This window comes from Podarcis bocagei, assembly GCF_964188305.1.
Source record: "Podarcis bocagei genome assembly, chromosome: 5".
Lineage (NCBI taxonomy): Eukaryota > Metazoa > Chordata > Lepidosauria > Squamata > Lacertidae > Podarcis > Podarcis bocagei.
In genome coordinates, this window is record NC_138129.1 from 29,666,996 (window position 1) to 29,771,601 (window position 104,606).

At 43.9% G+C, this 104,606-nt stretch overlaps 4 protein-coding genes across 5 annotated transcripts; 2 read left to right on the plus strand and 2 right to left on the minus strand.

The window, feature by feature from the left end:
• Positions 1-8,947: 8,947 nt before the first annotated feature.
• On the minus strand, positions 8,948-26,204 carry MYL9 (myosin light chain 9). Its single transcript, XM_081195269.1, has 4 exons — positions 26,075-26,204; positions 15,125-15,332; positions 11,003-11,164; positions 8,948-10,383 (listed from the first exon to the last, which is right to left on the minus strand). Exons 2-4 carry the CDS (start codon positions 15,306-15,308, stop codon positions 10,211-10,213), a joined length of 519 nt encoding a protein of 172 aa, XP_081051395.1. The 5' UTR covers positions 15,309-15,332; positions 26,075-26,204; the 3' UTR covers positions 8,948-10,210.
• Positions 26,205-32,944: 6,740 nt separating this feature from the next.
• RAB5IF (RAB5 interacting factor) lies at positions 32,945-38,312 on the plus strand. Its single transcript, XM_081196804.1, has 4 exons — positions 32,945-33,108; positions 34,303-34,406; positions 37,307-37,436; positions 37,748-38,312. The coding sequence occupies exons 1-4, from the start codon at positions 32,977-32,979 to the stop codon at positions 37,787-37,789; spliced, it is 408 nt and encodes a 135-aa protein (XP_081052930.1). The 5' UTR covers positions 32,945-32,976; the 3' UTR covers positions 37,790-38,312.
• Positions 37,747-54,407, minus strand: LOC308588075 (ubiquitin carboxyl-terminal hydrolase CYLD-like). 2 transcript variants are annotated; one of them, XM_081196295.1, is made up of 12 exons: positions 54,307-54,407; positions 51,004-51,432; positions 50,374-50,506; positions 49,115-49,256; positions 48,361-48,468; positions 46,564-46,643; positions 46,280-46,346; positions 45,354-45,483; positions 45,059-45,167; positions 44,851-44,963; positions 43,318-43,501; positions 37,747-42,536 (listed from the first exon to the last, which is right to left on the minus strand). In XM_081196295.1, exons 2-12 carry the CDS (start codon positions 51,415-51,417, stop codon positions 42,337-42,339), a joined length of 1,680 nt encoding a protein of 559 aa, XP_081052421.1. In that variant the 5' UTR covers positions 51,418-51,432; positions 54,307-54,407; the 3' UTR covers positions 37,747-42,336. The 2 variants fall into 2 exon arrangements, with proteins under 2 accessions (XP_081052421.1, XP_081052422.1); XM_081196296.1 differs by having other exon boundaries at positions 54,312-54,363.
• A 3,738-nt stretch (positions 54,408-58,145) lies between these two features.
• GGT7 (gamma-glutamyltransferase 7) lies at positions 58,146-96,804 on the plus strand. Its single transcript, XM_081196202.1, has 15 exons — positions 58,146-58,448; positions 69,107-69,333; positions 72,879-73,030; positions 76,938-77,055; positions 77,349-77,416; positions 77,668-77,741; positions 79,740-79,936; positions 82,814-82,901; positions 83,940-84,067; positions 88,864-88,952; positions 90,595-90,744; positions 92,418-92,535; positions 93,336-93,473; positions 94,469-94,568; positions 95,748-96,804. The coding sequence occupies exons 1-15, from the start codon at positions 58,217-58,219 to the stop codon at positions 95,909-95,911; spliced, it is 2,043 nt and encodes a 680-aa protein (XP_081052328.1). The 5' UTR covers positions 58,146-58,216; the 3' UTR covers positions 95,912-96,804.
• Positions 96,805-104,606: the final 7,802 nt, after the last annotated feature.

Below are 104,606 nucleotides of genomic sequence, written 5' to 3' on the forward strand. Positions count from 1 at the left end.
TGGTGGCTCCACCACCATCTTGTGTTTGCTCATTTGGTTTTTTGTCAAGCTGGTAGAGAAATCATCCCCTGCAAGCTCCCTGTTTGCTTTCTGACCTCTTGGGGCTGAGGGGATACTGGGTGACAGAGATAGCAGAGTTACCAGTTAATCAGTGACTCTGGGCTGAAGATGGAAGGGCAAGCGGTAAAAGAGAAAGGGTGGACTGATGAAGATTTCACCCAAGCCGGGCAGAGATCCCATGATGCCTTAGTATAAATGCAGAGAGAGGCTGAATGGGGTAATTATTTTTAAGAGGAAATCTAATGAATCTATCAAATTGGCTTGGGATCTATCAACGCACATCTGAAGCAAGTTGTTAGTAAGAAGTGGCAGCATAACAAGATAAGCCCTGCCTGGTGGATCAAATCAAAGACTCAGCACCCTTCTCTCACAACCACCTGCAAGAGGGACGTCCACTAGAATCACATGAGCACAGTGGCACTCTCTTGATCGATTTCCACATTCAGGGTCGTTACTGCCTCCAGTGCTGGAGGTAGTACACAGCCACCATGGCTAATAATAACCTTATCCATCATGAATTTGTCTAATTCCCTTTTAAATCCATCCGAGTTGTTGACCATTCAGCAGTAGCAAAATCCATATTTTCACTGTGTCCTTTTCTCCATCATAAATACTTCAGCCTTCAGCTTAATTTAGGAAGCTCTACAGAGTCTCATCAACTGTCTTGCCCAAGTCTGCATGGAGTTTGACCTTACCACCAACCTGACAAAGACCAACATCCTGGGTCAAGATGTCACCAGCGCTCTACGCATCAGCACTGGTGACCACATTTGTGAAGTGGTAGAAGATTTTGTTGACCTGGGCTACACTATAACCCACAACCCCTCCATTTGCAAGGCAGCTGTGGCTCACCTCTCCAAAAGGGTAATAATAATAATAATAATAATAATAATAATAATAATAATAATAATAATATATTATTTATATGGGAGAATGTGATGGTATTGCTAACAAGAAATACCAGGATGAAGATCTCCTGGGCTTGCATGTTGAGCATGCCACTTTATGCTAAATAAATCTGGTGGACTTTGGGCCTTGTATGTTTTAGAATAGAATCATAGAGTTGGAAGAGACCACAAGGGCCATCGAGTCCAACCCCCTGCCAAGCAGGAAACACCATCAGAGCACTCCTGACATATGGTTGTCAAGCCTCTGCTTAAAGACCTCCAAAGAAGGAGACTCCACCACACTCCTTGGCAGCAAATTCCACTGTCGAACAGCTCTTACTGTCAGGAAGTTCTTCCTAATGTTTAGGTGGAATCCTCTTTCTTGTAGTTTGAATCCATTGCTCCGTGTCCGCTTCTCTGGAGCAGCAGAAAACAACCTTTCTCCCTCTATGTGACATCCTTTTATATATTTGAACATGGCTATCATATCACCCCTTAACCTCCTCTTCTCCAGGCTTGAAAGAGTTTTTTAAAAAACAATTTCTTTCTTACATTTTTATCCATTTACTCTCAAAGAATAGAAGATGTCATAAAATGGGGGACAAGGAGAATCAACACAACAACCCTGTGAGGTAGGTTAGGTGGAGCAATGGTAACAGGTTTATCTTCACCCTGAGAGTCTCGTGGCTGAATAGGGATTTGAACCTCAGCCTCAATTGTCCTAATCCAGCAAAAGCCATTATGTCACACTGGCTCACAGTCTAATCCTATGCATGTTTACTCAGATGGAAGCTCCATTTAGTTTAAGGGGAGCAGGGGTTACATGTATGTACATGTAGGATTGCAGCCTTAAAATGAAACAGATATAAAAGTTTAAAATAAGATTTATTTTATCAAAGTGATATAAAACCAGGCAGAGGGCCTTCTCGGTAGTGGTGCCCACCCAGTGGAACGCCCTCCCGCCAGATGTCAAGGAAATAAACAACTATCTGATTTTAGAAGACATCAGAAGGCAGCCTGTTTCGGGAAGTTTTTAATGTTTGATGTTTTATTGTGTTCTTAATATCCTGTTGGCAGCCGCCCAGAGTGGCTGGGGAGGCCCGGCCAGGTGGGCAGGGTATAATATATAACAACAACATAAAATTTTGATACATCACAGTTTTTCAGCATCTTCTCAATGCAGAATCAGAATAAATCTTGAATAAAATTAATAACAAAAAAACCCTCCTTTTGATGCATCTTCCCATTATCATAGCCAATGTCTTGAACAAAGATGATAGGAAGGTAAATCCAGCAAGAATGAAGTATTCAAGATCAGAAATGAAATAATTGGTTAGCAATGTTTGCTTAAAATTGACAACTACAGTCATACCTCAGGCTACAGATGCTTCAGGTTGCGTTTTTTCGGGTTACAGACTGCCAAAACCCAGAAGTACTGGAATGGGTTACTTCCAGGTTTCAGCGGTCGCACATGCGCAGAAGCGCCGAATCACAACCCAAGCGTGCACAGACACGCCACTGCGGGTTGTGAACGTGCATCCCACACGGATCACGTTTGCAACCCGAGCGTCCACTATATAGCAAAGGCTGTGTACATACCATACCTTTAAAGCACATTTCCCACCCCCAAAAGAACCTCTGAATTTTAGATTGTTAAGAATTGCTGGGAATTGCACCCTTGTGAGGATTCTTTGTGGGGTACTTTAAGGTTAAGGTGTGAACAGCAACCAAAACGGTGGCAATATAAATTGTTTAGAGAGACTATGAATGGATTTGAGAAGACCATGCTAAGGCTACCTGATATTTCAAAGCAGTTAATTTTAAACAACCTTTGAAGAGAGATAACAAGAAATGACCGCTCAGTTTGATTCAGAAGATGGTGCTTGCATGTGATGGTTGCATGAATAAAAATATAAAGACTCTGAAGGCAGGTAAATGCGGTAAGGACTCTGCATAAAGTTCTGCAATTCAATTGGCAGTTAACAGATAGGGTTAGTGTAGCATAGTTTCTTGGACAAGGGAGACCCAAACAGAAAGCTTTCTGATTGATTGGGGGCAAGTGCCTTAGTTCAGTACTAAACCATCTGCTTTGCATGCAAAAGATCCCAGGTTGAATCCCTCACATCTTCAGATAAGGCTAAGAAAGACCTCCTATCTGAAACCTTGAAGAGCTGCTGCCAGTATACAACCCTGAGTAAGGTGGACCAATGGTCTGACTTGGTACAAGGCAGCTTCCTGTCTTCCTGTGTTCCTCACAGGGTTGTTGCAAGGATAAAATGGGGGAAGGCGTATGCCACCCTAGATTCTTTTTAGGGAGAGCAGCAGTAAAAGTAAATTAATGGGACTGATCTTCAGCAGCAGCAGTGGAGAACCTACAGCCCTCCGGACGTTGCTGAAGTGCAACTCCCATCATCCCTGACTATTGCCCATACCAGCTGGAGTTGATGGGCATTGGGGGTCCAACAACATCTGGAGGGCAATATAAGAATACAACTTTGGGCCTTCTAGACATCACTGAAACCACCAAGAATGGCCGATGGCCAGTGGTGATGGGGGTTGCAGTCCAGCAACACCAGGAGGGCCAAAGATTACCCACACCTGCCCAACTTTATTTGATTCTGTAAAATAAGGCAGGGCAGATGCATAGCTGTCAACTTTGAAAATAAGGGATCAGCGGCCTCAAAAATAAGGGATCAGCAGCCTCACCTGTCCCGGGGACGGTCTACGGGATATTTAACAATCTGGGATAGCAGCGGGAAACGGTGCTGGAATAAGGGAATTTTCCTCAAAAAAAGGGAAAGTTGACAGCTATGGGCAGATGTGGGTAACCTTTAGCCTTCCAAGACCTCATTTATTCTTATATCCTTTGATAGAGCAAGGCCTCAGGACATCATGTATTTCAGAGTGTTTAAGGTACAGTAGTTTGCTGTAATTCCAACAACCCACTGTTGCCTACACGTTTTTTTTCATTGTATACAAAACTTATCCAATCAGATGACAAAGGAACAAAATGTGTGTACCTTCATCACAGGTAGTTTTCTGTAGCCCCAGGTAATCACCATAACTTGCCCCAAAAGAATAGGGAGTGTTGCTGTCACTTTAAAATCTTGACAGATTTAATTGCAGCATAAAGCTTTGCTGAATCAGATGCATGAAGCAATTATCTCCAGGTAACAAGTATAGAGGGTGGGAAATGAGGCCAAATGTGAATGAAAGGGAAAAGAATAATAGCCTGTGACATTTCTGAAGATAAGCCAAGTGACCACTCACAACAGTGGGAAATGGTAAACACAATCAGTTTTGCTGTCTTTACTCCATATAAGAATACAAACATAACATTCCAAACACACTGGAAATGTTTCTAACACTCCTTGATTTCCTTTGAGCAAGCTTTAAAAACTTTTCTCTTTTGCCTCAACACACCCATTTTAATTCAATGAATTTGAACAGCCTTCGAATTCCTTATCTCGAATTCCTAGTCACCTGAGCTGCTTCAATAGATAGCTTCTTTTGTTAATCTTTGCATAGAGGACATGAGTGGATTTACATCTGGATTCAATTGATTTTAGCTCCCTTCAGCAAATTAGCTATTCAGATTTTAGTTGCAGCGGATAAAACCAGGTAGAAATGAAAACACTCACTCATGGGACTCAATGATTGCATTAAGTTAATGCTTCATTTGCTGTTGTCATAACAGTATTTCATACACATAGGAACATTTGAAAACTAATGCAGAAGTGGTGTGGTGCTCCAAGAGTTTTATAGAGATTTCTTAAATGAATTTACATACCACCTGAGGCAGTTTACAATAAAATCCATTAAAACACAGCAGCAACAAAATAAATCCAGCAGCAATAAAAGCAGATCCAAAATTTTGCCATCCAGAATTTTGTAGTATGGCAAGATTTCACCATTTGAATTTATGAAGTTTCAGTTTTGCTTTTGAATAATAAATTGAGAAATGCCTTTCTAAAATTAAGTCTTAAATCTCATACAGGGGAATTTTTTATTGTAAGTATCAGCAGCTTGCCACATGTAAGCACTACTTCTAAATCTAACTCCTCCATGGTTAGAATGTTCAGAATAAAATTCATTTAGGGAAAAAATAAACTTTTTACAAGCAAGGTGGGGGGGAATCACTTCAAATTAACACCATTCCTATAAATAAATAACTCATTGATCTCAAGTTACCAGGCTTCTCCCCCCCCCCCCGCAAGCAACACAATTCTCATAGTTCAAAAGTAGGGAAGTAGTTCTGAAACTATCAATTGCTTACCTTGACTTCCTCTTGTTTTTCTTCATACATTCATGGTCAATGAACTCTGAGGTTGCTATAATCTAAATGCATCGCTGTAAAAAATCTCTCAGTTCTAGAAGTTCCTGGGCAAATCTTCTTATCCAGCAGAGAAGGTGATCCTCAGTATATATTCTAGATAGCAGCTAAGGCTTCTTCAGGGGACATAGTTCCCTTTAATACATATTGGATTGAGTATGTATTCAGGATTTAAACATAAACTAGAAAATCTCTGAATTAATGTAAAAAAAATCCATGCAGCACAATTAGGACACATCCTTGGCTTTCTACACCACAAATCCCTTTCAAAAATTCCCCTCAGGCACAGTTCTCTTCCCATCCCCCCACGCTATGGGGGATAAGTCAGTAGTTTCAGTTAAGCCCATTGTTCTTCAGTGTAACTCAAGTTAGTAGGATGTTTGCTCTAACGTCTAGCCCTTCTCTGTACTCCCAGGAGAACTCTGACTTCATGACAGTCAGAAATCCAAGAGATCCGTCTTTTACTCTGGCGGAAAATGAGGGAAAGGTGCAGCTGTTGTGTTTCTGCCTGTCACTCAGCTGCTAAAGGTGCAGGACATCTGCCAGGACAATGAAGGTGGCAACCCTTTGTTTTTCATTCTTTCTCCCTTGCACCTTCTGGCATGAAACTCCCCACAAACAGAACAGCCACCCTCTCTCTGCTTGTCAAAGCATCTCCCTGTACTTCGGCAGGGTGGTGGAAATCTTTTGCAGCCCGAGGGCCTCATCCCCTTCTAGGCAACATTCCAAGGGCCACAGAGCAATTAATGTAAAAAAATTATATTTGTACAGTAGGCTAGTTACTCACCCACCCACCCACCTACCTCTGTCTTCCATTCAGACAAGCAAGAGGCATCATCAGAGTTTAAGGACACATGACAGATAGGCAAAAACAGGGCCAGTGAGGGGTGTGGCCTAGGATGGGTGGGGTAAGAAGGAGTTGTTCTGAGGGCCACATTGAGAGGCATGGAGGGCCACATTCAGCCCTTGTACTTGAATATTCTACCCGACCCACACAGTAAATAAAAATAATAAGTAAATGATTGCTGCCCTTTTAGGACCCTCAAAATCAGCTGCCTAAGGTGGCCACCTCACTGTGTCTAATGGTAGGGCCGGCCCTGTCTATAGCTTCTAATCCAGCCTCATTTAAAAGATAGGGATGCATCCTTGCGGGAATGCATACTTGGGGGTGGGGGAATCACTTTGTACATAATGCCATATTCAGAACATCAGCACTTCACAAATGTGATGCTTGAAACCCAAAACAGGTGGGGTGGGGGGTGGGGAGAGAGAACAATGTACACTACTATAAGCTCCTTTTGAGGAAAAGTGGGGAAGAAATATAATACAGTAAATAAATAGGAGGAAATTATATAGGTTTCACTCCACACCGTGCGGTGAAGCATTTCATTTTGATTGCCCTGACTCTCTCTCCATTCAGCTTCATTGGATGACGCTGAGTTCTAGTGTTATGAAAGTGGGAGGAAAAGCGTCTCCTCACCGCTTTCTCCACATCAATTTATAAACTTCCTTCATGTCCCCACCTCAACCTTTTCTTCCAAGACAAAATGCCTGCCATGTTGTAACCTTTCCTCATGGCAGGGTTGAGTGCCATGTAAATTGAATTCTATGGCATTTCAGTGTTGGCTGCAGGAGACTCAGGAGCGATGCCCCACTTGTGTATTGTACATTTGAGTGGTGTTGAAGTTTCTGCAGCCTGAAAATGCCTGGCCTATTTATTGTGTAGTTCGCATTTGACCAGAAGTAGCTGAAGGTGCATGAGGGACGCGGGTGGCACTGTAGGTTAAACCACAGAGCCTAGGGCTTGCCAATCAGAAGGTCAGCGGTTCGAATCCCCATGACGGGGTGAGCTCCCGTTGCTCGGTCCCTGCTCCTGCCAACCTAGCAGTTCGAAAGCACGCAGTGCAAGTAGATATATAGGTACCACTCCGGTGGGAAGGTAAACGGCATTTCTGTGTGCTGCTCTGGTTCACCAGAAGCGGCTTTAGTCATGCTGGCCACATGACCCGGAAGCTGTACACCGGCTCCCTTGGCCAATAAAGCGAGATGAGCACCGCAACCCCAGAGTCGGTCACGACTGGACCTAATGGTCAGGGGTCCCTTTACCTATTTTAGCTGAAGGTGCAGACTGAATGGGTGGAAAATGACACCCCTTCTGTCCTCAAATAGATGGCTAGTTCACCTTTTGCAGAGAGCCTCCTCCATAATCTTCATGGATGAGGAACCATTATTTTCAACCCAAAGTTCACATTCCTTCATGGACTACCTTCTTAAGGTGTTGTACCACAGATGGGCAGGGTCAGAGACAAAAAAAACCGAGTGGAGCAATGGATGTGGACTTGACATCCTAGGCTACATTCCTGTCAGTCAAAAACCAGAGATTCTCTTCCACCAAATTAAAAAAAAAACACCCAACCTGTTCTGCACACATTATGGCAAACTCCAGCTAAGTTGGTTAGAGCATGGTGCTGATAAGGCCAAGGTTGCTGGTTTAATCCTCGTATGGGACAGCTACATATTCCTGCATTGCAGGGGTTAGGACTAGATGCCTTCTAAGTCTACAATTCTATGATTCTACATAGATTGCCATCTCTAATATATGTGGGCAGGGTTAGAGGCGACCGTTGTAGTTAGTGCGGTAAAATACACTGGACGCTGGAGTGAGAAGATGGAGAGAGGAACCTCTGTATGCTGAACATGCTATTGAGTTGCTAGGTGACAGAACATAAAAGGGGGAATTGGGGAACCAGGGATAGGCAACTAGCAGCCCGAGAGTCCCACCTGCCCACCCTCCTTGAAATCCCCTGCCCTAAGGATTCTCCCCTTATTATACCAGTCACTTACTCTCACCCCTGTAAGAGTCAAGGCACTGGCCTAAAGGAGATGGTACATTGCATAAGGTGGTGGGTTCAAGGATGTAACAGATAGAACCTTTGCTGCAGTTCACGCTGCTAGCAGGAATTCCATAATCCTTTTCTGTTATGAATGCCTAGTGGGTGCATAAGCCTCTGCTGGCATTCACAATAAGGAGGACTGGGTTAACAAGCTTTTTTTGCCAATATTCTAGCTCCAACGAGAGCCAGTCAATAGGCAGAGCTGAGAGCGCCATGAGGCCCTTCGGCCTTTGCTCTAATGCAAAATATGTTTAAAAGTTTAGTTATTGACCTAACTGTTGTAGATGGCTTTCTGCTTTTCACAGAAAATGTTAGACTTACCTCCTGATCCTAAAGACATTGACCATGATTAAAGAAAGCTGGGTGTACCATCAAAGCCAATGGTGTTTAAGTGTTTGGTGGTTCACTGTGGCCTGCAGTTCTGTGCACACTTACCTGAGCACTATTGAATTCAAATGTGATTGCCTCCTGAATATGCATATGTAGGTTTGAGGTTTTAGTCCTACTAATTTCAGCAAATTAGTAGGTGTGAGTGTTTGCATAGTCTGAGTTTCCTTGAGTTAGTTGATCATGCAAATTTGTGCACAACCACCCAATAATATTGGCTTCTCATTTTAGGCTATATTCAGTTCAGGCATGTAAATTGAAGGCTGCATGAAAGGCTAAAAGATTAATTATATACACTTATTAGATATAATAAGTGTATATAATTAATACATCTGTTTTCAAACACATCCAATAGAGAAGAAAACCAAATAATGAGCCAGAACATATTCGTATTATACTCTTTATAGGCAATTTCCTTTTCCCCCTTCAGTTTCAAAATCTTTGGTCTGATTGTCAACAAACAACTGTACAGGCTACATCCTTATTTTATGGACTGGGAAGTTAGCCAGGATGGGTTATAGATGGTCTTCTGCTATATTCAAAAAAATATACTTTTTCATAAAGGAAGGGACTAACGATAGCAAGTTCTTCCAAAATCAAGGTAGATGTAGAGTGGATAGGTGAGCTTTTAATTTTTGTGCTCTGCTCTTCCTGCTCAACTTTTTCAGGTAGTTGGCAAGAAATCACAAAATGCTGGATTTGAGACCAAAGACTTGGTGAAGCAGTCATTTTAATTTTAACCAGTGCCACAACCCAATAGGCAACACAAATTTGGGATGAAATGGAAAACAAAGGGAAAGTCAAGTGAATCTCTGTTCCACAGGTGTGGGGTGTGTGGAATGTGCTCTGCCAATCTTCAAATGAAAAGGTGTTAGTTCTGCACAAAGTATCACAAGGGCAAAATGGACCAAGCCATCTAAATCAGGATAGACAACAACCCCAAGGCTGGATTGATTCCCAGTGGGTTTTGAATGGGTGCAACATAACCAGCGAGGAAGGCTGATATGGTCTAGTTCAATTTGGAATCTGGAAGAGCTGGGTTCAAGTCTCACCTCTGTAGGTATTGTGTGCGGCTCTGGGTACATGTCTGCCTGAGCTGGGAATAACAGTGTCTTACACCACAGAGTTGTGGTGGTAGATGGGAAGTCACTCTGCAAGTTTAAAGTGCTGTATAAATGATAAATAGTGGTAATAATAGAAGCATCAGTTTTCTAGGTAAAGACTCAAAGGGCAATTTAATCAGGCCTTCTTAACTTATATTAGATCCAGTGTTGGGTGGGTTCCCCCCCAAAAAAACAGATGTGCTGAACATGGCCAGACAGGTAGCTGCATCTTCAGAGTCCCTTCTACCTTCCTCTTCAAAAATGTTTCCAATTAGACTCCTTTGAAAAGACAAATTTCACAAGTACCTTACTCAATGAGACCTCCAAATTGAGAAGTCGCTTCATAAAGGATCAACACTGGGGTGTGGGGGTGCGCGGGTGTACATGCAAAAATCTTATTCTTTATTTAGAGGTAGGGCTAATTCTGTTGAAATATTTCAGGGTTAGCCCACTCTGACACTTGACCATGGCAGCAGGGAATCTTTGAGGAAGAGTAAGGGGAATGGGACTTAAACAGGGGCAACTGCATATCGGAATCTCTTAGTTTTAATCATCTTTGTCTTTGGCTCCATGCTTCAGGATACGGGTGAACTCCACATAGTTGAAGTTGCCTTTCTTGTCAATGGGGGCCTCTCGATACATCTCATCTACTTCTTCGTCTGTGAACCGGTCACCCATGGTGGTGAGCAGTTCCCGCAGGTGGTCTTCATGAATGAAACCTGTATGAATGGCGGAGACGATTGGGTAGGGGTGGAGAACCAAATGTGAGATTAGTGGAAGGTCACTTCTGAGGTGGCCCTCTAAGATAAATAATGTTTTGGCTTTGGCTGCTACTGAGTGTTTCTCAAGGGTTTGTGGGCCTATGTCCCACTGGGCACACAAATTTTATTTGAAATAAAATAATCCACACCAGGCCATAGCTATTTCCCGCCTAATATTTAGGGTTTATTTTATTTTATTCATTTCCAAGCAAAGGGAGGTCAGTAAGCTTCTATCTCATGACAGTCTCCCTTCCAATAAGCATACCTCCTCACATACTAAGGATTGAATCATTATTGTTATTTTGCTGGCAACAACAGTGTACATAGTGCTTCACCGAGTAGTACAATCCAAAGGCACAGATCTCAGCCTCCGGGAGCTTAGAGTCTGAACTGATTGTGGAGGAGGCAAGTGGGCAGAATGAAAGAAGGGAAAGCCAGCTGTATCCTTCCTTGGCCTCAGATATGTGTGAAGATTTCTGCTGACACACAGCAGCATGTTTGTTTGGCTCTAACTGCTGCCACAACCTATCTTAGAATATCCAGTTTGCAATGGAGAGGTGGTCTGCATGAAACATACCTGTGGCTTCCTCATCAAAGCAAGCAAAAGCATTGCGGATGACGTCTTCCGGATCAGTTCCATTCAGCTTCTCTCCAAACATGGTGAGGAACATGGTGAAGTTGATAGGCCCAGGTGCCTCACTCATCATGCCTTCCAGGTACTCATCCGTAGGATTCTTCCCTGAAAGGTACAAGTCAGATGAGAGATTAGTCCACCTTTGAAAGGCCCTGGCCCAGCAGAGCAATTCAAGCTCACTGCTTGAGCCCCACAAGATGCCTTCTCTGTCTGTGACCGGAGGAGAGAAAAATTGAGGGATTGGAACTGGATTCACCTAGCAAAGCAGCAGCAGCAACAACAAGGAGGAGGAGAATGTAAATATATTGGAATCCTCCATCCTTGCACTTGTCTCTTCAAGATTCATTCTCGTTCTGGCTGTAGCACAACAATGCTTTTTGGTAAGCATTTGTCTTTACACCAGGAAGGGGAACCTTTTGCCACCCAGATGTTGTTGGACTGCTCTTTCCCTCAGGCCCAGGGGTCAGGGATGATAGGAGCTGCAGTCCAACAAAATCTGGAGTTCCTCATCTCTGCCCTAACAGTGCAATCCTAGTCATGTCTATTCAAAAGTATGTTCCACTGAGTTCAATGGGACTTGCTGTTAGGTAAGTGGGCATAGGATTGCAACCTCAGTTTGTACTCATTTACAAGATGTGGATGATAGAAGGAATCCTAACGATGGGAAGTGACCAAAGTGATAACAGTATGCTCAGTCCAGGTCAGCTGCCTTGGCTGTATCCTAGCAGTGTGAAGTTTGCTCCTTCTCTGCAAGGGATTCGTAACAGAAACCTGAATATAAACATTTCTTAGTAGCCTAACTAAACCAGGGCAATAAAACGCCCCTGTGACCTTATCCTCAAAGGTGAAAGGGCCCTTTGCTCACGAAGAAGACAAGTTTCCTAGGAGCTTCCCTGGAAATGGCCTATAAAACCAGGTCCTGGGGTTATGGCTTAGTTAGGAGACAAGCATGATGAGTCAAAATGCAAGGTAGCAAATCAGGAACGGCTGTCTGAAAAGGGAAAAATACCCTGGGAGGAGGGAAATACTGCCAAGTCAGGATAACTTAGTACTCCTGAATTGCTCATCAGTCTCTACATTAAACCAAGATGTACTTTTATCTACCTAAGTGCCCTCTAGTGGTCATCTGTACAAATACAATGCTTTTAAAAATGTCTACTTCCTGATTCCTCTCCATGCATTCAGGTGTTCTCTCAACCATTTCATTTCCTTGATTTATAGTCTCCACAACCTCTCTACTCAGGATGAATTTACTGGCCTTGAAATGGGCTTGACAATGGTTCAGTGTGTGTCCAGAATGCAGGCTGGTCTTTGTGATCTGGATATTCATAGAGGACCCTTTCATCCCACAACTGTGACCACACGGAGACTGAGTCTGCCTGGGGTGACTACAAGCCTGTCTGCCAGAAGCTGAATCTGTTCTTGTTTGTCCCAAAATCCACAATTTGGACAATCCCTTCTTTAGGACCAACCAGAAAGTCACAAAATAGTGACCATAATTTTGAGTTCTTCCTAATTCTTTCACAGGCTGGGTTATGCAAAGCAGGAGTTAAAGAGGAGAACAAAATGAATAAACAACATGGCACCCATAAGATCGCAACTAGACTCAGGCTGTGTACATACTATACATTTAAAGCACATCCCCACCCCACAAAAAGACAGTTTAAGCCTCATACAGCAACAGTTTCCAGCAGCCTTAGCAAACTATTGTTCCCATGATTCTTTGAGGAAAAGTCATGTATTTTAAATGTGCTTTAAATGGATGGTGTGCTTACAACCTTAATTTGAATATGGATTGGATTGGATTGGATTAGTGTCTGCTAAATGCTGGTGGCCTCAGGCTGCACCTAGGATTCTGGGACGAAAAAGCAATGGCTGACCCCTATTTTGTAAAACACGAAGTCCAACAGTTACCCAGAACTGTCTGAAGCCTTGAGCAAGAGGGATGAGGGTCCTGTGGTTCCCCAAATGTTGCGAGGCTGCAGCTCCCATCATCTCTCACCCTTGGCCATTTGAGCAAGTTTTTGCTTTGCAGAGTTGGTCAAGGGCTTCAGGCTTCCGAGTGACATTTGAGGTCAGCTCTGCCCTGCCTGATTTAGCAACTGACCTGGGTTTCTGGGGCAGGGAGAGTTTCTGGGAATAAGAAGCTAGGCCTGGCCATCAGACTTCTTTCGGCTTGTTAAAATGAACACCAAGTTCTCCCATCCCACGTTGTTTCAATCACTGGATCACTGCTTCTTGTGGGATCAGATTTCATAGTTTAACTATGTGCGAAGAACTTTCTTTTGTCGATGCTGAATAATCCAACATTCCCTCATATTCCATGGCAAGCAGGGGTGTTCTTTGATCTTTCAAATTTCAGCAGCACCCTGTGTGAGGCCAAAATTTGGTCCCCCCCCCAACCTCTCACCTTCCTTTCTGTGTGTGCATTACGTCACAGTTGCAATGCCCTGCAGCGCCCCCCTCAGCCCAGTGCCCAGTGTGGGTGAACCGGTCATGCTGCCCTAAATCTGCCTCTGCTGCAAAACTCCCACCCTACCTCCTGATTCACTGCGTAACAGCCATGGCTCCTTCTCTCTCTCTTACTCTCCCTCTCTCCCACACACACAATGGAGGAGGTGGTGAAGCAATTCCCAGAGGGATTGTTTATCAGTGCTGGCCATTGGTGAAAGGCAGTAGGTGGAGCCACAGCCAATAACCAACAGAGCCAAGTACTTCTAGTTTTGTCCCCATCCTCTGCCCTGTTAATCAGGGGCAGACTTTGGTCTTTCAAATTTCAGCTACACCCTGTGCGAGCCCCAAATTTGATGCGTGCCCCCGTCTCTCACCTTCCATTCTGCTCATTTCACTATGTCAGTGTTATGTACTGAGTTGAATAGTATCCAAAATGCAGCAGTCTGATTGGTCCTAGAACAATAGGATCCAAAATGCAGCAGTCTGATTGGTCCTAGAACAATAGGATTCAGAATGCAGCAGTCTGATTGGTCCTAGAACAATGCAGCAGTATGATTGGTCCGCCGGAGCCACCCAATCCAGCTCCAGGTGGAAGTGAATCTGCAACCTGATTGACCTACAGGAGAATCCTGGAATTAGCCAATCACGTGCAGCCCATTGTGTACATAATGTATATAAAGCAGATATTGTGGGGGAACGTTCATTCCTCGCTACTATGAGCTTAATAAAGAGCATGAAATCCACACTCGACTCCGAGTATATTTCAGTCATAGTCATGACGCCCTGTGGCTCCTCCTAGGCTCAGCGCCCAGTGGAGTAGAACTGGTTGCGCTGCGCTAAATCCGTCTCTGTGTTATGTTCCACAAGGGCACGTAAAATGGCAGGCAGTGCCTGGAATGGATGAAAGTAAGAAGGCAAGCAAGTGCAGGCTATCTGGGGGCAGAATGGAGTTGGTAGGAAAGTGCCTGACACACCCCAATGGACCTTCTTCTACTGTGATCCAGAGAGCAAGAATGGGTCTAAGGTGCCTCTAGGGCAACATGTGATTAAAGAAGGAGCCACGGGATCCTCATTGCTAATGTAAAGGTATTGGCACCATCATTACAAGATGAGGACCCAGCATCTCTAGTTGCTTTGAGCTGAGATGGCCAGAAGGCAGATGAAGATCTTTGGTAGATGTCTGGCTGCTTTGCAGTAGCTTGGCAAAGGTTTCTGACACCCGGTTGTTTTAGCAACAGCAACAGTAAAACCACTTCCCCCAATTCAATTCAATTTAAACGTAGGCTTAATAAAACAAGCAAACTAACTAACTATTTAACCAACCTGGTCAATGGTTAGGAATCATGGGAGCTGTAGTGCAGCAACCTCTGGAGAGACAGGGGTTCCCCATCCCTGCCTTAAGACTATCTACTAAGTTCTTGACTGAGGTGAGATTGGCAGGGGGTTGGACTCGATGGCCCTTGTGGTCTCTTCCAACTCTATGATTCTATGATTCTATGATTCTATGATTCTATGAAAGGGAGGGCTTTCTGGTTCACAGCTCACACTCATAGCCCCAGAGCCGCGCCAGCTCACAATGAAATTGCATTTGACTCAATGCTGCTTTGTTACCGAGAGATGCCAGCATGTCATGCAGATCTTCCTTGTCTATGAATCCGTCACGGTTTTGGTCAATCATATTGAAAGCCTCCTTGAACTCCTGGATCTGCGACTGGTCAAACATGGCGAAGACATTGGAAGTCGCACGCTGAGGGCGCTTCTTGGTAGTCTTCGCCTTGGCCCGTTTGCTCGACATCTTGCTGGAGTTTTTGGAGGGGGACCAGGAAAAATAAAACAGACTGTTTGCTTATAATACTTCTTCTTCTAGCCTTTTTAAATATACAAAGTTTACAGACGATGGATGACATAATACAAATTATGGTTGAATGTTCGCTAATTTACTACCAGATCATCCTACATTAAATTTGTATCTTCACTATTATATAGCACAAATATAGATAATATGTTCTTTAAAATACTATTACCTCATTTTAGAAATATTATATCATTTCTATCTTTTAAGTAAGTAATCAGATAATTACTTTTGATAGCAGTGAAAAGGCTTTCAATAATTCTAACACGTTCTGAATAATTCTAACATGTTTCATGTACTAAATAAGGTAGATTGCCAATTCTCAAATCACTCACTTTTGTGCCTACTTTCCTTTAAACATTAATTTCATTATTTTAATAAACCATTTTCACTTCATTGGAATTATTGGAGCACACGTTTAGCAGCAATTCATATTTTAGCAGCAGTTAACAAACCCCTGACTAAATTCTGATGTTCTGGTCTTGCATCTTAAAAAAAAATCCATGAAGAATTGTCAGTGGGTTCATTTGCACATCCAGTTATTTATTGTGTGCACTCAATAACATTATCCCCAAAGTGCCCATCGAAACCTTAGCCATGCATATTAATGGCACCTGTCTCTTCCTCTGCTTTACTTTTCTGGTGGGTTTCTCTTTGGGGGAAAAACACTCTAATTTCTCGGCATGCAGAGGATAATAAGAATAAGAATAAGAATAAGAATAATTTATTCTTTATACTCCACCCATCTGGCTGGGCCTCCCCAGCCACTCTGGGCGGCTTCCAACAGAATATTAAAATACAATAATCTATTAAACATTAAAAGCTTCCCTAAACAAGGCTGCCTTCAGATGTCTTCTAAAAGTCTGGTAGTTGTTTTTCTCTTTGACATCTGGTGGGAGGGCGCCACTACTGAGAAGGCCGTCTGCCTGGTTCCCTGTAGCTTTGCTTCTGACAGTGAGGGAACCGCCAGAAGGCCCTCGACACTGGACCTCAGTGTCCGCGTAGAACGATGGGGGTGGAGACGCCCCTTCAGATATACTGGACTAAGGCAGTTTAGCCCCAAGAGATGCCACCATTGTCCTGGCTGTGTAATAAGTGAGGGTGCTTCATCCCTGTTCCAATACACCACTCCTTCTGTATTGATGATAGAAGCCCTTTCCTCCTTTCCATCTGGTTGCCCTAATGTTTAATCATTTCACAGTTTGGAGATGTTATCTGAAGGATTTAAGATCTGATGCCACAATACTTCCCCCTCCCCCTTCAGCAAATGCTGCATTCTGAATCTCCTGGCTAAAACAAACATCTTTAAATGGCGTCTTGAAGAGTTTTAGTAAACTATTCAAATATTTGTATTGCGGATACCATCCAAGGCAAGCTGGGAATCCATCTCTGAGCTTCTGCAATAATAATAATAATAATAATAATAATAATAATAATAATAATAGTAATAATTTATTTATTTATTTATACCCCGCCCATCTGGCTGGGTTTCCCCAGCCACTCTGGGCGGCTCCCAAACAAATATTAAAAACACAACACAGCATCAAACAAAAAAAACTTCCCTAAACAGGGCTGCCTTTTGTGGGATGGGGAGGTTTGCATCATGACGACACATTTGAGACATTTGAAAGCAACAGAAAAAGCATGCCTGCACACAAACGGTGGCCCATTGCAATCACCGGCGTAAACTGTGTCTAGCCTTGCAACAAACCTGTGAGGAAGACCACTTCCCATTCTTCAGACGGCTCACTGCACCAGAACTGGCCATTGCTAGAGTGGGGAGAGCTACCTTGTGCATGCATATACATTGTTCCCATCTAGCCTAATGCCTGAGAGTCACCCAGGAAATTCAACATATGCAGCTGTAGGGGATAGTGAAAGCCTTTGCTGTTCAATATCTGCCTGATAATCAGCTGTTAAAGATACACAAACCCATATTTTTTTTGGGGGGGGAGGCAGACAAGGGAGAGAGAAATGGCAATGCTACCTGCTACTCATTTAGGTTCCAGTCCTAGTATACACATTTACCTGGGATTATACGGTAAGTCCCATTGAACTCAGTGGGACTTACTTCTAAGCAGATATGTAGAGCATTACACTCCTGGTGTCTGATTTCTTAGGGAGACAGAAGCAATACCTTCAGAAACTTGGGGCAATTTCCACCAAGAGATTCTTCCCTCTAAAGGACCAACCCTTAGCTAAATTGTCTTTCTTTGATTCTCTTTTCATAAGGACAGGCTTGCAAGTAAGATGCAGGCGCTGGGCTTATTCCGGAATAAGCAGGAAATTATCTGTTCCCAGCAGATTCTTAGCATTCCATTCCCCACCCGCTCTGTCTAGCCAGGCAGAGTGTGGCATGTGGATCTGTGCTCTTTCCTACAGCTAGAGCTTGTTAATAAGGATTAGAGGCTCCCTCCCAGTTCATCAGAAGAAGAACGGGCAGGAATTTTAAAATATCTATATCTGTATTGTATATATGTACGTATGCCCATGTTTTACACACACACACACACACACACACACACACACACACTTTAGACCTCATAGGAACATAGGTAGACCACTTACCAAGGCAGACCACTGGCAACATTTAACTCAGTATTGTCCACACTGACTTGCAATGGCTATCCATGGTTTCAGGCAGGTAACATTCCTAACCTTAGCTGAAGCTACAGGGATTGAACCTTCTGTGCGCAAAGGATGTGCTCTGCCACTAGCTGCAGCCTTTCTCCCCTCAGGGCTTGGACTAGCTTAATCCATTCCTGAGATAGCTCAACTGGTAGAGCATGAGCCTCTTAATCCCAGGGTTGTGGGTTCACGTCCCACATTGGGCAAACAATTCCTGAATTGCAGGGGGTTGGACTAGATAGTCCTCGTGATCCCTTCCAACTTTGCAATTCTATAATTCTCAAGCAGGACTGGTTCATTTTGCTGCTTGAAGGGCAAGATGGCAACCCCAGTCCACATGCAGACTGGACCAGCATCTTATATAAGTACTGGCAGGAAGCCAGTTAAGGGCAGTGGGTGCAGGCCAGGGGGTTTTGGCCAGGGGGTTCAGGAGAAACAGCCAGGAGACTACTGCCTCCTTCCCCAAGCATTTGCTGGCTGAGGCAGCTGCCTCACTCTGCCTAATGGTAGGGCCAGCCCTGCTCTCAAGCTTAGTGTCTGGAAGTCAGTGTCTGGAAGACATGACACAACAATTTCCTTCCCTCTCCAGAAACTGCCATGGCAAACTAAATTCAGGTCTGCTTATGTCCAGTTCCATGCTGCCAGAGAAGCTTAGGGTGTGTGTGTGTGTGTGTGTGTGTGTGTGTGTGTGTGTGTGTGTGTGTAAATCCCTTCCTGGTGGAAAGCAATGCTTGGTCAGAGTCTTAGTACAGGCCTGATGCTCCTTTCTATGCAATGCAGTCCTTTGTGGGAAACTCTCTCTCTCTCTCTCTCTCTCTCTCTGTGTGTACCTGCTAAAAAGGGACACACATTCAAGGACTAAAAATGCCCAGCTCCTTGTTCTTCTCTAACTCCAGCGAATTAAATTTTTTTATAAAACAACAACAGCACGCATTTAGGTAGGTGATAAGAGCATGCCCAGCAGTTACGCTGGGAGTGAGTGAGTTGTTGTTTAGCAATCCTGAGAAGGGTAGATGAAGGGAGAGAGGGAGAGCAGCCCTGCCCCCAGACAATGATTGCCGAGCTCAAAGGCTAGCTTGTTAGTGCAGGCTAGGAGAGGAGCTCTTTTCTGCCAGCCCCAGGAAGACAAGGGGGGCAAGATGATTAGTTCAAGGCTTTGATACACCTCCCACTACAAAGAGGATAAAAGCCTTTTTGTCCTCCTGCCTGGAGTGGGACTTTACCCAACATTACATTTGTCACCAGCTGCCTCCTTTCCATTAGCCGTATCACAGAGGAACTTGCAGGGAGCAGAAGCCAAGCGCCAATAAGCGATGCGAACCCTTCCTGCATTCCTTAGGGGCTGTGTTTGGGGGACCTGCGTTACTGCAGTCCCTCTTGAGAAGCAGGTTCCTCCTTCAGAAACACACTCAGGCAGAGGTTCCATAGGCACAAACAGGTGCTGTGGGGGCAGCTGTTCAGAGTGCATCTGGGATCGTGCACAGACATCTTTCTCTCATCAGTAACAGAGGGAACTCAGGGTGCAGCCAGATTGGGTGTCAGTTGTGGGATTGGTGGTCCCCCTCAGGCATGGAATTTAAAAAAAAATTGCAGCATCAAAATGCCACCCCATATTCTTCCCTCACACTTTTAATCTGGATTTCACCCATTCCAGGAAAAATCCATTTAAGTTGCCAACGACCAGTTTGCAACATCTGAATGGTTCATTTACAGTACAGTGGTACCTTGGGTTAAGTACTTAATTTCTTCCGGAGGTCCGTTCTTAACCTGAAACTGTTCTTAACCTGAAGCACCACTTTAGTTAATGGGGCCTCCCGCTGCTGCTGCACCACCGGAGCACGATTTCTGTTCTTATCCTGAAGCAAAGTTCTTAACCCGAGGTACTATTTCTGGGTTAGCGGAGTCTGTAACCTGAAGCGTATGTAACCTGAAGTGTATGTAACCCAGGTACCACTGTACTGTATTAAGCTTCTGTCTGGGAAGCACCCAGAAACACATTTTGTTTTTGTATCACTACCTTGATTTGTTTCCAGCTCTCCAGTATCCCTGGATATTTCCTACTGAGTCGCAGGTGACACAGATCCCAACCAGCAGGCTGGGGCCAATGGGAGCTATTGTCCAACCATATCCAGAGGCCTGCATGTTCCCCTATCTATCCTTGGATCAAAATGAGTTTGTGCTAAAGATGAGATTCTAATCAGGTCTCCACTAGCTCTCAATACTTTGTGTGCATAACGTTCAAAATAAAGTAAGACGTTTCCAAAAAATAAAATAAGACCTTTCGTCAATACTCCATATAAGCAGGTATCTCAACTCAGCTTGACCTATTCTAAATGACCTGTTCTTGGCTACAGGACAAGTATTTTCTTCTGTCAAATGGAGAATATAAATGATACATCTCCCTGATTAAAAAAAACTGGCTGCATGAGAGCAGCGGCATAGCTAGCTGCTCGGGTGCCTGGAGCGGCGTGCGTGCCCTGCAGCCGGGGGCAGCACAAACTGCCCCCCTGGGCTGGAGTGAGCCAGGGCAGGGCGCACTGTGTGGAACCTCTCCACAGCCTCCCCCTCAGCTGTAGGGCGGCTGAGGCAGTGGGCAGACGCAAGCCCCGCTTTGCTTGAAAAAGCAGTGTGCAGCTTGCAGGCAGTCCACCCGCTGCCTCCCCAATCAGGAGAGACGTGTGGCTCAGGCACGAGGCAGGCCCTGCAGTGTGACGCCCAGTGGCCCCCACCTCACCTAGCTACGCCTCTGGATTAGGCAGATTCATGGAGGAGAGGGCTGTCGAAGGCTACTAGCCATAAAGGCTCTGCTCTGCCTTCAAAGTTGGAGGCAGCAAGAAACCAGAGGCCTTTCTCCTGGGCATAGTCGGCCAATTGGTGCAAAAGAAAGACAGAACTTTTTTTATGTATGCCACAACAGCAGCAAGAATACTAATCGCTAAGTATTGGAAGACACAAGATCTACCCACTCTGGAAGAATGGCAGATGAAGGTGATCGACTACATGGAACTGGCTGAGATGACCGGCAGAATCCGAGACCAGGGAGAAGAGTCAGTGAAAGAAGAGTGGAAGGAATTTAAAGACTACTTAAAGAAATATTGTAAAATTAATGAATGTTAGAGAGATGTTGGATAGAAATTAAGCGGTTTTCAGCTGTAATGCTTTAGGAGATATGAAAAAAAGGATTATAAATGGGTAAAAATTTTATGGTAAGGATTTGCTGAGCTGAACTGGAATACAAAGAAGGGAAGTAAGAGGAGGTTGGAGGAAATAAGGGTATGGAAGTTATGTTAATGAAAATTAATGTGTGTTTTTAACTGTTTATCGTTTTGCATGTTTATTTTTCATTTTTTCTTATATTTAAAAATTTTTCTTAATAAATATCTTTTTTTAAAAAAAAGTTGGAGGCAGCAATGCTTCTGGTTTCTGGAAATCACTCGAAGGGAGAGTGTTCCTGCTGTGGTGTAGGAAGGGGTGTGTGGTGGGTGCCGGAGTTATTTTTTCAAAAACACATATTTTTGTCATTTTGTCATCCCCCTCAGTGATGACACCCGGGGCGGTACGCACCCCCCTTCCTACACTACTGAGAGTGCTCATTTGCTTTTACCCATCGAGAAGACATGGACCAGCCTTGGCATGCAGTAGGGTGAATTTACAGACAATAGCTGAGGTGGAGGAGGGATAGATGAAGGCAGGATTTGGTGCCTGAATAGTGCATCAATGCTTTATTCTTTAAAAAAAGAATAGTGACTGCAGCAGGGCAGGTGGCCCCATTAGGACTTGGCTTCAGGGAGTAAAATGTCCTGTGCTGGCACCCAAAAGAACTTGCATGGCCCTGACGGTATCAGTGTACTGGGCTTCCCCCCCAGGTTAGATGCTAATTTTGCAGTGGTGTTGCAAGCCACTGTTTTGTTCTGCCTTTGTTGGACTGAAGTCATAGGCCTGGGATGTTAGGAATTTGACCTGTTGCTTTTGCAGCTGAGACAAAAATAAATCCACTGTGAGCTGAATTAAGGTAAAAGAATATTATTTTGCAGCAGGATTTTGGTATACCCACACCAGCAGGTCAAGAGCATGTGAGGTTGCAAACTCAAAATGGCACTGAATTGGCCATTCAGCTGCTGCGGCCACTCTCTTCTCTTCCTTTCCTTTCCCTTCCCTTCCCTTATCCCATCAATACAGTTCACTCTGTGGCAGAGCAGATTTTCTCCATGCAGGCAGTCCCAGCTTCCAGCATCTCCAGGCTGCGAGAGAGCCCTGTCTGAAATCCCAGAGACCTGTGGCCGGTGTACACAACACTGGGCTGAATCAACCAATGGTGTCACCCAGCAAAAGGCAGTTTCCCACATTCCTATTTTGGGGGTGACAGGGGAGGGATAGTGAACTTGTGGTGGGCAGCAGAGAGGTCTGCATGGGCTGCATATAGCCTGTGGGCTGTGAGCTGCCCTCCTGTGTCCTAGAGATTTGAACCTCCATCAGACATGCTTTTCACCACACCAGATATACACTGTACAGCAAAGTACATTACGAAGAGAGACTCTGCCTGTGTGGACAACCCTGTGTCGAGGACCTGTGCCATTCTTTATTGCAGCGCCCGTTATATATAGACCCAAGAGACCAATTTATAAAACCCTTGTTTACGAATGGAACACATCTGAATAGGGTGGAAAGGGTGAAATGGCTGCTGAGCGACACTTATAAGTAACTTTGTTACTTATAAAGTAGTACTCTATGCGCTGGCAACTAAGAAGATCAGGAGGAAGGAACTAGACAAAATAGTGATCAACTGCAAAGGGGATTCAGATATTTAATTTGGCACATCTTACCTGAGAATCTTCTGCTATTCTATTCTATTTAATGCAACAAATAATTTTAGTAGCCGTGACCGTGGTTTTATTGTATGTCTGTGCCCGATTATTTTTATGGTTATTGGTGTTTTTTTCCTTTCTCCTTCTGAATGATGCTATGGCCTATGGCTACTGCAATAAAAAGTTTAACTGGAAATTGTTTAAAAAGCTGCTTCTGTGGAGTTAGGACACTTCATCCCCACCCCCTGGATATCCCATTGCACACCAGGCTATTATTATTATTATTATTATTGGTAACATCCCATGTTTGCTGTACGCATTCATTCAGTAAATGCGCCCTTCCCTGCTACCTGCCCAGATAAAGGACCCTAGACCATTAGGTCCAGTCGTGACTGACTCTGGGGTTGCGGTGCTCATCTTGCTTTATTGGCCGAGGGAGCCGGCGTACAGCTTCCGGGTCATGTGGCCAGCATGACTAAGCCGCTTCTGGCGAACCAGAGCAGCGCATGGAAACGCTGTTTACATTCCCGCCGGAGTGGTACCTATTTATCTACTTGCACTTTGATGTGCTTTCGAACTGCTAGGTGGGCAGGAGCTGGGACAGAGCAACGGGAGCTCACCCCGTCATAGGGATTCAAACCGCTGACCTTCTGATCGGCAAATCCTAGGCTCTGTGGTTTAACCCACAGCGCCACCCGCGTCCCTACCTGCCCAGATAGGAAGTGCCTTATTCTGAGACATACCATTGGTCCATCTAGCTCAATACTGACTCGCAGCAAGCCTGCAGGGTTTCAGACAAGGAGTCATAGAATCATAGAGTTGGAAGAGACCCCAAGGGTCATCAAGCCCAACCCCCAGCAAGGCAGGAGTCTCTCCCACCCCTACCTGGAGATGCCAGGGATTGAACCTGGAAACTTGTGCATGCAGAGCAGATGTTCTGCCGCTGAACTATGGCCCTTTCCTTCTGATGGACAGAGAAAACCTCATAGTATGGCAGTGGTGTCTCATAATTCTTCAGATCAATGTCTTTCCTTGCTTTTTGTTTGGCCTGCAATGGGAGGATGGGGTAGAGGCCAGAAGAGAGCCATTTCATGTCTGCTCCAGACCCACAAAGCCAGCTGGGTGGACTGTACAGATCACTGTCAACAGAGCTCAGTTGCTTCCGGGGATCAGCCCTGGAACTGCTTTTCAGTGTTTCTCTCGACTTTTGAACATGCAAAGTAGTAATAAAAAGGGCCCTTCTGAGCATGTGCAGAGTGCATGAGTAAGCAGACACCCCTCACAGCCAGCTAAGATTCTACACTTAGGGGAGGACTAGTGATGAGGTCTTCCAGGGGTGTACCTGAGGATGCTTTTAAGGGTGCCCTCCGCTAGAAGATTATTTGTTTAATGTCAGGTATATCAGTTCAACGTGAAACACTGACTATGCTGATCACTAGAACAAAGGAAGCCAGACCACTGGTCCATGTAACTCAGTTCAGTGGTACCTCGGGTTAAGAACTTAATTCGTTCTGGAGGTCTGTTCTTAACCTGAAACTGGTTTTAACCTGAAGCACCACTTTACCTAATGGGGCCTCCTGCTGCCGCCACGCCGCCGGAGCATGATTTCTGTTCTCATCCTGAAGCAAAGTTCTTAACCCGAAGTACTATTTCTGGGTTAGTTGAGTCTGTAACCTGAAGCGTCTGTAACCTGAAGCGTATGTAACCTGAGGTACCACTGTACTGACTGCTGACTTGCAGCAGAGCTACACTGACTGGTATTCCCAGCCCTGCACTGGAGCTGCCAGGAACTGAACCTGCAACCTTCTGCAGGCCAAGCAATTGCTCTGTCACTGACCTGTGAGGCTTCCTGCTGCTAGGCGGGATGACAGATTCTGGAGACGAGCAAATGGGTCGCTGTGCAACCCCAGTGAGCTTGACCCTCACAGTTGGCATTTCTTTCTCTGAAACACACTTTTCCTTGTTGGGGTACAGGGGGGCTGTCGCTTGCAGAGGATGGGGAGCTATGTTTTGGGTATGCTCTAACTCCGGATTTCTTGTATTGAGAAGGTGAACAGATGGACTACAAGACATTGCCCTGCTCTCCTGCCCAGGGTGGGTGGTATGATGGAAGTTAGGGGAACCTTTCAAAAAATCAAGAGATGGTCACATCACATCTCACAGCTTGTGCACTTCTTGGGTAAACTTCAACCGCCTTCCCAGACTTCTAGTTGTTTGGAGTTGAAAGAATTGTAGTCCGAAACATCAGAAGGGCTCTGCAGTGGCGTAGCGTGGGTTGTCAGCACCCGGGGCAAGGCAAGTAATTTGCACCCCCTAACCCGTGGATTTGCGCCCCCTGACCCGTGGATTTGCGCCCCCTAACCCTAACCACCAGATGTTGCGCCCGGTGCGGCCGGCCCCCCCTGCACCCCCACGCTATGCCACTGGGGCTCTGCATTGGGGGACAACGCTGCTATGCTCAAGGCAAGGTGCTTAAGGAGTGGCAAAAGTGGATCCCACCCCACCACTAAGAGACAGTGAGGTTGTTGTTGTTGTTGTTTAGTCATTTAGTCATGTCCGACTCTTCGTGACCCCATGGACCAGAGCATGCCAGGCACTCCTGTCTTCCACTGCCTCCTGCAGTTTGGTCAAACTCAGGCTGGTAGCTTCAAGAACACTGTCCAAGCATCTCGTCCTCAGACAGTGAGGTGCAGTGGTTAAAGTGTTGAACCTGCGCTGTGGAAACTCAAGATCAAATCTCCGCTCAGCCATGATGCTCACTGTGTGGCTCGGGACCAGTTTCTCCTCCCATCGCCTCTCTTTTCCAGCTTAACCTAACTGACTGGATTGTTGCAGTGGTGTAATGGAGGGGGAGGACTCTGTATGCTGCCTTGAACAATAAGGAAATCAAACTTCCTCAGTCTGGAGCACTGTTGATGCATTGGGCCACAGCTCCCATGGAAGTACGGCAAAAGGGCTGCTGGGAGTTGTAGTTCAAAACATCTCCAGGGGGGCACCAGCTTGGGGAAGGCTGAAATAAATAACCAGAAACCTTCTTTTCCTAGAGTCAGTATTTCTAATACACCTCATGCGTCTTGAAACCAGTAGGCAGTAAATTTCCAGGAGAGGCCAGCTAGTTTCTTACAGCGAAAAACAACAGGGACTAGTTACTTCGGATTAATGAGCGGCTGGGTCATATGCAGCAAGTTATCCCGCATTTTCGCCCCTACCCTGGTCTTGAGTACCCACCAGCCCCGTCCTCACGGAACAAAGGGGAATCCAAGGAAGGGCGCTTACCTGTCACACAGAAACTTGTCCCAAGCCGGCAGAGAAAAGCGCTTCCCCCCGCAGAGAAGATGCGACTTCTAGCTGTGTTGTTTTCAATCGCCCTGGTCTGGAAAGAGCGGGATCGGGCGGACGAGGCGGCCAATGGAGCAGAGACTTTCCCCAAACGGTTCCCTCCCACCCCAAAGGATTTGGCCATACAAGGCGAAAGAATGCCGAGCTGTGCGGGTGGCAGCAGCCCAGCCGGGGGACGCGGGGCTGGGGACGGAGGGAAGAGGACGGCAAGCGAGGATTCTGCCTTATATAGATGAAATGATGTCCGGGCTGGGGAGGAGGGGGACCGGGAGAAGGAACAGAGGCTTCGCGGTGCCGGGAGTAGCCGATGGAGAGGATGGAGACGCAGCTTCCTTTATAAGGCTGCAAGCGACGCCAAGGACGCCCTTCCGTGCTGGTTGGGCGCAGGAGTTTAAACAAAGCTATTAAAGAAACTTTTAAAAGCCAGAAACTTCCTGGGCGCAGGGATCATTGGCATTTTTTCCTTTCCCCAACGCACAGCTTTTGCCTGCGCAGAATTCCAGCATTCCTGCTTTTTCCTCGTACTAAATAAAAGCACAGACACAGGAAAATCTCCCCCACCCCGACTTTTCTTTTAATTTTGAGAGGTTTCTTCTTCCACTCTATCCCTCCCTCTGCAGTTAAAGCAAACACCAGTCTCGGCCCCGACCCCTTGTGGCGCAGGCTGGTATCGCAGCCGCGGTGACCTGGGGCTGCCTCCGCCCAGTCGAGGGACGCTGAACTTTTATTTAATTTTTTTGGTTGGGGGGGATTCACTTGCTAATCAACCATGCAGGAGCTCCGAAGAGGAGAATTGTATGACGCTGATGTTTTGCAGCACGCTTCTTGTTGCGGTATTTCCATCCATTCGGTACTTTAATTTTGAAATTAGAGGCTGCCTTGTTGTTGTTGTTTAGTCATGTCCCACTCTTCGTGACCCCATGGACCACGCCAGGCACTCCTGTCTTCCCCTGCCTCCTGCAGTTTGGTCAAACTCATGCTGGTAGTTCGAGAACACCATCCAACCATCTCGTCCTCTGTTGTCCCCTTCTCCTTGTGCCCTCCATCTTTCCCAACATCAGGGTCTTCTCCAGGAAGTCTTCTCTTCTCATGAGGTGGCCAAAGTATTGGAGCCTCAGCTTCAGGATCTGTCCTTCCAGTGAGCACTCAGGGCTGATTTCCTTAAGAATGGATCGGTTTGATCTTCTTGCAGTCCATGGGACTCTCAAGAGTCTCTTCCAGCGCCATAATTCAAAAGCATAAATTCTTTGGCGATCAGCCTTCTTTGTGGTCCAGCTCTCACTTCCATACATCACTACTGGGAAAACCATAGCTTTAACTATACGGACCTTTGTTGGCAAGGTGATGTCTCTGCTTTTTAAGATGCTGTCTAGGTTAGAGACTGCCTTACCTTCCATTAAGACTTAGATTAAGAAGTCCCCTCTGGAGCAAGTTCAAGGTCCATCTAGCGCAGCATCCTGTTCTCACAGGGGCTGACAAGATGAGTGCAACATCGCTCTTCTTGCTTGTGATTTTCAGCAACTAAAATTCAAGAGGCATGCCGCCTTCAGTACTGGAGGTGGAACCTGATATTTTAGACCCTATCCAGAGCAACCAAAAACAAATGTGCTTCATCAGCCATAAGGCAGCCCTTCAAATAGCTGAAGATGGCTTTTCACATACTGCTTACTAATCTCGTTTCCAGGTTAAAAATCATCTTCAACTCCTTCAGCTTTTCTTCGTAGGATTGGATCTTCAGGTTCTTCACCACCTTTGCTGGCTTCCAATGCAAAGGGCACTTTGTCCAGGCAGCAATTCTGTAACACTTTATCTGGGAGCAAATCCCACTGAACTCAGAGGTCTTTACTTCTGCATGGACACGCAGAGGAATGCACTGCAAGTAATAGGCCTGTCATGCTGTAGTGAGCAAGTTTGATGAAATACAATGCAAAGTGTTTTGGAAACAACAACTTCAAATCATTACATTTCCATAAAACCCAGACAGAACGCCTTTGCACTGAAATATTATCATTTCTACACATGTATGTCACGCTTTGTCAAATTGCCTTGAAATATGTTCAAAGCTGAAAGGCAAGACTTACTATTATTTATTTTCTACAACAAATAAATGGTAATTGCTTCCTAACCATTTCCTCAGGAATACATATTTGCAGGACTTCAAAATTCAGTAACCATTGTAACGGTGTGAGATCATAATGATAGTTTTAACATTTATTGAACTGTCTACAGCAGAGCTGGGCAAATATTGATTGGGATCTCCTGGCAGATTGCTAGATGATTTGCTGTAGACTGATGAAGGGTTCTGACTAGCAATTGTTTACAATAGCAGCAAAAAGAAGATTTCCTGTTTTAGAATATCTGATTTACAGTAACTCGGATGTAGACTTGTATGTATGGCTCTTGTGGTAGATAACTGACTTTGCCCCCAAAGCAGCTTTTCCAATCTGTCTCCACCCACTGCCAATATTTTGCCCCCAGTTTGTTTTGTGAATCTCAGGGTTCCAGTAAAAAGCAAAACAGACCCCCCAAGCTTGAAATCTGCTCAGACTTGCTTTGGAATATCCCCATCACCATTTCACATACATTATCTACTCAATCTTCACACCAGCTCTGCACAGTAGGTTGGCATTATTAGCTTCCTATTACAGAGAGGGAGCTGAGTCGGACAGGCTTGCACCACTTACAGTGCAATTGTATGCACTTATATGGAGACGTAAGCCTCACTTAGTTCAGTAGGACTTACTCCCAGCTAAACGTGTATAGGATTGCAGCCTTAGGGAGTTTATGACTAATCAAATTTTAGGGATTTTAGCTTTACCACTCACCCACTTAACTAGGGCTGCAGCATTTAGGTTGCATACCAGCCTGGAGAAAGCCCCACTGCATATGAGTGAGTTTTACTTTTGGACAAGCACACGTGCTAGACAATTTATTAGTTAGTTACTTGATTGGGGAAAATAATTGATCTATTTATTTATTTAAAGAGCTTATATATGTACTGCTTAAATACAAGAGTCTCTAAGTGGTTTACAAGAATACAATGCAAAAAGTAAAAACCAGTCATTATTTACTCCTGGATGAATAGGGTTAGGATTGCAGCCTAATATTTCTTTACTTGGGTGGCAGTCCCACTACACTAGTCCTGCTCTCTGAACCAGTGTGGCATAGTGGTTAGATTGTCAAGCTAAGACCTTGGGGACCAGAGTTGAAATCCCTGCTCATCCATTAAGTTCACTGGATGGCCTTGGGCCAGTTACCATGTCTCAACCTAACCCCTACCTCACAGGTTGTTGTGAGGGTAAAATGGAGAGGCGGGAAGAACTCCTTGAGCTCCTTGGAAGAAAGGTGGGATAGAAACGTAATAATAATAATAATTCAATTCTTGAATTAAGCCAGCAAAACATTTTGCAATCAGAACTATGTTCTTAGCCATTATCCTAAACATATTCACGAAACACGCTTGAGATTGCACTGGTAGTAATACAGTGGTACCTCAGGTTACAGACGCTTCAGGTTACAGAGGCTTCAGGTTACAGACTCCACTAACCCAGAAATAGTACCTCGGGTTAACAACAGATGAGAACAGAAATCGCACAGCGGTGGCGCGGCGGCAGCGGGAGGCCCCGTTAGCTAAAGTGGTGCTTCAGGTTAAGAACAGTTTCAGGTTAAGAACGGACCTCCAGAACGAATTAAGTTCTTAACCCGAGGCATCAGTGTATGTAGGAAACTCGCAATACTGGGCACAAAGTCAATAAATACCATGACCTGAAAGCACAATAAAGAACTACATACTTCCAGAGGTATGTTCTGGAGGCTCCTGCCAAGTTGCCAGTATGATAGGCAGGTACACTCTCCTCTTTGGTTCTGACTCTTCACCAATTTGTGGCCCAGAAGGGGTTGTTTTTTTAATTTAAGTAAGCCCACTGGAAGGTTTGGCTTTGATGTTTTGCAGCTGCTCCAGCTGTTATGTGTTTAATAGTTTTTGTTATATTGTGGTGCAGTTTTAGGAGCCATATTCCCACTGTGAGAGCAATGAGTTAAGCAAATACAGTGGTACCTCAGGTTACATACGCTTCAGGTTACAGACTCGGTTAACCCAGAAATAGTACCTCGGGTTAAGAACTTTGCTTCAGGATGAGAACAGAAATTGTACTCCTGCGGCGCGGCAGCAGCGGGAGGTCCCATTAGCTAAAGTGGTGCTTCAGGTTAAGAACAATTTCAGGTTAAGAACAGACCTCCAGAACGAATTAAGTACTTAACCCGAGGTACCACTGTAGTGTAAATTCCCAAGTGCCTTTTAGCTTTCATGGCTATATTTGTGATCCCATGGGAAAGAAGATCACAGGTCAAGGAAGAATCATAATAGGCTGTTGTGAAAGCTGTGGAAGACAATAACTTTCTGCCACCTTGCGGCCAGTGAACGTAGTATTAGGATCCTATTTGAAAGCAATCTTGCATCTTGAGCCAGAAAGGGAAATCCACCCAAGTGAGAAGGCAGCCTACTTACTGCATATGGTAGGTATAGATGCAAGCACATATATGCACTGAGGCCCTGCTGAATTGGCTGGTTTCACCTTTCGATGCACAAGGCACATGCATTTACCTTGTCTACTTATGTATAACTAGGGCTGGAGTAGGGCTTCCCTTTCCCAGAGGGCCATTTCACTTGTTACATGAGCAATATTACATGACCATTTCACATATGGCATGGGTTGAGTGTACACTCAAAAAGATCCTGTAGCCTTTCTGCAACAAGTGTACCTATATGATACATTGTTTCAAAACACCTGTTTGTGTCACTTTCAGCCTTGATAATTTGGGATGTCTTCTTTAAAATTGTTAAAGAATCAAATGTGTATGAAGGGAACTGCTCAGCCTTTGTAACTCCTTTTTTATATAAAAATATCGAAACAGAATACTGTACTGGAGACTTGGCACAATCCCATGTATATTTTGATGCTGGGGAAGACGTAGATGTTTAATCCTGTGACATAGTGCTTTTATGCTGTTTGGGCTTTTAACTTATTTTATTTTTTTGTATTTATATTTTATTTTTGTGGGGGGGGGTTGTTTTTGTTTTTTGTAAAATGGGATTTCTTGAGCAGTCAAGCATAGGATTGTTTTATGTATTAAGTTACTATTTTGCAAACATTTCATACTTCAGACCCAGTTCCAGTTCCCTTCTCTCATCCTACCTGAGCCCAGTGTGTATTACCAAACATAATACATTTGTGGTATAAAAAAGCTGCAGGATTTTAGTACGAAGTTATGGGAGATGCACTGATGGGGAAACAAAGCTGTGTGGGCTCTTTGCACCTATGGATGCCCTATGGCCAACCTACATGGCATCAGCAGTGCAAGTCATCATGAATGCAGAGTTTTTATTTAATTTTTTTAAAAGATGTCTGAAGCTTGGAAGAATATGTTCAAGGCTGTTCTGATTTTGCTCCAAACAGGTTCTGGTTGTCAGGGCCAGCCGGCCTACCTATAAGGCAAGGTGAGGCAATGCCTCAGGCAAAAGGATCCACAGGGGTGGCAGATCCTGATGTAGATCTTCACTCCTCCTTTCTTTACTGGCAGGGAGGAGAGCACCATTTTGTGGTTCACCTCTGGTGCCAAAATGTCCTGGGCTAGCCCTGCTGGTTGGGAAAGAATTAATAAAAGCACATTGTGGTGGGGAAGTATCTAGGGAAGGGTTTGTACCAACACCTGACCAATGAGGAATTTGTCAGCAAATGGCAGAAAACCATGGCTAAAAAAGCCACCTCTATTGGTCTATCACACACCCCCAAGTGTATTACCTGGGTTATGAAGGCGCCCTAAAGACGTTAAAGCAAAGATTATGGGATAATGCACACAGTGACTTGCGATCTTGATCACACACAGTCTGTAGTCTGCTGGCAGTAGGAGTACAATATGGGCATGTCTTTAAGTTAACATCTTACATTAAAAAGCTGACAGTACCAAACTATCGAAGTCTTTTCACCAAAGCCAGACTAAACGTCTTTCCTTCTGCAGTGTTGGATGGCAGGTTGAGACGTGTTCCCTACCAGGACAGACTTTGCTCGTGTGCTCAAGACATCGATTCCATAAAACATATTTTGTTGCACTCTGCAAAATATGAGCAAGCCAGGGCTGAACTGATATTACCCTTGCTGGTACCTTTCCCGGGAAAATCAGAGGCTCACTATGTCAGGTTCCTATTGGAAGACCGGACAAACGCTACAACATTAGCAGTGGCAAAGTTTTTATCGGTGGTTGCAAGAACCAATGATCCCTATATTCTAACAAAATGCTTGTTTAACCTGGAGGTAGGCTGTATGAATTGTGTATTGCTTTGTAACGATTTGTTGGGTCTCTGGACCGTAATAAAGATTAATGATGATGATAAAAGCACATTGTAACACACACACACACACACACACACACTTTTATATATAGGTAGCCCTGCTCTGCCCCTTTTGCCAGTCTTACTCTACTCAGTTATCCCTGCACTGCGGCGGGTCGGACTAGATCACCCTCGGAGGTCCCCTTTACAACCGTGCGATTCAGCAGCCACGTGCTCCTCCCTCCTCCAGGCGCCAGTCTGCGCTGCCTCCGCCGGCGGAGGCCAGGAGGAGCCGCGATATGGCCCATCTCTGTCGCCGTAGCGCGCTCCGGCCACGTGACCGGAGCCGCGTGGGCCCGAGCGGGGCGACGCGATTGGTTGGTCGCCGGTCCGGCGCTCACGTGGGCGCGCGGGGTGCCTTCGGTGCTGCGAGAGAGCGCCGAGTGTTGCGGGGGGAGGGCGGCCCGGCGGGGAGGGAGGGAGGCAGGCAGGCAGGCGGCGGCAGAGGACGATGAGCGGCGGCCGGCGGAAGGAGGAGCCGACGTCGCACCCGCAGCAGCACCTGGTGGCCAACGGCGGCGGCGCCTTGAAGGGCTCGCTGTGGGGCAAAGCGCTGCGGAGCGACTCCGCCTGGGAGGACAAGGTGAGGCCTAGGCCGGGCCGCGCTGCCTCAGCGACGGGGAGCTCCTTGGCCTGGAGGGGCTGCGTTGGCTGGAGCCTCGGCTGCGGCGACTCGAGTGGCACCTGCGGCCTCCCGGGGTCGTAGTGGGACCTGCTCTGCTTCCTTCCCGACGGGACTCCCACCGGAGCCGAGTGCGAAGGGAGGGATCCTGACTCCTGCTAAGTCCTTACGCCCCCAAACCCACAGCTGGTTACTCCCTCCTTCATCACCACCTGTCATTTCAGAAATACAATTTATCCCCTACTAGAATGTTTATATTTTCAAGTGGCTTTCCTAGCAAATATCACTACCAGGCGGCTTATAATAAACACAGCGTGCAGAATAGTAAAAGCGGGGGGAGCCAAAGGCGCCTCTCTCCCTAGTTCTAACACTTGCCTGTCAGGGTTCAAAGTCCATGGTGGTTAAACAATTGCTCGTTGGAAATCCTTCCCTGTCAAATTTCAGATTGCTCTTACGTTATTTTGTTGACCACCCTCCTTGCCCCGCCTGCTGGAGGCAGGCTGTGGAACTGGAAATACTTGATCTGGATTCTGGCTCTGCTGTTGCCTTGTAGGAAGTCCTCTGACAAACTACTTTGTAGTCAGTGAGCTTTGACAATATAGCACGCCTGGGAGCAAAACCCACTGAATTCTGTGGGATGGTCTTTTAAATAAATAGGGTTGGGCAACACATATGAAAGTGTTTTAAATTCGACAGTGAGTAGCACCAGTGGTGTTAAATTTTTATCATCCCAAAACACTACCGTTTTTCCTCCAAAAGTAGGGTGCCTGGTAGGGTGCTTTGGCTTTGGCTCTTCTATTGTCTCCTGATGCCTATTGAGTGGCTTATCTTCCTTATATAAAAATATCATCATAGAACAGAACCAAGTACAAAATGCACATTGGTTGGTAGCCTTTGACATTTACAGTGTTGGTCTTAGTGATTCAGTTCAGGATCCTACTACTTCATGTTAGTATATTTCCTTAATACATTAGAAGAACCTTGAGACTTATCCTTTATTAAGTGGGAAGTACTGCTATATGACAGTTATTTATTATCTCCATCTCCAGCCCAAAATGTATCTTCAGAGCTTCTTCCTTTTGTCCCAAGGGGCATTTTGTAAGATACGTGAATTACAGATCCATATGAACTTTGATTTTTGTCTCTTCTCCACAGGATGAATTTCTAGATGTGATTTACTGGTTCCGGCAAATCATTGCTGTTATTTTGGGAGTGATCTGGGGCATTGTTCCATTGAAAGGATTTGTGGGCATAGCAATGTAAGTTTTTGTTTCTTGTTTTTGTTGTTGTTATATATTGGAAAAGTTGTCAAAAAAAAAAATTGGAGACAGCTGAAATGGCAAGGTGGATAATTCTAAACCCTAGATCTGAAATTCATTTCCCATATACATTGCATTATAAACCATTGTGAGTTGGCAACTCCAAGATTGTGAGCCTGCAATTTTTTTGCAGTGTGTTTTGTGGGAAAATAGAGAATAATATCTTTCTTTCATTGGATAGAGGGAGGGAAGGGGGGGGTTGGACACACATACCCAGAAATGTCTAGAGGAAAACAAGTCGGGGGGGGGGGGTTATATGTAGTGCTTTATGCAGTCAACGTACAGTAACACTAGCAACTCAGAGGCCTAGATATATTTGGCATCTCTCTGTCTCAAGAGACAATGGAATACATCTCTGGGGGAAGTCAAACCACCAGAGAATCACGGTGGCTGCTGTGGCTGCAGAGACCAGTAACTTGTAACTGCTGCATCCTACATTGTTTTTGCTGCCTTAGCAGCACCAAAATGACCATTCCAGGGCACAAGCCTGGGTAGTGCGTATGGAGGTTCTGGGCTGCCCAAATGACAAGACCTCCCTCTTGGCCTCACTGTGGTCCTGAGGAAAGCAGAGCAATGCAATTGGCACCAGCTGAGCTGCCGGAAGGAGGTGTACAAGATGCTATTCAATTGTCTTAGGGACTCCACTCTGAATTTCTGTACGGTTTAGTCCTTGGCCTTTACTTCTCCCAAAGATGTCCAAAGGCAGGTAGACCTTAATATAGTTGCCTTGATATTTTAAATGTTTCAGTTCTATACATGAATAGCGCCTAAAAATGTTTTTGTCTGTGAAGTTGGTTGGTAAGAATGTGCTGTATCATCTTAGCTGTGACAAAGGAAAATAAAGTTAGTAAACAAATACCATTTAAAGTTCTTGAACATGTCTTAGTCATCCATTTTTGTAAACTCTGAGGTCTTTGTTGGAGTGCGGGGAGGGAGGTTGGCGATTTCAGACTAGTGCTTATTGTGGCCTTGCTTGCAAATTCCTAACCACATTTAACTTCAGGACATTAGGTTGGAAATGTCAGGGAGAAAGAAATTCAGTGTGGGGAAATTCAGTTGCTTCATCAGTTTAGCTTAGCTTGAATGCCATTGTGGTGTAATTATTGGCATACTGATCTTAAAGAACCCAAGATTTAAATCTCTGCTCAGTCATGAAGTTCATATGAGGTGACTTTGAAAAGGACCTAGAAATTTCACCTGGCAAGATTGTTGACTAGAGCTGGCTATTTGCAACATCCGACTTGATTTTTGTACTGATTTCTGGTTTGTTTCTGAGCTCAGTTCGGAATTGCCAATTATTGCCTTTATCCGAGTTAGGATATTTTGCTTGTTGGGTATGCCTGCTTTCTCAGATCATCAAGATGAGCCCCTGTTGTTTGTGCTCTTCCACCTGAAGTTCAGTTGGTGGGAATCTGTAATATTCTTTGTTGCCAAGCCTAGATTAGGGAACACCTTATCTGGGATATTTCAATCTCCTTGATCAGGGGTCGGTAAGGTTTACCTCACCTGGGCCAGTTCACTCCAGCGGAGATCCCTTCGTGGGCCAGATCGCGCACACAATTTCTGATCTGCGCAGACACAATTTCCAGAACCACGGAAGCAAGTCCCCTCACCGCGCTGCGCTGGTTTAGTGCAGAGTGCGGGGACTCGCCGAGTGGGTGGCTCAGTTTGGGGGCAGCTCGGGGGCTGGTTAAACAACCCCCGTGGGCCGCTTGTGGCCCATGGGCCTTAGGTTACCTACCCCTGTCCTTGATGTTTAAGGTCTCTGTCCCCCCACCCCTTGGAGGCCTTTGGCTTACTGGGTGTTTGACTCAGATTTTTTTTCCTTGATGCCATTTCATAGAATCATAGAATTATAGATTTGGAAGGGACTTGAGGGTCATCTAGTCAAACGCCCTGTAATGCAGGAATCCTGTCCACAGTCATCTGTAGGTGGGCTTGAACCACCCAGCATTTGAAACTAGCCGTCCTTTTGCGACTGGATGGAGGTGTCCAGGCACCACCTTTGGTGCCTAACATCTCCACCTGCCTGGCTGCAGTCAGGTGGTCTGCCTGGCAGTGCGGCAGCAAAAGATGCCCGTCTTTTGCCGCTGCACTACCCTGCAGACCAGCTGATTTGTGTGGCAGCGCAGCAGCGCAAGATGCATCTCTCTTTTTTTGCTGCTGGGTGAATCAGGTGGTCTGCTGGGTAGCATGGCAGCATAAAATAAAACAAAATGTCTAGACGCCATATTTTATTTTAGTGCCAACAACCCAGGTCCCACATGGCTCCTAGCTTTCCTATTCCAGTTTCTAACTCTGAAACTACCAACCTTCTGGTTAACAGCCAAACACAGTGACCCATTGCACCACCTGAGAATTTGTTTTTATCATTTGCTGTCTTGTGTGTGTATGAATGTTTTTTTAAAAATATTAACTTTTTGGTGTTAGCCATCTTGAACCCTTCTGTTTGAGACAGAAAGGTGGCATACAATTTTTTAAATAAGATACATATATTTTGTCAGTCTTCTAAATTTAATATTAATATTGTAAACTTAGTATATTAATTAGTATAACAATATACTGTGTCCTCAGAGGTAGCCCTGCCATGAAAAGGGCAGAGTAGAAGAAACGAATCTGACCAATGAACCACACACCACCAGAGAGATGTCCTGCGAATGCTCTATTGAAAGGAATGAGAGCTACATAAGAGCATAGTAGTGCTCTTCAGCATCTCCCATTAATTTCAATGTAGCTTGCACAAGAAAACATCCTGGTGGAGTGTGGCTGACACATCTGATGTCTTTACATTGTGCAAGTTGAAAGTGATGGTTTCCAATATGCTTCTTTCTCCCTTCCAGATTCTGCCTGATAAATGCTGGTGTCCTGTACCTCTATTTTAGTAGCTTCCAGCAGATAGATGAAGAAGAGTATGGTGGAACTTGGGAACTAACGAAAGAAGGGTTCATGACATCTTTTGCATTGTTTTTGGTAATCTATACTCCTTATTTGTTGACTGTTGGCCCTGAGCACGTATTGGAAAACAAGTGACAGATCACCACCTAAGAAGCATAACTATATTTAACTAGATGGGAAGGAATCAGAGTGAGGGAACAAACAGTATAAATTACTTAAGAATGCAAGAATTTAAAAGGGCAATGTACAGATTATAGTACAGAGCTAATTGTAAAGCTTTTTATGACCTGTTGTTTCAGTCTTATTCAAAAAGAGGAAAGCAAAATACTGAATCCAAACATCAGGTTCTTTGCTGCTGATGTCATCTTGTTTGTACTTCCTTTCAGGTTGTTTGGATAATCTTCTACACTGCCATCCATTATGATTGATGAAGTCGGCCAAATCAGTTGTATTCATAAGTTGAATAATACTTTAAGAAGCAGCCTCTGATGAACTGGGGGGAGGTAAAATAAGCCCATTTTTATACCCGTGGTCCAAGGAGATGGGACAAGCCAAATGGCTTCCAAGAAGAGAAATTGAGCCTGTCTGATTATTTAAAGAAATGTTGCTTTTGCAGAACTTTTAAAAAAGCCATCATAATGTTTTGCAAACAATACAAGACTGTTCGACCTTTCAACCTTCTCTGTGATTTTGCCTGGTACAGTGACGGCAAACCTCTGTATTCTAAAAGGGTGACTTTATTAATTAATTTGTGTCCATTATCTTGCCCTCTCTGAATGAGATCGAATCAGTTTGTAACTTGTCTTCCGTTCGCTAGATGTATGTTTTTAAAACCATAAACATCATGAGGCATTTGGTTGGAGGCGAACTCTACAGAAATGATTACAAGAGCATAGAGTTTAATGGTTGTCCTCGGCTTGTTTTAAGAAAATTAAAGATCTAATCTGATAATTGATTGTATTAAGTATTAATGTCTTTAACTGGTTCATTCAGGGTTACTTAAAGTTTGGTTGCTTAACAGTGTTATAACCAGAATCTTCAGATTATGTGCTAAAACTTTGTCATTAATTCCTTATGGAGCAAGTGCTGGATTTACCTGGCTTAATTACTGAACTTTCACAAACAGTAACCATGGTTTAGGAACACAATAACAGTTCAGTTAACAAATTAATTCAGTTCTCAAGAGCCTACCTCAGAGTTCAGTGGTCTAAATGCACAAAACAATTAAGACGTATTTCAGAACTCAGTTACTTCAGGATCTTTCTAGGATTTTGAAGTTGAAACACCACACGTGGAATAATTAAAGCAGCTAATGTCCTGTACACAGAATTAACACTTTCAGGGTGGGAGTGGATTGATCTACAATTTCAATTTTGATGTTTCTGATTATTAAATAAAGACATTAAGTATAACCATGTTGGTGGCTGTACATTAGTTTAGGTCACTTAAAATTTTTAACTGTAGATCTTTTCTAAAATATGCATTACAGTCTCCATGGATATATTTAGGAAGTAGTCTCTTCTAGGACCAGACCTGTCTGTTCTCATCATAATCTCAGATGAATGGGCAGAGAGAAGAGCTTTGCACTAAGACTGCCTTATGGTGACAACCTGACTTGAGTCTTAACACACTGTGGATTAATTCCTAGTTCTTCTTAGCCTTCTGTTAAGCCCTCATTTTTGCATTTTTGACTTAGCAAGGTCACTTTCAATGTACTTTCCTTAAACTTCTATTTTCTTCTTCGTTGGTTAGTTGTTAGAATTCTGCCAAAAGAAATGAAAGCCTGAAGTACTGTATGTGCTGAGAGCCATGGCAGGTGCTGCTCTTGCAGGCTTCGTTGCCAACTAACAGCCTCTGCTTATCTGGTTTGTGGATTTAATCTCTCACTCGCCTCATCAACCAGAAGGAGTCACCTTTTCTCCTCAGAATTTTCATCTCTGCTGGGTTTAAAATTCCATTTCTCAGTCAGCATCTGATTTTGTTTACTTACACTTTCAGTCACCTACCAAATACAGTACATCATTTTATACATGAAAGCTCTCTAATAAATGTCACATGATTAAGAAGCTGGTATGTTGCTTTTTCATTTGTACTGGCATGCTCTTATTTCAGACAATGGCTTAAATATTGAGGGCTGACTTCTCCCTTAATACTTGCTTACTGGATTAAAAAGGATGACAAGTATTACTAGCCTAAGTGATCTTAAAAATTGGTTCTCATCACATAGTGAATGAAGTTCTCCTGCTTTCTTTGAAGTAATTTGTTGTTGTCCTATGAGTGCTTGGTCTTTTGCAGTGTGCCTGACTCCCACAATGCATTGATTTTGCATAAACATTTTGCATTGGATGCATGCTGCCTGTGGCAGGCGCTCTCAGTACAGGTGTGATGCTGGATTTGGAAGCATCCAGGTGATTTACAAACAGCCCTGCACCACTTGGCAAGCTACTTCTAAAACAGAGGTGGAGGATTTGTGGCCCTCTCTAATGTTGGAGTATAACTGCAATCATCCCTGATCATTGTCTGTGCTGGCTGGAGATGGTAGGACTTTGAGTCCAACATTATCTGGATAGCCACAGGTTCCTCATCTCTGCCCAAATGAAAACATGGGGAGTTTCAGAAGCAGCCTTCAAGGCAACAAAAAAGCAAAACTTCCATTTGCATATGTGAGCCTTTGTATCTATCCAAATTCGCTCACTAGAGTATCTTGGTTTTGTGTTATAATTTACAGATCATGAGGGGATGATCATTACTCTTGCTTTATGTTATGCAGTCTATGTAATTCCATTGACTTTATTTCATACTGGTTGGGCACTGAGGTTTCACAGTCAGGAAACAATAACTTGTTACTGGAAAATCCTTCTTCCATTGCCCTCAGAAATGTGGTGCCACAGTTTCATCTGTGCTTCAGTCTACTGAAATGGAATGACCAGCTTCAGCCCAGACTTTTGAAGACATCTATCTGTGATAGGTACAGAGCCAGCTTGATGTGGATTTTACTCATTGGTGTGCTAAGAACACGATCTTTGATGCTGTGCCTGATTATTATTTTTCCAAATCAATGCCCGTTGATACAAATACGAACAGGAGACCAAACCAGCAACCGTTTCTAAAGTGTTTGAGACCAAGAACACTGAAGATAACACTTAATGGCTTAGCATTTTATCCAAATGCATCCATGCTTTGTTTTAACTAGGATTTGTTGAACAAGTTAGGATAGACTCACCTGGTGGTATGCTTCCTCTGATATTGGTTTGCCCTCCCTTCACATACCTTGCTAATACCCTGAACATCTTTGTAGCCATCCAGGACTTTCAAAGCCATACTTTGTGACCAGTTTGCTTTCCATTGGGCAGTTCCAGTAGCATAAGAGGGAACACACAGCCTCTGTCTGAACACACACCCTGAGCCAAGCACAGTATCAAAACATTCTTCCACCTGTCATACACATAACCCCCCCCCCAAAGAAGTTTGTTTCCATTATTTATTAAGCCTTTCCTTCCAACCCTCTGAAACAAAATATCTTGCTGCAAACTTCAGACTGCAACCTTATCAGCTGTTAATAAAATTTGTTCAGAATATGTGAAGGTTTCTCTTTCAGAGCTGCTACAGGATGGTTAACCTAAGGGAAATCTCATACCCCTATCTTCAGTAATCACTATATCCTAGCTTCCAGCCGCATATCCCAAGGGAGATTGCTTCCAGTTCTATTCCCACTGAGCAAATCCATCTTTGATTTGGAAAAGAACATGGCTGTGTAAAATAAACTCGTACCAGCTGACAAGTTTGTCAAACCATCCTCTCTAGCACAGCTGAACACTTGAAGCTATCACCCACCTTCCTGAGGACCAATCCTTGACTCTCACCTCTCCCACTCTTCCCACACTACCAGTCCAACTCATTCAATAAAAGTGTAAATTTTTCTTCACTCAGGAAAGTTATGGTTGGCAGGAATTACAGGTGAAAGCAAAATCTCTCTAAAAGTGGCTTGTAGGGTTGTGTGGGAAGTTATGTGTTTTCATTTCGTTATGTTATTTATAAACCACCCTTACAGTCGTAGAGCCAAGACAACACAGTACAAAAAGAATACTTAAAAACAACATTTATATAAAAACTACAAAACAATAAGAGCTTAAACAGCAGGATCTAAATAAAGTCATACGCAGGGTGCTGGACAGGAAAGGTCTCAGGGTTGCAAATGAACTGACCTTGGGCACCTCTAGATTGTCAGTATTTTGCAGGTGGGATTCAAGCAATTAAGGCGCTCTTGTCACTACCGTAATTGTCAGGAAGGTGGTGTGAAAATGCATTGTAAAGTGTAGAATGAGTGAACAGTTAACAAGAAGATGTATAAACACTGCACAAATAAAATGAGATGAATGCCAGTTGTCCTATAACCTCCCCACAAAGAAATTGGAATAAAAGCTCAATAAAGAATATATTCTAACCTCCATGTAAGCTTTGTAGATGCAAATCAGGATGAATGTTCAACAAATAAATTGTATGCATGAGTAAGAGCTCATTTTCAGTGCCTGATGAAAGCAGCTTCAGAAGCCTTCAGTGAACAAGGCTGATGCCCACCTGGCGCACAGGTACAGCATCTTCTGCTGCCAGTCAAGGTAGGTTGGGATGTTCCATCAGGAAAATATCTCCCCTCACCTTACAGGTGTTGTAGAGATGAAACACACCACAATCACTTGGGCAGTCTTCCTTGGCTTCTTGCAAAGTGGAGAGGGATTTCCACCTTTACACCAGTGTGTCAACCGGAAGAAAGTCTCAGAAAATGATTGTCCAGAAAATATGGCTTTGAAAGCAATGGCTTGCTATAACGCAGACCAATGCTGTTACGTTGGAGGTGGGGTTTATTAGAAGCCTATAACCTGGCAGTTCCAGCATTCATGCTTCTGTCTCCCAAAAGGAAGATAGTGGTCCTTGTGAGCTTTTAAATTCTCTCTCCAAGATCTGGCTCAGAGAGAGCTCAGTTTCTGAACCAATACTTGTAAGAAGCGTGTTGTGGCTTTTGGAACATGAATGTGTAAGCATCACAGAAAAATCTCCTGGAAAATGCATCCATCTGCTTGGTGTCCACAGTAGCAAATTCCTCAGGTGTCATAGCCAGATAGTCTCCAATCTGAGGGCAGGCCTTGACCACAGGAATATTAGTTCCTTTCTCATTTTCTAAAGAAAAACAGGGACAGTTTAAAAAAAGGCAGCTAAAGATTACTATTAGTAGTAGCATCAGCAGTAGTAGTAGTAGTAGTAGAGATTGTATTGTGTTACAAAACAAACAAATAAACATGGAGAAGTACATATAGCATCTCCATTTTTTATTTATAGAATCATACCAGGAAATGGCAGAAGAGAGCTGAAGAGTCCTTGTGACACATGAGGAGACCCTCCCCAGAGCCCCAAAAAGATGTCGGTGAGGACAGAGGGAGCACTAAAGAGACTGGAGGCACAGCAGGGCTTTGTTTAGGTTGCTCAGCCTCCTCACCTAGCAGCTGACGCCTGGGGTAGCGCAGCTGCTGCATGTTGCTGCTGCTTTTCTGTGCCTCCTCCAGCTGGCCCCAGAACTTCAACTCTAGTTGGAGAGAGAGTTGTGTGTGGAGAGAGAGCTGGAGAGCAGGTGGGAAATGGGAATTTAGAGCCTTTTTAGAGGGTGCCCCCCACTTTACGCACTTTCACTTAGGCTCACGGGGGGTCCAAAATGTGACCCCTGCGTAAGTGGTGGGGGGCATGCCTGTAGTTAAGCATTGTGTGAGCTTGTGAAGAGCAAGACAGTAATTATATTTGTTGCCATGATTCAGCAGTGCTGAAGAAAGCTATGTCCAAGTGAAAATAGCGAGGAAGTAAGAACTAATGGGAAAGGGAGAGAAAACCTTGGAAACACGTGTTGAAGCTGGCGGAGCTCTGGTTTTTAGAATAACCCCCACAAATAAGGCCCAAGATCCTTGCTTACCCAGTGTGCCAGCCATGCTGTCGAAGAAAAGCCAGGAGTGTCTCAAGGGGCCGTATTTAACAAAAGCCACGTAATGGCTGCTTTCTATGCAAAGGACGGCAAAGAGATCCAAGGTGTACTGCTTTGTGGGAGGGCTGTTGGGTCCTTTGTAAGGATGCTTCGGTCCAATTTGATGAGATGGTGGCTGGATGAAAGAAACAGATGAATGTTAGTCAGAATTCGACACTGTTTTTCGGGCTTTTCCGCATCTTGAAGTGGTGATTATAATGTTCTGTTTCCTTGTGCTAATCCTGGGTGTCACACTTTGACTGTGTCACCCTTCAGTGCAGTCCAGCAATGTAGGCTTGATCTTTGCAAACCTGTTGAACTACAGCAGGAGGCCACCACCTGTATTTTCCAGACACAATTGAAGACATTTTTGTTTTGGCAGGCTTCTCCAACTGCATGGAAAGACCTCGCTGCTTCAGGTGCTCACTTTCCATTGCTTTGAAACCTATTTTCAGATTTCTTTGTACTGTTTTAAAAACCATTTTAGCCATGTCTGTGTAAATAGCCTTGAGACATAAAAACGTAAAAGGCAAATTTGTAAATGAATTAATAATAATAAACCCCTAGCTGACAGCCCAGTACAGACTGTGCCATTTGCGTAGCTGGTTTTTCACTATAACTGGAAATCTTGGCCAAGAAATTGCCTAAGGTACCTGGAATGTTTATTGTGCAAAGAGGATTCTGGGAGGCTAACCAGTTGGGACATACTTTTGGGTTTTGCCAATAGGGAGAATGTGTTGTTTCCTAGAATACAAGTTATCATGTTATGGAGGAGGAAGGAGAATATGCAGGTTACAGAGTTCTGAAGGAAGGTACTTGAGGTAAATTTACGAACTTTTTCAGGGAGGGTGCTGTGCCTTTTACAGCTGCACAACCAGCAGAAATCTAGCAGAGATAACTATGCACATCTCTACCTACAGGGAGAATGTTGTTTGTTGAAATTGTGCCAAAGCTGGTAAGCCTAATTTTTGCTTGCTTGCCTGGTGGGTGGGTAACTCCACATGTAAGTGTGCAAGAAGCTGTAGCAATAAATCCCTGAAGATGAAGACAGAGGCTCACAATTACTAAGCGGTACTGGCAAAGGTAGAAGTGCAAGTAAGAGATCAATATGCTGGACAATTTATGGAAGAGTAGAAGCCTTTTTTGGGTTATTTGAAAAAATATGATGACCAAATGAAACTGTGAGCAGGATTTGAAATTTGAGCAACAGGAAGAAACTGATAATATATGAAATAGAGGACTATGTATTAGTTGAAATGTGTGATATTATGCAGAATGAAACGTGGTAAGTCAAATTGTAACAGAAATGTGTAATAGATTTGAAATTAATTGGTTAAAGTTATGAAAATTTAATTAAAAAACCTAAGGACAAAGTCTCATTGTTCACATGGACCATTTGGCTACCTGCTAGCAACTCTTGCCAATGTCATTACAGAACCCTCCCACTGAACTATCATGAAACAATCATTCATTGCTCCTTCGTACCTTAGAAAGGTTCTCAAACAGTTTAATGAGTTTGGGATGCAGGAGGGAATCCAGTTGGCACCGTGAGCATCCGTGGGCTGCCTCTCCTCCACAAACACAACACACCTGTGGAGCTACAATCATAGAAAAAGACCCCAGGTTTGTTAATGCAGTCTTCAATCGGTTTTTAGTAACATCAAACCCAACCAGTCTCAAATCTTTGATTTACCTTGCTCCACCATATCTGTGAGGTCAAGCTCGAGAGAGGGATACACTGATGAAAACTTCTTATAGCTCTTCCCAAACCTAGGCATCTGTAAGATGAGGCATGAAGGAATCTGGAAGAAATGGACCTTTTTGAAGAGTGTATGTGTTTTGCTGTAAGTTGGCTCAAGGTGGAGTGGCCCAAATAGAACTGCTCCTGAATAGATCATTCTTGGTGGTTGTTGAGGTCTTTAGAATACCAAGAATCCAATATTCTAACCTTGAAATATACACAGTGCTACCTAAAGCCATTTGCATACCTCATCCAGCTTTAAGCCATATGAGAGCAGGGATTTTTCCAGTAGCTGCTGCACAGTGGGCACTTTGATTGTAGCATCTTTCTCTGCAAGGATCTGGTAGCAATTATATTCTAGCACTTCGTTGTCTGACCTAAATTTTCGGGGGGGGGGGAGAAGTTTTGAAGCTCAGTTGTTTTGAAGCATATTATGTACACGTAGATGTATACCAATGTTAAGCCACTATCACAAGTGCACTGTCTAGTAAAAGTCTGTACAAAAGTGGCATGGAGGATGGATGAATCCCTTGCTCTTAAGGCCAGCAAAACCACACACATTTGTCAGGACCAAGATCTACTGCAGGAATATATTCATTGCATTACAAGAGAGAGCAACAAATACTACCTCTGGAGGCTTAACAGTGGAGGTGGCTGTGTGCTACCCATAGCTTTTTTTCTCCAGTGTTTGCCTGGAGGCAAAGAATCTGGGCCAAGCCATACCTTCCCAATCAAAACAGCACAAGTAGCTGTCTATAGCTTGACTACTACCACCATGTTTTTTAAAAATGTCATTATTGGGGTATAATATTGACCAAGCCATTGTTTTCTTGCTTTCAAGTTGTTTTCCCTGCCCTCTCATTTTCAGCCAATTTATAGAAGCTGTACCTCTTAGGCAAATTAACAGCTTTTGTGTTGGGCTCCTTCCTACTGAAAAACTTCACCTCCCAACCTATCTCAACTCAATGCCGTCTGTCCTCACCCCTGTGACACAACTAGGATCCCACCCACACCCAGTGCTGCACTGAAATGGGCTCCAATCCTAGGCCTTGCCTAGTCACCAGATTTTATGAATCCAAGAGTTGGCATCCCTAGTCACATGGTAGCTATACTGCCCTGGTGACTGACCCTCAGAGCCAAGATAATAAAAAGATCAACAGATCAAAGCCATACCTGATTTTGAGCAAGGGTTCTACAGCCAAGACCTCTCTGAGAAGGACATTCAGAAACTCCTCTGGATCTGTCAACAGTAGTCTCCATTAGGATAGCAAAAGGCCTGCAGCAGTGTGCAGAACTATACTCCTAGTTTGCACACTCTTCATTTGTGGACATATTCCAGATACTTCAAAGTGTCTGAGTGTATTTTTTTAGGGGAGGAGGGAAGCAAGCAGTGGCAAAGTGACCTCCCCGTGCCCCCAGAGGTGCATTGAATGGACTATGATGACATTGTCCCTTACCTTTCTCTTCTGTAACAAAGCTGTCACATCGCAGCGACCTCCTCAAGTTCATCACATTCTCAGCTCCCACATAGCCATGCCTGTGAAAGATCAATACTTGCATGAGCTATGTGCTCGCCTGCTTACAATGAATGTTCATTAATGGGCAACCCAGATCATCTAGGAATGACAGTTGCACCTGCCTGCTCACAATTTTGTCTTTAGCCAGAGAAAGAAATGTGTGCTGTTGGGACTGTCTAGGAAAAAACCAGCCCCAGGGAGCTACAAGGGAATGCAGCTGCTTTGGCAGAAACTGATGCTGTTTCAAGGTTAATCCTGCTGTGTCTTGTCCATGTTCAATGTGTATAATTACATTTTTTTAAAAAAGCTAAACATGTTGTTTAGTCTCTTTGACCAACTACAACACAAAACAGCCTGCATTCTCTCCACGAAACTGACCTTGTAATAGACAGCCCTGCAAATTCCTATCACTTGGGGGAAGTGGAAAGTATAAAGGTAAAATACTAGATAAGCCTTTAAACATCAGCTCATGCCTTCCTGAAAAGCCGGTTCATTCAATGGTCCAAAGAGGATCCTTAAAATCTGCACCTGGAAGCAGATGTGCTGGTGTTTGCATGACAACAAGGATATTTCCTTCAAGGGCTACCTGAAAAAATTAAGGCTATAGCTCTATTTTCTCTTAACAGTAACGTGTTTTATGAATTCCATGAAATGTATATAATGCAGTGAAATGCATGACTTCACTATAAAGCAGGGGTGGGGAACATGTGGCTGTCCAGATGTTGGCTGGTGCTGGTGGAAGCTGCAATTCATCATGGCTGTTGGTCAGGGGTGAGAGGAGTGATACTGCAGCAACATCTAAAGATGGGGTGGTGCATCCTGTTTCACGGCTTGAGGGGAAATGGGAAGTGCTGCCCCACCCAGCTGCTGCTATTATGCTGCACCCCTCACCTAGGTTGTGCCTCTGTGGTGCAAAGCAGCAGCAGTGAGTTCTGGCGGGATGTCACCAGAAGTCAGCGTTGATCCCAGTGCTACTTCTCCAGCAGTTGTGGGGCAAGTGGGCATGCTGTGACAATATAATCTCTTGGAGTTTAGCCTGATTCATTTCCCAACCCCCTGCTCTGTACTAATTAACACAGGCCAGCAATTTGCTCTTTGAGAAGCTGTCGTAACCACACCAATAATTACTTCTGTGGACATTTTGATCAGTTCTTTCAACCACTCTGCATACTAATTTTCACTGGCCAGGGGAAGGAGGTCTTGCTCTTTGTGCATTTCCTAAAATAAATAAGGCAGCAGTGGGGAACCTCTGGCCTTTGGGCTAAATCAGGCCTGGCATAGGTTCCAGTTTGGCCTAGAAGGCCATTGCCCCCAAAGATAACAGGTGACATCAGGTGTGGGGCAGGTAGAGACACGGCTGCAAAGAAATCACTGGGAGCCTTTAAGTGCACTCACAATTGTTACTTGACAAGTGAGGCTTGCTGCAGTGCCAACTGGCTTATCAGTGGTGACAGCGAGCCCAGATAGGATCTCCAGCACTAGAGAGATCCTTGAAATGCTATTGTGTAGCCAGTGCCTGCTCACCTGTCAATATGGTCCATGGGAGTGGGGAGATCAGAATCTGGCCCCACTAGCTGTTCCCCACCTCTACAGTATGGTATTTTCTATTATTGACCTGCTTAATTAGGCAGGATGAAAAGTCCAGTCCAAAGTTCCCTTATTCCTATAATAAATTATAGTCCATCGCTGAATACCACAGACAGAGTACAAGCACTTTGAACATGCAATGGAACTCACTGTCTCAAAGGCTGCACAATCTGCTGCCTCAAGATTTGCTGCACTGTTGCATCGCGCACCTCAGATGAATAGAGGATGCCATCCAAGGCAGAGGAGAAGCTGAATAAACTGCAAAGAAATGTACACATAAAACACATGAACTGAAATAGAAAGGGAGGTCATCACCCTTGTGCAAAATGGGAACCATGGCCTGCTACTTCCTAGTGTAGCTGCTGATGGAACTGGCCCTCCAAGGGCTGGGTACCATTTTGGGTTTGTCTAGTAGTCAATGTGTAGCAGCTCATCATACGCTGCTAAACTACAGCTTCCATCCGCTCCATCAGGCATGGTCAGTGGTGATGATGATGGAAATTGCAATCCTAAAAAGAACCATGTTGGATCAGGCCAATGGGTCATGTAGTCCAACAATCTGTTCTCCAGTGTGCCATCATGGGAAGCATGAAAGCAGGACATGAGCGCAACAGCACTCCCCCCCCCCAGCCATTCCCAGCGACTGGCATTCAGAGGTATACAGCTTCCAAATGTGGAGTCCATCTGTAGGGCCCATGTTGGTTACTCCTGGTCTAGCTGGGAATTTTGCAAGAAGGATGGGACCATGAAGATTGCAAAAAAGACCAAAGCACTATGATCAGAAAAAGACAGCAAAATAAAGGGGAGAAGGGTTTGCTGAATGCATTGCTGAATGCAGGAGGCAGTGTGGAATGATGGAGAGACCACAGAGCTGGACCCCAACTAGAGCCAACACTGAACAAACCTGTAGAGGGTAGTGTCTAGGTAGCAGGAGTTGCAGTGCCCCTGAATGCCCTTCATGATGCCTTCCATCTTCTGCAGGACGTCATGTTCCCATGCTGCCTCAGCAACATCCTCTGCCAAGTGCTCCATTATGTAACTGCCCGCTAGAAGAACAGTTGGGGTGTGGTAAATGATGGTCCTGTTATTAACCCTACCTTCACCACGAGAGCCAAAATATCTAAACAAGGACATATGGGGGACACATGGCTCTCCAGGTGTTGCTGCTGAACTCCAATTCCCCTCAGTCCCAGCCAGCATGATCAACGGTCAGGGATGACGGTAGTTGTAGTCCCACAACTACAATATGGAGTAGGGTTGCCATATGTCCAGATTTTCCTGGACATTACGGGGATTTCAAAGGCAGAAGTGACGTCCAGGGGGGCAATATGTCCTGGATCTTTGGCAAGTAAACTTTAAAAAGCTCAACAACTTTTGGGGTGTCTTGGTTTTTACTTTTCGAAATATGGCAACCTTAACATTGAGGGCCTGCAGACACCCAGGGAAACCTGAAAGGGGATTACAAGAGGGACAGTCTGAACGTTCTTACTCTCCTCCCTGTGATCAGAATTTCAGATCCCTGAGGACTGTAAGGCCCCTCCCATGGATGCAAGACTATGATGCCTTGAAATACTGCCCTGTGTTTTATGCCCAACTGCCAAAGAATCCAAGCAATTGCCTGGGGGGCCGGATTTTAAGTTGCATCCCAGCACTCTCTGTGGCACTGGAAGAGATCTTGTGAAGTCCCTTTCAGATCACATGGTATTGCTGCTTGCTCTTGCCCTGTAAGTTTGGGAAAGAAAATTTGCAGTGGGTCTGCCCTAATGACAGAAAGTGGCAGGAGGGCAGCAGGAGGGCAGGGGAATTTCAGTAGTTGTATTTATTTTTAACAGTAACTAGCTAGGACTCACTGCCCAGGCAAGACTAAGGTTCCAGCTCCTTCCCACTGAGTTATGTTGGGAGCCACACCCAGAGAAGGGAAGGGCACTTCTATTACCTAACAGGCATGTCTCTTACAGGTGCACAAACACACTACCAGGCACACCAAGGTCGCGGAGTACAAATCATAACTCATTTGTTTGTGATCTTCCCGGATATCACAAGAACTAAGAAATTGGGGGACAATGATCTCAAAACCATGGATCTCTTTAATAAGGAATATTGTGCAAACAAACTGGAAATTTTAGGGGGCTGAGGTCTTGCAACTTCATCACCTACTCTTACCTTTCTTAAGGGATCTTTGGCCAATCTCTTTGCACCAAACGGGGTTGGTAATGCTGGAGCTAACAGCGACAATCTTGCTTGCATCAATTTTCAGCCTGGAGGAGCTGTTACCAAGGGCAATAATTCCTGGATCCTGGTTTAAGAAGCAAAGAAAATAATAATCGGTGTTGAGAATACTGCTTTTTTGAAGCAATAATCCATTACCAAGGACGGGGAACCTGTATCAGTTGGACTACATCTCCCATCATTCTTGATCACTGGCCATGCTGGATAGGGCAGATGGGAGCTACCACATCCCTGATCTATATTTTCCCTCCCAAACTTGTTGCTGCAATGGCAGTACCAGTTTATTTTAGGGACAATTCCATTTGCCAAAGGTAGTGCCTTATGCATTTAAGAATGGTCATATAGGGGGTATCATAAAGTATATATTTAAGAATAGGTGATAAAGAGTAAGGGATGCAAAGATGCATAGACAAAGAGGCTAAAGGATTAGGGGATTCAGAGAAGGACCTGTGATGAAAAATGGGGAATTTGAAGGCTTTGCTCCATAGCAACTAGAAGCTTGGCCATTAACAGGAGCAGAACAGTACCAGAATACCCTGAAGCTAAGCCCTGCTATGGCCTCACCAGCAACTCCACCTCAATGAGGACCATCCTCAGCTCTCCACTGCCCGGTTTCCTGCGCCGTTCCCAGAAGCCCCTCACAATACCAACAGTCGCCACTCTGCCATATCTTAGTTGCAGCACATCATGGATCCTCAGGCAGCAAATGGAAGAGAAGAGCTGTTCATTGCAGAACAGGCTATGCCTCTTTTGTGGGCTCTCAATGGTGAGCAACAGGGCAGCCTGGTGTCGGCTGAGAGGTCTTATGTGGCTGCTCATCAGGGCTATGACAGGCCTGGACTTCATGTCAACTATACGACCTTTGCTGTGCTTGCCCTCCACAAAGCATCCTATGGACCCCAAGGGGATCTTCTTCCTGCCGGCACAGATCTCTCGAGTTACAATGAAGGCTTCTTTCGTCTCTGGAGCAAAATCCATGGCAGCGAATACAACCTGTAAACATGAAAAAATCAGGATAGGAGATGATTGCCTCAGAGGCTTGCAAGAGACAAACTCGGGTCATAAATAGTTGGTGGGGTTTTATAGTGCGACCAGGGCTGTTGCTCAACTGAAGAAATCCATGTTCATTAATTATAGTTGCAGACTAATTGACTTGATTTGCATACGGTTGTATATAAGTAAAAGCAGTAGTTTGGAAACAGAATGAATACTTCCATTATTTTTAAATCATGCAAGTGTGTTGCAAGTTTTGCCTTAGATCCATTTATTGTGTGGGACAAAAGAGGACTCTTTTAGGAAATCACTTTTTATCTATTTTTTTAATATTAAAATTATATTTTTAAATAATCTGTTGCCCAGTTAATTTAGAATATAATTTTAATTTATCAAAAATGTTTTACTCAGCTACAATAATTTATATATAAGGTTTCTTACCTGCCCTTTACAATCTTAGGTGAGTTCCAATAATACAATAGTTAAAGGTAAAGGGACCCCTGACCATTAGGTCCAGTCGTGGCCGACTCTGGGGTTGCGGCGCTCATCTCGCTTTATTGGCTGAGGGAGCCGGCATACAGCTTCCAGGTCATGTGGCCATTATGACTAAGCCACTTCTGGCGAACCAGAGCAGTGCACGGAAACACCGTTTACCTTCCCGCTGGAGCGGTACCTATTTATCTACTTGCACTTTGAAGTGCTTTCGAACTGCTAGGTTGGCAGGAATAATACAATATACAGCTATAAAAACATGTAGGACAGTTGCAATTATTTAAAATGAGTAACACAAACTATTCTTACCAAAATAGACCAATATAGATTCAGCAAAATAGATGGGTCCTCCAAAAAACAAAATACCTTAATTGTCAAAGGCCATTTCTACTTAGATTTAAGTTCCATTGGGTTCACTGGGCTTTACTCCCAGGTAAGTAGGTATGCTTAGGAATGCAGCCTTAGTCAATTAAGCAATGCAGTTGTACATATTATAATGACCTGGCATTTCTATAGCACATTTCCTAAGCGCTCAAACGTCATATACAATATTTCAGTAGTCCAGGGATAGAGCGCCTGTGTTGTCCTAAAGATGTTGTTGGACCACAACTCTGACCAGTGTAGGCAAGGGTCAGGAATGATGGGTGTTTTAGTCCAAGCAAACTGGAGGGTCTCAGGCTCCTCACCCCTACAATAATCTGTAAATTTGACCAATATCTTCTCCGTATTGACAAATGGGAAACAGAAACAACAGTTGATTGCCTGCTGAGCTTAGTTTTGAACTGCAGGATTTCAGCTCAGATTTCTGGCCAGGGGCAGCTGCTTCTCTAAGATCAAAAACGTGATGGTTGACACGATGCACTTCTTTTCCTACATGCAGCCCAAGAGAGCTCACTCACCTCCCATCACCACCACCTCCCAGCTGCACATATTAGAGGCAGTGTGCTCAATGAATAGAATGAACAATAAGAAAGCCCCTATTCATGTTCTTTTTCCCCTTCTCAGGGACCTTAAGGCTATGTTAGTGACCCTCTCTGCCCCAGCTCAATCAATCAATGCACCCTTAGCTCAGAAGGACTATACACCTGCGTTTTTACAGCCTTCTGTAAAGCTAACTTTACCGACAAAACTTTTGCCAATGTAAGTTAATAGTACAGATTAAAGTTACACTGACTCTTTTAAATCTGCTATTTCCTAATTTTTGAACTCATCACATGGCAAGATCGGAGATATCATTATACTATTTATATAATTGCAGAAGAGGGGAATTGTACACTTGAAAAAAATCCAAATGCTGAATGTGGAAAACTGCATACCCTCCAACATTTTTCTGATGAAAATGGGGACGTCCCATTTCATAATAATCATTTTACTATTTAAACCCCACACATCTTACTGGGTAGCCCCAGTCACTCTGAGCAGCTTCCAACATAATAAAACATTCAACATTAAAAAAATATTCCCTATACAGGATTGCCTTCAGAAAGCTTGAGGGTCAGATAACTCCATACCATCCAACATTTCTCCAATGAAAATAGGGACATCCTAAGGAAAAGCGGGACATTCCGGGATCAAATCAGAAACTGGGATGCTTTCTCTAAATCAGTGATGTCCCTGGAAAATAGGGACACTTGGGGGGAGGCTGAAACTTTCCCCTTTCTGAAATAACTGAAATGAAGATCACCATTGGGTTTGAATGGCATTGTAAAACAATGCATTTATTTCAGTGTATCCAATGTTTCGCCGAAGAATTGATGCTTTTGAATTATGGTGCTTGAGGAGACTCTTGAGAGTCCCATGGACTGCAAGAAGAACAAACCTATCCATTCTTAAGGAAATCAACCCTGAGTGCTCACTGGAAGGACAGATCGTGCAGCTGAGTCTCCAATACTTTGGCCACCTCATGAGAAGAGAAGACTCCCTGGAAAAGACCCTGACGTTGGGAAAGATGGAGGGCACAAGGAGAAGGGGACAACAGAGGACGAGATGGTTGGATAGTGTTCTTGAAGCTACCAGCATGAGTCTGACTAAACTGTGGGAGGCAGTGGAAGACAGAAGTGCCTGGCGTGCTCTGGTCCATAGGGCCACGAAGAGTCAGACACGACTAAACGACTAAACAACAACAATCCAATGTTTAGAGGGGGAAAGAATTTTGTCTGACATTTTGAATGCAAACTTGCATTTACACATTATAGAAAATACTGGCTGGATGTTATTTCCTCACACCTGGCTCTCCAGCTTTTGTTATATCCAAATCAACTTAAAGACAAAGTCATGAAAGTGGAAAGTTACCAATTTACTTGCTTCATTATTTTTTTATTTGTTGTATACAAAGTCTGTCAGTCGCTTTTACATCTAGCCCTACAACGCAGTTTTGCTTACCTGACCTTGGAAGGGATCTGATTCCTGGCTTGTCAGTCACTGCAAAGAGCCGGCTTTGCTCTTTTTATAAATAGCAGCAAGGGTGTGTCCTGCTTCTTCTGTAGCAATACAGTACAGCCTCCAGGGTGGATTTTAAGACACAGAACAACATTGGCATATCTAACTTCTGGCCCCGCCCTTGGAAAGAAGACCCACAGCTCTTCTAAACTGTGGCAACAAATAAGCACTTCCAATGTGCAAAGTGCTTAACAGTGTGTGTGTGTGTGTGTGTGTGTGTGTGTCTCCATGCACTATCTACCACTCCGTAACCTTAAAGGAGTAAACAGGATTTTGTCTTCTGTGAGTCTAACCTCACTACAAGGCTCCCACCTGCCTTCACTATTACACCAGTACAGTACAGTGACTGCACTCCTGTTGCAAGATAAAGATTAGTGCCATCATAAATCAAAACAGAAATCACCCTGTTGCATTAAAGGGTGCTTCTGGGATGTTACTACTGTATTTCCAGGTGGGATTCAATCAAATAATGCCAGATTCAGGTATCATAATTAAAAGTTGATTTGGTGCTCTTGCACAGCAAGCCTTCTCTCCTACCCTTGACAAAATTGGACTTTGTGCAATAATGAAAGAGATGGGGAAATGATGGGACAAAGTGGGAGAACAATTGCTTGATGCAATGTTGAACAACCTCCCTGCAAACTAATCAGAGTGCATGCTCAATAAATAGCCAATGTTATCTAACAAACCTTGCACAAACAAATCAGGGAGAATGCTCAATAATGAGGTCATGTAGAAGCAACCACAAATTGACCATCTGTACTGAGGCTGGAATCAGCAGCTGGCATTTCTGGGCAGCTTCGAGGGCATTTTTCTCTCTCCTTGATCTCACTTGACCTAGGCTCCTGACCCTTTGGTCCCGCCCTCCAGTTCTGACGCATCTAATCCTCATTCCAAAGGTGTGTGTACTGTAAATGTTAAAAAAGGAGATACTAACATTTTTTCCCCATTAGAAGATCCTAGTTGCAAGACAAAGTTATGACTAACAAGGAACTCCTAGGTCAACTTGACATAGATGTGACCTCACAGAATTTGCAGTTATGCAACCTAAACACATACACATACGTTGCTGGCTCAGTTAATTATTATTATTTGCAATAGGCTTATTCTGCCTCATTCATCACAGCTGGTGCGTTATCTTCTACAGGGTGCATCTACAGTAACCCATAATCGTGTCACAAATTGAGAACTGGGTAATTGAAGGGTGGAGTATTTACATATATAGTGAAACTCTTCCCCTTAAAAATGTTGATGGACATTTCTCCTGTGTTTCATGGCCTCACACCCAATGCACTCCTGTGCCATTGGGATAGTGGGGTATGTGGGAAGCACTTGAGGCAGTATTCCACTAACTCAGGCACAGGCAAACTCTGACCCTCCAGATGTTTGGGACCGCAATTCTCATCATCCCTGACCACTGGTCCTGTTAGCTAGGGATGATGACAATTGTAGTCCCAAACATCTGGAGGGCCGTAATTTGCCTATGCCTGCACTAACTTAGCACAAGGATTCCTGCTAGTGCAACAAGTTTTTCCCACTCTCCTCTCCCTATGTGTACCTCACACTGTCCCCAAATGTGCCCCAGAGAGTTGGGGGAACTTATAGAATAAATTTAGGGGCATTTGTTCTTGCCTTTTTTTAAAAAAGGAAAAGCTTTAATTGGGCAAGCAGTTAAGGCCTGGCATTAAGTTGGTGTGGAATTTTACCTTTCAACATTGCATTAGCTGGTTTTAATTGGGCAGCTAAGATGCATATTTTACGGTAAATCCATTGCATCCTGCCTCTGAGATAGGGCAAGCTAGAAAATGTAAATAAACAAACAAACCCAGAACACTGTGTACTTTACAAAATATCAAATGCATTTTAAGTGCCTACATTTGAAAATGCTCTAAACATTCTGTGACAGAAACCCAGGATCAAAATTATTTTTCTTATAACACATCAACCCATCCATGTTTGTAATTATATGATTAATATCTCAGAACTGTTTTATTGTCTACTTATTTAGTATTAGGGGAAACCAGTGGGGACATGCAGTTCTTTTTGTTCTATAGTTAATTAATTGTTCAACAAAGTTAAAGAACTGTTTTGACTAGATATAGGACTCAAGCAGGAGCAGTCAAATAACCTTTTAAAAAACCAAAGTGGTAAGACTGTCCCTTACCACTGTGGCAACTGGGTGAACCATTAAAATTTAGTTCTTTTAAAGCTGTGCATTCTTCCTCTCCATTGCTGGAGCACACATCCAATCTTAATTGAAGAGTCAACCACAAACATCAAGTACTCCCCCCCCCCTCAGGTGCATGGAAATGTAGATGAGAGGAAGAAAGGCAATACCCTGCCCATTTCTCTGATATGTTAGTGGTGTGTGCACATGTGTGTGTGCACGCACAAACAAAAGCATCCCTTCCTGCCCCCCAAAACAGGGAGGCACTCAGATATGTGATAGTTCCTCACCCCCATCTGCAGTTCAAAATGGTACAATCCAGGAACAATTCTGCCACATAACTTCTACTTGTGTAGGCAACCCATTACAGAAACATTTCAGTCCATCTGCTCCATGGGGATACAATATTGTGTCATTAGTGATGGATGGGGGATGCTCAATTACGGTGCTAATAAGAACATAAGAGCATAATAAGAGCCTGATTGATCTGGCCAATGGCCCACCTTGTGAGGCATCCTGCTCTCACAGTGGCCAATAAGCTGCCAGTGGGAAGCTTGTGAGTAGAACATGAACACAACTCTCTCCACCGCGGTTCTCAGCAAGTGGTATCACTGGGGACGGGCACAGGGCAGGCTGCATGGTATAATATGTTGCCACCATCCCCTCTCACACACACCCAGTACCTGTGGCCTGAGATGGTGGTCTCACTCTGCCTGCTGGTAGGGCCGGCTCTGCAGTCACAGTATATGTAATTTATATAGCACGGACGAAACCCTTCATTTTGAAGCACTCCTATCCAAATACATTTATCAAAATAAAATAAAATGATTTCTCTCATATGATGTGATGGAACTATGATTTTTATCTTACTTTTATTTTACCCCCACTTGGGTCTGCTTGTTGATGACAGGTGGGCTTAACAAGTTATTAAATAATGCAAATATAATTTAGTTATCTATGTGTGTTTTAAACATTTTACTAATTTTAATCTGGGTTTTTCAGATGATCATCTTCTGTATGCTCTAAAAAGGTAAAGGACCCCTGACACTTAAGTCGCAGACGACTCTGGGGTTGCGGCGCTCATCTCACTTTACTGGCCGAGGGAGCCGACGTTTGTCCGCAGACAGTTTTTCTGGGTCATGTGTCCAGCATGACTTCTGGCAAAACCAGAGCAGCACATGGAAACACCGTTTACCTTCCCGCCAGAGAGGTACCTATTTATCTACTTGCACTTTTTTGGCATGCTTTCCAACTGCTAGGTTGGCAGGAGCTGAGACCGAGCAACAGGAGCTCAACCTGTCGCAGGGATTCGAACCGCCAACCTTCTGATCGGCAAGCCCAACAGGCTCAGTTATTATTATTATTATTATTATTATTATTATTATTATTATTATTATTATTATTATTATTATTATTATTATTATTATTATTATGTTGCCTGTTGTTGCTTCTGTTTCCTGTACACCATTTAGAGATAGTCATCAATCTATTAAACGGCATAGTAAAGATATAACCAGGCATCAGCCCGACGGTCCCCTTGGCTCAGATGGGCGGTCCCTGGGCCCCAAGCCCCGCCCTGCCCTCCTCCTCCCTCTCGGCTTCCCTTCCGCCACTTCCGGAGCGGGGTCCTTGGCTCGGAGGCGGCGGCTGCCCGGCCCGGGAGGCGCAGGCAAGCAGGCAGGCAGGATGGCGGCGGCGGCTTCAGCAGCCTCCGCGTCTGTAGCGTCGTCTGCGGCCGGTGCCTCCGAGAAGGAGGCGAGCCAGCAGAGCAGCCTGGGCGCCTACTCGCCCGTCGACTACATGAGCATCACCAGCTTTCCCCGCTTGCCCGAGGAGGAGCCCGGCGGTGGCGGCGCCCCCGAGAGCTGCCTGCGCTCCAGGAAGGAGGAAGACGCGTTCCTGGCCGAGCAGGACACGGGTGAGAGCGGGAGACGAGGGGCTGCTGCGCCGCCTGCCTGCCTGCTCCCTGCACCCTCCATCCGACCATGACTCCATGCTCCATCCTCCCATCCACCTCCGCTGCCTCCAGCCTTCGTCCACGAGTCCTAAGCAAGCATCTTCCCGCATCTCGCCCCCCTCCTGCGCCATCCCTTCCTCCTCCCCTTCCCCAGAAGCATTTGGCACCAACATTTGGATGGCGCAGTAGCCATCCCTCGCCTCCTCTGAACGTCCCAGCCCAGCGGTCCTGGGGATCGGGACCCCACTTCTCTGCAGCCATATTTGACTCCTCAGCCTCCTCTCCCCACCCACCCATAGCGGGGGATGGTGCTGCGTGAGCATCGCTCCCCCTCCTGGGTACCAACTCCTTGCACATCCCTGCCATTTCCCTTCCTCCTGTCTTTGCCGCTCTCCACCTTTCTCATTCCCAACTCCCATTTCATTTCCTCTCCCTTTTCTGCTCTGCCACTTTCCCCTATTGGGGCAATAAAGTGAGTGGCTTTCCAGTCCTCTGCCCCTCCAGATCTTGCAGCCCACCCTGTGTTTGCTTCTCCACAGAATACCCTTTTGTGCTAAAGCAGCCTCCTCCATCCTCATTATCTTCCCAACTCTCCCACCTCCTCTGAAAGCTCCAAATCAGCATCTCATGGTTTTACCTCCGCCCCTTTTGGTGGGGGTGACTGGATGAGCTTTCCCCAAAATGTTGATTTTTCACAGTACTGCCAAGTTAATTACCAGCCTAGTCACTCCCATCCTACATAATGTTGAGACTTTATGTGGCATCCTTTTGTTCTGTAATGCCTGAAAAATGGGGAGGGATGGGGGACAGAGGTCCTTCCCTTTATCTCTGTGAAGATAATGGAAAATATAGCAAGGGCAGAGTTTTCTGTTCTCTCACCAGCTATTGGCAAGCATTAAGACTGCCCTTAGAGACTTTTACTCTTTTTGTATCAGATCTGCACTGCAAAAGCCAGATGAAATTTGGCAGAGGTAGCCAAGACCTATCCAACTTAAATGCAGATTCCACTAGTTCTTGCAATGCGATTGTACAGGGACAGCGTGCAAAGTAGAGTTTGTGGTTGCTGCCCCCGTCTCATAATTGGAGCTCTCTGAGCCACCCATTGAAACTGATTGGCAGAAGCTTTAGGATTGACAAAAGGAAGTACTCCTTCATTCAGTATGCAGTTACATTTGCAGTTCACTGCCATCAGCTTATATTGCTTTCTAAAAAGGTTTAAACAGACTTACAGTGGATAGGTCAGAATAGCCAAATAGAACCTCCATGTTACAGAGATAACTGCTGTGAATCTCAGATACTGGTGATAACTCACAAGAGGAAAGCAAGAAAGATCCATACTTGGCATATTTTTTGTAACCAGATTTTTGAATGACCTAACAGGTATCAGATTTGTAATTTGGTACATCCTCCTGCAGTGAACTTACGGACTCATCACATTTTGAGAAATCCTCAGTTGGGACACATGTTAGAGGATTCAAATCACTAATTCAACAGGTTAAAAATGAATGAAAAAGCCAATATGTTGATATGACTTTATAGAGACATGCCATCTAAAACATGCTGAGGTAAGTCAACAGAACTCATTGGTTCTGATACAGATCTCCAGTAGTTCAGAGAAGTGTTTTGATGTTTTCGCCACTCCCTTTCGCTATGAGTTGCTTCATGTGTAACAATGAAGTAGCAAAAGCATGAACTATGCGCTTTTCTTTCTCTACCTCTACTATAACGTGGAAAGTGAGACACACAAATCTTTCCTTGAATGAGACTTGGGAGTCTAATACTCTTCTGGACTTTACAGGTCTTGCATTACTAGACAAAATTATTGATCTCCACTTTAAAATAGAAGCAAAAGGGGGAGGGAAGCAGCAGGTTTCCCCCCCCCTCCTTTGTAACATATGAAGGATCTCTTGGAAGATTCAGGACACTGAAACCGATATGTAAAAGAAGTACTTCACTTTTATTTCGTTGTCCCATCCTGACTCACCACCGCTCTTGTGTTTTCATATTTTTCATTTCCATTTGATCTGCTCACTCCAAGCTTCTGAAATTTGCAAAATCTAAATAAATGTTTCAGTTTGGCACCCCCATGATTATATGTCAATCGTTTATTGGTTCTCTTTTCAGATGCATATGTATCCATTGGTTAGAATCCTGAGTGTTTCCTCATTTGAAGTTTGTTTCATTTTTTGTCAATGTGTAAAACTACTGACTCTCCTAACTGGTATTCGTTGCCAATATCTTTACAAACCTCTGTGCCTAGCATGACACTTTTACATGATGGGTTCTTCCAAGTTCTCAAAACTAGTAGCTGGCATGAAAATACAACAACTGCAAAAAAAAAGTTTTAAATAAATATTTGGGCTGTTTCTGTCCCTCTGCATAAATATTAATAAAATGATCTATCCCTATAAAACCTTTGCATTTCACTACATTAGTTATTAGTTATTCATTATAATACTTTTTTTTGCTCATGTTGTGCATTTCAAATGTTCAAAGCTCCTCAACATAATTTATCTCAGTAATCATTATAATTCATAGACAAAGTTGCTTTTGTGTTGATCTATATTTTGTTTCTCTGTTGGGATCTAGTCCTCATTTTTTGTATCCCTTATGCATGTTTAAATATGCTGCCAGACATTGAACTTCCCTGCCAATGGTAGCCTCCAAGCAGGAAGCACCAGATATACCTTTTATCACAGTTTATGTTTGTTTTGGTTCTCCAGATATTGTTGAACTACAAATCCTATTAGCTCCAGAAAGTGTGGGCAGAGGGCAGGGGTTATAGGCATTGTAATTCAGTAACATTTATGTATTAATGTTATATATGCACACACGCGGACACACATACACATGTATGTCAACAAGGTTGTAAGTATTGGCCGTGAAATTGCAGTGTACAATATAACTTCTACATTTTCTGCTACACCAATTGCATGGTGATACTATTTTGTATCACTAACAATTGATTGCCATGCAGTGGGACATCAAAACACATTCTCAGGCATTTGTTTTATATTGAGAAGGAGGGGATGTAAGCAGTAAATGTTATCTTCTGTTATAAATGAAATGCAGTTGGAAGTGTTTTCCCCAAGGATACATAGAAAGATTAGTTTGAGTCTGAGTTACCATAATTTTTTTATTAAGCAGAATATTTGGGGTGTGTTCAACCAACTCAGAGTAGACCCATTCAAATTAATGGCCATTCCAAACTTAGGTCCATTAATTTTAGTGGGTCTGCTCTTAGTAGTAGTTGAATACAACCCCCTTTTCAACAGAAGGAAAACGTAAATCTTTAGCAGAGATAGGTTAAAGTTGGGTGTGCTTCACTTATGCCATAATGTCTCTTGTTGATAGTTATTTTGAAAGAAGCAAATAAGTATGGGCTGATTTGGGAGGAAACAGGGTTGATCCCATTACTTGCCTGCACTGGTGGTCATCACAAGGGGTGGGATAGAGTTTCCTGTATTATCCTGATTGGAGGGATGAGATGGCACTCTTCCCCCTGACTCAGTGGGCAGGGAGAGGAACACCTGCTCAGCACTGTCAGCTGACAGTACCCTGACCACCTGTTTGGCAGGAGCAGCTCGTTCACACCCCTCAACTGGAGTGATAAGTTTTACATACAAAGCGGAAATTTAGGGAAATAGAATATATATTACTGGTTTGGAAGTCAAGCCCCACCCCCACCCCAAGCACATAGGAGCTTTAGGAATACTTTTTCAGGATGCCATGGACCAAACAGTGTAACATATTAATGGTGTAATCCTGTGATTCACATCACGATAAGTTCCATTGAGTTCAATGGCACTTACTCCCAGGTAAGTGTGTGTAGGATTGAAGCCTCAGAGAAAATGACTACTTCTTAGCAGTAGTGAACAGTGTGGTGGGCTGCTGCTACTCACCTGACCTGTGTTTGGTTACGTTGCTGCTTACAGAGGAGGAATTCAAGGCAGCAGTGAGGCTGGACTGGTGCAAATGCATCAACAGAATCAATCTGGTACTTCTGCCAGTACGTTTGCACCATACTGACCTTGCCACTAACTCCCCCCCCCCCCATCTCCTAGTAAGTAGCAGCAATGCAACTAATCAGAGGTCAGGTGAGAATTACCATCCCATCTCACCAACTGCTACAGCATGCCATGCTGGTAGAAACTGTACCTCTTCACAGCGTGAAAAAAAGTCACAAATGGGTTATGCCCATTTATAAGCAATAATAATAATAATAATAATAATAATAATAATAATAATAATAATAATAATTTATTATTTATACCCCACCCATCTGGCTGAGTTTCCCCAGCCACTCTGGGCAGCTCCCAATTGAGTGTTAAAAACAATACAGCGTTAAATATTAAAAGCTTCCCTAAACAGGGCTGCCTTCATATGTCTTTTAAAAATAAGATAGCTGCTTATTTCCTTGACATCTGATGGGAGGGCATTCCACAGGGTGGGCACCACTGCCGAGAAGGCCCTCTGGTTCCCTGTAACCTCAGTTCTTGCAATGAGGGAACTGCCAGAAGGCCCTCAGCACTGGACTCCAGTGTCTGGGCTGAACGATGGGGATGGAGACACTCCTTCAGGTATACACTTAATTTACAGACATACCTTTAGGACACAGCTTACTTGATTTCTCAACAGTAAATTGTGGCACACAAACAGCATTTGATGATTTAAGGCTCAAAAGAAATTGTGTGTGTACACATTGTATGTATAGAAATTTCTTGTAGATGAACCCATATTCAAGCATCAAACTATTGCTTGAAATGAGAGCATCGTCATTTGTGACATATTTAACACCATTGCCTGTTTCCATTACAGTGTGGAGCTGTTTTAATGTGTAATTTTATTTCTGTAATATGATCCACAGTAGAATGATCCTGCGAAAGCAAAGCAGTTTTAGCCCCCTTTGATTTCAGTAGGAGAGAGTAAACCATGTCCTTAATATAAATCAAAGGAATGTAAAAGTGCTCAACTTTGGGCAGTTTGCATTCTTTGTAGCGATGATAGTTGTGGCGTCAAGCAGGGGCTGTCAAGAGAACAGAGTAAAAGTATATCACTGTTACATTGAAATACATTTGCATGCAACATTAATTTCACTTTCTTCCTGCCCCCTATTGTGTAACACCAATGCATTCTTTAAAACAAGGCATCACTGGCTCTGGTGCAGCCAAGTGTTGGGTAAATTTACATTACTGGATTAAAAAAAAATCAAAAATCTGCACAGATGCTTAAGGATGACCTTTTATGTATCTCAACTCATGTTTGGGAGCCTTTAAAAGAAAAGGAAGCGGGTGCAGGGATGGAATTGACTGTGCATGGCTGTGTCTGGGGAAGTAGAATAATAGAATCAAAAGCAGACAAAGGTACGTATAGCTAAAGCTATGGTTTTCCCAGTAGTGATGTATGGAAGTGAGAGCTGGACCATAAAGAAGGCTGATCGCTGAAGAATTGATGCTTTTGAATTATGGTGCTGGAGGAGACTCTTGAGAGTCCCATGGACTGCAAGAAGATCAAACCTATCCATTCTTAAGGAAATCAGCCCTGAGTGCTCACTGGAAGGACAGATCCTGAAGCTGAGGCTCCAATACTTTGGCCACCTCATGAGAAGAGAAGATTCCCTGGAAAAGACTCTCATGTTGGGAAAGATTGAGGGCACAAGGAGAAGGGGATGACAGAGGACGAGATGGTTGGACAGTGTTCTCGAAGCTACAAACATGAGTTTGACCAAACTGCCGGAGGTAGTGGAAGAGGCAGTGGAGTGCCTAGCGTGCTCTGGTCCATGGGGTCACGAAGAGTCGGACACAACTAAACAGCAACAACAACAAAGAGTTGGAAGGGACCCAAGGGTCATTTAGTCCAACCCCTTGCAATGCAGGAATCTTGGGAGTTTTAAGGGATCAGGTGCACTCCTACAATTCACCTTTGATTACTCCAATCCACATGCTTTGTGGTCTCGATCCCTCATGGATCCATGTCCACATGGATAACGTAAGACACACTATACCTTTAAAGCACATTCAAAGCATGTTCCCTCCCTCAAAGAATTCTGGGCACTGTAGTTTATTAAGGACTATTGGGAATTGTAACTCTGTGAAGGCTAAACTACAGCACCCAGAATTCTTTGAGGGAAAGACTGCTCCAATTGTGCAGTCAATATATAATTTGTACACAGCAAAAAGGAGACTGCATAACCAGTTTGGATGATGCAGTGAATGCAGACAGCTTCCTGATGTAGGAATTTATACTGCCTCTGAATACACAGCTTCCATTTTAGCTGCCGTTGCAAATAGTTATTGATATATCAATTCCACAGAAGTTTTTGCCTAAGCCCTTTGTAAAAGCCATCTAAGCTAGGGCAATCACAGCAGGAGGAGGCAGGTAGAACTTGCAAGACTGCTGCTGGCTAAGATGTGGCCATCTTCCCCCCTGTATCTGGAAAATAGCATATTGGAGGAGCCAGAAGGCCTGGTCATCTAGCCCAGCCCGTGACGAACAAGTACTTTGCCACAGCCACAGCTGGTTCGTTGGGAGTGGGGAGCAGAGAGCTTATTTATATTGCGGCTGCCATTGATGATGGTTCACTGCCAGTAGCCAGCCCTGGTAGGGTGGTGCTGAAGGGGGAGACACCACGGGGGAGATAATCCCTTTGAGTCTTTCTTTTGGAGCATGACAAAGGAGAAGGTGCTCCTCACAGGTAATTGGGTGTGCTTGTTCCTTGGTGAAAGATTGGAGCAGCTGGTGGGAGGATAGGAGTTAACTTGGCTTCCAAGTGAGAGGTGCAATGCTGGCAAGTTGTATCTGTGGCGAGAGCATGAATATCCAATGTGACTGGTGGGTGCTTTGTAGTTTTATATTGTTTTGAATTACTTATTGTACTTTTATTATTTAGTTATTTTGTATTAATTTGCTGATCACCACCTTGGGGTCCTTTATGCCCAAAAGCAGTACTAACACCTCCCCATTTGTATGTGACTGGCACACGCAACTGCTGACAAGCGCACCATTTTCAGCAGTGCAAATGGGCAAGACGGGGCAGAACGGGGTGAGGTGGGCTTACGTGTGTTCCGCTGATACACCCGGCACCTCAGCACATAATCTTGGTGTAAATGGGGAGTAGCATAATATCCTGAGGCAGTAAATTGCCTAAGTTTGCCTTATTTTGCATGAAGATATAGTGTCAGGACGTAGAAGAAGTGTGCATGCACACGAAAGCTTATACCAAGAACTAACTTAGTTGGTCTTTAAGGTGCTACAGGAAGGAATTTTTTTATTTTGACTATGGCAGACCAACACGGCTACCCATCTGTAACAGGACGTAGAAGGTTCAAGCTAAGAGTTTAGAAGACATTAGTCTGTCTTCTTTAGCCCCAAATCACTTCAGTGGTGTTGGCATGGGATTAACTGGGAATAAATGGCATTTGGCTTCTCCCATGGGTGATTTCCCATGCTTCTGAAAAAGAGCCAAACTGAGAGCATGGAAGCAGGTGCATAGACACATTGCATGCCCACAAATTCACGTTCTGTGAAGCACAGATGTCTTCCTAACACATGCCGAACTTTCTATACTCTTTGCTGCTAGGTAACTATGTATGATAAGGAAATTTCCAGTCCACCAATATGGGCTTTGGTTCTCCATTCCACATGGTTGTCAACAACCTTTGTGTTTCTTAAGGCGTGTCCACGCTTCCACTTTCCTGTGCCTAGAAAGCATGGGGGGGGGGTCTGAGAGGATTTTCATTTGTCCCATCACTTTCCCTGGGAAACCCCACTGTTTACTACTGAATTGGAACAAATTTCTATCAAGTTTTCCTGGGGGAAAGCAGTGGGAGAAGAGGAAGTGTGGGCGAGCCCATAGCCATGTAAGAAAGACACGATGACGGATGTGAGGGCGATCTGGCTGCGACATCTGTCACCCCATTGATCGCCAGGGTTGATTCGGCTGATCTGGCTGGCTAGGCGGGTGTCCCCTTCCTCCCTCACCGCTCCATGTGCGTCCCTCCCAAAGCTGCGCGCTCGGTGGAAGAGGACGACCATCCCAGATAGGAGTGTACCGTTCTTCGGTCAAGGGTATACGATAGCTGCGCTCCCCTGCTAGAACCTCCAAACAAGCTCAAGAAAGACACGATGAGTTTCTGTAGGCTGTGATAAAGAGCATCTATACCTCAGTGGGAAAGCATTTCATTAAATGTTTTAATAATGATAATAATAATGTTATCATTTGGTTACGAGCATGAGCCTGCCATTTTGTTTGTGCTGTCTGACCCCCCAAAAAGGACCTTCCAAAATAATCTCCCTGTATTATGGACTTTATGTGATTATAAATGGGACATGAAACAAAGGACCGGATCCAACTCACAGGTCCATCTGACAGAAACCTGTGCAATTTTCCTGTCACTTTCTTTACTGAAAAGGTCAGAGGCAACCATCAACTGACAAGGACCAAAATACTATGCTGATCACCAAATGGGATGCTTCTGTGGTTGTTGCTGTCTTTGTATCTATAGAATCATAGAGTTGGATGGGACCCTGACGACAATCTAGTCCAGCCCTCTGCAATGCAGGAATATACAGCTGTCCCAGACAGGGATTGAATCTGCAACCTTGGCTTTATCAGCACTAGACTCTAACCAACTGAGCTATCCAGTGCTGATCTCTAGCTCCTTCTGCCTCCTCCTCTTTGAAGGGAAGAGCCTCAGACCTGGACAATGTCTTGAATGGACAGGGACCGGAGCACTCTGTGGATTGATGGAAGGACTGCTTCTTCCATGGCTTCACATCTTTGCCATTACCCATCTCACGAGCTGATTTGCAGTTCCTTCTGCCACTCCCTCTGGAGGGAAGAGCTTTGAGCAATAACATCAAAGCTTGCCATAAAAACCTCTGTGTATTTCTAAGGCAGGTGTAGACACAGGTGCCTTCGATCTCCAGAACTCCCCACTCCACCCAACACAGAAATCTGTGGTGTGGCTTAGAGAAGAATAGAAACATTATGTTTCACACACTAGCACACACAGCCAAGGCAAGGTGGAAAGGGCTGCCTTTCGGGGAGAGGTTTTTTTAGCAATAGCCAGGGTAAATAGGCATGCTGCATTCTTTCCTTTGGGCTGATGGAAGCACAATGGCCATGTTGTGCTCAGGAGATCAGCAAATGGAAGTAATGGTGTGTGGCAATAGACAGCACCCAGCGAAACATTGCCATGCATGTTTTAAAAAACAAAAACCCCAACCCATCAAAATAATGTACTTCAGTGTATCCACACATAATTTTATTGTTACCAAGCTTGCATGCCAGCTCAATCTCTCCAAGCGGTAGCAAGATTACAGGGTGTTCCAGGTGCTCATCTAGGGTTGGCGATTCTGCTGGGAGTCAAGGTACAGCAGAGACTGTTGTGTGTGTATTTTCTAAGAAATATGGTTTATTGTGCACACATTGACACGTGGGTCTACTTTGGAGAGAGTTCAGAGCATTGCATTTCAAGGAAGGCTTTTTCCACACAGCAGCGTAGCATCAGATTCCAAGACTTCTCTGTCTCTGTCCCAGCCTGCCTTCAGCCAGCCTGCCAAGATGGTTCTGACCTTTAGGCCCCACATGGACTTATTTCCTGCTTCTCCTTCCCAGAAAACCTCTTGCCAAGCAACTCCTTCCCTTCTCCCAAGCCTAGTTTTAAAAGGTGGTAATTTTCCTGTGTGACACCACACCCAAGTTATGTGGCAACCACCCCCTTGGTTACCTGTAGGGTTTTTGGTCTTGTAGATGTCTTAACAGCAGAGCCATCATCTGCCTCGGCCCCTGTCTGGAAGAAAAATAAGCTCAGCCCAGCACCCAAGACTCTAGAAATCTGGCACCCAGAGATCTGCGGGATCCCTGTTTTCCCTCTAGCCCATAACATTATGTTGGATCTTTCCCCTTACTGGATTATCCACAAATTTGAAAAATTGGATTAAATGGGGTGGGAGTGGGGAGTTTGGTTTGCCATTTGGATGAAGATGGTGTTATGCGGATGATGTAAAAAACATACACACATGGGTTGAATCAAACCCACTCCCAACTGCTGTGTGTACACCCCCTGCGTTCTTGCATTGATAACATAGCTAGAGTTATTATGAGGTACCAAGACAAATGTTCTTAATACAAAGTGCTTCCTCGCAGTTTAATCTTGTAAATATTAAAGACCAGTATTTTAAATTTTGTGGAGAATACCCTGTCTCCTTAATGAAATGGGAAATGGCATCGCTGCAGCTACTACTATGTTTCCTGATGCTAAGTAGACCCTCCCAGTATCATAAGGAGGCATGACAAGTGGGGTGGAAGTAATGACCATGAGTCATAGCTGCATGGGTAAACTGGTCGTCTCCAGGATGTAGAGTGGCCCACTTCATAATTTAATACTGCCATTCAACTTCCAAGAGTTAAAGGGGAGTATGTGTAACGTGATCCCATAATAGTGGAACCAGAGCCAGCAAACTTTCTGAATGCTCAGGCTGAGTAGAAAAGCAATACCATTGGAGCAGGAACAGGTATTCCGTGTTCCGTGAGTGTCTTTTTGTATGATTTTGATTCTGAGTTTTTCAGCATCTCACTCCTGTGTCCGTCACTTTTCTCTCCTTTGTGAATGAAGATCCAGATTCGTTCTTAAAATCAGCTCGCCTTCAGCGCCTGCCTTCATCTTCATCGGAAATGGGCAGCCAGGATGTCTCGCCTCTCCGGGAGACCAGCAAGGACCCATTCTCTGGGGACTGCAGCTGTCGCCAGGACGGTCTGACTGTGATCATCACCGCCTGCCTAACGTTTGCTACAGGAGTCACGGTGGCCTTAATCATGCAGATCTACTTTGGAGACCCACAGGTAAGAAGAGGTATTTGACTGTTTTTCTCTTGATAGGGAAGCTTGCATTGAAGTAGGAAGAACCTGCCTTTCACGAATAATGGTAGCTTCTAATTTTGCTTGCTACAGTTAATCATGATGTATTCTTGCATGTAGCAGCGGGATTCAAAGTGCTGTTTTGGGAACTGCCACACTTCTCTTACTGCGCCAGTTCAAGATCAACTACAAATTGCATAACTACTTGCTTATAATAGTGAATGTAATAGTTACTATAGTTACCAGCAGCGTTCAGTGTTGCGAACTCACCATGAGCATGAAGCACTTTGAATGCACCATTTGTCAAAGGGTGAGCCGCACACCAGAACCTCACTTTCCCAATGTGGGTTCCTTTCTGTCATGCGCTGCTCTAAGCATGTAAGGGCTTATCTGCACTTACCTTTTGCCATGGTCTTTCTAGGCACAGATCTGTGCTTTGAAGCTCTGTGTACAAGTGTTCTCCCCATCCCAGAGCTTTCCCCATGAAAACCCACCCTGTAAAGATGAAGCACGACAAACAGCTTTTTCGCAGATTGCCGTTTGTGCCAATTCAGCTGTAAAGAGTGTGTTTTCGTGGGGAAAGCTCTGGAGCAAGAAGACAAAAAGGCACCCGGACACAGAGCTTTAAAGTGTGGACCGTGCCTGGAAAGCATAGAGGAAAGGCAAGTGTGGATAAGCCCTAAATATTCTACGCAAGATGGAATGGTCCCACTGCAACTCTGTTGTTCCTGCTCCTGCAGAGGCAACATCTAATGCTTTTGTACTAGAGCTGAAACGTTTTCACCTATATTTTTATCCCATCTTTATGACTGACCCAAGAAAAGCTAGAAAGCTTCATGGATAAACAGGGAGCTGAACTAGTACCAGAGGAAGTTGCGTTATACCAGGTCAGACAATTTGTCCATCTAGGCCAGTGACTGGCAGGAAGTCTCCAAGGTCCCTGGTGGAGATCCTTCATGTTCTTTACCACCTGATCCTTTCTTCTGGAGACGCTAGGGACTGAATCTGGACCTTCTGCATTCAACTAATGTGTTCTATCACTGAGCTATGGTCTCTTCACTATACGATTGGTATCTTTGATCATAGTCTAACATCCATTACACCACACTGGCTCTCTTTCCTCACTGAAGCCTCGTGGCTCAAAACATGCATTCAATTCAGAAGAGAACATCTTTCACTTCCTGTATCTCAGTTAATATTCGGGGTGCTTCCAGACAGGTGGTTATTGTGGGATCCGTGCTGCATCAGAATGCCATTCCCTATTTTTCTCTCTCCATTTAATCTGGATTTACCTTTCTTGTGGAAAAACTGACAAGCTTCCCCTCCCCCCAAAAAAATGTTGCCAGTGACTTGTTTATGATATGACCTGAATGACCTATCTGCTACATACAGCCTCCATCTGAATGATTCCTCAGTAATGATTCATGACAAAAGCAGTCAACAGCATTACCTGTGAAAACAATCTAAAGTCCTAAGTAAGTTGCTCTCTTTGGGCATTAAAGCAGGTACAAAAACCTTCCAGCAGTGTTTTTTTTCTGGGGGGATGCAGGGGGACACATGCCCCTAAACATTTTGTGAATCTAAGTTTGGCCTCATTGAGGGGCAGTTTGATTGATTGATTGATATTCATTGCGGCCATTGGCCCGTCACACGACAGTTTCCCACCAACATATATATACTTAAACCTCCAAATTTAAAACAGCCAAAAACTTACAGAAAACAGACAAGAACCAAAGCAAAATAAGCAAAAGACCAACAACATACATTACAATAAATTTGCAACATAAACATTGCCCTCTGCTCATAAGTTAATAAAAGACATCAGTGGTGGTATCACCTAGTTACATCCTAAAACATAGATCATGGTTTAAAAGGGTTATCCGAGCCGCACAGGAGTCCGTTTTTCTTCTTTAGGGATAGGACGCTGATCAAGAATCTGGCAACCGTGAGTGATCTTAGGGGGTCTACATCATTTAGTAGATATCTCAGTTTGGCTTCATTCGAATCATCGGCGATTCCCTTTAGATATGGATCAAGAAACTTGCTCCTGGCCGATGAGTGAAAAGCACAATCAAAGATTATGTGATGCAACGATTCCGGTGCCCCACAATTACAATCACATAAGAGCGATATCTGTCCATTGGAAAATCTATTTCTCAGCACGTTCGATGGGAAGGTGTTGAATCTTGCCTTTATAAAGGCATATCTATGAGCCGAAGAAGTTAAGGAATTCAAATAATTTGGGAGCCTTAAGAGGGGTAATAAACCAAGGTTTTGAGGTGAGCAGGTACCATTGCCCAACACCATTTTCTGCTGCAAGTCCATCTCCTCTAGTTTACAGGTTACTGTTCTTTTAGCTGGAACTATGTCCTGCTCTAGTAATTTAGATGGGGAGATTCCCATTGCCGTAATTCTCAGTTGTAAACTTTTTACCCATGGGCTCTGGAAATCATCTCTCCACATACATTGTATCAAATACAAGTTTGGGAGATTGTGCCATAGAGATAACCAGTGACAGAGTATGTGCTTCCACAGGGCGTTTTCCAGGGATACAATATTAAGTTCCATGCGTAACGCTGTATTACTTACACAGTTGGGCAGTTTCAATATCCCTCTTAAAAACTGATTTTGAATAACCTCTAGGTGAGATAGGTTGACAAAAGTCCCCCAAGTTGAGATGGCATAGGCAATTGTCGGGATCACCTTGGCCTTGAACACTTTCAACGCCGATGGGATGTGGAGGGCTCCATCGGTGAAGAAGAATCGCAAGATCGCCAAGGAGATAGCTTTGGCTCTGTTTGTAACATAAGCTACATGGGCCTTCCATCTAAGGTTATGTTGTAACCAAACTCCCAAGTATTGGAATCTATAAACTTGTTCGATGACTCTCCCATCAATTCTCCAATTGTGGAGTTTCCGGCTCCACAAGAACTAGGATCTTAGATTTTCCATAATTAATTGTAAGGGAATTTATATTACAATATGATCCAAATTTTTTTAAGGCCCTCCTGAGACCTACTCTAGAAAAGGAAAGGATGACTGCGTCATCCGCATATAGTAACAAAGGGCAACGATAAAGTGCTAGGCGGGGTGCATGAATCCTTTCTTGAGCCTCTATTAGGGGAGTCCTCATGTCACTTATGAACAAATTGAACAGGAATGGAGCCAATATACAACCCTGTCGGACACCTCTGTTAATGGGAATTGAATTGGTGAGATCGCCCTCTGGGGTGAGTCTCACTCTGGCCCATTGAGGGGCAGTATTTCAATATGAGTAGGAAAATGAGAGTGGCCCTAAACATTTTTTAGAAAGAAAAAAAAGCACTGCCCTCCAACTGTTGTAGGACCACAACGGCCATCATTTCTGATTACTGGCCATGTTGGCTTGGGTTGATGGGAACTGGTGTCCAGCTATGTCTGGAGGGCCCCATCCTTTCTTTAACATAAACACATGATGGAGGCTGGACCTTTCTGGACCTACCTAGTCCCCAGCACATGAAGCTTTTGTCTCATAATGTGACTTCCCACAGATATTCCATCAAGGTGCCGTAGTCACCGACGCTGCTCGCTGCACAGCACTGGGGATCGAGGTATTGAACAAGCAAGGCTCCTCCGTGGATGCAGCCATCACCTCAGCCTTATGCTCAGGAATCATCAACCCTCACACGGCCGGCATTGGTGGGTAGGTGTTCGCCACGATCTCCTTTGCTTATCATTTGTCATCCTTTTGTGTCACCCTAGGAAGCCTCCTGGCCCTCATCAGAAAAGAGAGTTCTGTTGCCATTGCTGGGCAAACTCCTACGACTGTTGGGGAAGCGACCTTTGCAAATGCTCCACGGTGATATTGGTCTTGTTGTTCTCACACGGGCCTTATTTGTCTGATGTGGTGGTGAGGAAGTCCATGCTGGTTTTAAGATTTGCATGTGGCAAATCCAGGCTCATGTGGCAGCCTGAAAGTTGAATGAAGCCTTCCGCAAGTTTTGACTGGCTCTTCTGCAGTGGATTGTGGAGGAAAGAAGTTGTGTAAATGTGCCCTACTGAACCAATAAATGTACGCTAATGATATTGTGTCATATAAACTGTTCTAATGAATGATAATTAATGCAAGCTTCAAGAGCTGGTTCACACATTGCCGTCTTAAATGAGGAAATGTGTGACATCGTGCCCACAGTTGTTTATATTGTCCTCTGGGAAAAGGAAGCACGATTCCTTCTTCCAATGGCCAGTGAAAGGCAATGGCAGCTGCCAGTTCCTTTCACTATTTGCTTTCTACTGCAGAAGAAAATGAGTGCTGGGAGTGACCTCTGGCCACTCTATGCCACTGGTGGGAAACTTCAGGTCTGAGGAACAAATGTGGCCCCCAAGTCACTCTATCTGGCCCTCAGGAATCTTGCCGCACCACATACCCTCCCCTGCCCTGCACCTTCCTTGAGTGTCTTTGCCTGGCTCGAATGGTTCCTTGAATGTTGACAGTGCCTTTGCTTGCCTGGATGAAGGATTGAGAGGAATGTCCGAATATGTACAGAAATTAGTTTACTCTACAAAGGTAAAGTGCACACCTGTTGCTCTGCTCAGTTTTGCCTTTGATTCTTCTTATCATTTACATGTGGCTCCTAGAAGGTTGCCCAGAAGGGAATGTGGCTGCTTGGCTGGAAAAGATTTCTCATTCCTGCTCTATACTGAAAGGAGGCAACCTATTCTTTGCTTCTGTCAGTGAGGCCGATCTTATGTACGGCTTTGTGAAAAGGGCGTGTGGATCAACCCATTGTTCTAACAGATCGTAGGGCAGAGGCTTCCTGTGTATGTTGAGTTTAGGATAGGGTCACCTGGGAAAATGGCCTGGATGATAATATATTAAATAATCTCCACTGTCAGGTTTTTATTGGTACTTCCTGGTATTCTAAGCTGTGCAGATCAGAGACAGATTTCTGTGAATCTGAAGGTGGCTTTGGAGGTCAGTTGGGTATAGCGCCATAGAAGGACTGCCATGCATCTTCCTCCAAAAGACAAGCATGTGTCCGTCTGGAACATGATACAGTTTGCTCATCCCTGCCATTTATTTAAGCCAGGGGAGTTTCTGCACTCCAGAGGCCAGATTCAACTGCAAATTTCATCAACCTTTACCTCCTCAACACCTGGCCCTCTGCCCATAGCTGTGGCCTCCTTTCAGCCATCAGAATGTTTGTTTTAAAGAGGTTTTATGCAAGAGAGATTTCAAGTGTTTTGATAGCCAGAACACCAGGAAGTTCTTGAGCATATTACATAAACAGAGACACTCAATAACAGCCCATCAGATGGGATTTGAGAAAACCTTTGTTGAAACTGGAAACCCTAGTTTGCCACCAAAGCTGCTTAATCAAAACATATGTTCAGGAGTAAGACAAAAAACAAAAGCAAAAAAGAACAGCAACCAAAATTATCACAACGGTAAGGCTAGTTGAAGGTTAAGTACTGGCTGATTTAATGCATAGCGTTGCTCTGTTTTAAATAGGGATTAAAGTATCAGGTGAACACCAACAGTTTAAGTAGAGAAGTGCTTGTTAGGCATGTTTCCCAGTTACAGTACTCTGATGAAAGCTTGACCTGTATAACAACATTCTGAGGGGTAACAGGGTTAGTCTATTAAAGCAATTGCAAGGAAGAGGGTCTTAAAGACTAAGCTCATCCACAGTCCCATTTGCCATTCATTCCGATTCAGCAGTGAAGCATGGATTTTCCATTTTATTTCTATGCCACTTTTCATTCAAGAGACACCCCCCCCCCAAGACAGCTTGCAAAGGAGTCCCCTATAGGAAGGTGTGGAAGAACAGGTATTGAAATTTGGCTCTTGTTGATGGTCTGGAAATGAGAGTCTCTGAACTGTAATTGCTGCCCTCTGGCTATAGTATACAGGCCAACTCTGGTGATTCCTCAACAAGGGAAGTGCACTTCCTATTCACAGAAACACTTGTTTCATCTGATTCCAGGTGGCCCAAAGATTTCAAAAGGTCCAGTATCAAGAAACAGCTTTTAAAATTAATGACAGGGATAAGTCACTTCCAGGTCTACAATTGACGCAAAGCAGGCTGCAATGAGCACACAACAAATAGTTGTCTACTTGAGTTGACAACGCCCAGGCACAAAGTTAGCATTTTGTTTTGGTGACTGGGTGTGGAGATGGATGTCCGCATCATTGATTTATGCCTTGGTTATACAACTAGTGACGACACAAATATGTACTGCTGGAGGGAGGAACTGGATGGTTCAGAAGGGCAAAGTTCTTTGGTTACAATTCTATGCTGGCATCACACCTGGTTTTGTGATGGACTTGCTGATGAACACAAAGCCTCTAAGGCCAAGGCACTGATTTACACCACCAGCTGCACAGAGAGGAAGGGCTTTCTCAGTAGGAAGAGACTGGGAAATCCAATAACATTGTCCTGCACCTATTAAAGGTACAGCACCTCTAAAAAAGCAGCAATGCTTCTTTCTACATCATGTTGTGGTTGAATGAATGGGTTGCATTCGTGGCTAGTCCTACTCAGAGTAGACCCACTGAAATTAATGAACATGACTAACTTAGGTCTATTAATTTAAATGGGTTTACTGAGTAAAACTTGTTGGCTACAACCCAATGATTCTATCCTTTGCCAGGCTTATACCAACAGGTCCCAGCAAACAAGATATCTGAATTGTTTGGCACGAGCATAAAACACAATCTTTTTGTACCTCTCTCTGCAAAACTGCCTAATGCGACTTGTGCAGTTGCATTCAAAACAGCCTCTCCATAGTTCTTTTAAAAATATTGATCTAAGTTTCCCCACACCTAATTGTTGGCTTCCTCACCACTTACCTGTGTAATAAGTCCTTGATTTTTTTTGTCACTTATACCCATTACAAAGGATTAACAAACAGATTAAGAGGGGTGTTGCTAGAGGGTAGCCAGGGGACTGAACCCCAGATCTTTTGTGCTGGGACCCAGATCTCTCTCCACCCCCCCCCCGTCTTTTCTCCAATTTTAATGAAAACTGCTTTAAAAGATGCTTGCTTTGCAGTGGGGAAGTTCCATTGCACTGCTTAAAGGCTTTGCACTAGCAGAACTATTTAGCTGGATCCAGTCCAGCTGCTTAATGTACTGATGGAACAGTTGTTTGTTTGTTTGTTTGTTTGTTTGTTTGTGCCCTGCCCATCTGACTGGGCTGCCCCAGCTACTGTGGGCAGTTTCCAACAGAATGCAAAAATACAAGAAAACATCAGATATTAAAAACTTCCTGATACAGGGCTGTCTTCAGATGTCTCCAGAAAGTCATGTAGTTGTTTAACTCTTTGACATCTGATGGGGTGCATCAGAAGGCCCTCTGCCTGGCTCCCTGTAGCGTCACTTCTCACAATGAGGGAACCGCCCTCAGAGCTGGACTTCAGTGTCTGGGCTGAACGATGTGGGTGCAGATGCTCCTGCAGGTATACTGGGCCGAGGCTTAAAATTGTGCTTACTTTAAGATGCTGTAGCAATGGTTTGTACTGGAGCACAGCCTAGGAAGAAGTCATTCTATAGTTGCTGAAGCTATTCTCAATGTGTGTTTCACTCTGGTATTACTCTGTTGTTGCAGCGGAGGAGTAATGCTGGTCCATGACATCAGGAAGAATGAGAGCCGGGTGATTGATTTCCGAGAGACGGCCCCTTTCAGCATCCAAGAAGAGAGCCTTAGGAAGGCTTGGGAAACAAAGGTGCGAGAGAGCCTTTGTTGTTTGGGGGGGGTAGTTGGTTGGTAATTGTCTCAATTTCTTCTCCCTTAACTTACCTGTTCTGGTATCTTCCACGCCACTTTCCTCTTCCAGAGCCCATTAGAGCTTGCGACTATTAAAAAACTTTCATCTCCTCAATACATTGCTCTTCTTGCTTTCCATCTGGAGATTTATTTATTTTAATGTTATTTATTTAAGACAGATTCAGCTTCAATAGTGCAATTGGCACTTTTGCTTTTCTTTTTACGCTTCCCTTTGTTCCTCCTTTTATCCAGCCAGGTCTTCTGGTTGGTGTTCCAGGCATGATCAAAGGACTCCATGAAGCACATCAGTCTTATGGGAGGTATGAACATTTTCTCTACTCAGGCATTCCATTGTTCAGCTCCAGTTGGAGGACTGATGCATGCATGTAATAAAGGTGTGCTATTTATTGTTACATTTATATCCTGCCTTTCCTGTAAGGAACTCAAGGGCTACAATCACACGGCAATTTATTCCGTTTTCAAAGACAGCTCACCTGCAACACATGCAATCTTTAACTGTTATGTAGCTATCTGCCAGCTGCCATGTCATGCATGTTTCTGTGTTTGCCAGACTGCCATGGAGACAGTTGTTGGGCCTTGCTGCAGATGTGGCCCAGGATGGATTCAATGTCACACATGATTTAGGTGAGTGCATTTATGGAACAAAAGGTGCAAAGTGAGGTTGTATGTACACGTTGCCTCACATGATTTGATCCTAGAAAATGCAAAATTCCTCAGACTTTGCAGGCTGAGACTACAGGCCCAAACCTGCATACTTTCCCCCCTCTTTTTCTTTTTTTAAAAGTGCCATTGAAATATATGAATGTTCGTTCTCAGCTATGATGTTCAGAACTTGAATGCACTAGGTGTTCCTCCTTCCACATTTTTTCTATGTCATCTTTTCTTAGGGTGCTTTCAGGTTATCAGTTTAAGGAGCATTAATCTTTGTTTGCTGGGAGATTTGATGACATTGGCTGCTGAAAGCATATTCATTCTGACTGTGGGAAGGCTAGACAATATTGTGTCCAAGCAAGTGTCATTACACACTTTCCAGTGCCCTTTCCCTCATTGCAAAAGGCTGATTTTTTTGTGGAAGCAGGATTGTTCCCCAATACCTCGCAGTCAACCATAATTGTGCAACCTGAGAATTTGCCAGGATGTGATTGAATCCCACCTGAAAATAGCAACTGTGTGGAAGTGCCCCAAAGAATCTTGTTCTCAATTCTTTCCCTCCCTGGTTCCTTGTGTAGTGACCTCAGCTTTCCAGATGTGCGATTTAGGGTGCCATGAGATGCCAGTGTGTGATTGAATCCAACCCCCAAATAGCCAGTCTGGAAGCATCCTTGGCAACCACTAGTGTGGAGTCAAGTCATGTCACACAACTGGACTGAAAGGATGCTACAGGAAAGTTTTAGCATTACATTTCTCCCCATAAAGCTCCACCTCACTGAAGTAGTTTTCAGGTGCTTTTACGTGGGGGCTTTAAGAAACAAAATGGCTGAAGACATGATTTGCTTGTGCCAGTCCAGTTCTCAAAAATGTCTGGGCAACATCTTCCACCTGGTCCATGATTTGCTTTCCTGATCCAATGGTAGCAAAATCTGATGGGGAATGTTTGCTTACAGTCATTTGCGACCAGGGAAAAGCCCTTATTTCTAAATGTATTTATGAACCATACCATAGTAGCCTGCAATATAGGATACAGCAGAGACCCTCATATACTTAAAATCTCTCACTCTCACACACATATTTCCATTCTCTTTCACTCATGCATGTGCACAAATATATATTTGTTTAAACTCTTTTCAGCCTATTCATTTCTCATTTAAAGTAATATCATCATAAAGCAAAATGATGAATCCCAAGCACTGCCACCACACAAAATGCAGCTAAACAGAAGGCAGCATAGAGCAACATACAGTACTTTTCCATGTAAAAGATTATGTTTTTTCCTGTAAAAATCATGGCAAAAAGTGGGGGTTGTCTTATACATGGGTAGTGCATAGGGTGGACGTTTGATTGGTTGCTGCCGTGGCTGTCTGCGGCTATTGTGTGTTGTGCGTGTTATTTGTTGCTGTGTCAATGGCTGCTGTTGATTGGCTGACACTCCAGCAGTTGGAAGGGCAATGGGACAGACGGGAGTCGGATTTTGTGATGTGTGTTGGTGAGCGATTTTTGGCAACCCCCCTAAAAGAAGCTCAACAACCCTGGGTAGTCTCAACAACTCTGTGCCATCTCCCCCATTTTCTTAAATTTGAGTCCCCAAAAATAAGGGGCGTCTTATACATGGGGTGTGTTATAGACAGAAAAGTATGGTAGTTCAGCTGGTCAATTATCAGTCAAGACCTGGCAAAAAGAACAGTCTTAACACCTGGCACATAAATGCTGGCAAAGTAGGTGATTAGTGGGTAGATGTGCAGAAGCCGTTCAGCAAATGAGGCACCACCACCAACAAGGTCTTTACCTCTGAAGAATGGCCTTATTTGCTGAAGACCTTAATCATGGGTATGTTCAAAATATGCAGGGTGTAGATTCTTTCTGTGTGGGCAGTCTTCCTAGACCTTTCCCCCCCAAAAAAGTTGATCTGAGCATCTTTTGCAGTAATCGCCACTCACCCTGCTGTTGTCTCTCTCATTGTTGTAGCAATGGCTATAAAAGAAATGAAGGAAGAGCAAAACTACTCAGATAAATTCAGAGAGACCTTCCTTCCAGATGGCCAGCCCTTGTTGCCTGGCATGTTTGTGAGAAGACCAGACCTGGCTGCTCTTCTTGACTTGCTTGGGTCGGCAGGGGTCTCAGCTTTCTACAGCGGAAATGTAACACAAGAGATTATTTCAGAGGTGAGTCAACCCGATTCTTTTCTCTGTGTGGATTGTTATGTGCATTTGATGCTAGAGAGGCATCGATACCAGATTGTTTTGTTTTGTTCTCATTATAGAACGTCCTAGAAAGTAGTGGGGGCTGCACCATTCGGGTGAATAGGGTGCTGTCCCACCAATCTCAGCCCAGCCTCTGCCTGCCTATTTACTTACAAGAGGTGGCACTGGCTGCCAGCTTAGTCTCAGTGACACACTAACCCATTTGTAGTACAGAAATACAGTGGTACCTTGGGTTACACACGCTTCAGGTTACAGACTCCACTAACCCAGAAATAGTACCTCGGGTTAAGAACTTTGCTTCAGGATGAGAACAGAAATTGTGCAGCGGCAGTTGGAGGCCCCATTAGCTAAAGTGGTACCTCAGGTTAAGAACAGTTTCAGGTTAAGAACGGACCTCCGGAACTAATTAAGTTCTTAACCCAAGGTACCACTGTATACTTTTTTCTAAGTCCAGAATTGTTCACACTCGTCCTCAACATGCTGCTTTCAGTCCATGAACACCCACAAAACATAATTAAAAACATCAGTAGATACTAGTTGGTTATAAAGATTGAAAGAAAAGAGAGTGAGGTGGACCAAAGGTATCGTTTGGTATGAGGCAATATGCCTTGTGTTCCTGAAGTGCCCTTGCAAAGGATGTGGACAGGGAAGGATACCTAAAAAGGTGAATCCCAAAACTACTTAACGAGATCTGAACATATTCAGTAGGCATGGAAGGCTGGCTGACTTGGACTGGGGATATAAAGAAAATGGGGAGGAGGGGCGATGGAATGGAGTACCCTGTAACAGGACACTGAACAGGAGTACTTCACAGTGCAGGTCCCACTTATGAACACCAAAGGCATAAATAAATACTGCATTTAGATGATGTAACATGATTTCAACTTTTCAGGTCCCTTCAGCCTGTTTTTTTAATAATCACGACGGAAAAAAGTGCATTGCCTCTCTCTCTCTCTCTCTCTCTCTCTCTCTCTCTCTCTCACACACACACACACACACACACACACACACACACACACACCCACACACCCTCATAAGGTTTTTTAACCAGCACTTCTGAAAACTCTAAGCAGCGCTAAACATAGAGAGGGGCTTTTTGGAAGGTTGCCAAATCCCAGGGGAAATCTCCCCCTCCCCTCTCTCTTCTTTGTTTCCTGGGAAGGCGAAAGGACATTGCAAGAGAGAGAGAGATTCAGATATCTACATTTAACTAATCTGCACTAATCCCCACTTTACTACCTCTGTCCTTTTCGAAATGTATAAAATGGCTGCCATAGAATAAAGAAACGCTAGGAATCAAAAGCTTGTAAGAACACAAGGAACTGAGATGAGGCAACCTGTCATAAAAAACCTGGCATTGAAACCAAGTGGTGGGCATTTGAGTCATGCAGGTGGCACTGCACTAGGGTAAATAGTGTGGGAACGCTTGATCCCATAGCATTATTGAAGCAAAAGGCTGAAATGGATACGATTGTGGAGAGATTCTGATTTTGTTATGGTTAGGGGCAACAGAATATTTAGCCCCTTCCCCCATGCACAGTTTTTCAGCTCTAAATCCCCAGCCCCAAGCTATTAGCTTTGCAGACACAAAAGCAAAATGCAGGGATGGTACCAAACAACACAGGATTCAAGTATCATTTTGGATTTTAAAAGCCAAACACATTGATATTTACAATGTTTTAACTATCCTGAAAATGAAGCATATTCATGGTAGTCCACAGAATATGTCCTAGAGAGTCTGATGTAAGTAAGGAAATGCAAGAAGATTTGATTCTTATTCAAGTTTAAATGAATTGAAAATGGTGGGCTTCAAACTGTGTTCTGGCCAGGGTTCCTTGTAAGCTTCATGAGGATTACAGATTAGTAATGGTGACATCCAAATTTCCTAGGGAAAAGCAGTCACAGTTTATCTTCCCTTGCAGTGGGGAATGCTGGTTGTATTCTAAGGTCCAACATGCAGGGCTAACTAGTGTGTGCACTGTTGATTTTTGTTTTGGTCAAAAAATAGAATACTTGGTATAATAAAAATGAGAATTCCCTGGACGCCTAGTTGCAGGTTTGGGCAAGTACTCTTTGGTGAGAAAGCCCCAGTAGAGATTTAAAATCTCAAAATATGCAGCAAAGTAAAGCATGGAAATATAGGCTGTTATGTGGGGATGAGTTCCATAGCTAAGCCTGGCAGGACAGCTTACTCTATGGTCTTAACCCCTTCATGCATTAATTATAATCAAATAAAGCATGTTGGTTATATGAGAGTGATTATCCCACACATAGACCGTAGATTAGACCCCAGAATCATCTGCAAAGTCAGTGTTCTTCAACAAATAGGTTGGTGTGGAAAGAGTTCATTGAACATAGAGACTTTGAAAACCACTGATCTAGAATAAAATTCAGGGCCAGGGCCAGGAGTCAGCATTGTTGGGAATCTTCTGAGACCCACATCTCTACAGAAGCCCACAGATGACTTCTGGAGCTTCACAGTCCATTCTGTTTCTCCTCCTTGCCCTGTTGCTGCCCATGGTCCTGCCTTCTTCAAGCATGCAAGCAGTAACAAGAAGAGAGAGTATCTTCTTCCACTTGCTTTGCATTCCCTCTGGTTGTGCAGGTTGGGGTCAGAGGGAAAAGGCAAGCGAATTTGTGACAGTGGCAGTGAAATTGGTGGAAAGGTTGGCCGTCTCAGAGAGAGGAGACAGAGGGCATCTTGCCCATGACCCTCCCAAAACTGGGAACCATCAATAGCTGCAATTCTTTAGGCAGCTGAACCATGCTTAAATGTCCATTTCAAATATTGCTAGCATAATGCATGAAAATACATTGCTGTGATCCTTTCATGCCTAGGTCCTTAACTTTGGAGGTACCTTGTCTGAAGAAGACTTCAGTAACTACACTGTCTTGGTGGAAAATCCAGTCCACACAGTATATCAAGGTAAAATGGTGCATCTATGACATATAGGTTGGCATCTTTTATGCCATGTGATTGATTCCTAGTGTCCCCCCAATTTTAAGTTTATAAAAAATATGTTTAGGAAGCAGATACATTTTTCTGCACTTTATTGCTAATTAGTATCATGCTCGGAATACAGGGTAAAAGGAGGAGGCCCTAATGAAATCCACAAGCCCAATCCCTGATTCCCCCAAATTTAATCAAATTATATAACCCCCCTGCCCCCGCTGCCCATAGTCCTCCAAAAACAGTAGCTAATGAAACCCTCACAAAAGGAAACAAGGCTTGACTTCACCTGTGCTGCTGTAATGCAAATACTAATTGTTGTGCTAAGTCAAGCCTTCTAAACATCTGGCATAGATTGGGGTGTTTTTGTTTTATAACTAATTTTTCTTCCTGCCCAACTTTCTGGCAGACAAGAAGACCTGTGAAGCACCACGAATTGTAAATAAGTAATCCATGGTTTTAGGCTAACTCACATGAATATCTCACTTTCCCCTGCCTCATACCCTTGTATATTCAATCTGGCTTTTCTACATCCCACAGGAATGGAATAGCATGAAAGTCTCTAGAACAGAGCTGGCCAAGATGGTACCCTCTCTGGACGTTTCTGGAATCCAGCTTCCACCATCCCTGGCCATTATGGATTCATTTATCATTGTGTTTATTTTAGGGTTGTAACCCAGACAGTTTTTTTAACCTGTGTGTCCTGCTTTTCAATGAAGCAGGTCATGTTGCAGATCTAGACAGTGTTTCATCTGAAGCCCCAATCCCTGTCCATCGCACAAGCAGCTTTTCAAACGCTTGTTTCAAAAGAGTTTTCCACACATCAGATGCTGTCACACTGAATTTGGGGAAATGAAGTCCAAAGTTGCAATCTTACGGAACCCAGTGAGATTTATTTCTGAGTAGACATTTGCACATGAAGTGCCCTTTGGCTTCATAGAATTGTCATTTCAATGGATTCTGGACAAAAGGTGGAAATACCTACCTACCTTTCTTCTTCCTTTACTATAACAGGCCACCTTGTTCTCAGTCCATCACCTCCACACGTAGGTCCTGCCCTGATCACAGCTCTGAACATCCTTGAGGGTTTCAATATCACCAGCCAGGTAGCCAGAGAAAATATTCTCCACTGGATAACAGAGGTACGACTCATTTAACAGAATATTTTGTTTCTGGCAATGGTGTGATGTGGTCTTGTGCCTTCTCTGAGAACTTTTGGGATAATCATATAGGAAAAGAAACTGTAAATGGTTGTCATTCAGCATTAACCAACACAGTTACTTGAATGGGTTATTATGTAGTGACAAAGGGTTGAATCCAATGAAGGCTTTCTCAAAGTAGATCCACTGAAATGAATACTCTTAAGCGAATCATGGTAATTTATTTCGATGGATCATCTCTGAATAGGACTAGCATTGGATGAAACACAAAATTTATATCATCATGGGTTTTGAGTTAATTCTCATTGGAACTGAAATCCAATTTATTTTATCTCTTATGTCCTAAAAGCCTTATTTTGTACTTGCTGGTTAAAATTTCTTCTAGTGAGCCTGCCATGGAAACATCTCTAGTAAAAACAAAAAAGGTAAAGGACCCCTGACCATTAGGTGCAGTCGCGGACGACTCTGGGGTTGCGGCGCGCATCTTGCTTTATTGGCCGAGGAAGCTGGAGTACAGCTTCCGGGTCATGTGGCCAGCATGACTAAGCTATTTCTGGCAAACCAGAGCAGCGCACGGAAACGCTGTTTACCTTCCCGCTGGAGTGGTACCTATTTATCTACTTGCACTTTGACATGCTTTTGAACTGCTAGGTTGGCAGGAGCTGGGACTGAGCAATGGCAGCTCACCCCGTCGCAGGGATTCGAACCACCGACCATCTGATCAGCAAGTCCTAGGCTCAGTGGTTTAACCCACAGTGCCACCCGTGTCCCGTAGTAAAAACAATACTCAGCACTTAATGTGGTCATCACCACCTTGGGCCACATTCACACCATACATTTAAATCTGTATCATATCACTATATACAGCCATGGCTTCCCCAAAGAATGCTGGGAGCTGTGATTTGTTAAGGGTGCAGAGAGTTTTTAGGAGACCCTTATTCCCCTCACAATCCACAGAGTGGTTTAACAATCAATCCTTCTTCACAGGAAACTTTGATGATTGTAGTTTGAGGCAGGGAAGAATATACCTCTCCTAACAACTGTCAGCACCCTTAGCAAACTACAAATCCCAGAATTCTTTGGGAAAAGCCGTGGCTGTTTCAAGTGATGTCACAGTGTTTTAAATGTATGGTGTGAATGTGGCTTTGTACATTTGCATGAATGGATTTAGTAACATAAAAATACCAGAAGCTTGCTGCATTCTAATGCACTGTTGTTAAAAGAAAATAATTAAACTAGTGGTCTTTGCATGAAGACATTATAGTCTTCAGTCAGCTGATTCAAACTACAAGATTTTTGGAAGAGAAAAGAATATGAACTAGCTGTTTGCTATTTTTTTGGTATCTCTCTTCCTCAAGGCAAAACATAGCAAATAGTTGACATGTATTAGCTGAAAGCACCTCCTTGTGGCGTATCTTTTAACCATGCATCTTGCATATCATGGGAACTTTGGCCAGTAGCATAGAACATTATTACAGACGACAGTGATCAGGTTCAGTGGCCTCTGAATGTGACACCTTTTCAAAGGGGCACCAGTTTTTATACAAAGTGGATATAGATAAGTATTACATGCAGCTCAGCAACCATATTTTTTTAAAAGAATAAAGGGAACCAAATCTGACCAAGGAATTGCAGACTTTAGAAACTAGTGACAGACAATTTTTCAACAAAGGAACTTGAAAACTGCAGAACTAGAATTTAGCAGTAAGTCTGATTCTGTTGGTGCAGTCCTTATTTGAGACAGTGGTTTCTTCTACTACATACAGCAGGCATCAAATTAGGATAGCAAAACTGTAAACTATTACTGCTGTTGTGAACAGGCGCTATATTTAAGCTTTACATAGAACTGTCACAGATGCGACTTCTTGCATTTCATGGACATTTGGGCCCATTGCTTTCCACGTTTTTCACTACACACCAGGCATAGGCAAACTCGGCCCTCCAGATTTTTGGGGACTACAATTCCCATCATCCCTAGCTAACAGGGATGATGGGAGTTGTAGTCCCAAAACATCTGGAGGGGCGAGTTTGCCTATGTCTGCTATACACTAATAAATATCCTAACATATGGTCTATGCTTATGCCTCAACAAATCTATCTGCTTTTAAGTTGCCACAAAACTCCCTTTGTTTTTGCTGCAACCAGTGATGCAGTGTGGCGGGGGCCACAGGGACACTTGCCCCAGGTGCAAAATTATTAGGGGCGCCAAAATGTCAACACCCGGTGCTACCTCAATATAGCCGTGCACTTCCATCACTGGACTACATTGAAAATGGCTTCTCTGTGCAAACCAGGAAGTGACCTCTCCAGACAATGGAACGACTCTTCTTTTCTTATCTCTGTGGCTGCAATCTTCTGGGTGATGTGGCTCTGATCCAGAAGGGATGAGAGGCTTTTTAGAAAGAAAAAAAAAACATTTTCTCCGTATGACCATGTCTGTTGAAAATGTCACACATACCCTCCCCAGCTGCTATGTTTAACAAATAGCAGAAAACAGCAGCTTCAGTATTAAGGGTAGGGGTTTGTGGCAAAGATTAAGTCACCCCCCCCCAACAATCACACCCACACCATACATTTAAAGCAAATTTAAATGCACATTAAAAGCTTACGGTTTCTGGCCACACCTATGATCAATGGTGGTTGTTCTTCATAGCCCTCTGGGGGCTGCAAGGAAGTTCAGGCAGGGGGGAAAGAGGATTTACTGGTATGAGGCATAAATCCTCGCAATGCTCCCCAGTGGGGTCTAGGGAGTTCACTGCATCCCTCAGTGCCACGCAATCCCATGTCTGTCAACTTCAAAGGCAGAGTGGGAATGACCTGGGAGTGTGTCCCTGCCATGGACAAGCCTCCATTACTGGCATGATTTGTGGATGGTTCCTCCTTCATCTGGACTATTGGCTTTAATTAAGAGGCACTCCTGGACCGACATATGCTAATGGGCTGCAATCAATCAGTTGCCGAAAGGACTGGGCCTGGCTTTCTGAAGGCATTTTAATGCTTTTCTGAAGCTTGGGAATCCCTACAACAGCTGGGAAAGGAAAGGGGAGGACAAGATGCTTTGTGCTTTCTTATGGTTTTCAAATTGTATTTTATTTTCTTGTCCTCCCCTGCTTTGTTACTCTGTCTGAAACTTCAAAAAAGAGGGGGGAGGCTTTTGATTTAGGCGCAATAAAGAATTTAATATGGTTTTGCTGTGTCCCCCCCCCCCTTGATCAAATCTGCATGGATTTTATCTATGACTATCTGGACTGGAGTGTTGTTGGAGGAATGGAGGGGGTGGGGTGAGTGAATGAGCTGCACCCGAACAGATGTGGAAAAGAGGCTGAATTTGAGAAAAGATATTGCTGTTAACTGTGTGCCAAGAAAGAACTCCAGAGGGGAATTTTAATGGCAGAAGCTGGAAGTGCACCCTGTTAGTTAGTTATGGCAGCGGCTCCTATGCTAGTCTGTAAACCGCGGAAGGAATGGAAAGTGACCTTGTACCTTCCAGATAAGCACTGCAAAGAACTGAACAATGGAAGATAGTAGCGAACTCAGGACACCAGGTCTGGAACAAAAATGTATATGAAGGACTACACATGTGAACTGGATTTTTTATTTATAAGTTGTAACAGAAGCGCTGTTTGTAAGGAGGAAAAGGCAGTCAGCTGGAAGAATGGTTTAATGGCAAGTGAAGGATGAACACTGGACACTAAATAGGAAATGATGCAGCTATGGGAGGAAATGATTGACATATGTTTGCAACAGGAGCGGGAAACCCGATTTTAAGAAATTGTATTAAATTAAAGTAGTTTGGTTTGATTTGTAACAATTTGGAATATATATATATGAAAGCACCTGGCTTCCTTCAAAGAATCTGGTGAATACAGTGGTGCCTCGCAAGACGAATGCCTCGCAAGACGGAAAACCCGCAAGACGAAAGGGTTTTCTGTTTTGGAGGCGCTTCGCAAGACGAATTTCCCTATGGGCTTGCTTCGCAAGAAGAAAGCCCATAGGGAAATCTCCTGGGACCTCTTTTAAATGCTGGTGGGTGGGAGCAAAGCCTTTCCCCCCCTCCGGCCTTCAGAAGAGGTCCAGGAAGGCCGGCGGGGGCCGAAAGGCTTTGCTCCCCACCGCCAGCATTTTAAAAGCTAGCAGGGAAGCGCTTCCCGCTATCGCGGACGGCTTTTGAAGGCAGGCGGGGGGGGGAGCAAAGACTTTCGCCCCCCGCCCGCCTTCAGAAGAGGTCGGGGGACAGACTGTCCCCGGACCTGGTCTGAAGGCGGTTTCCCTAGGAACGCATTAATTGATTTTCAATGCATTCCTATGGGAAACCGTGCATCGCAAGACGAAAAACTCGCAAGAAGAAAAAACTTGCGGAACGAATTAATTTCGTCTTGCGAGGCACCACTGTAGCAGTTTACCCTCCAAGAACTACAATTCCTAAGATGCTAAAAGCATAAAGTACGGGGGGGGGGGAGCCATGTGCTTTAAATGTATGTTGTTCATGTGAGCACACAAATCACAGCCCCTTTCTAACAGAAACTAACAGAAGCCATGCTGGGTATGATCTGGAATGGAAGAATCCCAATCATGGAATCCAAATGTGTAGCTATTGTCTCATCTAGCCTGACTCATTACTATATAAGAGATAGAACGGAGCAATAAGTTTAGACAGAAAGGAAGTGGCACTATCTTGCCATGAGAGCATACACCTCTCACCATTCTTTCAATGGAGATGGAATAGGTGGGCTACTTCATAACGTGACTCCTTTTGTCTTCCTTTCTATTCAATGTAGACACTAAAAGTCGTCTTGGCACTAGCTAGCAGCTTGGGGGACCCTTTCTACGATGTGTCCATTTCTCACAGCGTAGAAGACATGATGAGGTAAGTCTAGATTCATAATGAACAATCATTTTTTATGTTGACATATTCTGTGTCATTTAGTTTAGAGGCAGCCGACTTCTTCTGGGTCATTCCGTCCTCTGGGCAATGGGGAGTAGGCCGAGACTGTCTGACCTGCTGTGGATGGCCAGACTTTAAGAGAGCTGATGTTGCCTGGCAACAGAAGCTTCACAGATACAGAAAACTAGCACTCAGGTGATATGATGCCATTGACTGGGGGATGAAGCTGAGGAATTCTGCATCCTGAGAGAGAAGTGGGGCTTGCCACAAGAAGTTGACATATGGAGGGTCCTTGTTCCTGATTCCAGCCAGTCGGCCATGTCATCTTCCAGGTTGCTTCATCCCACCCACCCTGTTTTTCTTCTTAGCTGCCAGCCAGTATTCTGAGCCCACTGACCATGCTGACATGATTTTTGGGGGGAGTTTCACACCCCTTGGGGTTATTGCTCCCCCCAAAAAAGTTTTTTGGTACTTCTGCAAAATTTTGGGGTCCCTTCGACACTTCTGATGCCTCCCTCTTCTGTATGGGGTGGTGGTGTCATTTTAGCTACCTACCTCCTCCATATTTGGGAGAAGAAGGTTGTTGTAACAGGGAGAAATGTAAAGTATTGCACTTGGGCAAAAAAAATGAGAGGCACAAATACAAGATGGGTGACACCTGGCTTGAGAGCAGTACATGTGAAAAGGATCTAGGAGTCTTGGTTGACCACAAACTTGACATGAGCCAACAGTGTGACGCGGCAGCTAAAAAAGCCAATGCAATTCTGGACTGCATCAATAGGAGTATAGCATCTAGATCAAGGGAAGTAATAGTGCCACTGTATTCTGCTCTGGTCAGACCTCACCTGGAGTACTGTGTCCAGTTCTGGCCACCACGTGTCCAGAGGAGGGCAACCAAAATGGTCAAAGGCCTGGAAACGATGCCTTATGAGGAACGGCTAAGGGAGCTGGGCATGTTTAGTCTGGAGAAGAGGAGGTTAAGGGGTGATATGATAGCCATGTTCAAATATATAAAAGGATGTCATATAGAGGAGGGAGAAAGGTTGTTTTCTGCTGCTCCAGAGAAGCGGACATAGAGCAATGGATCCAAACTACAAGAAAGAAGATTCCACCTAAATATTAGGAAGAACTTCCTGACAGTAAGAGCTGTTCGACAGTGGAATTTGCTGCCAAGGAGTGTGGTGGAGTCTTCTTCTTTGGAGTTCTTTAAGCAGAGGCTTGACAACCATATGTCAGGAGTGCTCTGATGGTGTTTCCTGCTTGGCAGGGGGTTGGACTCAATGGCCCTTGTGGTCTATTCCAACTCTATGATTCTATGATTCTATGTTGCTATATGCTAACCTTTCCCAGACTGGTACTCGCCAGATGTTTTGGACTACAGTTTCCATTAGCTCTGGACAGCACCACCAGTTGTGAAGGAGGCGGATGGGACAAAACACATCATTTAAAATTCAAAAAGCACAACAGAATAAAACATACTTCTTCTGTTTCATTGGTTTGTTGTTAAATAAAATTTTGGAATGGATTTTTATACCTCTTTTCCCTAGTTCTAATCCCCTGCTCCCCCATCACAGTATTATTTTTTTTAAAAAAAATCCCTCCCCCCTCCCTCTTGTCAATGCAGTAAATCCAAGGCAAATTTCCTGCGACAGCAGATTGACTCTCAGTCGTTCCCCTCTGATCATGGCATTCCACATTTCTCCATGGAAAGTGGACCCTCTGCAAGTCAGGTCCTTGTCATGGGACCTGATGACTACATTGTTGCAGTTGTAAGGTAAAGCATTTGGGGCGGGCAACACAGTTTAACATGATTGCATTGAGATATATCTATGTTGACATCACAGCATGTGACATGCAACAATTACATAAAATGAAAAATAAAACAAACACTCAGATAAATGTTTCTGAACATATTAACAAAATTGTGTCAAAGTGTATATACCAAAACTATTAAAGTTATTACAGATATGAAATGATGTACTGCTTAGATTGGTGACCATACGTAAAAGGTATTTTGTATCAACAACAATTATAATTTACAGGAAGGGGGAGTGAGGGGAGGGGGAAAATAAAACAAAATATACACCAGACTGTGCTGCAAACTATGGGTACTGTTCTACCACGTGCCTCATTATTTATGTAATCAATAAAGTCACACTAGACTGCATAAAAATTATCTTGTTTCTTTTGGCCTCCTGCTACCTTTAATTTTTTGTGTCAGTTTTTCCAATAATGCTGTTTGCCAAATTGCATTATACCATTGGTCCTTAGTTAATGATTTTAATGATTTCCATGCCCTGGCAATAGTTGATCTTGTAGTGGTTAATAGATGTGTTATGACTATTTCATTTCTAATTTGCAATATATTGTGACTATATAGGCTAAGTAGAGCCAGTCCTGGGGTCATGAGGACTGTCTGCTTTGTAATCCAATATATTTTTGTAAATACTCCCCCCCCCCATAATTTTTCTATTTTTTGACACCCCCACTACATGTTCTGATATGTCCCTGTAGTAATACATCCTTTCCAATACATGGGAGAAATGTTCAGTTTATATATGCTAGACGTCTAGGTGCCAAGTTCCAGCCATGCACATTTTAAGGGCTCTTTCCCTGGTATTTGGCAATATGGATTTGTATGGTGCATTTGTCCACAGTCTGTTCCATGATTATTTTTCAATAGTTTTTCAAGGGTTGGCGACCATTTTGTCTCCTCCTCCACTTGTTTTTTTAGATCTTGCACATCCATTTCTCTTTTGGCACAAATAATTGAGCTAAGCTTCCCTGTTTGGAATGAAATGCTGCTGTGGACATTCCCTTAGAAAGAGGGAGTAAGATTTTTTAAACAAATGCTTTATAATCAGGTGGATTTTAGCAAAATTCGGCACCTGGGAGTGAGAGCTCTGTTCTAAAAAGCAAATAACATGGTGCACAAAACTAGCACTATATTCCACTATATTTCAGAAAGTGGTTTTTATGTCATGTGAAATTTGGATATGATGTGAAAATTAGTAGCTAGGGAAGTGTTGGGGAAATTGAATAAACTGCAGTGTGAATGCAGCCATAGATGGCTTTAAAGGAGGATAAGACAAAATGATGGGTGATCAGTTTGTCAACGGCTCATAGTCATGATGGATGAATTTCCAGTGGCAACATGACATCAAATATCAGTTGCTGGGAAGCAACAGCAGGAGAGAGCTACTGCCCTCATACCCTACTGCTGGATTTTCCATAGGCATCTGGTGAAAAAAAAGATGCCAGACTAGTCTGAGCTCTGGTCTGATCCCTCAAGACTCTTTTTATTGCCTAAGGTGTTTCAGACATGAGCAAGGGTGTATCAGGGAACTGGGAAGAACAAGGAGCCTGAGAACCATAAGCACTGGGGCAGCAGGTGAATCACTTTGTGGATTTGGATTCTCACAAACTTTTGTGTGTGTCTGTTTCCAGTTCCTTGAACCGGCCATTTGGAAGTGGAATAATGACTTCTTCTGGAATCCTTCTAAACAGTCAGATGCTGGATTTTTCTTGGATGAACGAAACAGAAGACCATTCATCTTCTGGCTTGGTAATAAATTATGAATTTGTCTGACATGAATAGTGAAATGAATAGTAAGTGTATGTGAGCATGGCTCCAATGACTGATGAAGTGCATGTATCCGTCAGATAATTAAGATCTAGGAGTCCTTTATTTGCCACGATATGTGTTGTTTTAGAGCTGGGCTGGCAAGTTTAGCTCTTAACCTGTTTTCAGAGCCGCTTGACTTTCCAATGTGTGTCTACTATAAATATTTTTCCATAAAGAGCCTTGGATTTCCTGCAGTGAATGTTGTTAGATAAATGTGATGTGATATTATCTGGGTGTGTGCTGTGAAAGATACCCTGTTGCTGGAGTGGGGAAACTCTGGCCCATGAGTCTAATTAGGGCTGCTTCGCTTCCCCATTTGGCTCCTGAGGCCATCTTGACCAAACAACTCCCACTTGCTGTATACCTGACATCATATATGGCTCAACTGAAAACATGGTGTACTGCAAGTAAAAGCCTCTTAGCTGTGCAAAATAGCTCTTTGAAAGGGGCTTCTGAAAATCCAACAGCCAGCTGATTCAGATCTTCAAAAGGCCCTTTCAAAGTGCTTTGCAAAATAGCATTTTGAGAGAGGTTTCTGAAGATGTCTTCCAAATACCATTTCAAAGTGCTATCTTGCCCAGCTCTTTGAAACAGGCTTCTGACATTCAACTGATTTGAACCTATCTGGTAACTGGGTAATGGTATTTATTACCTCAGAGATTCAAGAAAACAGAAGCTTGAGGGGGAAAGGCTCCTATTGGTATATTTAATAGTGCTTTGCAAAATTATTTTTCCTGCAGAGGAACTTTATTCAGCCTGGGAAAAGGCCGCTGTCTTTCTTGCTACCCACTGTTGTCCGGCCATCAGAAGGGATGTGTGGGACTTACCTTTGTTTGGGAGCCAATGGTGGCGACAAAGCTTTGAGCAGCATAACACAGGTCAGTCTTCTGAGCACTGATGGATGCTTGCAATATAATATCCTTTCTTACCAGGAGACAGGACTGGGTTTCCAGGACCAGCCCTGCCAGGGGCAGGTGGTGGGGAGGGGATAGATGAAGGCAAGAACAAATGTCTGAGTTGATGCAAAAATGCTTTTAAAAAACACTGACCTGTGTGTTTGCATGTGGTATAGGCGCCATCTAGATTCTGCTTCTGACAGTAAAATGCCTTGGGATGGCACTACAGTTCTTTTGGGCCCAGCTTTTACTGAAGTCGTAAACTGGCTTTGAACTGTGAAAAGTGGTTCAAACTGTGCTACTTAATACCGTCACTCATAATATGTGACCACCATATTAGTCTTAAGCAGGGCTTTTTTTTCAGCTGGAATTCGCTGGAACTCAGTTCTGGCACCTCTCAGATGGGTGCCATTGCCATTATAAGAGAACAAGGGAGGTGTTCGTGGTGAATTCTGGCACCTCCTTCTCTAGAAAAATAGCACTGGTCTTAAGGGCTTTGACTGCATAGAAGTACTTATCTTTTTTGGGGAGAGGGAATAAGTTCATAGTGGATGCATAAGTGGAGGGTGTGATCATGACTATAATGCCATCTCTTCAGCATAGCTGGACTCCCAGACATTGGAGGACAGGTTTGCAGAATGGTTGGCCCCTGTGAGAACAGGATGCTGGACAAGATGGGTCATTGGTCTGATACAGCAGGCTCTTCTTATATTCTTGAATGATCATTTGGTGCAGACACCAATACTGTGATCCATACACCCTGTTTCTTCTAGTGTACAGATCACATAACTGATGCATACATAGGTAGAGGTCCAGAAGCATAAGCCACTATGCAGACATACCCACAAACAGGTGGAAGGCAGGTGTGTCAGCCATGCTCCTGCACCTTCACTTTGAGTATCTGAACAAGACTCAAGATTCCATCACAAACAATTCATCAAAAACCTTAGCATCTGCTTCGTCTGATCTTTTAACAGGTTTTAGTAAACGTTTTGACCTACAACAAGAACCTGAGTGAGAGTCTTTCGCTAGGCCGGCTTCATCCTCAACTTCAGTCTAATATCCTGGAAGTTGACAGTAAGTATGGATCACTGATCTTTGAAGTCTGGACTTCTATTATTTCACTTCTGTGATTTCAGACACAAGTGAAACAGGGTGAGGGTTTCCCCTTGAGACATCTAAGATTACTCTGTAATTTTTCCTGATCTTGACATGGTTCGTTGAACCTCATTGTATGGCTGCAGTAAGATGGGAGAATCTTTTTGTATCTGACTACATTGCAGACGCTGAAAAGGAAACTGTATGCCAGTGCTTTGGTGAAGTGGAAGCAATGTTTCTGCACTTTTGCTTATGTTACCTGCAACATTAGCCACCTTTCCTCTTCTGCAATGTGGGCAGAACGAACCTAGGAATCTGTCTTATGCAGAGTCAGGCCATTGGTCCATCTAACTTGGAACTGACTGGTAGCGGCTCTCCAGGATTTCAGGCAAAAGACTCTCCCAGCCCTACTTGGATATTCCAGGGATTGAGCCTCAGACCCTCTGCAAGCAAAGCAAATGCTTTGCCACTGAGCTATGGCCTTTCTGCTGGAAACAGGAAAGAGCTCTTCAGTCTGCTGCCATGTTTTCCTAAGCATTGATGCAAGAAATTTGGGGGAGATCCAAGCTCTCTTTCATGTTTGTAAAGCACTTTGATCTGCTCTCCAACAGCAGAAAGGCAGATACAATCAACAGAGGAAAAAGGGAAGGTATTTTCCTCCCCATCATGGCACTTGGGTGCTAAATGGAGGTGGAAAAGAAAATGCGTTTCATTAGTCAGTGCTGTTGCAACTAGTAAATAGGGCAGTGACTGCCCCCTCCCCCTGCAAAAACTTGACAGGCCAGATCAGAATCATGGGCTGGTGTTTGACCACCCCTAACTGTATGGTCAAGGGAGTCAAATGCATATTTATTGTGCCATTTTCCTATTATTTAGCTTAGGTACCTAAGCAACTTTTCTCTTCCCTTATTAATACACCAAGCCCTGCAACTCTTTTAAAGCACTTGTGCCTTGATCCTACAGGTAGGAAATGTGAACATGTTGACACAGATGTTCTACATACACAAGACTGCACATGATTCCTCTGCATAAGGGGGGAAAGGGGGGGTCCAGGGATCTGCCTTCCTTGTGTACCAGTTGGCACATGCATCAGCACCTTGATGGGGACTGCTGCCAACCCTTTCAATAAAACTAATCTTTTCTAAAATTCTCCACCAGGTGAGTTTCCTGAAGAAGATATCAAGTACTTTACAAGCAGGGGTCAGCCGGTGAGCAAAATTGAGGTCCTTTCTCTCGTTCACGGAGCCAGAAGAACCAACAATTTCATAATTGGTGTGAAAGACCCAAGAAGTGAGGATGCAGCAGGAGCCACAATATTATAGCAACTCCCAGATGGGTTTGTTCATGAAATAAGGCTTTTTCCAAAACACATTGTGCATGTTCCCAAACAGTCCCTTTATCATTCCCCCTGAAGCGGAACAAACAGTGTTTGTTATTGGTTTCTCCATTGCTGAATAGACCCCTCTGCACTTCTATGCTAAAACCAATGCAGCAATGAAGGCTGACAAAGGCACAATACAGACCTTAGTTTTTTTGTTGTTTTGTTTTGTTCTTATGAACTTGAGTTAAAAGAATCTCAGGCATTATTATAATATGAGCACAGGGAATAGGTTTAATTTCAGCAGCACCCTGTCAATGGTTGATTCCAGCCATTTAATGCACAGAGAGATATTTCTAAACTAAGCACTGGGAACATTCAGGAAGCAAACCACTGGTTGTGTACAAATGTGCTGTTCTGAGAGCAGTGGTGGCAGGTTCCTTCCTCTGTAAATACACATACTTCTGTTTTGAGACAAGTTCTCTAAAAAGGCAAAGAAAGAATCACAGTTTCACAGGTTTGAGTCTGAATGGGATGAATGAGAAAAATCTTATCTGTGGCGGGTGCCTATTGGCTAATATATGTGACATCATTAGCTCCATCTCCTCCAATCTCTCGAACAGTTCTGCAGTTTAAAATAATGTTTTCTGTCCCTCTCTCCCCCTTGTAAGGCAAGGATAAACACAGAGAGATATAAGTGTGTGTGTGTGTGTGTGTGTGTGTACAGGCTGCTTTTTTAAAAAAGTGGATAGGCTGCCTGACTCATTTAAAAAAGGCTAAACAGTGGCTGATCCAGCATTTTACCTCCCAATATGTATATTTGTCATGGATGTTTCAGCTTCACTGTGTGCTAGGGCCACACATACTGGTTTGAGTGCTCTTGAAATGGTACCTTTGTGTCCAGTGCATTTATTTCTGATACTGTACTAGTCAACTCTGAATGATTCCTTCTCAGGTAAATGAATACAGAATAGGAACAATGGATTAGGTTAGCCCCAGGCATTCTCAAATGTTCCCTGTGAGTCAAATGATTTGTACCAGCATACATGTTCTAATAGGATATTGGCTCCTCTGCACATATTAATGAAAGATTTTATAATTCTGATTTTGCCTCTCTGCCCCAATGGTGTCCTCTTGGTGGCATCAGTGCTATGGTATTTTGCCAGTTCTTTCAACAAGTTGCAGGTTCCCCCTGTTGTGTTTTGACACAATACATTTATGTAGTTCAACTTTGGATCTGGATTATAATGCTATGTACATCTATACTGGGGGAAAAGCTGAGCTTCACTTTTCTCGTGCTACTGTCCAAAGTAGCTCTACCAGTGAAATAACATTGCAAATTTTAATGCAGAAAGAACTCAGGCAGATTCAGTGTAATCGTCTACTGAATAATTTAACTGAAATCTTGGCTTTCCATAGTGCTGCAGTTCCATTTCAGCTTATTGTTGCATTTCTTGGGCAAAACCACAGCAATCCAATCATAAAGCAAGGCCCAACATAACCAAAATAAAGAAAAAGGCCATCCTTTCTCACCTAAATGTTATATTAACTGTAATTTTCAAATCATTAGCTTTGAAAAACAATTGGCAAAACATGGGGGTGAGGAGACCCGTCCCCCCAAGCAGAAGATTTAGGCTCATATGCATTCATATTCACTGTCTCTTCCTTGGCCCAGGGTACTCGTTTCTTTCTTAATCTACGCTGAAAATACAGATAATAAAACTAGATCAAGACATTGCATATTACTCTCCCCCCCCACTGTCGTTCTCAAATGTAAACTAAAAACAAAAATACAGTGGTGCCTCGCAAGATGAAAATAATTCGTTCCGCGAGTCTTTTCGTCTTGCGATGTTTTTCGTCTTGCGAAGCACGGTCCGTCGCAACTGCGCCTCTTCAAGCGGCTTTAAGAAAAAAGTGCAAGACGTTTTCATCTTGCGAAGCAAGCCCATAGGGAAATTCGTCTAGCGAAGCAACGCAAAACCGAAAAACCCTTTCGTCTAGCGAGTTTTTCGTCTTGCGAGGCATTCGTCTTGCGGGGCACCACTGTATTAAGACAGTTCATATTAATGCATTTTGAGGCTTGGCTGTAAATACTAACGGGGCAGGAGAAATATTGTAAGTTCTAATCTTAATCGACTTGTAGCTGACTTCTTGCCAAGTTTATCTCACTTCCCTTCATAAATTCAAAGTGGAGTTTTTTTGTAAACAGATATGACCCACCTGCTCAGCTCTTGCAAAGTCTACCCTGTTCATCTGAATTGCCAACAACATTGTCTACAAAGTGCTAAAGAGATACAAAGAAAGTGTTTCACTGAAATGCGATAGAATCCAGGACAAAAACAAAGTTCTAGGCAATAAAAAGGTACACCATCAATAGAAATGTAGTTTATGCATAACACTGAAAGTCTCCTACCCAAGTGATTCCGTTGGTGTCAAGGAGGATGTACCCAAAGTTACTTTTACACATCCTCCAAATCAGTCTGTCTTAGGCTGATTTATGACGCAGAAGAACAACTGCTGCTTATTGAAACTAGAGACAAATACACAAACAGACATGGGCAAGTGTTCCAGATTATTTCTAGACATGGGTGCTGACACACTCAGTTCATTATGTCAGAAATCATTCAAGAGGACCTCACATCGGGAGCACTTTGAGATATGTACAAATATTTCAGTTCTCTGTGTAGATGATAGTGGGTACATCAGAACAACTCTCTTGATGTGAAATAGACAGTCAGTGAACACATGGAGGCAGGGCGCATGCCACAGCAGCGCATTCTGCCCTCAGCTTCCACATGTTCAGTGGAAGGTATGCACAGGGAGCCCTACATGTTGGGAGCTGAATTTGTGTGGGTTCTGTCTGCCTGATGTGGGAGCCTGGACCCCTGAGTGTACTGACAGAGCCAATGTGTGTACAGCTGCAGGCACAGCTTCAGCTAAAAAATGTGCACATTGGTGGAGTGAACGGAATAAATGATCCCACCCACCACCATGTATTCACTGATTGCATGAAGGCCTCTTCTGAATGTGAAAGCAAACTCACAGTTCTACACCATATAAATCACAGAAAAAACTCTGCTTCTGGCTCCATTAATAAATAAAAATTATATCAGCGTACAGAATCCTTCCACTAAGCTTTTGAACAACTTCCCTCCCTAACAAAATGTAATTTCACAGCACTTGACGTATTAAATGCACACCCACAAAAATATCTCCCCTATACTGATTTCACATTAAATTAAAGTGCATAACTTTTATTGCTTTCCCCCATCATATTATTGTACCTATGGCTACTGTACATATTCTGTATGTATATCTGCTAATAGCTGTGCTGGTGCTCCAGATCTTATATCCCATGAACTGGAATTGAATGAATACTGTCTTGTTCATGTGCACATTTACATGACAGAAAGCCAACTTAATACGAAGAATGGCCCCTCCTACTGTTGGAGGTATAAATGAACAAACACACTGCAGAAGCCATCACTGCTTTATGCTTGAATGTTAACTGTCCTTTGATGACCTCAATGTAGTTTACAATCATTCACTAGTTAAGGGCTCATTTGGTTGTTCTGTTGTAAGTCGCTAAACGGCCTACGTGAGATTTTTGAATGTTTGTATGACAACATCAACCAAGCTGCAAGCAGTGTAGTGTGGGTTGCCAGCTTCCGGGGAAAGGCAAGTATTGTGCCCCCTCCTGAGAAAGAGGAAAAAACCCCAGAACACATAAATGCATACCCCACGTGAAGTTCAGGAGTTGTGGTGCTTCTCCGGCAAAAGCGCATGCAGCCTTTTCTAGCCATAGTGGAGAGGGGTGGCTGGAGGGTGTGGGGAGAGGAGGGGTTGGGGGGAAGCAGTGACCTGCCTCCACAAGAGGGTGCAAGAAGAGGAAATAATAAAATGAGGGGATTCCATCCATACCACCTTAAACACTGCAATTCAGCAGCTTCAAGGCCTTGGGCGAGTGAGGAGCAGAAATTTTGCACCCCTAAGAATTCTGCGCATGGGGCAACAGCCCCTGTGGCACCCCCACGCTACGCCACTGGCTGCATGTACCAACATATGCTTACAGTCTGCCTTACGTATCAAAGTCCAGGGCCAGTCCATGAATGAGGCAAAGTGAGGGTGCAGGATTCACAGAGGCAGCAGATCCCAATGTCAGTCTCCCCCCTCCCCTTGTTCCTGATGTAGATCTTTCCTCACCCCTTCCTCCCTGGTGGGGAGGGCAGATCTGCCATTTTGGGGTCCTCTTCAGGTGCTAGGATAGAGTGATTCAGATGAAGCAGTGGGGCTGTACAAAGTGAGAGTCAGTATTGGACATAGATAATGGAGTCTTCACCCGGCTACTGTCCCTGAGTGTCGTTCACTTTTCTTCAGGGAAAGGGTAGGGCTCCATTTGGGAACAGCTGTCTGGTGAGGGCAAAACTGAGAGCCGAGCCTCCAATATCAGGAGAGCAAGGTCCAGTGCATCTTAGTGTATAGAGTACATAGAAACTGATTTTGTACAGATTTTTAGAGATCCCTGATACTGTATAGGGATCCTTCCTCCATATACACTTGCCTGTCCTAATGACATTTTGTTAAATTTCTTATTAAACTGGAATGAGCAACTGGCATATTTGTTCTTCCTCATGGGAACAGAAGTGGATTTTAGGGGGGCTAAGAAGAGAAAAATTAGAAACTTGTCCATGAATACAAAGCCATAGAAGATAGTCAGAAGTTTTACAATGGATCTTTTAGAGCTATTTCCACATATACGTGTTAACACTTATGTGGATTTCTGCAGCGAGGGAAGATAAGATGAACTGAAGGGATATATCCATATTTTTGCTCTGAGGAGGCAACATACTGCACACAGAGTGCACATGTACACACTGAGACACACACTTACACTCACACAGAGGTTTACCATAACACTACAAGGTTCAGAAAGTAGGATGAGCTGTGCTTGCAAAGGAGCAATCATAGCCTTAGAATGCATTTCAATTGTTTCTTAGCAAGCACAGTTTGCATTCGGCACTAAATTTGGTACCAAATGTAAGCTGAGCTGTTTTCTGCTGGGGTTGGATCTACCTGACATCCTATGACATCAGGTTGGTATCTCTGCCCACCTGTCAAATGTGGCACAATCTGATCCAGCTTTCTGGCCAAGTATGGTTCCTCGTGTTAACTGTCCCCTTCCCAGCTGTGACAATCAGTTTCCTTCATTGAATTAGACTCAAAAGGAGCCTTCTCTTGTAGCTGTGGCACCTCTAAATGCTGTCATCACCCCTGCACCCAAATTAGGTTTGAAGACAGCCTTCTTTTCCTACAAGAGAAAGGTGATGGTGCGGGGGGGGGGCGAAAGCTGTGGGTGCTGAGGAAGGCCTCACTTGGTACATGTACGCCTGTAGGTTGGTGACCCCAAGTCAAGATGAGCTCACAGAGCTGCAACCCTATACAAGCTAGGGGTGTGCAGATGATTTAGATGAATCCTATATCTTGAAGTGAAGTGGAATACTTTGGACAGATTCAGGGCTTGTCTTAAGCTGACTCTTTCCAAACTGAGATTTGGAGCCAAACTGAATCAGGCCACCTCCAAAGTGCTTTGGATCTAACTGGACAGTTTTCTTAAGTATCAGATTGGGGTTCTTCTGAATTTTTGGTCAATGCTTGTTCCTTATATACATTTACCTGGCAGTAAGGGGCACTGAATTTAATGAGGGCTTACTTCTGAGTAAGAATGCATAGGACTGCACTGTAAATTGGAGAGGTTAGAACAAGGGTGCAAAACAAGTGACCCTCCAGATGTTCTGCTCCACCTTCCATCAGTCTCAACTAAGTTGGCCAATGGACAGGAATGATGGAAGTTTTAAGTTCAGTAACATCTAGAAGACCACAACTTTCCCAAGTGAAGAGAGAGCATTTAATGATCTGCTCAGTGCCTGCTTAAGGGTGAAACAAGGATTCAAAACTGAATTCATTATGGTGTGTATGCTATAGCACTGGGATAAGGCAGTTATTTAAGTTAATCAGTGGGGGGAAGGATGTGATATCATATATAAGATATAAAATAGTGAATGTTATCCTTTCAGACACTGGTCCTCAGTTGTGTGCAGTCACTCTACTGTAGCTCTGTTCCAGCAATAGGGATCCCTTTCTAGATCACCTACTGCAGGAGGGTACTAAAGAACTGGACTCTCCTTTTCTAATCTGTGACTGCCTGCATATTGTTTTAGTGTCTTTCTAAGCAAATTGTAGTGTGATGTGTTAGATTGATCAACATATGGATTGTAAAGAGCAAAATACTCAGTGGACTCCCTCACCTATATTCTAGGCACTGAGCAAAATGTCTGAAGCACCATCTAAACTTACTTTGTTGCTGGGAACCAAAATGCTTAAAGTTTAATTTTACCAGAAGGTAAATTGCAAGAAGAGGGATTTTTTAAAAAAACACAATGTATACTTTGAAAAACAGAGTTCATGAATACAAATTGTAAAGTTAACATGTTTACTTTATAGCATCATTTTTATTTTGAAACAAGTAACACAAAATGCATTGTTATCACAACTGTGACTTTGGTTGTACAGACAAGAAATATGTTCATGCATTTTCCCACCAATAACAAAAAGGCAGAAATAAAAACACTTTTCTTTTTGTATTATATGCTCAAAGGTATTGAATCCTCTTTAGCTTTTCTCTTACTACAGCTATAGTTTTGAAACCCATTGCTCACATGATTAAGCTACTATAATTCATTGGCGTTACGTGTGTGTGATAATTTTAAAGACTAAATATGTTCTAAGGGTTCCCTCAACCATTTGGACTTGATTGGGGGAGGGTGTGTGGGGCATGTGGGGAAAGGAGAGGAAGAGTAAGATCCATTGCACAAGTGGGAATCCTTGTGCTTGTGGATCTAGGAAATTGGTGTTCAGCCAGTGGGTTGGGACCCACTACTGGGTCATGGCCTGATCCAAAGTGGGTCACAACAGGAGCACTACCACCATGTAAATATATGGTAAAAGATTAAGAGATAGGTCCCCAAAAGCATGTTTGGGTTGAAAGTGCATTCTGGGTCTGAAAAGACTGAAAACAGGTCATCTCTGTAATGGGATGCAACAGAATACATTCCAAATACAGTGGTACCTTGGGTTACATACGCTTCAGGTTACATATGCTTTTTTGCAGCTTTGCCACTCCAGTCCCAGTCATTTGGCACATAAGAACAGGAGCAAGGCTAATACTAGTAAATCACTTGGGTTGCGGTCACCACTTTAGCGTGTGAGGTAATGAGGCCTGCTTATCACCACCAAGAGCAGAGTCAACATCAAGACTGATTCCCTTTTTTATTTCAGAGTTTTCCAAAATCACCACCCACCCAAGGATATTATGTAGCATAGAAACAAGCAGGTTGAGGCCTATGCATGTCAAGGTCTGAACCATTGTTTAAATATTTATTTTGTATATTCATAGCCTGTTTTTTGATCCGAAAAATCTACTAGGTTCAGACGAGATTGGGCATGTAGTATGGCCGTAGACTAGGTGGCTCACAGTTGATTTAAAATCCACAACTTGGCTGGAACTGGAAATGGCTTCAGTCCCCCTGGTAGATTATCTACACTGGGAACTAGATACTGGGAGTGGCTCCCTTTTGGCTCTGACCCTCTATTACAGTAGCCCATATTACATATTATTGTAACCCAATAATTACATTTTATCCTCAGAACAACCCTGTGAGGTAGGTTAGGCTGAAAGACTGGACTGAAGTCACCTAGCGCATTTCATGCCTGAGCAGAGACCAGGTCCTAGTCCAACACTTTAACCACTACACCACACTGGCTCATAACTGGATCAGCCAAGGTTGGTCTAGTCCAGGATACTGGTTCCAATAGCGGCCAGTTGGAAGGAAGCAAATGACGGCTTATACAGGAAATGTTGTATAGAGGCTCATGTTTCCTCATGCTATGATTATGAGAATGGAAAAGGCTGCTGAGATGGGGATTTTATGGAAGAATCAGAAAACAGAAGCCTGTCTCACCTTGTGCACGTTTATGCATGTTTGCTGGTGTGATTTCTGCAGAGTTCAACCGGGGCTTACTCCCAAGTACTGATTGCACACGTTCTCCCCATTTGCACCCACTTCCTCTACTTTTTCTGTTGCCTCCCCTATTTCAAGCAACTATATATTGCTGTTGCAAACGCCTTATGACAAGGCAAAATTGTCATTACTCTATAATGCTTGATGCCCATAAACAACACATGGAGCCCATGATGCAGACCCTCTAAGTGTCCCTATTTTCCAGGGTCCCAGATTTACAGAAGCCATCCTGGTTTCTGATTTGATCCTGGAACGTCCTGCTTTTCCTTAGAACGTCCCTATTTTCATTGGAGAAATGTTAGAAAGTATGGACTCGAGCACCAAGCCAAGGAGATAAGTACGTAATCATACCTTTAGAAAACATTTGAAGGCAGCCCTGTATAGGGGAGGTTTTTTAATGTTAAATGTTTTATGTTTTCTATATATATTGGAAGCCAACAATACTACTAATAAATAATAATAATAATAATAATAATAATAATAATAATAATAATAATGGAATACGACATCCCTATTGTCATGGGAGAAATATTGGAGGGTATGCATGATGGTGCTGCATACACAACAGCAACACATGTAAGTATGTATTGGACTACTGCCAGACAGGGAAAGCGGTTTAAT

Excerpts from the sequence above, each read along its gene's own strand:
- GGT7 (XM_081196202.1), top strand. The coding sequence starts at position 58,217 with ATGGCGGCGGCGGCTTCAGCAGCCTCCGCGTCTGTAGCGTCGTCTGCG. Across the intron at positions 77,742-79,739 it reads CAATGTCACACATGATTTAG|CAATGGCTATAAAAGAAATG; the intron begins GTGAGTGCATTT and ends TCATTGTTGTAG. Across the intron at positions 90,745-92,417 it reads TACATTGTTGCAGTTGTAAG|TTCCTTGAACCGGCCATTTG; the intron begins GTAAAGCATTTG and ends GTCTGTTTCCAG.
- RAB5IF (XM_081196804.1), top strand. The coding sequence starts at position 32,977 with ATGAGCGGCGGCCGGCGGAAGGAGGAGCCGACGTCGCACCCGCAGCAG. Across the intron at positions 33,109-34,302 it reads ACTCCGCCTGGGAGGACAAG|GATGAATTTCTAGATGTGAT; the intron begins GTGAGGCCTAGG and ends TCTTCTCCACAG. Across the intron at positions 37,437-37,747 it reads CATCTTTTGCATTGTTTTTG|GTTGTTTGGATAATCTTCTA; the intron begins GTAATCTATACT and ends ACTTCCTTTCAG.
- MYL9 (XM_081195269.1), bottom strand. The coding sequence starts at position 15,308 with ATGTCGAGCAAACGGGCCAAGGCGAAGACTACCAAGAAGCGCCCTCAG. Across the intron at positions 11,165-15,124 it reads TGACATGCTGGCATCTCTCG|GGAAGAATCCTACGGATGAG; the intron begins GTAACAAAGCAG and ends TGTACCTTTCAG. Across the intron at positions 10,384-11,002 it reads CTTTGATGAGGAAGCCACAG|GTTTCATTCATGAAGACCAC; the intron begins GTATGTTTCATG and ends CCATTCATACAG.
- LOC308588075 (XM_081196295.1), bottom strand. The coding sequence starts at position 51,417 with ATGGATTTTGCTCCAGAGACGAAAGAAGCCTTCATTGTAACTCGAGAG. Across the intron at positions 48,469-49,114 it reads CTAGACACTACCCTCTACAG|TTTATTCAGCTTCTCCTCTG; the intron begins GTTTGTTCAGTG and ends ATTTCTTTGCAG. Across the intron at positions 44,964-45,058 it reads CACAGATATGGTGGAGCAAG|CTCCACAGGTGTGTTGTGTT; the intron begins GTAAATCAAAGA and ends CTATGATTGTAG.